Source organism: Scyliorhinus canicula, chromosome 13 (genome assembly GCF_902713615.1).
Source record: "Scyliorhinus canicula chromosome 13, sScyCan1.1, whole genome shotgun sequence".
Classification (NCBI taxonomy): Eukaryota; Metazoa; Chordata; class Chondrichthyes; order Carcharhiniformes; family Scyliorhinidae; genus Scyliorhinus; species Scyliorhinus canicula.
The window spans coordinates 150783274-150927452 of NC_052158.1; the positions used below are offsets into that span (position 1 = coordinate 150783274).

The 144179-nt window shown below is 47.4% G+C and overlaps 1 protein-coding gene across 1 annotated transcript; it reads right to left on the reverse strand.

Annotated features, from left to right (window-relative positions):
• Nucleotides 1-34408: 34408 nt before the first annotated feature.
• Nucleotides 34409-95282, reverse strand: LOC119976756 (probable G-protein coupled receptor 149). Its single transcript, XM_038817495.1, has 4 exons — nucleotides 93943-95282; nucleotides 90457-90649; nucleotides 55329-55762; nucleotides 34409-35939 (listed from the first exon to the last, which is right to left on the reverse strand). Exons 1-4 carry the CDS (start codon nucleotides 94849-94851, stop codon nucleotides 35367-35369), a joined length of 2109 nt encoding a protein of 702 aa, XP_038673423.1. The 5' UTR covers nucleotides 94852-95282; the 3' UTR covers nucleotides 34409-35366.
• Nucleotides 95283-144179: the final 48897 nt, after the last annotated feature.

Here is a 144179-nt window from a genome sequence, read left to right on the forward strand (position 1 = left end):
CCTCGAGAAACATTCTGCAGCCATTCCTGCCAGTGATGAACTATACACTCTCAGCCATCTTCTGGGTCTGTGTCCACTTATGACATTTTTTTAGTCCAATTTTTCAGTGTATAATTCCAGGGTTTTCTCCATCATCATAACAGTTTAAAGACATATTTCTGGAGTAGAAAGATATCAAGTCCTGCAAGGATACCTATATTAAGGGCAGAACTATCATTATTACATGACAGGAGCTACCTTTTCCTTGAGAGACGTTGGGATGAATCCAACAAATCTAAAAATCCTACTGTGTGGTTCTGAAAGGAAAGTAATCACAGTCCCAGAGGAGCATAGGCTTCTCTTCACGTCGAAAGAGAGAGCTGACTGGTGGTGATGCAACCTGAGAGTCACAAAACCTCAGGAGAGGAGCAGGGTTGAGAAGGCGGGGTCTTCATGGATAACCTCAGCCGGTACGGGAATTGACCCCGGTTGTTGGCATTGCTCCACATCACAAATCAATCATTCAGCCAACTGAGCTAATGGAGTCCTTCCCCCCCCCCCACCCCCCCCCCCCCCCCCCCCCCCCCCCCCCGTAGTTCCAATATTTATACCCTGAAAGACCTAAACCAACTGGAAGCATGTTGAGCACTCATGCTGGACAAAATCCTTTGTTTTTAGTCAACATCCTTCATTTTTAATCAACAGCCTTGAATCAAACAAGGTACCAAGAGGTGCAGATGTCCTTGCAACATCCAGTTTTTGGGATTCAATTGACAAAAATACTTAGCATCAACCTTAAAGTTATCCATTGTTAGGTTGAAGTATCTTCCAATGTATCAGTGCCTTGCTGGGATGAGGTATTTGTTTTATTCAAGACTGTCTTATGTCAGAGGATGCACTTCATTCTATGCTGCAGAATGTTGTTGGCCTTGAGCACGCAATTATGCAAAGGCATGTTTATAAACTTTTAATCCTTTTCCTTTGATTCTTGACAGGTAAGTCAAGAATCATAGTGCAAGTGGGGTGAAGAAGGTGGGAGGCTCGGATTCAAGAGGAGGGTTAAATGGGGGAGGGTTTGACCTGGGTGGGGGTGGGGCGGGGACAGGTGATTCCTATGGGTCCAGGAGACCTGAAAATCACGTGCCTCCCAAGCGCTTGCCTGACAGCAGCCCATGCACCGAAGGCTGCTGGACTTTCCACTTGAAATGGTCCCGCCTCACCACAGGCAAAATAGTGAAGGGGAAGGATGATGCTCTTAAAGGTCCATTAATTGGTCACTTAGGGGCCTCAATAAGGTCAAGGACAGACAGGCTACCTGACACCTCCTCTGCCACCTGTAAAATTTTAGACACATCAGGATCGTGCAAGTTGGATGGCCACCTTCTGGATTTTACGTGTCCCCCTCCACGCCTTCAAACATACAGGTGGAGATGCATAAAATCCAGCCTGATGTAAAGATCCCAGACCAGACCCCAACATTTGTCAGGACACTGGACAAGAACTCCAAAGATTTTCTTTACATTTTTCAAACTGTGAGAAAAGGATTTTGCACTCCTAGAGTGATTCCACTGACCAATAGGCATTGTTTATATTTTTTAAAAATGTATTCTTAACACAGGATTAAACAAATTAACATCACAGAAAATAGCGTTTTAATTCACAGTGAAGCAGTTCTTAAAATAAAACAAACCCTTTTTACTACAAACCTATACCATCGGCAATTAAGCAAAGCCCATCACAAAAAACACTTATAAATAAAGTTAGCAAACACAGAGTTACTTGCTGTACATTTGTATAGAGATTTCTTGAAAGGACTGCTTGAAGAGACAGAGAGTCCCTTTAAGGAAATAGCTGCAGAAACTTCTGTCTTTCTCAGACTACTGCTCAACCTGACAACATTCGCAAACACTACTATTCAGCTCAAAACCCCTAGCAGACTTCAAAACCTATATCATGCTGCAAAATACAGACAGACCGGGCTCCTCCCATTCATTACATCATCGAATCATAGAAACATAGAATTAACAGTGCAGAAAGAGGCCCGTCAAGTCATCACCGGTCCTTGGAAAGAGCACCCTATTTAAGCCTACACCTCCACCCTATTGCCGTAACCCAGTAACCCCACTTAACCTTTTGGACAATAAGGACAATTTAGCATGAACAATCTACCTAACCTGCACTTCTTTGGACGGTGGGAGGAAAACGGAGCACCCGGAGGAAACCCCCGCAGACACGGGGAGAAAGTGCAAACTCCACAAGGCCGGAATTGAACCTAGGACCCTGGAGCTGTGAGACAGCGCTGCTATCCACTGAGCTACTGTGCTGCCCATCTTTATCCTACTGAGATCCTAAACACGTAAATCTAAACACAATGTCTGCAGGGATCTCCAACAATCTTAATAAAATTCCATTCGGGCTCTCTTTACAAACAAATACCTGGATGGAATGAATGATGAGCGCTCTTTTACAACATCCTAATTGCAAGTTTTGCAGACACACCACCTGCCTGTAGGTTAAACCAGGATTTAAAAAAAAAATTACTGCAACAGATATATTTACCTTAACCCAGGCTTTTAATAACATAACTGTAACCGATATATATATAATTCAATATATATAAAAGATTCCAACATTTTTCACACTTCTGATTCTATTGGTCACTGAGATTCATTGTAGCTGCTTTCACTGTTGCCCTGAACAAGGTAAACTAACACATTGCAAGCTGGGCAAAAAAGCTAAAAACTCTCAATCTCAGTTGCACACTTTCTGAGACATCAATCAACTTCTTAACCACTCTAAAAAAAGTGGTTAAGAAAACTATTAGAAAGAAAGTCATGCTTACACAGTAGAACAGGGTAGTATTTCAGTGGAATGAATTTAACACTTGGAAGGTCCCATGGGAGCAATTAAATAGGTACGCTATGAAATGCACTAAAAACATTTGGTTTGTCAGAAATGATAGTGTATTCAGTAATAAACACTTTAAATTTAATTTCCCCTGCTCAGTCCATCCTTCACACAGTGCCATAACATTAACATTCATCACGTGTACCATTGAAATTGGAGAGTGAAAGCAGACAGCCAAAGAGAGCTTGAAGAGGAGGGAGTTCAGGGCTAAAATATTCCTGCACCACATTCGAGAAGATTGATCACTCAATTTTCTTTCCTACGTGCAATGCATTTTTTGTCAGTTTTGTTCGGTCCTGGACCATTCCCAAATCTGCAAAAAATTAGCTTCAGCGAGCTGTCATTCCTTTCACTTGTGAATTTGTTGCTTATGCAAATTATGGCAATTAAAGCGTTCCAAATTGGTTTTAAATACTCAAATGACAAGCCGTTTTGTGTGCTGATATGTTACGGCCAACCTGCAACTTCACAAACTGTGCAAAGATCTAGTTTCACGTACTGGAAGTTTCATTAATTTTTAATATATCTTGGTAAGGCACAAATAGTACAGATTTTTGATCCCAAATTTCCTTGTAATTTCAATATAAAAATGACAACTTTAGTGCAAGTGGGATTGGATTCACTCATTCCAAGTTTCAGTCATGTTTTTCTGTCTGTCAGAATTTCCAACCCAGTGAGAGCCACATAATACCCTTGCCCACAATGGATGGGCGGAAGTGGAGGTTGATGTGTTAGGCAGGTTGATTCAATGTTGACTGCAACTGGATCCAGGGAGGCTAGAAACAAACATCCAACACCGGAGATGATCCAACCCAGTTTTATTTAAACTATGAACGGCTGTACATGTTCAGCTGTGGGTTGACACTCTACTAATCCTACTGACCACCTCTTACTGGCTCAACCAGACCTACTAGCTACCACATGGCAATAATGTCCACTGACTTGTGCACTCTGACTGTCTCAGTGTCTGGGTCCCGAAAAGAGCGTGAGTCTTAATGCCCCGTGAGCTTTGTAGCGGTGGTGTCATGTCTGGTGATTGGTTGTTCTGTGTTGTGTGTTCATTGGTCATTCTATGTGTCAATCACTGCCTGTCTGCATCTCATTATATACATGAGTGGATATTATGACAGAGATTATGAATAAATTGTTGATTATGGAGATAATATAAATGGTCCGTCACTTCCTCAGAGTGGCAATCTCTGTCGGATTGCCACTGTCGACAGACATAACTGAGATTCCAAAGCCCTTGTCTCACCCAACATTCCTCACTCAGGCTGGGTGAGGCAGGAGCAATGATGCGCCCCCGGCAGCGTCGTGTAGAGTAACTGGGGCGCAAAGAGGTAAATCATTCCCCATTTTTACAGCAGCAGCTGCCATAATGGGGAGGTTTAAAGTGACAGTTTACATGGAGCAGGTTAGTATTTAGGCAATTCGGGGAAGACCAGAAGTTGATGGGGGGTGGAAGACTGGAAAGAGTGGGGAAGACCTGGGGGCGAACTTGTAGAGGGGGGGGGGGAGGGAGACCGGGGGGAATGCAGCAGTTGGAAGTGGGGGGGGACCTTGAAGGTAGGGGTTGAAGAAGACCCGGAGAGGAGTGAGTGCAGGATGGATGGGAAGGGCCAAGACAGAGGGGAGGGATCAAATTGTGGAGGTGCAGTCTGGGAGCGGGGAGTGGGGTGGTGGGTGGGGGGGGGGGGGGTTGGTTGAGATGGGAGTCATGTTCGGTCATAAAGGATTGGGTCAGGTTGGGAGGGGGGCGGGTTGCGGCTGGGTTTCAGGTCAGGTTGGGTTGGGGGTATGGTCAGGGAGCGGGGGAGATGTGGTGTGGTGGGTCCCCTGGTGGGGGGGGGGATCGTGTATGTGGGGGGGGGGGGGTATATGGTACGAGGCTGGGTCTTGGGTTTTTAAAATAATTACTCTGAAGTTGGAAGCGATTTTTTCCCCCCTCTAATTCTCTCAGAGTAACTATCAGGCTAAAATTGAAGTTAGCAACTTAACTCGCTTCTGTCGGATAGTTCCCAGCCCAGCGCAATTGTTTAGAGGAAGTTAGCGCTTCTGGGCAATTGCTGGGTAAACCCTTCTGTGGGACCTTCAACATCGTACCCCTAAAAAAAAAAAAATAAATCTTAAGTAATGACCAATGCTTGGATAACAAATCATTTTCTCAGTGATAGACGGTTATTTGAATAAATCAGGAAGCTTCAGCTGAGAATCAGAAACCAGTGAGAGTAAATGAGGGATTAGACCATTGATAAGAATTTCTTTAAGACTAAGGCTTCATAATTAATGTTTTGTTCTGATCTTATTCTTAAGACCCGAACCCTAACCAGGAAGTTATGGGCAAATAACCTTATGGGAACAATTCTAAAGGGGAATGCAGGAGCAGAGGGTACTGGGTTGATATGTGCATAAATCATTGAAGGTGGCAGGACAGGTTGAGAGAGCAGTGAATAAAGCATACAATATCTTAGACTTCATTGATAGGGGCACAAAATATAAGAGCAAGGAAGTTATATTGAATTTGCATATGACATTAGTTCAGCTGCAGAGAGAGTAAAAGTAAAGTCACCGTAGTCACAGATGACCACAGGCTGCTTTCCCAATTGAGGGGGGAGAGCTGACTGCTGGTGATTTAACCTGAGGATCACCATACCTCAGGCAAGGAGAAAGGTTGAGAAGGAGAAGATCGATTCATGAATAACCTCAGCCGGGTACGGGAATGCAGAGCAAGGGCAACAGCATGGGTTCAATCCCCTCAGCTTGTGTTCTGGGTAGTGTATTTTAGGAAAAATGTGAAGGCAGTGGAGACGATAGAAAAATGATTTGTGAGAATAGTTCAAGGGAAGAGGAACTCAGTTATTGAGATAGATTGGAGAGGTTGGGTAAAGTCCTTGGAAAAGAAAAGGCCGAGAGGAGATTTGATCAAAACCATGAAGACCGAGCAGATGGGGAGAGACTGTTCCCGCTGATGTCGTGATTGTGAATGAGAGGATATAGATTTAAAGTAATTGGCAAAATAAGCAAAGGCAACATGAAGAAAGGATTTTCACGTAGTAGGTGTTTAAGGTCAAACACTGCCTGAGAGTGCACTGGAAGCAGGTTCAATCGAGGCATTCAAGGAAGATTATCTGAAAAGGAAGAATGTGCAGGATTAAGGGGAGAAGGCGAGGGAATGAAACCAAGTTTTATTTGGAGAGACAGTGCATGCCCAATGCGCCGAATAGCCTCCCTCTGTGCTATAACAGTTTTGTAATTCTGTGATTCCGTGAGAGGGAAGATGGACAGGTATTTTAACATTTGCATGAGGAACATAAGCCGAGGGATCTTTCCTCCCCCACCTGAAAAGTCAGATAGGGCCTCAGTTCAACATCCCAACCTTGTTTTCAAATCTATCTATGGTTTGCTTCAGACGATCTCTCTGACCTCTACTGGCTCAGCGATCGCGCGACCTCCAATAACTGCAATTGTCCATCATTGCTTCAACATTGGCATCTGTGCCTTCAGCTACCTTGACCCTAAGCTCTAGAATTCCCTCCTCAGTCTTCTCTATTTCGCTACCTCGGACTCCTCCTTTGGGAAGTTTCTTGAAATATACCTTTTTACTCGGCTTTTGGTCACTTGCCCCAGCATCATCTAAAATGGCTCAATGCCAGATTGTGTCAGATAATGCTACTGTGGAGGTCCTTGGGACGGTTACAGTAAAGGTGCTGTCTAAGTGGTTGAACAGCATCTCTGACAATGCGACACGCCTCCATTACTGCACTAATTCACCATGCTAGATTATATATCCTGAAGTGAGAGAGAATCCTACAATCTCCTGATCCATGCAAGGGTGCTATCAACTGAGCAGTTGAGGAGCTCAGAGAATGAGAGGAAATTTTTATGGCAACTTTCATGCCCTCAGATTTTTCATGTGTTAAATACCCAATTAATTACTCTGGAAGTATGTTGGACTTTATTTTTAATAATACGTTAAAAAAACGAATAAATATAATATGCCTGGTAATTAACCGCTATCTATTATTGTTGACAGCATTCTTGACGTACCTACACAACATGGACTGCACGGATTCAAAGAGGTAGCTCACCACCACCTTCTCAAGGACAATTGGGGATGGGTAATAAATACTGGCCTTACCAGCAACGCCTACATCTCATGAATGAATGAACACAAAATGTACAAAAGTCACCTGAAGGCTACACACCGTGCAGGACACATAGGCCTCCTCTCTATGTAAAAAAGCTTTTGGGAATCATCAATGCTGTTTATTCGGGCAGCACGGTGATGCAGTGGTTAGCATTGATGTCGCAGGGCGCCGAGGTCCCAGGTTCGATCCCGGCTCTAGGGTCACTGTCTGTGTGGAGTTTGCGCATTCCCCCCCGTGTTTGCGTGGGTTTTGCCCCGACAACCCAAAGATATGCAGGGTAGGTGGATTGGCATCACTAAATTGCCCCTTAATTGGAAAAAATGAATTGGGTACTCTAAATTTAAAACAAAAAAAATCGATACTGTTCATTGACAACCATAAACGGCAACTCTTCTTGAAGCTAGCTTAAAGTTCTCACTGACCTTCAGTGAGCTAAATTCTTATACTGCATTCTGGGAATGTGGGTATCATATGTCCTGTGACAACATTCAGTTACCTCCTGTTGTGTACATCCCTGCTTTATTGCAAAGGAAATGCTTCCTCTTGTCTACACTGTAATCAAAGTTTCTTTTTAAAGGTACCGCATGCTGTGATTAAAACGTCTGTCTCTTCCAATTGTGTGGTGTCTTTTCTCTCAAGAAAGGTTGACCCTATTTCAATGGAGTTCCGTGAAATGCCAATTAGCTTATTCCATTTAATTATCTGTATGTGCCTATCCTTACACAGTATCATCTCTTCAGCCTTAAAATTCATCCTTCTCCAATGTTATCAGTTTCATTGAGATTAAAGGTTATGATTTGCAAGCGCACAGTTTAAACCAATGTTGAGTTGCTCATGCAGTTTAACCATAGTAATATTCCATTATAAACATATCTATATTCTAACAATGTGTTGTTTCAACTGTATAAGTTAGCTGTGACTCAATGGTTAGCATTCTTGCTTTTGTGTTAGAAGGTTATGGGTTCTAAGCCTCAGAGCCTTGAGTCCAAAATCTAGGTTAAGATTTCCAGTTCTGTACTGAGAGATGCCGAACTCTGAAACAGGCAGTCTTTCAGATCAAATAAATCAAGGCCTAGTCTGCCTTCAGCTCATGTAAGAAAAAACATTTCATTACTTCAAAGAAGAGTAGGGGTGTTCTCTTTATAGGTGGAAACTGGCTGATGTCTCTCTGACATTATGGGGGTGATTCTCTAATATTGGGACCAAGAGTTTGCGCCGTTGTGAACGCCGTCGCGTTTCATGACGGCGCGAACCGGGCCCGGTTACGTACGATTCTGGCCCGCACAGGGGGCCAGCACGGTGCTGGAGCGGTTCACGCCACTCCAGCCTGCTCTCGCGGCACCTAATGGGCTATCCTGCGCATGCGTGGGGGATTTCTTTAGCGCGCCGGCCCCGACTCAAGATTGAGTTGGTGTTCAGGGGCCGGCTCTGGGGTGGGAGGGGGGGGGGGGGGGGGGGAGAGGCCAGCCTGCTGATCGGTGGACTCCGATCGCGGGCCAGACCCCATTGGAGGCCCCCTACCGACCCACAGGCCACCCCCCAACCTTTCCCGCAGAGTTCCCGCCGGCAGCGACCAGGGGTGAACGGCGCCGGTGGGACTCTGTCATATCAGAGCGGCCGCTCGGTCCGTCCGGGCTGGAGAGTCGGCGCTCCGCTGATTCCAGTGGCCCATGGCCGGTGCCGCGCCAAACGCGCCGGTGCAAATGGCGCCGATTCTCCGCACCTCGGAGAATCGCCCGCCGGCGTCGGGGCGTCGTGGCGCGGTTGCTGCGATTCTCTGGCCCAGCGCTTGGCTCGGAGAATCGCCCCCTATAATGGTAATTATGTTTCAGTAAAGTGCTCTGGGGCCATCTGAAATAATGAAAGATGTTATAGAAATGGAAGTCTTTCTTTCATGTCAGCCAATTTTATACAGCAAGGTACCATAAACAGCAATAAGATGATAGGATTCCCGCAAAATGTGCAATCTTTTTCTGTATAGGTCACCACAATGATAGGTTTATCAATTCAGGCAACTAGGAACAGGCAATAGTGTAGCCTTACCAGCGTCATCTACATTCCAACAACAAATCAAATGTAAGAAATGACCTGGATCTTTCCCTTGTTTAAGCACCATCGCCCACCAGCACGCCACTGCAGTGTGTTATGGGCTGGTTGCCAAATGTTTCTCATGCTTCATTCGCCATTCCCTTATTCAGATGCGTGTCGGTGATTTCCAGATATCCTTGAGCTCGCACACAGGGCGGGGTTCTCTCTTCCGCTGCACCCGTTTTTTGGTGCGGCACACCCCCTCCAGCAGCTGGATTATCCGTCTCGGCAGCCAGTCAATGGGATTTCCCACTGTGGGCGTCCACAGGCTATCGGGGAATCTACTGTTGGCGAAGCGGAGGATCCCGCTGACGGACAATCCAGCCCTCAATGAGTGGGCAAAGGATGGATTTCAACAAGCAATTCGGAAACTGGTCACTTTGTAAGAGGAAGCAAGGGATCAACTGAAAAGTTTGAATCATTAAGTATAAACCACCCTTCAACCAGGGGCTGGTTTAGCTCACCAGGCTAAATCGCTGGCTTACCAAGCAGGCCAACAGCACGGTTCAATTCCCATACCAGCCTCCCCAGACAGGCGCCGAAATGTGCGACTAGGGGCTTTTCACAGTAACTTAATTGAAGCCTACTCGTGACAATAAGCGATTTTCCTCAGGGGCTGTTTAGCACACTGGGCTAAATCGCTGGCTTTGAAAGCAGACCAAGCAGGCCAGCAGCATGGTTCAATTCCCCAAACAGGCACCGGAATGTGGCGACTAGGGGCTTTTCACAGTAACTTCATTGAAGTCTACTTGTGACAATAAGCGATTTTCATTTCATTTCATTTCATTTTCATCTCATTTCATTTCCATAACTGAAGTATTTATAAAGGGAAAGTTAATTGTCTGGAAATTGGAAGATCAACTACAGATAGCTATGTTGGGGTCTTATTTTTAGCTGAAATTACTGCCAAGTCCTGTATTAGTCATCAGAATAAATGATTCTGATATAAAATGATACACAATTTGTGAGTCATCTTGTGATGCCCAATTAGGCCAACAGCAGGCTGCAGGGAATGGTTCATCTGGCACACAGTAGCACAGTGGTTAGCACTGCTCCCTCACAGAGTCAGGGACCTGGGTTCAATTCCGGCCTTGGCTGACTGTCTGTGTGGAATTTGAACGTTCTCCCCATGTCTGTGTGGCTTTCATCCGGGTGCTCCGGTTTCCTCCCACAATCCAAGGATATGCAGGTTAGGTGGATTGGCCATGCTGAATTGACCCTTAGTGTCCAAAACTGTGCAGGTTACAAAGAACAAAGAAAATTACAGCACAGGAACAGGCCCTTCGGCCCTCCCATCCTGCGCCGATCCAGATCCTTTATCTAAACCTGTCTCCTATTTTCCAAGGTCTACTTCCCTCTGTTCCCGCCCATTCATATACCTGTCTAGATGCTTCTTAAATGATGCTATCGTGCCCGCCTCTACCACCTCCGCTGGTAAAGCGTTCCAGGCACCCACCACCCTCTGCGTAAAAAACTTTCCACGCACATCTCCCTTAAACTTTCCCCCTCTCACCTTGAAATCGTGACCCCTTGTAACTGACTGGTGGGGTTACGAGGAGAGGGCAGGTTGGGGCCTATGTAGGGTGCTCTTTCAGAGGGTCAGTGCAGATGGGCTGAATTGCTTCCTTCTGCACTTTAGAAATTCTATGATTCTATGACTATCTATCCAAATCTTAATATTGTTTTTTTAATTCATTTATGAGGTGCGGTCATAACTAACTGGGCCTGCATTTGTTGCCTACCCATAATTACTCTTGAACTGAATGGTTTGCTAGGCCATTTAAGAGGGCATTTCTGAGTCAACCACATTGCTGTGGGTCTGGAGTCACATGTAGGCCATACTGGGTAAGGCGGGCAGATTTTCTTCCCTGAAGGACATCAGTGAACTAGACAGGTTTTTGACGACAATCGATAATGGTTTCCTGTCACCATTAGACTTCTAATATTTATTGAATTCAAATTTCACCGTCTGCTGCAGTGGGATTCGGATGCGGGTCCCCAGGGCATCACCCTGCCCCTCTGGGTGACTAGTCCAGTGACAATGCCACCACGCCCTTCTTTCATAAAATGTTAAGAGTTGCCTCAAGAATTGGACGTGGTTTTTCAGACCTGCCAGCAGCGGGCATCATGTAGGTGGAATCAAATTCACTTTGCTTAATCTGCCATTCTGTTCTTGCAACCTGGAGATTAACTTTATTCCAGCTGTGTTATCTTTCATGAATAATAGGGCAACACAAGATATACAATGTACTACATAAGCATTGGCATCGGATGAAGCATACAGGGTGTAGTGTTAATGAGGTCAGTCAATAAGAGGGTCATTTAGGAGTCTGGTGACAGTGGGGAAGAAGCTATTTTTGAGCCTGTTGTGCGTGTTCTCAGACATCTATATCTCCTGCCCGATGGAAGAAGTTGGAAAAGTGAGTAAGCCGGGTGGGAGGGATCCTTGATTATGCTGCCCACTTTCCCCAGGCAGCGGGAGGTGTAGATGGTATCAATGGATGGGAGGCAGGTTTGTTTGATGGACTGGGCGGTATTCACGACTCTCTGAAGTTCCTTGCGGTCCTGGGCCGAGCAGTTGCCATACCAGGCTGTGATGCAGCCTGATCGGATGCTTTTTATGGTGCATCTGTAAAAGTTGGTAAGGGTTAATGTGGACATGCCGAATTTCCTTAGTTTCCTGAGGAAGTATAACCGCTGTTGTGCTTTCTATGTGATAGCGTCGACGTGAGTGGACCACGACAGATTTTTGGTGATGTGCACCCCTAGGAATTTGAAACTGCTAACCATCTCCACCTCGGCCCCGTTGATGCTGACAGGAGTGTTAACAGTACTTTGCTTCCTGAAGTCAATGACTAGCTCTTTAGTTTTGCTGGCATTGAGGAGAGATTGTTGTCGTTACACCACTCCACCAGGTTCTCTATCTCCCTTCTGTATGAGGGATTGTCAAATCAGAGGAGGGTTTCAGAACATAGGGAGAAGAGGGTCCAGCTGTCTGAGGTAAACAATAGGATCGGGGGGGGGGGGGGGTGGAGCTCCAATTATCGGGGGGCGGGGGGGGGGGGGAGTAGAGGGTCCAACCACTGTGGGTAAGGGAGGGAAATGATGATCGTATTCACTTCTCTTCAAATGCAAGATTTCCTGAGGTTTGGGAAGCCTAGTCAGGGTCGTTAAATTTAACACTGGCACAGTGGTTAGCACTGTTGCTTCATAGCTCCAGGGTCCCAGGTTCTATTCCTGGCTTGGGTTGCTGTCTGTGCGGAGCCTGAACGTTCTCCCTGTGTCTGTGTGGGTTTAGGATCATTAAATTTAACACTGTAGCACGGTGGTTGGCACTGTTGTTTCATAGCTCCTGGGTCCCAGGTTCGATTCCTGGCTTGGGTCGCTGTCAGTGCGGAGTCTGAACGTTCTCCCTGTGTCTGTGTGGGTTTCCTCCGGGTGCTCCGGTTTCCTCCCATAAGTCCCGAAAGACATGCTGTTGGATGAATTGGACATTCTGAATTCTCCCTCCGTGCCCCCGAACAGAAGCCGGAATGTGGCGACTAGGGGCTTTTCACAGTAACTTCATTGCAGTGTTAACGTAAGCTTCCTGTGACAATAAAACGATTATTATAAAAAGCCAGTAAATTCATGAATACCTTCTAAGGACATTGATTTCTCTGTTGTGTTCCCACCCGCCAGCAGTAAGTAACATTAACTGCAGCGAGTAGGTTTAACTTTCAACCACATCCCTCATCCCTCCCAACAACACAACCATTCCTGGGATTTAAAATTCCCTCCCCTCTCCATAAATCTGACAGCTGAGAATGAGGCCATTTGGCCGGTTGTGCAGGTACATGGGCGGGATTCTCTCAGCCCGGGGCCGGAGAATTCCCGCGACCAGCGCGAATCGCGCCATGCCACCCCGACGCCGGCATGCGATTCACCGCAGAGCGGAGAATCGGCGCCATTAGCGTGGTGATGTTGGCACGCCGCCGATCGGGGGGGCCGCTCTACGCGGCCGGCCCGCTGATTCTCAGCCGGAGATGGGCCGAGCGGCCGTCTTAAAAAAGCTGAGTCCTGCCGGCGCCGTCCATACCTGCTCTCAGCCAGCAGGAGCTCAGCGTGGAAGGATCGGGGGTGGCCTGGGGAGGGGGGGGGGGGGGGGGGGGGTCCAACACTGGGGTGGGGGGGGGCCTTCAATGTGGCCTGGCCCACGATCGGGACCCACTGATCGGCGGGCCGGCCTCTCTGGCTGGCGGCCTCCTTTCCTTCGCGCCGGGCCCTGCAGTCCTGCGTCATGTTGCATCGGGGCCGCGTGTTGAAGGATGCCACTGCGCATGCGCGGATCCCGCGGCGCCCATTTGACGCGGGATCAACAGCTGGAGCAGCGTGAACCGCTCCAGTGACGTGCTGGCCCCCTGTAGGGGGCAGAATTGCTGATCCTGAGGCCGTGTTGACGCCGTCAAGAAACGCGACGGCGTTTCCGACGGCGTCAATACTTAGCCTCAGGATCACAGAATCCTGCCCCACATTCCAGATCACAAAAACTCTGCATAAGAAATTTTCTCCTCATCTCCCCCCCACCCCACCCCTGGTTCTTTTGCCAACTCTCTTAAATCTGGTTCACAACCCTCCGTCAATGGAAACACTTTCACCCTATGTTATCTGTAAAAATCCCTCATAATTTTAAACACCCCTATTAAATCTCTCCAGAACCTTCTTTGGTCTAAGGAGCCAAATGACAGCTTCTCGAAATCTTCCACACCACTGAAGTTCTACATCCCTGGTGACCTTCTAGTAGATCTTCTTTAAGCCCTCTCCACAACACGCCCCCCCCCCCCCCCTGCCAAATGTGGGAGTTCCAGCTGAGGCCTAACCCATAGAGTGCCCAATTCTTTTTTCCAATTGAGGAGCAATTTAGTGTGGCCAATCCACCTACCCTGCACATCTTTTTGGGTTTTGGGGGTGAGACCCACACAGACAGGGGAAGAATGTGCAAACTCCGCAGGAACAGTGACCCGGGGCCCGGATCGAACGAGGGTCCTCGGTGCTGTGAGGCAGCAGTGCTAACCACTGTGCCACCGTGCCGCCCCCAACCCATGAATTATGAAGGTACAAATGACTTGTTTGCTTTGATGCTTCACGTTTCTATTTATAAACCATCAACGTGACCCGTAACCATACTGCTGGCTCCCTTTAAATAGTGCCACAGAACTTTCAATGTCCACCTCAGCAGACGGACAGCTCCCGCAACCAAATGGTGGCTCCTCTCTCACTGCAGCCTTCCATAATGCAAAATATTCTATTATTACCAGTAATGAGCGATCATTGACAAAAGATTTCTCCCTCATAAATGGAAAGTTGCATTGGAAGGCCAAAATATTCGCTCAGGTTCATTGTTCAAGTTCATCTCACAATCATTCAATTTCACAGGTAGAGGTATGGACAGCAGCTAAGCTGATGTTTCCGGATGAAAATCCCGACCCTAATTCAGGAAAAGCACCAATTAAGGTGATTCAGTGCCGGTGGTGAAGGCTTTGGCTTCTCGCTCCATTTCGGCGGGATACAGCTCCTAAAAGATGTCCGCCTTGACAACAGGGGGGAAATCACGTACCACATCCTGGAATCGGCGTTGATCCATCAAAACATTCAGCATTGCCAGTTGGAGGTAAAAATCCAGTCACAGGAGAGAGGACATCTGAATATTCTGTTCTTTTGAATACATTTAATTGGTAAAAGCAGCAGAAGGACAAACTGTGCTTGCAGCTGTACCACATGAGGTTTTGAATACAGACCGACACAAAATCGAAAAGTAAAAATCATGCAGAAACCATGAATCAACAGAGGGCTTGATCGCAGGTGATCATTCAGGCAGATTCACTGAAATGGGTCAGATTTAACTGGCAGAGCAGTTAAAAAGAAAATAGCACAGGTTAAGGAAAGGAGGCGCTGTTTTTCAATTTACAGTGAATGGGGCCTTAATGGCATAATTACTGATTGTTATCAAAATTTGAGGTTGCTTGTCAATGATCAGACCAGTCACAAGTGCTGCTCCACATCTATATATAGTGCTGAAAAATAGTCAATTCCTATGCAACTTTCCATTTATGAGGAAGAAATCTTTTGTCAATGATCGCTCATTGCTGCTAATAATGGAATCGTCTCTTCCAGTTATCGGCATCAGTTTCCTGCTTGTGCGCTGAACTGCCCTTCAAGTTCATTTGGACAAAGAAAAAGACTTTCCCTCCTCTTCGGCCTCTTGCTCTCATTGGGGTAGCACCTTTCACAATCTCAGGACACCCCAGTCCTACGCTCACTGCTTTAACACAGAGGGAAATGCAGCCACCAGTTTCTACCCAACCACAAACGCAAATGTGATAATGACCTGAAAATGGGCTGAATTCTCCGCCTCCCGATGCCAGCAGCTAGAATTGTGATCGGGCGGAGAATAGCGGGTAATGCAAAAACTGCGATTTGTACCCAGCGCCGATTCCGAAACCACGCTCTGGTTCCTCCGCTGGCGGCATTAGTGACGTTTGCACCGCGCTCCGGTGGACCCATGCAAAACTACCATTTGCATGGGTTCAAATCGCATTAGTGGGTTGTACACAGGTATTCTCCCCCCCCCCCCCCCCTCCTTAATGCTCCACCCCTCTCAGGTGGAAGTCACATGGGCGGGTATTGGTGCAAGTACCTACAAGCAGGGCCTGGGCGCCATGGCTATTGAGGGGGAGTGAGAGATAAAGAAACTCTCCAAACATGCTGGGGGGTTACTGCCTGGACCGGGAGAAACAGCAGGGAATGACTTAGTGCCAAATCCACGTACTCGGGGTGTCCCCCTCAGGATCGGGTCGGCCTGGCTCAGACCACCATTACTGCAGTCTGTCATTTAAATGCACCCCTCTGGTGCTACTTACAGGCTCCTGGCTTCTCACATTGCTGACTGCTCACTGTGACCTGTCAATGTTCAGAGACACTCTGGCCATGTGGGAAACCACCCAGGCCTCCCCCTAGGAAACCCTCATACCCCAGCAGTATTATCAAGGGGATGGGCGTGGTCATGGTCAGTTGCTGCCCCCCTCAGTGCACTCATCAGAAGCGCAGCCCCACTCTGCAGAGGTAGCAGGGGGTCAGCAGAGCTCACCCCAACCAGAGGTCATCTGCACCTTGGCCTTTGGAGTCTCCCCAGCACACTGCCCCTCTCGGGGCCAGAGGCCTCACCAGTGACACCCACCCCTCAGGATCTCGAGCTCCTGGTGAAGCTGGCAGCACTGGCTGCTTCTGCCACTTCCTCCCTGGCACTGTTCAAGAGGTTGGGCTTGGGTCTGCGGCCCACACTGGGGAAGATGGTGTCCCTCCTCTCCTCAATGGCATCAAGCAGTGGGTCCACTTCAAACTCCCGAAATCAGGGACAGGTCTTCTCTGAGCTACCTTCGTGGCTGGTATCATGATATGCACTCATGCACATAATGAGATACAGACAGGCAGTGACAGACACCCAGTACAGCCAATCAACACAAAGGACAAAACACAACCAATCACCAGGCAGAACACTAGAGGGTGGATTCCCACTATAAAACACACGAGACATCAACATTCTGCCTCTTTCCACTGGTGACAACTGTAGTGACAGTCAGGGTGTATATATCAGTCAGCACCTTCTACACGTGGCTCAGAGCTAGTCTGGTCCAGTTAGTTACAGTGAGCAAGCTTACATTAGTAGATTGTCAAACCCACAGCGAACTGTGTGCAATGCTTAACAAGTTCAATAAAGCGTATTGAACTAACGTCACAGTTTGGAGTCTACTTTCAAGTACAACTGCATCCAGTTGCAGTCCGTGTTGCACCAGGGTGAATAACATGACAGCTGGAATGAGAGTGGTGAGTGCAGCGTTTACAAGCAGCTCCAGCTTGTCAGACTCTTCAACACGAATTTCAGTCCTGGTGATAACACCGCCCGCTGGGCTGGGAACTGCCTCCAATTCACGTCAGCAGAGTTCTGGTCCATTTGCATGATCTGATTCTGGGAACAAACAGCGTCTCCATTGAGAACTTGAATTGCTCGAGATTGATTTCCGGCAGCAGCACTTAAGGAGGTATGCTCTGTTGCCCGATACCAAAATTGTATTCGGCGATCAGGCGGAGAATCCCCATTTGTGACCGAATCCATGCCGGCGCAGTTTTTCAGTTGCAACCCCCCCCCCCTTCCAATTCGGATTCATCTAGGAGTGCGCTGTACGTCATTGCGATGGTGTCAGTGCGTCGCTTTGAGGCTCTCCCCCAATGTTCCGCCTCTGATGGGCCAAGTTCACGACCGCGCGGGTCGCGTGTGGTCTAAGTATTCATAAACCGGCGTGGCGGCTGCGGACTTTGCCCCACAGTCGGGGGGGGGGGTAGGGAGGGCGAGGGAGTAGCAATGCTGCTGCAGGGGGGGGCTTCAGCGAGGGCTGGGGAGACTGGTAGGGGGGTACCAGGGGGTGGTGAGGGGGTGTCCAGGGGTACACTATTTGGTCTGCCGGGTCCGTGCTGGGCCGGTGCCATGTTGTACGGCGCGACTGCTGCTGGTTGCTGCCGTGCTCATGCGCGGCCATGGACCCGGCAATTCTACGGCCGTTTATGTCCGGAACGCCAGGAGCTTTACGTGGCACAGCTGCTAGCCCACCCACCGGGCAGAGCATCCCTGAAAATCAGGGAGTTCAGATCCGAGTCTCCCAAACACAGAACTCAGCTCACTCTGGTTTTCCTGGGGGTGTTGGTTGAGGCACCAGGGAGAAATATTGCCATGGGGTCTTAAACATCCAACCAAAATTATGACAATAATTTCAGCTTTTCACAGTAACGTCATTGCAATGTAAGCCTACTTGTGACAATATTATTGTTTAAAATGGTAGATGGAACCTCAGTTTAATGTCTTATCTGAATGATGGAGATACAGGCAGTGCAGAACTGCCTCAGTACTTGCACTCAAATATCAACTTCATTTATGAGCTCAAATCTTGGAGTGAGGCTTGAACTCACAATCTTCTGACCCAGAGGCGAAAGTGTTACCAACAGAGCTACAGTTAGTACTAATCATCGGCTGTGGGGCGTTGATATGGAATCTGCAACCAATCATGCAAAGGCAAAAAGGTACCAGCTTGCGATTCCTCGGCAAATAAATGTTAAGAGATTAATTTGAATGCATTTCATGCAACCAAATTGCACTTAGTTCTGGGAAAGGAAAAGTACCAAGTGGTATAGCGGTTTCAAAAGTATCTCTGTCAAGGCGGCCTGATGTCACAACCGGTTAACCTACTGCCGAGGCTGGAACTTAACCATGCCCCCCTAGAAAGAACCAAGGGCGCGATTCTCCGCTCCCCATGCCGGGTGGGAGAATCGCGGGAGGGCCGGGCGAATCACGGCACGCCGCCCTGGCATCCTCCACAATTCTCCCACCCCTCCCCCCCCCCCCCAAATGGCATGTCGTGGAAATGCCGCTCGCCGTTTTTCACGGCGACCGCCGATTCTCCGGCCCGGATGGGCCGAGCGGCCTGACGTTCCCGACCTGTTCACGCCGGCGGCAACCACACCTGGTCACTGCCGGCGTGAACATAGCGCGAAAGGTAAGTTTGGGGTCTGTGGGGGGGGGGGGGCGGAGAGGGGATCGAGCACCGTGGCCATGCTGGGGAGGGGACTGGTCAGCGATCGTCAGGCCGGCGTCTCCAAGAGACGCACTCTTTCCCCTCCGCCGCCCCGCAAGATCAAGCCGCCACGTCTTGCGGGGCAGCGGAGGGGAAGACGGCAACCGCGCATGTGCGGGTTGGAACCGGCCAACCTGCGCATGTGCGGCTGACGTCACTTAGGCGCCGCCGTCGCGTCATTCTCGGCGCACGGCTTTGACGCAAGCGTCAAGGCCCGGCGGCCGAGTTTCTCGAAACGCCGCTCCTAGCCCCCCCGGGGGGGGGGGGGGGGGGAGAGAATAGGGGGCGAGGAGCGGCCTCCGACGCTGTCGTGAAACTCGGCCGAGTTCATGACGGCTTTCCCGATGCTGCGCGCTATCGGAGAATCGCGCCCCAAGTATTTGCAGAGTGATCTCTTGGCTGCGATGGTGACGTTAGTGCTTCAACTGGTCTCCGTGTCCATGGGCCAAGAAGCACAATGACCTCTGCTGGGAAAGTTTGCCCGTGGAGTGGAGAATTGCTGGTCAGCTGATGAAAACCAGGCCATGCAGGGCCGTAATCTACAACCTGAGCACGTTTGCTCAACCAGCACCCCAGCTGCCTGCCTCCATCCTCCATTCCCCACACCAACCCCACTTTGAAAAATCTTACTGTCCTGGTTCGTGGTACATGGATCAATAACCACTGGTGCGAACTAGCGAAAAGTGGCTCTGTTTTCCCCCCAATATCAGGAGACGGAAAGGAGGCCACTAAATGGGAAAGTTACATCAATATAATTGCTTTCTGTCACATGAAGGATAAAATTCTGGTCTGAAGCAATCTGGCAGATTGATGCTAGTTTCAGTGCTTGCGTCCCGACCATCAGTTATTCTGAAAGGCAGCATGAGGAGCACATACATCAAAATATCCGTGATATAAACGAAAATAAGTGATGGAGTCCCCATCACAAAGGCAAGTCATCAATTGTTGCCAGATTAGCTTGGCAGCAACTCAAGCCATTTCCACTAATCAAACTTTGTTAACCTGTTGAAATATAAAATGGAGTGTGAGCTAAATAAATATTCACCACTATTAACAGTTAAATTTAAAAAAAGAGGAACGATTCTCTCAATTATTTTGGATGCAAAAGTTTTCCCAGGATCTGAGTGACATTGATAAGCTGTTTCAAAAGTTGTCTTTCCGCTGTCCCTTGAAAAAGTAATCAGAAGAGATCTTCCAGCTACGCTTGGGTGGAGCATACTCGAACGCAGAGTTGGATTTTACGTGGCGCTATTAGGTGCGTTTCCGGTGGGGGAGGGGGTTTGGAAGGAGCACATAAAATAGGGGAGATGGTAACCCACCACCTTCCTGTCCACCCTGGGTTGTCCCCCATAACATGGTAGGTGGTCGGCACCCCACCCACAATATTTAAATAATCAAGGATCAATTGAGTTTGTTAAGAAGCCAATTGGCCCCAATAACACACTACTTATACTATAAGATGGCTGATGGGCTTTAGAGGGGTTTCACAGGTCGGCGCAACATCGAGGGCCGAAGGGCCTGTACTGCACTGTAAAGTTCTATGTTCTATGTTCTATATATTTGGGAAAACAGGCAGAAGTGGAAAGGCCATTTTCCTTAAAAACATTGTTAAAAGACATAAAGGAAGGGGTGTAATATCTTGGGCATTGTGTCTTTGCATGTCAGAGGGAAGCCCTCAAAGATACAATCCTCTCATTTTTCTTACCCATCTGTTTGCCCCTCCCTAAACTGGCTAAACCCCCCCCCCCCCACTCAATATCCCAGACTTGCCTTGCTCCAGAATCCATTGGGCTTGCTTCTTTTTAAAAAATATATATTTTATTGAAGCATTTGTAACTTTCACAATTTATCATATTGACAGTTCTAAAACAACAGCGCGGGTCGATGCACAAAATGCCCCCTAAAATAACACACTATAAACCACGTACCCCACTTCTCCCGCCCTATCCCCAATTACCCGTATACTAAATTCCCTGTCCTTATTTAACATTACCATGCCTCCTATTTTCCTCCCCCCCCCCTTTTTCCCTTTCCCTCTTACTGCTGACGTTCAGTTTTTGTTAAAGAAATCGATGAACGGCTGCCAACTCCGGGCGAATCCTGAATTGATCATCTTAAAGCAAATTTGATTTTCTCCAGACTGAGAAACTCTACCATATTGCTGACCCACACTCCTGATTTCGGGGGCTCCGCGTCCCTCCATCTCAGCAAGATCCGTCTCCGGGCCACCAGGGAGGAGAAGGCCAGAATATCAGCCTCCCTCCCCCACTTTGCCCCCGGATCTTCCGACACCCCAAATATTGCTAATTCTGGACTCGGAGTTACCCCACCTTCCAGGACCTCTGACATAACACCTGCAAATCCCTGCCAGAATTCCCTCAGTTTTGGACATGCCCAAACCATGTGAGCATGGTTGGCCGGGCTACCCCCACACCGCCCGCAGCTGTCCTCCACCTCCTCGAAGAACCTACTCATCCGTGCTACCGTTTTGTGGGCCCTGTGGACTATCTTGAACTGAATCAAGCTGAGCTGAGCACAGGACGAGGATGAATTTACCCTGTTCAAGGCTTCTTCCCACAGTTCAGTTTCCAGCTCCCCTCCCAACTCCTCTTCCCACTTCCTCTTCACCTCTCTGATAGGGGCCCCTTCCAACTCTAACAATTCCCTGTATATATCTCCAAAACCTACCCACCTCCAACCCCTGTTTTTGACAGCACTTTATCCTGTAGTCCCTCAGGGGGAGGCGAGGGAAGCTTGGAACCTGTCTCCGTATAAAATCCCGCAGTTGAAGATACCGAAATCTGTTCCCTCCCGGCAAGTCAAACTCCTCCTCTAATGACTCCAAGGTCAGGAAGCCTTCCTGGATGAATAGATCCCCAAACCTCTCAATCCCTGCCCGCTGCCATACCTTGAAGCCCCCATCAAGCCCTCCGGGACAAACCTGTGATTGTCACAGATCAGTGACCACACTGATGCTCCCTCCAGTCTCATATGCTGCCTCCATTGCTCCCACACCCTCAGGGCTGCCACCACCACAGGACTTGTGTAGTACCGAGCCAGCGAGAATGGCAGGGGCGCCGTCAGTAAAGCCTCCAGACTCGTACCTTTGCAGGATGCTGCCTCCATCCGCTCCCAGACCGACACCTCCCCCACTACCCACTTCCTGACCATCGATATGTTGGCAGCCCAGTAATAGTTAATAATGCTCGGGAGAGCCAATCCTCCTCATTGGGCTTGCTTCTCGATGCTGGTTGCACTCCCGGCTGTGGCCACTAATGTACACTCGGCACTGCTGGGACTGGGCTTGGCTGGCAGATCCCAAGGGTGGGACTTCTCCCCAGTGAGGGGCGGAAGTGCCACTGATAGGTAATTTAGCCCATCCGTAGTACAGAAATTCTTTATTTCCCTTCTCTTTTTTAATAAATTGAGTGCACCCAATTAATTTTTTTCCAATTAAGGGGCAATTTAGCGTGGCCAATCCACCTACACTGCACATCTTTGGGTTGTGGGGGTGAAATCCACGCAAACACGGGGAGAATGTGCAAACTCCACACGGACAGTGACCCAGAGCCGGGATCGAACCTGGGACCTCGGCGCCGTGAGGCGGCAGTGCTAACCAGTGCACCACGGCGCTGCCCGTATAGCACAGAAATTCAGCTCCTCGCTGACTTTACTTCCTGGGGGTGGTGGTGGTGGTAGGGGGGGGGGGGGGATAGTGCAAGCTATCTGCCCATCATCCCCATCACCACCAACCCCTTCCCGTGGCCCCACTCCATCTCCGTAACATGCTGCAGGGAATGTCTTGTACTTTTCTTTAGTATTAGAAAGTGCTTGACCTAAATTAACCAAGATGTGGAGATGCCGGCGTTGGACTGGGGTGAGCACAGTAAGAAGTCTTACAGCACCAGGTTAAAGTCCAACAGGTTTATTTGGAACCACGAGCTTTCGGAGCGTAGCCCCCTCATCAGGTGAGTGAAGTGGTAGGTTACACAAACACAGCATATATAGACAAAGTCAATGATGCAAGATGATATTTTGAATGTGAGTCCTTGCAGGCAGTTAAGTCTTTACAGGTCCAGACGGTGCGACTGGAGAGAGGGATAATCACAGGTTAAGAAGGTATGACTTGTCTCAAGCCAGGGCAGTTGGTAGGATATTGCAAGCCCAGGCCAGATGGTGGGAGGTTAAATGTAGTGAGACTTGAAACCAAGATCCCGGGTAAGTTAACCAACTAACAGTAACAGGAAATGATTACCTTCCCTGTTCAACTGCACTGTGGATGTACCTCCACCACATGGACTGCAGCGGTTCAATAAGGGAGCTCACCGCCACCTTCTCAAGGGCAATTAGGGACGGGCAATAAATTTTGGCCATGTTAGTGGTGTCCACCTCCAGTGAAAAGAATACATTTTTGAAAGTTTGAAAAGTGTTTTATGCAAACTGTCAGGAAGGCTAAGGGTAAGGAAGCTTTGTGAAATGCAAATCATCGTAAACATCAGGTGCTGTTTCTGTAGTGTCAATCTATGTAATCGCGATGAACACCACATAGAATTCTAATGGATTATTAACCTTGCCAGCTCCTGACGCAGGGGAACCGGCCATTCTGAGTTTCAAGTTGTAAATTCTAATTAAAATTGTGTGAAGCTCCGTCTGCAGAATTTCTCCTTATGTGTTGAAGAAACTGAATGTGAGACTAGTGTGAGACATGAATCTGCGTTAATCATGTGCAGATGAAAATACGACAGAATGTTTATTGATCTTGAATACTGCAGCATTTTCAAAACAATGAAACATTATTCAGGACTCTGCCACCATATACAACTGCATCTTACTGAATTCTTGGCCCGCAGTTTGAATACTAACTTGCTAAATGTGAACTGAATTTAGAGTAAAATGACCAACTTGTTGTTGCAAATCCATCTGCACAAATTATGATTGCACGACAGCCCCTCCCCCACAGATAGAACAAAGAACATACAGTGCAGAAGGAGGCCATTCGGCCCATCGAGTCTGCACCGACCCACTTAAGCCCTCACTTCCACCCTATCCCCGTAACTCAATAACCCCATCTAACATTTTTTGGTCGCTAAGGGCAATTTATTGTGGCCAATCCACCTAACCTGCACGTCTTTGGACTGTGGGAGCAAACCGGAGCACCCGGAGGAATCCCACACAGACACAGGGAGAACGTGCAGACTCCGCACAGACAGTGACCCAGCGGGGAATTGAACCTGGGGCCCTGGCACTGTGAAGTCACTTGTGCTACCGTGCCGCCCTATATGCCCTACCCAACTCCAGTCCAGGCCATCATATAGAATATCTGGTGGAGGCACAGCATAATTTATCACAAAATATTCACAAATATCTACGTTGACTTCACCCAAATACAACAGCAAACAATCAAACTACACTACCCCTCAGACATTGCCGCTTATCAACTCCCCCAGACATCCCGATAGCCACTCGGCCTTTAACGCCTAGGAATATTATCACTATTTGCTTTGTGACTGACCTTCTCTTTTCTTGTACCCTCTTTATCCTTGATGGCGCCTTGCATTGATGTCTGGCTTTGCAGCGACAGTTTTAAAATAAAAAACGGAAAGGTAACACCAAAAACATTACTGATCTTCTACGCTGTTCCTCGTTAACACAATCGCGAGAGCAGCCATGATTGGTGATATTACATTTTTTTCATTATTCATCACTAATTTTTGCAGCCATTTTCCAGCTGTTTCCTCAGCTCACCCAACTGGAGGTGATGCTTCAGCTCAAACGCAATCCTCAATAAGTAGGTAATTAGTTTATAAAGGAGCATTGGCACCTCCCTCCATTGGAGATCGACAATTGGTTATAATAGATTGAGGGGCACCACTCCACACCAAGCCTTGGGGGGAGTTGGGGGGGGAGGGCGGAGGGAAGGAGGCAGACCTCCACGGACTACCACAGCAATTACGGGGATTGATCTCACAATGATTAAGTGTCAATAATGGACTTGCTACATTTTGGCTACAAAAGATGGTCAAGATCTGAAAGTCAATTCTGGTGCTTCAAGCTAGTAAGTCATCTAAGAACAGGGCTGTCTCTAAACACTTGTACACTTGTGAAGCAGAGATGTCAACATAGGGAGGATTGGACACGAATATCTCTCACTGGATTAGCAGCTGTCTAACAGCACAAAGTAACATTGACTGATTCACCTGACTGGACAAGTACGGACTGGCTATCATAAGACCATGATGTTAAGGTGGAAGTATGGAAGATTAATGATTGATCTAATTAATGTGTTTAAGATGATTGAAGGATTTAATAGGACTGGTAGAGAAAATCATTTTTGTCTGATGAGTCGAGTCCAGAATAAGGGATAAAACCTTAATAATAACAATCTTTATTTGTGTCGCAAGTAGACTTACATTAACACTGCAATGACGTTACTTTGAAAATTCCCCAGTCGCTACACTGAGGTACAGTGTTTAGGTACACTGAGGGAGAATTCAGGATGTCCAACTCACCTACAAGCACATCTTGCGGGACTTGTGGGAGGAAACCGGAGTATCTGGAGGAAACCCACGCAGACATGGGGAGAACGTGCAGACTTCACACAGACAGTGGCCCAGCTCGGAATTGAACCCGGGTCCTTGGTGCTGTGAATCAAAAGTGCTAACCACTGTGCTACCGTGCCGTCCTAAATTAGAGCCAAGGTTTTCAAGGATACTGCCAGGAAGCATTTACTCACTGTGTGGGGTTTAGAAACCTGAAACTCCATCAGGAAGTTATGAAGCTATGTCAATTGTAAATTTCAAAGCTCAGATTGATAGATTTTTGTTAAGCAAGGGTATTGAGGGACGTGAATCCAATACAGATGGATGGAGTTAATATGCAGGTCAACCATGATCCAACTGCGGGGCAGAACAAACTCAAAGGGCAGAATAGCAGCCTGCTGTTCCAGTGTTGCTATATTCCTCAGTCTCTACGCCATACATGATGCTTGGCAGAGATAGATGGCACCACAAGGAATTCAAACAAAAGTCGAAAGGACTGGTTCCTGAGGTTCCACCTACCAACAGAAATTGTTTACCCATCACTGACAGTCTGGCAGAAGACAAGTGGCGAAAAATAAAGGCTTGGAGTATCTTCCATGGATGCAACCCAGACAATTGGCCCGGAAATGAATGAAACGTTTCCCCAATTTTTCCTATGTCAAGGATGGGCAACCTCCAATTCTCCATTCCTTAACTAGCCATGAACCATGAGGGGTGCAGTAGGCTTCTCTCTGTTCACTGTAATTCTGCACGTCACTGTCATTCCTCCGTCGGTCCAGTTTCTGATGTGATCCACTCATCCGGTCTTTCTGCAAACTGGCTTGTCCTATCCTGATGATTCACCTTTAATTATTGCTAATGCTAGACTCTTATCCCGTGCCTTTCCTGGTGCGCACACTTTCTCAATTTCCACTTCTTCATTTCTGCTAAGATGTTGGCACTCCAACCCCCCTGCAGACAAACTTATTGGTTCTTCACTGAGAAGCACCCTTTGTCAAAGTCCTTGATTTGGCGAGCATCACTGAGGGTCCACCTCTCGCACCCATACAGTGCAATGCTCCATACTGGGGGTTTTGCAAGTTGCTTTTTAAAGTGCAGGCTGATATTAGATGTCCTCCAGTCTTCAGCGGATGACTTGCAATGTGGGCAATTGCTTGTCTTGATTTTGGTACTGCTACCCCCATTTGTGGTCACTTCTGATCCCCAAAATCAAAACTGATTGACGTTTGCGTTTGGTGTTGTTATGGGCCACGGTTTAGAGAACCCTAAAGTGTAACATGGAGTTCATCTCACCCACAACCTTTAGTAGATTGTAGTATGGGGAGCACACGGCCCACTCTACAGGTGTGGTACAGCAGAAATGGAAAAGTATTTTTTAAAGCAAAACAATGTTTATTCTATGAACTCAAGTTAACCTTTTAAAACATACAGTGAACATCTTAGCAATCATTGATTCAAATACAACCCCCAAAGAATACAACACTAAGTAATCCTTAATAACTTCCCAAACAACATCCAGAAGACAAAAGAAACACCTTTTAACAGAAGCACATTAGGTTTACATTCACTACTGAGAACATTTATAATTCTGAATTCACCAAATCATCAAGAGATAGTCTTTTCATGGCAGAGAGATCAACAGTACACCTGCTCTGTCTGGCTTCAGCTCCAACATTGAAAATTAAACTAAAACACAACCTGCAGCAAACAGCCTAAAACAAAAGTAAAAAGCTGATAGACAGCCCAGCTCCAACCACACTCTGACATCACTGATAAACACCCATTTCTTAAAGGTACATTTCTTAAACACCCATTTCTGAAAGGTACTCTCACATGATAGTGTGGACAAATCGTCACACTGTTCTCACTGTGAATTTAATGTCCTATTGTTGATGCTCAACCCAAACTCCAGACTTGACCTTCTCAGCTCTTCAGCCATAATGGATAATTGTTGCTGGTCTTCGCCATTAAGGTAATGTCATCAACAAATTTCTTGTTTGATAAGGGGATCCAGGGTTATGGCAGGAGAATGGGGATGAGGAACATGTCAGCCATGATCGAATGGCGGAGCAGACTCGCTGGGCCAAATTGGCCTAATTCTGCTCATGCTGTGACCACCAAGGCTGACCCCAAGATGTTCTGAGAGTGAAAGCAGACATCTTTGCCTGAAGTGAACACAACTGTCTTCCCTCCAATTAAACGTATCACATAATTTCCCTCTTTAGAAGGTCTCAAAGTGAACCAGAATAAGCGATTCAGGATTTTCCATGGCTGTGCATGGTGGGCCGAGCCAACGACCTTTTTTGTAACCTGCAAAGAGTATCCGCAATTCCTCGTCATTGTCCATTTGGGCAGACTTCTCATTTACGTCGCGCAGCACTAGAATGGCATCTGATGTACCTTTGCCTGTGATGAAACTGAACTCGCCTATTTAGGGTGTGGTGACTCTCTCCTGGACTCAAAAGCTGTGTAAATTGGGAAATAATCAGTGCAAAGATTCATAGCCCAATGAAATGCCAAACCTCTTTGTTGAATCTTGGAATTTAAGGTTTCTGCTCTTGCCGGCATCATCCATGCACATCAAATCCGTTGGGAGTGAAATTGGATACGGGTGGTAGTGGGTAAGCAGAGTCTTGAATCTTGCACCTTTCATCAGCACATTTGATATTCCAGTTGATTACAGTCAATGGAACTGAGGATGCTGAGGAATGGATAAAAAGAGACCAGATTCGGCTTCCGGCGGGGTAAGGGAGCGGTCGCGGGTGGAGGAGCTCCTGGAGGGGTACAAAGTTGCGTCCCGCTCCTCGCCGAGAACTTGCAGCAAGCGTGCAAATTCACCCGTTTGGCACCCCACCCCCCTCGCAACAAGAGGGTGGGGACGAAGAAAAACCCGGACTCCAAAACTCATTAGAGCGGGAGAACTTGGTGCTCGGGAGTGGAGCAGTCCGGTGGCAGCCCACCACCCCCCCCCCCCCCCCCACTCCCCCCCCCCCTTCCCCACGCGCGGCAGGAGAACGGAGGGTAAGACGAGCGATGGCCCAGACCAAGGTAGGGACCAAAGCAGGGACCGAGCCAGCAGCAGGGACCGACCCACCTCCCCCCCCCCCCCGCGCCCGAAGCCCAAGGCAGGGGACCACCCGAGAGCAGTTATAGCTAAACTGCATCGGTACCAAGACAAGGAAACAATCCTGCGCTGGGCCAGGAAAAACAGAACCTGCAAATGGGAAGGACACTTCGTTAGAATTTACGACGACATTGGGGCAGACCTAACCAGGAGATGGGCCGAATTCAATAGAGCGAAAGCAGCTCGCCACAAGAACGAAATGCGTTTTGGTATGCTGTACCCAGCGAAACGCTGGGTCACATACCAAGAAAGAGAATGCTTCTTCACAGCCCCCGATGAAGCAAACAAGTTTGTCGAGGAACACGGGCTGGAAAACCAGCAGCTAGGGTAGAAATAACACCCTGGCAAGGGGTGTTTCACCAGGTAAGTATAGTTAATCCCACAGGAGCAAGGGCACAGAAGCCCCCCACCAGGATAGTTACCTGGAACGTAAGGGACTTAACGGCCCAGTGAAAAGATCCAGAGTCCTCACCCACCTAAGAAATATGAGGGCCGACATAGTCTTCCTCCAAGAGACACAACTGAGAGAGCAGGACCGACTGTGGGTAAGAAAGGGCTGGGTGGGGCAGACCTACCATTCCTGCTATGGGGGTGGCAATACTGATCAGCAAGAGAACGATCTTTAAGGCGATGAAGACGGTTACGGACCAGGTGGACATGCGTCATGGTCTGCGGGGCCCTGGATGGGGCATCAGTAGTACTAGTTAACGTGTACGCACCCAACTGGGACGACACGAGCTTCATCAAAAAGGCCATGGCAGAAATCCCTGACATAGCGACGCACCGACTAATCATGCAGGGGAACTTCAACTGTGTACTGGACCCAACGACAGACAGATCAAGCGCCAAAACGGGGAAAACCTCAAGCATGGCAAGGGAACTCAGTCACTTTATGGAACCGATGGGAGTAGTGGACTCCTGGAGGTTCGCCCACCCAGGGGAGAAGGAGTTCTCCTTTCTCTCCCCAGTTCACAACGTATACACCTGAATTGACTTCTTTGTGGTGGGGAACACAGTGCTTTCGGGGATGGACAAAGTGGACTACTCTGCAATTGTTATATCAGACCACGCTCCACATTACATGGACGTGAGGCTGGAGACGGGCAGGACCCAACGCCCCACATGGAGGTTAGACATTGCCCTACTAGCTGACAAGGCCTTCAACAAAAAGATATCGCGGGCCATTGCAGAGTACACGGAGAACAATCAGAATGGTGAGGTCTCACCCTCTACGTTCTGGGAAGCGCTAAAGTCCATACTAAGAGGTGAAATCATCGCATTCAAAGCGCAAAGAGATAGGGAGGACAGGGCGGCTAGGCAGCAGCTGGTCGACTCCATACTGGAGGTAGATCGTAAATACTCCGACCGTAGATCTCTTCATAGAATTCATAGAATTTACAGTGCAGAAGGAGGCCATTCGGCCCATCGAGTCTGCGCCGGCTCTTGGAAAGAGCACCCAACCCAACCGCACACCTCCACCCTATCCCCACAACCCAGTAAGCCCACCCAACACAAAGGGAAATTGTGGACACTAAGGGCAATTTAGCATGGTCAATCCACCTAACTTGCGCATCTTTGCACTGTGGGAGGAAACCGGAGCACCCGGAGGAAACACACGCACACACGGGGAGAACATGAAAACTCCATGTGGCCCAAGCTGGGAATTGAACCTGGGACCCTGGAGCTGTGAAGCAATTGTGCTAACCACTAGGCTATCGTGCTGCCCTTGGCGGAGAGGAAAGAGCTACAAAGGAACTTTAATCTGCTCTCCACCAGGAAAGCAGTGCACCAACTCCGCCAGGCATGTGGGACCCTGTACGAACACGGAGACAAAGCCAGCCGCCTGTTGGCATACCAGCTGAGAAAGCAGGCAGCCAGCAGAGAAATTGCACAAATCAGGGATCCCAGAGGCACATTAGAAACAAAACCAGAAAAGATCAACAAAACCTTCAAGACCTTCTACCAAGGGCTGTACACCTCAGAGGCCCAATGGGGGAGTCCGGAATGAAATGGTTCCTTGATGGACTGGACATTCCAGTCGTGGGGGAGGGCAGAAAACAGAGGCTGGAAGCACCACTAGCACTGGGAGAGATCATGGACAGCATTAGCTCCATGAAGGCGGGGAAGGCGCCGGGACCGGACGGATTCCCGGCGGACTTCTACAAAATATTTGCGACAGCACTGGCCCCGCACCTGCGGGAGATGTTCACAGACTCGCTAGCTAGGGGCACACTGCCACCCACGCTAGCACAGGCCTCAATCTCGCTGATACATAAGAAAGACAAAGACCCAACGGAATGTGTGTCATACAGACCCATCTCACTGCTGAACGTAGATGCCAAAATATTGGCCAAAATCCTAGCCAATAGGCTGGAAGACTGTGTACCTGAGGTGGTCACAGAGGACCAGACGGGCTTTGTCAAAGGTAGATAGCTTACCTCGAACATCAAGCGCCTGCTGAACGTGATAATGACCCCCTCCGGGGAGAGAAAACCAGAGGCAATCATCTCCCTAGACGCAGAAAAGGCCTTCGACAGAGTCGAATGGAAATACCTCATAGAGGTACTGGAGCGGTTCGGGCTTGGAACAGGGTTCACCTCCTGGGAAAAACTCCCATTAAACGCCCCCATGGCGAGTGTACGGACCAACAACACCAACTCTCGATACTTCCAGCTGCACAGGGGCACCAGACAAGGATGCCCACTGTCCCCGCTGTTTTTCGCTCTAGTGATCGAGCCTCTAGCAATGGCGCTCAGAGCAGTAAAAAGCTGGAGGGGGATCCGAAGGGGCGGCAGAGGACACAGAGTCTCATTCTATGCAGATGACCTGCTCCTCTGCATTTCGGACCTACAAAGCAGCATGGACGGAATCATCGCACTCCTGAAAGAGTATGGCGCCTACTCAGGTGACAAACTCAACATGAGCAAAAGTGAGATCTTCCAGGTACACCCATAAGGAGAGGGGGCAGCACTAATGGAACAGTTTAAACAAGTCCGACACAAATTCCGCTACCTGGGGATCCAAATAGCCCATGACTGGAAAGGGATCCACAAATGGAACCTCACCAGTCTGACAGAGGAAGTAAAAAGGACCTGCAAAGATGGAACACACTCCCACTCTCCCTCGCGGTGAGAGTCCAGACGATCAAAATGAACGTACTGCCCAGGTTCCTCTTCCTGTTTAGATCCATTCCGATCTACATCCCCAAGGCCTTTTTCAAAGCACTGGACAAACTAATCATGACGTTCGTATGGGGGGGGGGGGGGGGGGGGGGGTGGATGAATGCTAGGATGCCAAAGAAGATCCTACAAAAAAAAAATCCAGGGGGGGCTTGCCCTCCCAAACCTACAACTCTACCACTGGGCGGCGATGGCCGAGCGAATAAGAGGATGGATTAAGGAGCCAGAAGCCGAGTGGGTGCGCGCGGAAGAGGCCTCCTGCATGGGGACCTCCCTCCGGGCCCTCGCCACGGCAGCGCTCCCATCCCCACCCAAAAAAAACTCCAGCAGCCCAGTGGTGACAGCCACCCTCCAATCCTGGAACCAACTGCGGCAGCAATTTGGCCTGACCAAAATGTCGGACAAGGCTCCCATCTGCAACAACCATAGGTTCACACCAGCACTTACTGACGCCACCTTCAAAAGGTGGGGGCAGGACGGAGGGACACTGACAGTCAGGGACCTATACACGGACGGCAGGATGGCAACACTGGACGAATCAGGGGAAAGTAGCCAAAGCATGAGAGGGAGAGATGGACCGGGGGGGGGGGGACAGGGAACAAGAGAGGAGAACCAGGGAGGTGGGGGGAGGCAGGGAAATGACAGCCGGAAGGAGGGCATGGGATACGATGACAAACTTGGCATCTCCAGGAACAGAGAACAAGGAGAATACAGGCGAAAGATGGGACGAACGGCTGAAGCGGAGGTGAGCGCGAGATGACAACGGTAGCGAGATCTGTCTGGGAGAAGCGAGTGACAACCCCAACACCAAACCCATTTGAGTATTGCCCACTGTAATTGTTTCTCCGGCACCCAAATGTATATTTACCTCCCCAATCTCCACCCCCCTCCCCTCCCCCACAAACTGTTGCCTACTTATGTGTTGCAAATAATTTTGTCAGTTGTCCAGAGTTGCTGCTGTTGAGCTGGTGCACAATACCCTACCAGTTATTCTATTTTATTTTTTTGTTCTTACTTTTTTTTTGGTATGTTTGGGTGTGCCCTTCTCTTCTATATATATATATATTTCTTATTCTGTGTACATAACGTTAAATATACTTTGTTCAAAAACCCAATAAAAACATTTATAATAAAAGAGACCACTGTCATGTTGGCTGGAGACTCTGCTTCAGTAATACAGGGCATTGCTGAGACCACATTGGGTCTATGGTGCTGGTCTCCTTAATTAAGGAAAGATGTCAATGCATTAGGAGCGGTTCAAAGAAGGTTCAGGAAAGGTTGGAGCTTGTATCCGCTAGAGTTTAGAAACGTAGGAGGCAACTTGATCGAAATTGTTAAGATCTTGAGAGGCCTTGACAGGGTGGATGTGGAAAGGATGTTTCCCCTTGTCGGAAAATCTAGAACCAGAGGCCACTGTTTAAAAATAAGGGGCCATTCATTTAGGACAGAGATGAATCGCTGGAACTCTCTTCCTTCAAGGGCAGTGGAAGCAGAACAGTTTTAAGGCTACGCTGGATAGATTCTTCATTAACAAGGGTTGGGGGGAATGGTGATCGGGGAAAGACAGGAACATGGCATTGAGGTTACCATCAGATCAGCCATGATCTTATTAAATGGCCAAATAGGCTTGAGGGGCCAAATGGCCGACGCCTGTTCCTAATTCATATCTACTTGTGTATATCAGTCCATATACAAAAGGGATGGGCCTCCAATTCATTGCAAAGGATGGTTGCTGTGTACCATCATGCAGCAGTCACAGGACAGTAACAAACTTTGCTGAACATCTAAGGGCGCGATTCTCCGCTCCCAGGCCGGGTGGGAGAATCGCGGGAGGGCCGCTCCGGCACCCCCTGCGATTCTCCCACCCACCCCCAAAATGGCATGTCGCGTTTTGCGACAAGCCGCTCGGAGAATCGCGGGCCGCCCTTTTTCACGGCAGCCCGCGATTCTCCGACCCGGATGGGCCGAGCGGCCTGCCGTTCCCGGCCGGTTCACGCCAGCGGCAACCAGACCTGGTCGCTGCCGGCGTGAACATGGCGCCGACAGCTGTTTTTTGGCTTGTGGGGGGCGGAGAGGGGAATGAGCACCACGACCGTGCTCGGGAGGGGACTGGCCCGCGATTGGTGCCCATCGATCGTCCGGCCAGCGTCTCAAAGGGACGCACTCTTTCCCCTCCGCCGCCCCGCAAGATCAAGCCGCCATGTCTTGCGGGGTAGCAGAGCGGAAGACGGCAACAGCACATGCGCGGGTTTGAGCCGTCATCCGTCGTGACGTCAGCCGTGCATGCGCAGGTTGGAGCCGGCCAACCCGCGCATGCGCGGCTGACGTCATTAGGCGCGTTGGCCGCGTCATTCTCGGTGAGCCGGGCCTTGACGCCAGCGACAAGGCCCGGCGGCCGAGATTCACGGCACGGCCCTCCTAGCCCCCCGGCGGGGGGGAGAATAGGGGGCCAGGAGCGGCCTCCGACGCCGTCGTGAACCTCTCCGGGTTTCACGACGGCGTCGGGCCTGGCGGAGAATTCCGCCCTAAGTCTCTGGAGGGCTTTGAGGTTGATGGAATTAGAGGCCTCTAACAGATGTAAAGGACCATGTAGAACCCATTGCATTGTTCCAAACACATTTGTTGGATTTGTTGAACAGTGAAGAAGATGGGTGTGTTTTTCTGGCTCTTTCTGGCAGTATGATCTTCAGGTCCATGGAAGCTGACCGCCCTCCCCCCCCCCCCCCCCCCCCCCCCACCACCACCCTCCCCCCCTGCCCCCACCCATCCCCCCACGTAGGGTGCCCCGGTGGCAGGACAGGTGAACGACACAAAATGCCTTAGACATCGGCAGGACCAGGATAACCCGCCAGAAGTCAATGGCGAGCTACCTCTGATGCCGGGATGCGGAGGAATTCACGCTCCATGACTATGCCCCTCCCCCCACCTCTCCCGGATGGATTACGACCACATTGGGTTTCTGGAAGCATATTTTCACTTATTAGTGGGAGATAATTCTGTAGGATTCATGTGGGAATCTCCCCCACTGTGGACAGAAGGGATCTGCCTCCATAGTTACCACAAATTGAGATATCACCATTCTTGAAAAGTGAAACAATGACGGCAAGTCGGGAGGTAAAATCTCTTCTTCCCACAACTTCACAAATGGTCGTGAATGTTTGAGCAAGAGTTCATGGCCACCAGGTTTCTGGATCTCTGCAGGAATATTGTCCAACTTTTGCATGTTCCTATTCTGCATCTGTTGGATCGCCTTTTGCAGGGGCCGTTGATTAAAAATAAGGGGTCGCTCATTTAAGACAGGGATGAAGAGAATGTTTTTCTCTCAGGGAGTTGGGGAACCCTCTTCCTGGACAGTAGAAGCAGAGGCTTTGAATATTTGTAAGGCAGAGCTGGATAGATTTGTGATTAACAAAGAGGTGAAAGGTTATCGGGGGTTGGCAAAAATGTGGAGTTCAAGTTACAATCAGATCAGCAATGAACTTATTGAATGGCGGAGCAGGCTCGAGGAGCCGAGTGGCATAGTTCAACTTCTAACTCGTGTGGATTTTTGACCCTCACTGTGTTCAGTTTTATGCTGAAAATGTTTAAGAAGTTTTTCAAATGTTGAATGTGGCTGTAAAAATGCATTAAATGAAACAGATAATACAGAACATACACACATACTCAAGCACACTTGCATACATACACACATTTGCAAACACACACTTGCACACACACTCGCACACAGGCTCCCTCAGCAATCAGCAGTTGTTAGATATTTCCTCTTGTCTCCTGTAGGCTTCATTCAGGAGTTGTATCTCTTCCTGATAACCAGACCTGTCACGGTGCTGCCTGTGGCTGTTTTGTCTGTGCGCCTCCACTGTGTCTGGGATCGATATGTTGATGTCACTGCCAGAGTGGCCGGTGGGAATGAGCAGCGAGTAGGAGGCCGACTCAGTCAGGTCCACTGAGACGAAACGGTTCTCACAGCGCGAGTAGCGCAGGGAGGGCGAGCGGGCCTGCGTTGAGGACTGGCTGATATTACTGATGATGGACACCGTGTCCAGCGCCTCCTCGTTCTCGCAGATCTCCAGCACTTCCAAGTGGATTTTGACACTGGTGTCGGCCAGCTTACCCGGTGTGTCCTCGGCGCTGGGCTCATGACCCACGCTCTTGGAGCGATACACCTCGACCTTCTTGGCCACCGGAGTTATCTTTCGCCCCTCTCCGCTGATTTCATACGTGGATAAGGAGAGGGTTTTGCCAGTGGTTGGGGCGTGCAGCGAGACCATTCCCTGAAAGGCGCACAGCGGGATAGACAATCCACCCGGTCTCTGGAGGAAGGAAGAAAAGAAAATCGTCATTCGCACTCGAAGTTCCCGGACAGCAGAATAAGATGCATTCATCACTACAAATCCACCAGTCGCAAAACTGTCGCTAGAATTACATTGAGTTTTACAGCAGAGATTGAAGAACACCACAAATCATTCAGCCACTTAGGGAGATTCACAACTCACTGGTTAACTCTTCCTCGAGATAAACTGCTGCCCTACTGCTGCGGCTCCACCTAGGCCAGTGCTATAAAATTCGACACATTCATCATGAAAGGTTATCATAGAATGGCTCAAGCGTAGATTGCATGCCTGCCAGAAGGCCCTATTCACCTCGTGCCATTCCACATCTCCCCCTCCTCCCCCCCCCCCCCCCCCCTCCCCCATCCCCCCTTGCTGCCCTGCACATTATACCTTTACAGATAATAATTCAATTGCCTCCTGAATAAGGGCACCGTGGTAGCACAGTGGCTTCACGGCTCCAGGGTCCCAGGTTTGATTCCCGGCTGGGTCATGTCATAATATCCACTCATGTATATAATGAGATGCAGACAGGCAGTGATCGACACATAGGATGACCAATGAACACACAACACAGAACAACCAATCACCAGACAAGACTCCACCACTATAAAGCCCACAGGGCATTAAGACTCCCACTCTTTTCGGGACCCAGACACTGAGACAGTCAGAGTGCACAAGTCAGTGGACATTATTGCCATGTGGTAGCTAGTAAGTCTGGTCGAACCAGTAAGAGGTGGTCAGTAGGATTAGTAGAGTGTCAACCCACAGCTGAACATGTACAGCCGTTCATAGTTTAAATAAAACCGTGTTGGATCATCTCCGGTGTTAGACGTTTGTTTCTAGCTTCCCTGCATCCAGTTGCAGTCAGCGTCAAACCAACCCGCCTAACACATCAGGTCACTGACTCCAGATTCTAACCACTTGCTGCATAAGTCGTTTCTTTTCCTTGTGTCGCCGGTGCTTCATTTGCCATTTGCCTTAAACCTGTGCCCCCGGGTCCCGAACCTTTCACCAGTTGGCCCAGTTTCTCCCCAGTCCAGAATGCTTTTGAACACCTCCTTTATACCTGCCCTACAAGAAGTATTTCCCCATTCGCTCCACGGAACCAAAGTTCCTCATCTCTCGAGCCAGTCTCCTGAATCTTGTCGGCAAACTCTCTAATTTCTTCACATCCTTCCCAGGGTGTTGTGCCCAGAACTGATGCAGTTCTTCAGTTGAGGCTGAACCAGTGTTTTATTTCGGTTCAACATAACTTTCTTGTTTTTGGGTTCTTTGCCCTATTAACAAAGCCTAGGATACTGTACGCTTTATTAAACTCTCAATCTGTGCTGCCAGCTTTGATGATTTATTTACACATACACCCAGGTCCATAGAATCCCTCCAGAGCAGAAGAAGGCCATTCAGCCCATTGGATCTGTGCTGACCCTCTGAAAGAACATCCTACCTAGGCCCAGATCCCCACCCTATCCCTGTAACCCCAGCTAACTCTGCACATCTTTGGCACTGAGGGGCAATTTCACGTGGCCAGTCCACCCTCAGCTCCTGCACCCCCTTTAGATTTGCACCCTTTACTTTATAAATTTTCTCCACATTCTTCCCATCAAAATAAACTGCTTCACACTTCCCTGCATTAAATTCCTCTGCCACGTGTCCACCAATTCCACCAACCTGTCCATGCCACTCTGAAGTTATATACTATCCTCCTTGCATTCACACTGGTTCCAGATGTGTCTGCAGTGATCTCTGTGTATGTTAATACATGATTAGCTAAGGTGCAACCAGTACAGTCAGATGATCACTAGATGGCAGCACTAACAGGAACTATATAAGGGGCAGGAATCTCCGACCCCCCCCCCCCCCCCCCCCCCCCCCCCCACGCCGAGTCAGAGAATCCCGGGTGACGGTGTTAATCCCGACCCGCCACTCCGACAACGGCTGCCGTATTCTCCGGCGCCGGTTTTCGGGCAGGAGCAAGGTTTATGCCACGTCGGTCGGTAGCCGTTGGCCATTGTGAAGAAATTGTTAAGCAAAGCACAAGATTCGCAATCGGATGTTTACTTGGCTTTACTATCATACAGATAGTCTCCGTTAAATTCAGGTTTATCTCCAGCTCAAATAGGAATAGAATAGGAATAGATCATACAGTGCAGAAGGCCATTCGGCTCATCGAGTCCCCACCGACCCACTTAAGCCCTCACGTCCACCCTATCCCCGTAACCCAATAACCCCTCCTCACCTTTTTGGTCACTAAGGGCAATTTAGCATGGCCAATCGACCTAACCGGCACGTCTTTAGACTGTGGGAGGAAACCGAAGCATCCGGAGGAAACCCACGCAGAAACGGGGAGAACGTGCAGATTCTGCACAGACAGTGCCCCAGTGGGGAATCGAACCTGGGACCCTGGCGCTGTAAAGCCACAGTGCTATCCACTTGTGCTGCCGTGCTGCCTTGTTGTACAATCGTGAAATAAGAATAACTCTACCGAAAATTCATGTTGGTGATCCAGATCAATTGGGTGTGCTGGAAAGAATTCGACACCAATGTGAAAAACAACAAAGTTATTATGACATGCACACAACACCACCGAAACCTCTAACAGCAGATGACATTGTTAGAATCAGACAACCTGATGGAGGATGGTCTGATACTGCTATGGGTATTAGGCAAATATCACCACGCTCTTACATAATCAAAACTGCAGAAGGTGGATTGATTAGAAGGAATAGGCATGACCTTTTGACAGTGCACATTCGTCAACCTGTCTTTCCACCTTTGAACTTAAATCAATCTTTAAGTCAACATGTGAATATCAAACAACCTGTTTAAAGTGAAAAGAGAACATTAAAGTGTCGACTTCTTCAAACAAATTAAGACGATCGACTCAATGAAGAAGAAAACTTATGAACATTTGACTGATTGATTCATAACTGATGTGCACGTAACAGAATACGTCATTTCTTATGTACTTTGTACGATATTCTTTATCGTGTATATAGAAAAATGTAACACAAAAAAAGGGGATGTACTGATCTCTGTTTATGTTAATACATGATTAGTTAATGTGCAGTCAGTACAGTCAGATGATCATAGGTGGCAACATTAACAGAAACTAGAGATGGGGCGGAATTCTCCGACCCCCCCCGCTTGGTCGGAGAATCGGCACAGTGCGATTGGGGCCGTAATTCTCCGCAATGCAGAAAATCGGCGGCATCAGCGCCAGCGTGGTCGACGCGGTTGGGGTATGCGCTGACTCTCTGGCACGGGCCGGAGTGCCAATTCTCTGGGCCGGATGGGCCGAGCCACCGTCAACAAAAAGCCGAGTCCCGCCGGCGCCGTTCTAACATCCTCTAAGCCGGAAGGACCTCGGCGTGGAAGGGTCCAAGGGTGGCCTGTGTGGGGGGGGTGTCCAACCTGGGGGGGGGGCGCCCTCCGTAGTGGCTTGGACCGCGATCGGGGCCCACCGATCGTCAGGCCGGCCCCTCTGCCCCGGCCTACTTTCCTCCATGCTGGCTCCTGTAGCCCTGCACCATTTGGTGTCGGGGCCGCCGCAGGGAAGGAGGCCACTACGCATGCACTAGTTGGCACCGGCTCAACTGTGCATGCACGGATCCCCCGGCGCCAGGTTCAGGCCGGGGATCGGCAGCTGGAGCGGCACAGGCCGCTCCAGCGCTGTCCTAGCTCCTGTGGGCTGCAGAATGGGGTCCCAGAATGGGCCAGACGCCGGCGTCGGCACCTAGCCGCCCGTTGGGGGAATCTCGCCCAAGGTGTTTCCCGATTTTTCTTAGTGTTAGTGTGTGGTGGTATGATTTGATGGCTCATCATAGTGTGCATGTATTGCAGCGAGAGGATAGACATGACCAGCTCAGAGTGTAGTATATTATATTAGTTGTTAATTTAATCTAATCTGAGTTTATTCTATTACTAGTCAAAGTATTAAATATTAAAGTAAAAGAACTCACAAGTATATTATTTTGTTATTCAATAAACAATTTGTCATCAACTGGAAGACTTTGACAGCTTATCGTCAAGTTAAGTACAACTTGGCAAGACAAATGAGTAATATATACAAGTGGCATCCTCAAATGTTGAAATTGTGCCTCTATTTATAAAACGGCTGTTAATTGAACACTTTTTCACTTGTAAAATGTTAATTAAAGTTTTTTTAAAAGATGAAACAAGGCATTCAATCACCATCAAAATGGGTTGGATCGATCAAGGTCGGGAGATGCACATGAAGTCGTAATTAGCTGCACACAGCTCTGGTGTTGGTGGGTGCAGACTCCTGGCCTATCTCAAAGCCCGGGTTTCTACCAACCAAACGAAACTGGCATTGAGCATCACAGTTCACTCCGTTGTCCAACTTGCTTTTTTTTTTGTTGTCAATCGGGTCCTTGTGATTCTTTTCCTAAGTTTCGATTTCTTCCCCGATGTTAAATATTTCAGCAGTAGCATCCAACAGTGGAATCTCTGCAGAGTGGAGACAATTAGTCTCCCGCCTTGACTTAACACGCTGACAGCTCTCATTCATGCTGTAACAAATTATTTAGAAGGGCAATGATGAAACGTGCCCCACCGAGGGGGAGTGATGGTTCGATTTCTGTGGCGGAGCGACTGGCAGCTGCTCCATGTCCTAAATGCCAAGGTGAAGCCCTGACAAAGAGTTTCTGGAGATAAATGGCTATTGCAGCTAGAATAGCTCACTGACTGCGCGTCCCCAGGGAGAGATGCTGTCAATATTGCATGACGACCAGTGGAGGAGCCTGACTGACGTCTCTGTCTCACTGAGATAGCTGAAGCCGGTTAGGACGGTTCACTGCTCCATGGAGCTGTGCATCTTGCATTCATTTATCTCCCTTCGTTTCACAAACCTCACCAGAATGGAAGAAATGCTCGGGGCAAGGCTACGGAAAAAAAACCGATTAGCTTTAGCATTGATGTCCTTTCTGAATCATGCCTTGATTCCGCCTGCGAAAATCAGCACCAGCAACCCCCCCCCCCCCCACCCCCCCCCCCCCCCCCCCCCCCCCCCCCCCCCCACCCTGAGGCATTATGTGCGACTTGGCAACACAATCGGGGCATTTGCTCTGATCGATGCTGATTATAAGATCAGGCGTAAATCTGAGGTCCCATTTGCAAGCTCAGATGGATGAAAGATGTGGTGATATGCATCACTGTAAATACACAAGGGGTTAATGCAAATACAACACAACTAAGTAAACACCAGAGAGAGCATCAGAGACGTCATGACATGCAGACATACAGCTAATGAACACATACAATATGACATGACCAATGGGCAGTCAAGACACCCAGAGGTGACACTACCACAAGGGGGCAATACACAACCCATATATAAGGACGGGGCACACATGCTCTGTCTCTTTCCACAGGCGACACTTAGAGAGTAGGACAGGGGCAGATCAGAAGCATCACACCCATCACGTGGCTTAGAGCAGACTGGTTAGTTAAGACTGAGTTACTACAGCAAGATTGGCAGGCGATTGGAACTCATAGAGAACTGTGCTTATGGTTCAATAAATCACACTGAACTTACTTCAACGTCTGGAGTATCATTTGGTCAAAGCTGCATCGAGTTGCAGCCTGTGTTATCCCAGAGTACATAACACAACAAAACATACGCACGGCACAATTCAAAGACAGCAAGGGAGATCTCCTCGCACCCCTCAAAGGAGGCAGATTATCCGGCATTTATTTCATGGCTGTTTGTTGGATCTTGCTGTGCAGAAATTGGCTTCTGCGTATCTTGATATACCAACAATGATGCCACTTCAATAATAGTTCTTCTTTGGTTGTGAAGCAGTCCCGGCATGTCCTGAGGTCATAAAATTCAAAAAAAGCAGAAAATGCTAGAAATACTCAGCAACTCTGGCAGAGAGAAACAGAGTTTAACGGAATGTGGCGACAAGGGGCTTTTCACAGTAACTTCATTGCAGTGTTAATGTAAGCCTACTTATGACAATAATAAAGATTATTATTAATGATCTGGAATGCATTGCCTCTGTGGGTGCCTCTGTGGGTGCTCGAAGCAGATTCAATGGTAACTTCCCGAGCATTGGATATAAATTTGAAGAAGAGAAAATTTACAGGGCTATGGGGAAAAGGGCAGGGACTTGCAACAAATGGGATAGTTTTCTGAAGCAGTGTGATGGGCTGAATGGACTGCATTATTCCATGGCTTTACGCAGCCGCACAGAGTTCGAAAGGATGCTCAATTCAGTCCAGCTGGGCCGGTTGATTTATTGCAGGCTTTCGCGCTCAACTGAATGAATAGATTTGCAAACCATTGATGAATGTTCCTTCATCCCAATCCAGCAGTACGACCTTGAACAAGGAAGCCAAGCAAGAAAAGCTCCAGCTACTTTTTCTAAAACCACGGTAGCATGGTGGTTAGCTTAAATGCTTCACAGCTCCAGGGTCCCAGGTTCGATTCCCGGCTGGGTCACTGTCTGTGTGGAGTCTGCACGTCCTCCCCGTGTCTGCATGGGTTTCCTCCGGGTGCTCCGGTTTCCTCCCACAGTCCAAAGATGTGCGGGTTAGGTGGATTGGCCATGCTAAATTGCCGGTAGTGTCCTAAAAAAGTAAGGTTAAGGGGTGGGGGGTTGTTGGGTTACGGGTATAGGGTGGATACGTGGGTTTGAGTAGGGTGATCAGGGCTCGGCACAACATCGAGGGCCGAAGGGCCTGTACTGTTCTATGTTCTAAAATAAGAACATAAGAACTAGGAGCAGGAGTAGGCCATCTGGCCCCTCGAGCCTGCTCCGCCATTCAATTAGATCATGGCTGATCTTTTGTGGACTCAGCTCCACTTTCCGGCCCGAACACCATAACCCTTAATCCCTTTATTCTTCAAAAAACTATCTATCTTTACCTTAAAAACATGTAATGAAGGAGCCTCAACTGCTTCACTGGGCAAGGAATTCCATAGATTCACAACCCTTTGGGTGAAGAAGTTCCTCCTAAACTCAGTCCTAAATCTCAGTCAGAAAATGTAGCAGGGTTGGTCGTGGCTCCATTATTTGATTGTGATCTTTGCCCAGGTTGATCATCAGCTGGTATGAATAGGGTTTCTCCAGACTGGGTTAGCTCGCGCTTTACGGAAAATAGAATCCTTGGAGGCACTGCACGGAAACTGCAAGATTTGACCTGATACTTTCAGTGCCTTTGTAAGTTTTAATTCAAAATATTGCTCAGCAGCCATCACCCGTGCACGTTGATAAGCACTGAGGTCTTCCTTCAGCCACGAACAATGTGGCAATGATGTACTCTTATTCTTGTTCTACTGCTGCAGGGCTTTTGACAAATACCTTTTCAACGTATCACTTTTGACAGCAGTACTCGCATTCAGGTGATTAGATACAAAAATGCAAGTGCCACGTTGGCAGGTCTTTTTTTAGACTTGTCTCCTTTCTATGCAAGTCGCACCGCCAGGAATGAGAAACTATATTGTTACAGTGGGAGCTGTGAGACATTGGAACTATTCCCACTTGAGCAAAGGGGATTGAGTGGGGGTTGAATCAAGATCGAAAAAAGGCTTTTGTTGGAGCGATTAGGGAAAAACCTTCCCTCTGACTGAGAATTTGCTAACAAGACGGCCATCAATTGAAAGTTGTCGGTGGTTAGGATAATTGTTTTTAAGTAGTTGTTATAGCAGGAAATGTTTGAGGCAGTGATGATGTTAAGGGTAAACTGGATCAACAGTAACAACGCCAACATGGATTTTGTATTGTGCCATTAAAATAGTAACATTCCTAAGGCTACGTGGGAATATTATCGGGCAATATTTGAAACTGGAGGATGGATTTTATGGCCCTCTGCTGTGGGTGTATCGACAGGGGGCACATGTACAAGACGAGAGGGGGATAGCCACCCACCTGAAAGCTGTGTATGAAAATACAGGGGGTGGGCCAAGGCTACACTGGCATCATGCCCATCTTATTTAAAAAATAATTAAGGAGCTCCTGTACAATCCCAATATTTCACTGCAAATGCCATAGCATGGTTAGTTCTTTCAAAAAGGGCTGGCAAGAAAAGGACTACTATCTTTGGTGGGGGGCGGGGTGGGGGGGGGGGGAGAGATGGATTGCATATTGGGGGCATTTCCCCTTCATTCCATCCCAACTGCACTGCAAAATTCACTTCCTCATCCCTCTCAATCCCTCTCCCCAAGGTGCCCCAGATCCCTCCCCGCCCAATACCTCAGACTTGCCTTTGAGATCCATTGGGGCCTTCAACCTAGGCCTGCCTGCGGTCCCGGCAGTGCCCACTAGTGTGCCCCGGCGCTGCCGGGACTGCAAGAGCTGCAGGACGATTAGACTGTCCGGCAGTACCCCAGAGAGTGGCGGAAATCCCACATCTTCCTTGCCATTGCTGACCGCAGCTTGTTATCGCTGTGGGGTGAACTATTCTTCATCAGTCAGCTTCTAGCAAATCACAAAGGTGCAGGTGAGAACCTTGCCCCCCATCGCCCCCCACCCCGTCCCACCTCACTTTGTAAATTCCAGCGCTGAGTCACTGTGGTAGTATGACTAGAGGTACTACGGTACCTGGGAGTGTGAGCTGCTATTGGTGGAGAAGGTTCGCTGCCCATTGGCCCAAGTGTTGATTTCCCATTGGTCGAGATGAAGGTAGCTCCGCCCACGCAGCGGAGTATAAGAACCCATGTTTCCCAGCAGCCATCGTTCTTTCTGTACTCAAGCTGCTGGGCACACTTCTTGTAGATTAAAGCCTTCAATTCGGACTACTCCTTCGTTTCTGCGCTTATTGATCACGCATCAGTCACTTAATGAAAAAGGGGTATATTTTAAGGAGCATCTTAGAAAAGGCCAATTGTATGGAACTTTGTGAGACCACACCTGGAACACTGTGCTTGCTATTTAAGGAAGCATATTGTTGCATTGGAGACAGTACGACGAAGGTTCACTCTGTTGGTTCCTGGGAAGAAAGATTATCTCGGGCTTCCTCCCATCCAAAATTGTGCACGTTAACTGGATTGCCCATGCTAAACTGCCCCTTAGTGTCCAAAGATGTGCAGGTTAGGTGGGGTTATGGCGACAGGGTGGAGGAGTGGACCGAGGCAGGGTGCAGACTCGATGGGCCAAATGGATGCAAGGATTCTATGAGTAAGCACCGGGTGATTGAGACTTGGGTGTGAGCTAAGGTACAAGTAGGAGAGTTTTGAATGTCAGAGGGCAAAATAGGGATGCAAGGACAAAGCAATGGAATTTGCTTTGAATTGTTCTTGCAAAAAAGCCAGCACATACCTGATAGACTGAATGGCTTTTTCTCTGATGGTAATGCCTAATTTTAAAACTTTCCCTTCGAAAGGTCTGGCCCTTATTGGGCTACATTTCCACTGGTCCAAGGAGCTATTCTTCATGAGCCCAGGATATGACCGTTATGAAGCTATTCTCGCTGGGATTACTTTCAGAGCCAAGTATTTGCTGGATAGACTCTTGCAGGACGAGTTGTTGGATGAGGAATAGCGAAAGAACTCTTGCCGATCTCCCCTTCTCTCGGCCTTTTTCCTCGGATGCTGATGGCTTGCACGAGGGGACACAGCTTTAAATTGAGGGGAGATAGATATAAGACAGATGTGAGAGGTAGGTTCTTTACTCAGGGAGTAGTAAGGGCGTGGAATGCCCTGCCTGCTACAGTAGTGGACTCGCCAACATTAAGGGCATTTAAATGGTCATTGGATAAGCATATGGATGATAATGGATTGGCTTCACAGATTGGTTTCACAGGTCGGCGCAACATCGAGGGCCGAAGGGCCTGTACTGCGCTGTAATGTTCTATGTTCTAAGGTCACTCAGGCCGATTACTGCTCGCTCACTGCTGCTCCAGTTGAGATCCGCCACCTCTCCACTCAGAGATTGAATCTGGGATCCTCCTGTGCCTGTATATCTCAGTTTCAAAAACCAAACCACTTATTTCCGAACTCGAAATGTCGACAAATGTGAAGAAAGGTGTATCCAGGAATAATAACACCAGCGACTTACTGTGTTAATGTCTTCAAACATCCTGTGGTGCTCGACAGAAACCTAAATCAGACTAAATTGGACATTGAGACGCATATTGGGACAAGTGGCGAAAAGCTTAATTGGAGGCAGATTGTAAACAGTGTCTTAAAAGAAGAGAGAGAGAGGCAAGATTGCAGACAGAGGCAATTCCAGTGCTTATAATAGGGACAGCTAAATGCATGACAATCGACAGAGCTGCAAAGGAAATTGCAGCTACACAAGAGGCCCGAGCTTTGCAGAGTTCTTAGAAGGTTGAGGGGCTGGAAGAAGCCACAGAATTAGCGACCGGGGGAACTGTGGAGGGTTTGGAATACAAGGCTGAGAATTATAAAAAGCACAAAACGTAAGGAAGGCAATGAAGAGAATGCAAACCTTTTCTCCCTCTTTCCAGTTCTGAGCATGTTATCTTTTTAAATCCAGTTTAATGCAGTTTCCTGCAAAGAGCTAATAAACTCCACACTTGCCAGAAGAGGTTGCCAACTCGTGAGACGCATAAAAATGTCTCGTTTAATATCAGATGCAGGAGAGAAATCGCAATAAAGCAACATATCTCTTAATTCCCAACAGATAGGTCCCCAAGGGTGCACTGAAATATCCAACCAATAAAACGTTTCCTTTTCAGCTTTACCGGGTGTGTTAGGGGAGTTAATAAATGCAGGTCATGATTGGGTCTTCATGACTGAAGTACAGCTATAATGAAAAGAAGAAGTGTGATTTAAATAGTGCCTCAGGGCATCCCGAAGCTCTTTGCAACCAATGAGATACTGTTGAAATGTAATCGCTGTCCTAATGTAGGAACAGTGGCAGGTATTGTTTGCACAACAAGCTCCCCAAAAGCAGCAATGTGATAATATCCAGATAATCTGTTTGAAATTGTGCCAAAGGTTATTTTGTGTCCATCCGAGGGGGCTGCCGGGCTTTGACTGAACAACTCATCTGAAAGATGGTCTGCGGGATTCTCCGTCAGCTGGATCCGCCAGGCCACTGGCAGCGGGAATAGTGAACCCCGCTGCCGGCGGAAACGCGGCGGAAAACGGGGCTGGTGGGACAGAGTCCCGCCTGATACCTCTGACAATGCAGTACTCCTCCAGCACTGTTCTCGTGACACCCTTGGAATGACAAATGTCCGGTATGCCAGGGAACACGCCACTGCATTTATTCATGGCGACTTATCTGCGTCCTCCTCCTAATCAGTATTCAATCGCTCCTGGTGGAAAGAATGTGCATGTGTGTAATCTTGCATTTCTATGTATGTATGCAAGTGCCTTCATGTGAGTGGGTATGCACCTGACATCATTGCTGCATGGGGGAGATAGTGCCATAGTGGTAAGATCACTGGACCAGTAATCCAAAGACCCTGTCTAATGCTCTGGAGATGACGTGTTCAAATCCTACCATGGCAGCTCGTGCAATTTGAAATCAGCTAATAAATCTGGAATTGAAAGCTCGTCTCAGTAATGATGGCCCATGAAGCTATTATCAATTGTTGTAGAAACCCATCTGGTCCACTAATGTCCTTTAGGGAAGGAAATCTGCCGTCCTTACCTGGTCTGGCCAAGAAATGTGGTTGACTCTGAAATGTCAGTTCACGAGGAATTAGGGATGGGCAACATTTTAAATCTGATCCCATAAAAGAATATAGAAAGACAAGGCACTGAAAAAAATTGCTGAATAATTCAGCAACACTCACTGCCTGGTACCCACATCAACAATTAGGTTACCCATGTGAGGGCTGCCAATCCCTGTGAAACCGGTATCCTTCAGAGAAGGAAACAAAATTGAGGATTGGGAGTGGGGTTGATAAAATGGATGCATAACCAGAAAAACAAAGGGGGGCTGGATTCTCCGATTTCTAAGCTCTGTCAGGAGGATGTGTCAAGTTCTGAAAGAATCGTCAAGGCCCCCAGCACCGATGCATTGACCGGTGAGAGGCGAGCAGCCGCGCCACGTAAAACACACGGCCTTCACAAAATAAACGTCGGAGAACTGCCGGGTCCGTGGCCGTACAATATGTCGTTAGCCACGCGAGGACACAACCTGCCAGAGAGTGCCCCCCCGAACACCCCCTCGCCACCCCCCACCAGCCCAGCCCTCTCTGAAGCCCCGCGGCCAGCGGCACGACTCCCCCCCCCCCCCCCCCCCCGAAGACTGTGGCAGCGATGGACACAGTCCGCAGCAGCCACGCTGGGTCCCAAAAAACTGAGAGCACACGTGCCCCGTGTCGTCGGAAACACGGCCCATCGGGGACGGAGCATTGGGGGAGGGCCTTCTGGTAACGTCCTGAGGCCGTCCCAATGGCGTGCGCCGCACTCCCCGGTGACGCCTTTTTGGAGGGTGCGGAGCATCCGAAAACAGGCTCCGCCCCGATTCGGTCGTAAAAAGGGGATTCTCCGCCTAATTGCCGATGACGAAAACGGCATCGGCAAGTGGAGAATCCGCCCAGGGTGTTCCAGCTGGTATTTCCAAGATTAACAAATACACCTACTGTATCTCTTGGATGTAAGGGGTTAATATCTTTATTATAGTGCTAGACAACCACTAGATGGCAGCACCAGATCCATGTATATAAACTGCACTCAGAAGAGATTCCCGCCTCTTCGTGTCAGAAGTGACTAGTGAGCAGAGTGTTAGAGATATAGCTTAGTTGGCACGTGTAGTTAAACATTATTTACACTTCTTCTTATTTACTTAATCATCAGTTATAGTTGTAGAAGAATGAGCAAACTCATAGATATTTATATTCGTTACTCAACAAATGCTATTTGCTTAATTTGAAGACTGATAGTTTTACTGAATACAACCATCAGACCATTCTGGAAGTAAGCAAAAGAGTAACAACGTGTTACAGTCACATAATATAATACCTACAATGGCTATAAACATTCCCAATAATGTTGTGATTGGATTGTGTTGTGTATTATTAAAATTAATAACATTGCAATTGCTCAGAGCAATTCCTTTTGGTTGTGTTAGTGACCATATTAACATATTAAATAAATAGAATCTACCATCTCTGCTTGATTTGTGATATTACTAACAAGTTCCGACATTATAAAATCAAGGTTTGCCGAAATGATTCCTCTTGGACTATATGCAATATAACAGTTTAGGTCCCCATTATCTGGGGAAAGATGTACTGACAGTAGGGACATCCAGAGGAAGTTCACTCTGCAGATCCTGGCTGTGGAGAGATTTTCTTATGAGGAGAGGTTGAGTAGATTGGGTCTGTACTCATTAGAGGTGAGATATATAGGACTAAACTCTCCGTTTGGGAGACCATGGCGGGATTCTCCATTCCCCGGCGCTGATTTCGAAATCGTCGATCAGGCGGACAATCCCGGGGGGGGGGGGGGGGGGGATCCACGAGGGCTGGGTTGACTGGTGGGGGATGGCCAGGAGATGGCCAGGGGGGGGTACTATCTGACAGGTCAGGTTTGCGCACAGCATGACATTGCAGGTCGTCGCCGTGCTCATGCGCGGCCATGGACCCGGCCATTCTCCGGCCGTTTATTTCGTGGAGGCCGGGGGGCTTTATGCGTCGCGGCTGCTAGATGCAAACTGGTCGCAGGATCGGTGAGGGGGCGCCACCAATTTTTTCCAGATAAAACACCACAGATCCTCCACACGTAGCCTCAGAAATGGAGGATATGGCCCTATGATCTCCCACCGGAGATGAATTGGCTCTGATTTGCACTTGCGCTAGGAGTGAAAATCCAGAGGTGATTCACTATCCCTTGCCATGCAATGTTATACATGGCGGAAGTCGCAAGGGGTTCCCTCGTGAATTCTGCTGACGGACCATCATTTTGGGCGAGTGGTCCAATAGCAGGATCCGAAGGCTGGCTCTCTTCCCCACAACGGAATTCCATCCACCACGACAGGATTTGCTGGGTCACCCCTCCCATAATACGATGGTGACCTCCTATCACCGTCCCTCCAGAGACACCCATTATGGACACCCCACAAGTGAACCCCCCACCATATACCCCCCCATAAGAGAGACCCCTACCAGAAACCCCCACCATAAGAGAGACCCCCCACCAGAGAGCCCCCCATGAAAGACCCCACCAGAATCCCCCAATTCAGAGAGCCTGCCTGGAAGCTAGCGAGCAGTCAGAGACGGTGAAAAAACTGCTGCTCTAAAATGAAAAATGAAATGAAATGAAAGTCGCTTATTGTCACAAGTAGGCTTCAATGAAGTCACTGTGAAAAGCCCCTAGTCGCCACATTCCGGCGCCTGTTCAGGGAGACAGGTACGGGAATTGAACCGTTCTGCTGGCCTGCCTTGGTTTGCTTTAAAAGCCAGCGATTTAGCCCAATGTGCTAAACCAGTTCCTCACCTGTGCAATACATCTGATTGCTCTGGCAGAGAAATCCGTAACTGTAAATTCCTAGAAAGCGAAAATCACATCTCTCGGGTTGAAAGCCCCTCAGATCTTTGATCGGCAAGACTTTCATTAACATCAATGGGAATTGGTTTTACCAGGCTGTGATTAACAGCTTTCACACAGCCAGCTGTTGATGGTTTAATTTAATTTCCCTACATGCTTGAATGAATCTCAGGTACCCAGCTGTGAAAACTAACCACAATGTTTACAAACGCCTAACTATGACTGACACCTCTTGAATCACATCGAAGACAGTCAAGTCATTTTTGCAAAGAAAAAGAGGATGTAATCCTTTACTGTGGTCCAAGAGCTGTCAATCATAGCTAGACTTCCTTAAAGCGTTACCTCATCGACCCACCGCGATGTGCACTGCACCAGGGCCACACTAGAAAATACCTGCACCAATTTCTGCCCATGTGAATCCTTGACCAGAGGACCACAGAATCACGCGGGCTTGGAGAATCTGGTATCCAGCCCATTAATAGGGAGCAAGTGGGTCAAATTGACCTATTTAAGGGCAGCACGGTGGCGCAGCGGTAGCACTGTAGTCTCATGGCGCCGAGGTCCCATGTTCGATCCCGGCTCTGGGTTACTGTCCGTGTGGAGTTTGCACATTCTCCACGTGTTTGCGTGAGTTTCACCCACACAACCCAAAGATGTGCAGGGCAGGTGGATTGGTCACGCTAAATTGACCCTTAATTGGAAAAAATGAATTGGGTACTCTCAATTTAGAACATAGAACATACAGCACAGAACAGGCCCTTCGGCCCTCGATGTTGTGCCGAGCAATGATCACCCTACTCAAACCCACATATCCACCCTATGTGGATAACCCAACAACCCCCCCTTAACCTTACTTTTTTTTTAGGACACTACGGGCAATTTAGCATGGCCAATCCACCTAACCCACCGTAACCCAACAACCTCCCCCTTAACCTTGCTTTTTTTTTAGGACACTACGGGCAATTTAGCATGGCCAATCCACCTAACCCGCACATCTTTGGACTGTGGGAGGAAACCGGAGCACCCGGAGGAAACCCACGCACATACGGGGAGGACGTGCAGACTCCGCACAGACAGTGACCCAGCCAGGAATCGAACCTGGGACCCTGGAGCTGTGAAGCATTTATGCTAACCACCATGCTACCGTGCTGCCCCTAAAAATAAATTGACCTATTTCCATCCTCCCACTGGCATGGGGTGTGAACCTTGATACCACTGCCAGCTGGGGGCTGGAGCTTGGAAACTGAATCGGCGCCCTGTTTTTTTTTGATGATGCTGGGTTCTGTGCCGCATCGGCATCTCCGCTACTGGCGGCGGGCGATGGAGAACATGGCCCACGGGGCTCTCAGGGAGCCTCACAGGGTGACTGTTGAGAGGATATTACATCTTGTGGGAGAGTCGAGGACCAGAGGGCATAATTTCAGAGTAAGGGGTTGTCCATTTAAGACAGAGGTGAGCAGGAATTTCTTCCCTCAGAGGGTAGTGAATCTGTGGAATTCTTTACCGCAGCGGGCTGTAGATGCTGGGTCATTAAGTATGTTCAAGCTGTACACCTCAGAGCCCCCAACGGGGAAGGCTGGGATGAACCGGTTCCTTGATGGACTGGACATACCAGTCATGGGAGAGGGCAGGAAACGGGACCTGGAAGCACCACTAGCACTGGGAGAGATCATGGACAGTATCAGCTCCATGCAGACGGGGAAGGCGCCGGGACCATACGGATTCCCGGCGGACTTCTACAAAAAATTTGCGACAGCGCTGGCCCCGCACCTGCGGGAGATGTTCACAGACTCGCTAGCTAGGGGCACACTGCCACCCACGTTAGCACAGGCCTCAATCTCGCTGATACCTAAGAAAGACAAAGACCCAACGGAATGTGGGTCATACAGACCCATATCTCTGCTGAACGCAGACGCCAAAATACTGGCCAAAATCCTAGCCAAAAGGCTAGAAGACTGTGTACCTGAGGTGGTCACAGAGGACCAGACGGGCTTCGTCAAAGGTAGACAGCTCACCTCGAACATCAGGCGCCTGCTGAACGTGATAATGACCCCCTCCGGGGAGAGAACACAAGAGGTGATCGTCTCCCTGGACGCAGAAAAGGCCTTCGACAGAGTCTAATGGAAATACCTCATAGAGGTACTGGAGCGGTTCGGGCTTGGAACAGTGTTCACCGCTTGGGTAAAGGTCCTATACAACGCCCCCATGGCGAGTGTACGGACCAACAATACCAACTCCCAATACTTCCAGCTGCACAGGGGCACCAGACAAGGATGCCCACTGTCCCCGCTGCTGTTCGCACTAGCAATCGAACCGTCAGCAATCGCGCTCAGGGCAGCAAAAAATTGGAGGGGGATCCGAAGGGGAGGCAGAGAGCACAGAGTCTCACTCTATGCAGATGATCTGCTCCTCTACATCTCGGACACACAAAGCAGCATGGACGGAATCATCGCGCTCCTGAAAGAGTTTGGAGCCTTCTCGGGCTACAAACTTAACATGAGCAAAAGCGAGATCTTCCCAGTACACCAGCAGGGGGGGGCAGCACTAAAGGGGCTGCCGTTCAAACAAGCCCGACATAAATTCCGCTACCTGGGGATCCAAATAGCCCATGACTGGAAAGGGATCCACAAATGGAACCTCACCAGCCTGGCGGAGGAAGTAAAAAAGGACCTGCAAAGATGGAACACACTCCCACTCTCCCTCACGGGGAGAGTCCAGACGATCAAAATGAACGTATTGCCCAGGTTCCTCTTCCTGTTTAGATCCATTCCGATCTACATCCCCAAGGCCTTCTTCAAAGCGCTGGACAAACTTATCATGGCGTTCGTATGGGGGGTAAAAATGCTAGGATCCCAAAGAAGGTCCTACAAAAAACAAAATCCAGGGGGGGGCTAGCCCTCCCGAATCTACAATTCTACCACTGGGCGGCAACAGCCGAGCGAGTAAGGGGATTGATCCAGGAGCCAGAACCCGAGTGGGTGCGTGCGGAGGAGGCCTCCTGCATGGGAACCTCCCTCCGGGCCCTCGCCACGGCAGCACTCCCATCCCCTCCCAAAAAACACTCCAGCAGCCCAGTGGTGACAGCCACCCTCCAATCCTGGAACCAACTGCGGCAGCAATTTGGCCTGAACAAAATGTCGGACAAGGCTCCCATCTGCATCAACCATAGGTTCAAACCAGCACTGACTGACGCCACCTTCAAAAGGTGGAGGCAGGACGGGGGGACACTGACAGTCAGGGACCTATACACGGACGACAGGATCGCAACACTGGACGAACTGACAGAGAAATTTCGGCTAGCTGGGGGGAACGAGCTACGGTACCTGCAGCTCAAAAACTTCCTACGAAAGGAGACAAGGACGTACCCACAACCGCCACGACAGACACTACTGGAAGACCTACTGGACGCAAGTATCCTAGAGAAAGGGAACTGTAGCGACATGTATGACCGACTGGTAGAAAGGGACGACACCGTACTAGACGCAACAAGAAGGAAATGGGAGGACGACCTGGGGATGGAGATAGGGTGGGGACTCTGGAGCGAAGCACTGCATAGGGTCAACTCCACCTCCACGTGCGCAAGGCTCAGCCTGACGCAACTAAAAGTGGTACATAGAGCCCACTTAACAAGAAACCGTATGAGTAGGTTCTTCCCGGAGGTGGAGGACAGGTGTGAACGGTGCCAAAGAGGCCCGGCCAACCACGCCCACATGTTCTGGTCTTGCCCCAGACTTGTAGAGTACTGGACAGCCTTCTTCGAGGCTATGTCCAAAGTGGTGGGGGTGAGGGTGGAGCCATGCCCGATAGTGGCGGTCTTCGGGGTTTCAGACCAGCCAGATCTATTCCTGGGGAGGAGGGCGGACGCCCTTGCCTTTGCCTCCCTGATCGCCCGCCGTAGAATCCTGTTTGGCTGGCGGTCAGCAGCACCGCCCAGAGCTGCAGACTGGCTGTCCGACCTCTCGGAATCTCTCCAAATGGAGAAAATCAAATTCGCCATCCGAGGGTCAGACGACTGCTTCCACAGAACGTGGGAGCCATTCATGCAACTGTTCTGGGACCTGTTTGTGGCCAATGTACAAGAGGAAGAATAGTCGGGTGGCCAAGAATCAGGGGAAAATGGACGGGAATCGGGGGACGGGAATCGGGGGGGGGGGGGGGGGGGGGGGGGGGGGGGGGCTACGGGTTCGTTATGGGGGTTTGATGGCTAGCTGAGGCCCAAAACCAAACTGTAAATAATTGCCTATAAACATGTGCCTCGGCCATATTGGGGAATGTAAAATATGTATGCTGGCTAAAGGGGGGAGGCCACAGTTATTATACGAAGATGCTTACCTGTAAATATATATGTTAATTTTTGCGTGTTCTTTTTTTTTTCTCTCTCTCTAACAATTTGTAATTTGTTCAATATAAAACATGAAAAACTGAATAAAAAACATTTATAAAAAAATTAAGTATGTTCAGGTCTGGGGCAGCACGGCCGTGCAGTAGTTAACACTGCTGCCTCACAGTGCCGAGGTCCCAGGTTTGTTCCCGGCTCTGGGTCACTGTCCGTGTGCAGTTTCCACATTCTTCCCGTGTTTGCGTGGGTTTCACCCCCACAACCCAAAGATGTGCAGGGTAGGTGGGATGGCCACGCTAAATTGCCCCTTAATTGGTAAAAATGAATTGGGTGCTCTAAATTTATTTAAAAATAAGTATGATCAAGGCTTTAATCAGCAAGGGACTCAAAGGTTATGGGGATAAGGCACAAAAGTGGGTTTCGAATTATCAGATCAGTCATGATCTCACTGAATGGTGGAGCAGGATAGGCTGAATGGTCTACTCCTGTTCTGATGCATTATGGACTAACCATTACCTTGGGTTTTGTTAGCACACAGGGGTATGCTTTGGGTGTTCCATTGACAATGCAGCCCCAACATTCCAGTGAATGCGCTCACCTGTCGTGGAGTCCTTTCAGATTTGCTCCGACACCACTCCCAGTCAACCAGCTCCAACTTGCGCCCTTCGTCTTGGGCCAGTTTGTGCTCTGAGGCCTCCGGAGAACTGGCAGAGTCAATGACCGATCTTCCAGGGTCGTTGCTGATCTCGTTGTCCTGACATGTGCTCACTTTGCACGGTTCTGTGCGCTGCTCTGTTGGTACCTGTGGGGAGCTGTCCCGCAAAGCGGCGGTGCTGATTTCTATTCTCGTGTCGCTCGGAGTTTCCTTGAGTTGGACAGGGGCAGATTTGTTGTACTCAGATTCGTAGGCAGTAAGGTTTTGGTACGACAGAGACTTGCTTTCTTCAGCAGTACAGCTGTTTGCTTGGGATATTTTATACACGCCACATCCTTGCTGGAATGACAGGTTGAACTCGAAGCCCCTTCGTTTCGCTAGAAAAGAAGAGAATTATTTATCAAGGAGCAAACTTTGCCATAGGAACATAATGACTTGGCTAATGGCATTGAAAGTCATGTTGATGACATAACATTTGGTGGCATTGTAGACAGTGTAGATAACAGCATAACATTACAAAGGGATAGAGATAGACTGGGCGAATGGGCGAAACTTGTGGCAGATGTTAATGAAAACAAGTGTGAGGTTATCTATTTTGGACCAAAACAGGATAGACAAGGATACTTTCTAGATGGTTTGAAGTTAAATTCTGTGGATTTCCAAAGAGACCTGGGAGTTCCGGTGCATAGATCTTTAAAATACCACGAACAAATGCAGAAAGTAATCAAGAAGGCCAATCATTTCATTCATTTCGTAATGCTGGCCTTTATATTTCGAGGACCTGATGTAAGGACACAGAAGTTATGCTGGGCAGCACGGCGGCGCAGTGGCTAGCATTGCTGCCTCACGGTGCCGATCCGGCTCTGGGTCACTGTCCGTGTTGAGTTTGCACATTCTCCCTGTGTTTGCGTAGGTTTCACCCCCACAACCCAAAGATGTGCAGGGTAGGTGGATTGGCCACCCTAAATTGCCCCTTAATTGGAGAAAATTGGGTACTCTAAATTTATATTAAATAAAAGAAGTTATGCTGCAGCTTTATACAGCCCTGGTTAGACCCCAGCTGGATGTACTGTGGGAATATCTGGGCACCATACCTTAGGAAGGATATTTTGTCCTTTTGAGAGAATGTAACTCAGGTTTACAAGAATAATACCTTCACTTCAGGGGTTAAGTTCCGAGGAGAGATTATATAAATTTGGCATGTTCTCTCTAGAATTTAGATGGTTTGGGGGAGATCTGATCAAAGTCTTCAAGATATTAACAGGAAAGACAGGGTAGGTAAGATAAAATATTTCCACTGGTTGGAGGTTCTTGAACTAGGGGGGGCATAGTCGAAAAATTAGGGCCAGGACCATCAGGAGAGATGTTTGGAAGAACGTCTACACACAAGTGATGGTAGAGGTTTGGAACTCTCTCCCATCATCGTCAATTAATGCTCGATCAGTTGTTAATTTTAAACCTGAGATAGATTAATTTCCGTTAAGCAAAGGCATCAAGAGATATGGGTCAAAAGCAGGTGTATGGAGTTAGGCCACTGAACAACCATGATCCCATTGAATGGCAAAGTAGGTTTGAGGGGCTGAATGGCCTACTCTTGTACCTATGTTCCTATAACATAATGCCATAATGTCAGTGAAGCAGTAGTGAAACATATATTGACCAATTATTTGCACATTTGCCTTTGCAATAACCATTTGGTTTCCATAGGAACTTCAACAGTTCCAAATACAGGTGTGAGTGCAACACATTTAGCACAATAGCCAAACCAGAATGAAGAGTTTTGGGAACTGGAAGGGTCGGGGACCGCTTGACTACGAGGTCTGTTTTTGACTAAGATAGTGAGGAAATATTTATTTTGAAGCAATGAGGAATGGTGTCAGCCATGGCTCAGTCAGTCCTGCTCTTGTCTCTGCATTAGAAGGTTCTAACCCACTGCCAGCGGTTTAAATGCAGAATTCTGAGCCCTTCTAGTGCAGTCCCGAGGGAGCACTGCGCTGTCAGAGGTGACGTCCTTCAGATGACATGTTTAACCAAGCCTTATCTACTCCCTTTTTCATACTGATCATCACGGGTTACGTATAGAACTAATATTTGGAGGCAATCTTACTGCGTACAAATAGGCAATTGCATTAACTACATACTCCGGATATATGAACATATGAAATAGGAGCAGTGATAGTCCATTCGGCCCCTCGAGCCTGCTCTACCATTCAATAAGATCATTGTTAATCTGTTTGTGTTTCTAAGTCTACACTCCCATTACCCCTCTGATTCTCTTGCCAAATAAGAATCTATCAAACATCTTCCTTAAAAACTTCAAGGGACCCTGCCTCCACCACTGTAAATTCTCAGGCAAGCGGACCACACGGAAGCGCTGACTGTAGAAAGTTAGAGTTATTTTCCTTATATATTTACACCTCCTACTCCCCCGAAGGGTCTCCCAAACCCGACCTCACACTTGGGCCGGGATATTTATGTCCCAGCAGTCCCTGGCTTAAGGGTAGTGCTCCATTCCCCTCATCTGGGTAGATCGTACTCAGGTGAGGCCACGGGGCCACAGGTTGCGGATCCCTGGGCCTCTTGTAGGGTTTATAACCCCTTCCCCCCCCACCCCCCTCCACCCCCCCACCCCCCCCACCCCCCCCCCAAGTCCCATACCTCCTCCATTTTGACAGAAGGAGGCGGAAAATCTTGTTGCTCTTTTTGCCAGGGACTGTCTATCTGTCGTCCACTGGTTCCGGGTCCGGAGGGATATAACGGACCAGGGAGCACCATTTTCAGGCCTAACACCTGGTTGTTCTGCTGTGCGTTGCCCGACGGTCACCACCCGAACCTATTTCAACGTCTATGGTAAATCTCCATGTCTGCACCCTGGTTGCACGACTCGACCTCCTGCACCACTGATCCAGCGGCTCAGCCGCCTCGCTGGGTATCACCAGCGTTTTTTCGGAGGAAGGGCCATTACTGGCTTTGGGGGTCTAGTCCGGTCCTCGGGTACCTGTACAGCCCGCTTCGGAGAGGTAATCCACGTGTCGGTTCGAGTCTTTCCCTGGACCTGTACAGAATACGAGAATGGACTGGACCATTTGTTACCATGCCCGGGGTCCACAAAAAACCTCTGTCTGCAAAATTCGGAGTAAATGGCGCCGCCCACTAAAAATTCCTATTGGGACTGGCTTGTTCGTTACGATTTGTTTCTGTTTGTCGTGGAATCCTTTCTCCAGTGAAACGAGGTTCACCCGCTGCGCAGCCGACAGTCCCCATCACACATGAATGCGGGACCATGGTTGGCTTGGCCATTCCTATTGGTGAAGTGGAGCTGCTTGGAGTGGGGAGTGGGGGGGGGGGAGTGCTTTTGGAGTTCCTGGCACTGTGTACACTGTTTCACTAACTTCTCGGTATCTGAGTCTATCCAGGGCCACCGCACATAGCTTTGGGCCACGTGTTCATTTTAGAGACGCCCGGGTGTGCGCTGTGGAGGTAGAACAAAGACCAAATAACAATACAGCACAGGAGCAGGCCCTTCGGCCCTCCAAGCCTGTACCAGTCGTGATAATAATAATAATCGTCTTGCTGGTGATGCCGTTTTTGCCAGGCACGGAGAGATTTCCTCTGCTTGTTGAGGAGGTCTTTGGATGATGCGGTCATTCTCGTCGAAGCAGTCTTGATGTTTCCTGATCTTCACAGCAGGAGGTGATGCTGTCTTCAGCTGTTTTCCAGTTTTCCTCCACTCCATTAGACTAGGCACTTTGGAGATTTTGGTGAAAAAGAAATTTGGAGGGCAAAGAGGGGGCCACAAAATATCATTGGCAGATAGGATTAAGGAAACTACCGCAGAACTTTATAAGTATATTAAGAGCAAGAGGTTTGACCAGGGAAAGAGGGGGCCCATTCGGGACCAAAGAAGTAATCTGTGCAAGGAGCCAGAGGAAGGGGCCGAGGTCTGAAATTAATATTTTACATCTGTATTCAGTAAGGAGAAAGGCATGGCAGCTGGAGATTTCAGTTGGGAAGGTGAGGTTCTAGAGCACGTTAAGATTAATAAGGATGAGGTATTAGATATTTTAGTGGACATAAAGGTTCATTATGCCCAGAGCCTGATGAGATGTATCCCAGCCTGCTATGGGAGGAGATTTCTGGGCCCTGCCGGAGATAATTAAATCTTCGCTTGCCTCCGGTGAAGTATCAGGGGACTGGAGGAAAGCTAACATGGTACCTTCATTCAGGAAGGGCAGCAGAGATAAGCCAAGTACTTACAGGCCAATTAGGTCTAACATCAGTGGTCGGGACATGATGGGGGGAAAATTCCCAGGGACAGGATTAATCAACATTTGGAAAGGCAGGGATTGATCAGGGATAATCACGGATTTGTTGGTGGGAGATTCTATCTAACTTAATTTAATTGAGTATTTTGAGAAGGTAACTAAATATATTGATGAAGGTAGCACAGTTGATGGACTTCAGTAAGGCCTTTGACAAGGTTCCACATGGAAGTCTGGTCGAAAACATGAGAGCCCATAGAATCCAAGGCAAATTGGTAAATTGGATCCAAAATGGTTTGTTAGTAGGAGGCAAAGGGTGATGGTGGAGGATTGGCTTTTGTGATTAGAAGCCTGTGGCCAGTGGTGTGCCACAGGATCCGTTCCGGGACCCTTGCTGCTTGATATAAACATTAATTACTTGGATGTAGACGGTATAATTAGTAAGTTTGCAGATGACATGAAAACTGTTGATAGTACAAAGAACAAAGAAAAGTACAGCACAGGAACAGGACCTCGGCCCTCCAAGCCTGCGCCGACTAGGCTGCCTGTCTAAAATAAAATCTTCTACACTTCCGGGTCCGTATCCCTCTATTCCTATCCTATTCAGCTGGTTTTAGCTCACTGGGCTAAATCGCTGGCTTTTAAAGCCGACCAAGCAGGCCAAGCAGCACGGTTCGATTCCCGTAACAGCCTCCCGGACAGGCGCCGGAATGTGGCGACTAGGGGCTTTTCACAGTAACTTCATTGAAGCCTACTCGTGACAATAAGCATTTTCCATTTTCTCATTTAATTCATATATTTGTTCAAGATGCCCCTGAAACGTCACTATCGTCCCTGCTTCTACCACTCCTCCGGCCAGCGAGTTCCAGGCACACTCTGTGTAAAAAAGCTTGCCTCGTACGTCACTTCTAAACCTTGCCCCTCACACCTTAAACCTATGCCCCCTAGTAATTGACCCCTCTACCTGGAAAAAGTCTCTGACTATCCAAAATAGTGAAGAGGATAGTCTTAGGTTACAGACTGATATGATCAGCTGGTAACTTGCGCAGAGCAATGGCAGATGGGAATTTAAACCTGATACGGTTATGCATTTTGAAGGCCTAATAAGAGTAGGTTGTACATAAATGGACCCTTAGGGAGTACTGAGGAGCAAAGGGCCTTAGTGTCAAGACAACGGATCCCTAAAGATGGCAGCACAGTTAGATAGGGCTGGAGAAGAAGGCATACCGAATTCTTACCTTCATTAGCCGGGGCATAGAATATAAGAGCAGGGAAGTCTTGGTACAATTTAATAAAACATTGGTAAGGACGCAGGTGGACAATTGTGTACAGTTCTGGGCACCACACCATTGGAAAGGCTTGATTGCTCCGGAGGGGGTACAGAGGGAGATTGACCTGGATGTTGCTTGGGATGGAATGTTTCAGCTATGAGGAGAGTCTGCATAGGCTGGGTTTTGTTTCCCCTTGGAGCAGCGGAGGATGAGGGGAGATATGATAGAGGTATAACACATGATACCAAAATGGGGAGCATGGCAGCACAGTGGTTAGCACTGTTGCTTCACAGCAGCAGGGATTCCAGGTTCGATTCCCAGCTTTACTCACTGCCTGTGCGGAGTCTGCCCTGTGTCCTGCGTGGGTTTACTCCGGGCGCTCCGGTTTCCTCCCGTAAGTCCCGAAAGACCTGCTGTTACGACGTGCAATTTGGACATTCTGAATTCTCCCTCTGTGTACCCGAATAGGCACCGGAATGTGGCGACTAGGGGCTTTTCACAGTAACTTCATTGCAGTGTTAATGTAACCCTAATTGTGACAATAAAGACTATTAATTATGAGAGGCTTAGATAGGGTGGATCATGAGAATCTTTTTCCCAATGGCAGAGATGTTTAAGACCAGAGGGCATAGGTAGAGGTATAGACTGATATTTGATAGTCAGCATAGGCATGGTAAGCCAAAGGGCCTGTTTCTGTGCTGTATGGCTATATGGCTATTATATCTCACTAACCATATTTCTGTCTATTCATTAAAGCTGTCAATTCCCTTTCTCACAACATACATTCCCACCTAGCTTTGTGTCATCTGTGAAATTAAAAATATTGCATCCAAAGCATTGAGCTATATTGTGAACAGCTGGGACCCAAGTATTGATCCTCCTGGTGCACCCCTTGTCACAGCCTGCCAATGTGTGAATGGCCTGTTTATCCCTACTCTCTCTTTTCTGCCTCTTAACCATTCCTTACTTTCTTTCCCATGTACTTTACTTGTGCTAACCCAGCTCCTGTGGGGGACTTTATAGAAAGTCCTCTGAAAATCCAAATGCACTGTGTCCACCAACTCCCCTTTATCAATTCTATTGGCAACATCTTCAAAAAACAGGTTTGTCAAACATGGGCCGGGATTCTCCCCTACCCGGTGGAGCGGGGGGGCCCGGCGGGACGGAGTGGCTGAACCACTCCGGCGTCGGGCCTCCCCAACATTGCGGAATTCTCCGCACCTTAGGGGCCAAGCCCTCACATTGAGGGGTGAGGCCCACGCCGGAGTGCTCCCGCTCTGCCCGGCCAGACGCAAACGCCTTGCCGCCCCGCCAGCCGGGCCGAAAGGCCTTCACCGGCCGACAGAAGTCCGCGCACAGCGCCGGTGCATCAGCGGCTGCTGACGTTATACTGGTGCAATAGCCAGGGGGAGGGGTCTCTCCGCCCCCGCCATGGTGGAGGCCATGGCAGGGCGTGAAGTAAAAAGAATGCCCCCACGGCACAAGGCCCGCCCGCCGATCGGTGGGGCCCCGAGTGCGGCCATGCCACCGTGGGGCACCCCCGGTGGTCAGATCGCCCCGGGGGTCAGAGAATTCCGTCCATGATTTTACATTCACGAATCCATGTTGACTATGCCCATCAGATCATTATATCTCAGTGTCCTTTATCACATCCTTATATCAGAGTCAAGAACTTTCCCTACTACTGATGTAAGGCTAACAGATATGTCGTTCCTCGTTTTCCCTCTCTCTCTTTCTTAAATAATGGGGTGACACTTGCTGCCTTCCGATGTACAGGAACTATTCCAGATTGTATCGAATTTTGGACGATGATCATAATGCATCCATTATCTCCATAGCTATCTCGTCCAACGCTCTGTGATATCGAATTTAATGTCCCCACAGAATTATCAAGCTTCAGCCGCATTAATTTCTCCAACACAACATTCATATTGATTTTAATTTCCTTCATTCCTCAGTCTTCAGAATCCCCTGTGATCTCTAATTCCGGGCAGTTATCTTGTATCTTCCTCAATGAAGACAGATACAAAGTAATCATTTAGCTTCTCTGCTGATTCTCTGTTCCCCATTGTAAATTCTACTTTGAATAAATTCTAATTCTTTGAGCGAACATTTTGAATTTATCGTTTATAATTACCGGCTCCTGGGCACTTTTCCCTGATTTACATTATCAAAGGCTCTCACAAATAAAACATCTTAACTACAGCGATTGTAGATATGTAGATTGTAGATATCATATTCCTGAGGTTTCTCAAAGTGCTTATAATAATAATCCTTATTGTCACAAGCAGGCTTACATTAACACTGCAATGAAGTTACTGTGAAAAGCCCCGAGTCACCACATTCCGGCACCAGTTCGGGTACACAGAGGGAGAATCCAGAATGTCCAATTCATCTACATCACGTCTTTCAGGACTTGTGGGAGGAAACCGGAGCACCCGGAGGAAACCCACGCACACAGGGGAGAATGTGCAGACTCCGCACAGACAGTGACCCAAGCCGGGAATCGAACCTGGGACCCTGGAGCTGTGAAGTTACTGATGAGCCATCAATTGCACGAGAGACGAGTTGCTTTACAAAAGTTAGGCTTTAATAAGCTAGAACTTAGCCCTGCGGTTGTCTACAATAAAATGGACGACCGCAGAGCGTTTCGACTATTTATACCTCGGCAAGGAGGCGTGGTTAACTCAGCCTCTCGACCAATCAGAGAGCTGTCACATGACTGGTCTCAACCAACTGGTCGAGAGGCACATGACAGACCAGGGCCAATGGTAAGCCGGTGTTCTGCCCCAATGGCAGACAGCTATGCAAATCATATCACCACAGTTACCCACTGTGCTGCTGTGCCGCCCAATGTTAAGCGTTGGTTTAACAGCCAATGAGGTACGTTTTGAAGTGCAGCCACTGTCATAATATAGAACCGCTTCCACACAAGCTTTCGACAACCAGCAATGTGATAATGACCGGATAGTCTTTTGTTTTGTGTCATTGGCTGAGGGATAAATATTGGTCAGGGCACCAATCGGCCATGAATAATTGTAAGGGAGGATAAGGCGATATTGTTCTAAATTTAGCTCTACTTTCTCAACTTATGATACAATTGAAATCCCTTTTAGGAGATTAGTACTTCGGCAATGCCGACTGGTTTTTGATAAAATGGAAAATGCTGGAGCATAGCACCTAAACATTCGGTAGCAGAAAGTGGCATTAATATTGGCTGTAGCGCTTCATAAAAATTGCTCTTAATATTTTTTTTCCCCTTTTAAATGCTGTTGTATCGCTTGCATTGTTCTGTTTCAGCTCAAATTTCCTAAGTTCACATCTTTCTTAATTTTAAAATGAGTAATGTCTCATGTAAATTAAATAGAGATTGCGAATATATTTCCCGTCCTTTGTGCAAACCGAGGAAATAAAGACGAAGCATGAAATTATTGTATCTTTCAGCACATCCCAAGGAGCTGCACAACCACTTTTGAAGCCTATATAGGCAGCACAGTAGCACAGTGGTTAGCACTGTTGCTTCACCACTCCAGGGTCCCAGGTTTGATTCCCGGCTTGGGTCACTGTCTGTGCTGAGTCTGCACGTTCTCCCCGTGTCTGCGTGGGTTTCCTCCGTGTGCTCCGGTTTCCTCCCACAAGTCCCGAAAGACGTGCTGATAGGTCAGTTGGACATACTGAATTCTCCTTCTGTGTACCTGAACAGGCGCCGGAATGTGGCGACTAGGGGATTTTCACAGTAACTTCATTGAAGTGTAAGCCTATTTGTGACACTAATAAAGATTATTATTATTAATCGCTATTGCTTTGATGGATTAATGATCAATTATGCTTATTGAGTCAGAGCTAATAGATAATTGCTGGGAAACAATACAAAGTCGATACATGCTGCATCAAACAACACATGGGTTGCAGTGTGTTACATGACGGTTACAAATTGAGGGACTGTGATGACGAAATGATCCATGGGAGAATGTAACTGGTGCAATATTTCCCCTCCCAACCTCTCTGCCACGTTTCTACCTTTTTCTTCCCTGTTGAAATCTGGGAGTATTTAAAATATAGATGAAAAGATTTTAGTGTTCAGAAATAAATTTTAGAATGGCATTTTGAGCTTTTTTTTACAGTTCAGTGGATGAATGCATGCACCGAGTGATGAACCGAATGTGAATTTATGAAGCAAATAGGTTGTGTTGAAAAGTCTGAGCAGCATAGCGGAATTATGATGGCACTGAATTTGAATTTCTGAAACTAATAGGCAGTATTAGGGGTTGGTTTAGCACAGGGCTAAATCGCTGGCTTTGAAAGCAGACTAAGGCAGTCCAGCAGCACGGTTCAATTCCCATACCAGCCTCCCTGAACAGGCGCCGGAATGTGGCGACTCGGGGCTTTTCACAGTAACTTCGTTTGAAGCCTACTTGTGACAATAAGCCATTTTCCATTCATTTCATTTCAGAAGGATGTTGGCACGGTTAATGTCTTTATGATGGCTTTAACCTATGCAGCTAAAAACTGATAATGAAATGATTGCGTTGCACAAGAGAAAATCAGTGTTGTAAATTGTTTAATGTTGCATAAATGTGGGAACGTAAAGAAGCAAAATGGTTTATTTTATTGGACTGGTAAGGCAGGCATCAGCACAAATAAGCTGGCAATGATTCCCGCCGAAATAACTGGGGAATTTAAAATCAGTTAATTAAATTAAGTGGGAGATAAAAGTTGGTATCAGAAATAATGACCATGAAACTACTAGATTGTTGTAAATACCTGTCAGATTTACTCATGTCCTTGAGGGAAGGAATTCTCCCATTCTCCCCGTCTGGCCAACATGTGACACCAGACCCACTGCAATGTGGCTGACCCTTAACTGCCCTCTAAATGGTCCATTAAGCTATTCAGTTGTAATCAAGAAGGCAGCTCACCAGCACTCACTCAAGAGCAAATAGGGGTGGGTGATAAGTAATGGCCTTGCCAGTGACCTCCACAGACTGTGAGTCAACTAAATAGAAAAACAACTAAATCACAAGTTATTGATTCCTTGCTAGGTATATCGATTCCAGGGGCCGGATTCTCCGGTTTTCAGGCTATGTCCGGAGGATTTTTACTTGGGGAAAGTTGCCGCCGACCCAGCACCGATCCTCTGACCGGTGAGGAGCGAGCAGCCGCACCACGTAAAACGCCCAGCCTCCATGACATAAACGGCCGGAGAATTGTGTGCGACGACCAGCAGCGGTCTTGCTGTCTGATGGCCGTGCGTGGACCCGACCTGATAGATAGTGCCTCCCTGGACACCCCCTCGCGGCCCCCTGGCCAGCCCCCACCAGTCCCCCCAGCCCTCACCGAAGCCCCCCGGCCAGCAGCATGGCTCCCGCCCGACTGTGGCAGTGCTGGACAAAGTCCGCAGACGCCACGCCAGGTTCCCCACCGCTCAGACCACACATCAACCGCGCGATGGGGAACTTGACCCATCAGGGGGTGGAGCATCGGAGAAGGGCCTTCAGGTGATATCCTGAGGCCATCCCAATGGCATGCGGCGCGATGACGCCGTTTTGGAGGGGGCGGAGCATGCGCAACCTACCTAAAACAGGCACCGCCCCCGATTCAGTCATAAAAATAGATTCTCCGCCCGATCACCGATTATGAAATCGGCGTTGGAAAACGGAGAATCCGGCTCCTTCCCATACATGCTCATTTATTCATGTACATACCTCAACAGTGTGTCCTCATAGAAAGTTTAACATTCAGATATTTTGAAATATATCCTGACCAATGATATTTCTCCCCCCAGATGTGCTGCCCTTCATTTCTGGTCAGACATTCAATGGCTGACAACAGCTGTTATAAGGGGGCTGACAGACGGTGATCTCCCATTGGGGATTTGCATCATTTGGAGTAAAGTGTAATTGTACCATGTGATAGAAACTGCTGATGAGAAGTGGCTTTATTTCATTGCACATCGCATGGGGTGCAACTATTTCACATTTCTGAATATGGATTTCATACTTCGTGAGGAATCCCTTAACAAAACAACACAGATGCCACGTCCATCTGCCCAGCTTCTGAAAGCACGTTAAGTGCTGGGGCAGCACGGTAGCATTGTGGATAGCACAATCGCTTCACAGCTCCAGGGTCCCAGATTCGATTCCGGCTTGGGTCACTGTCTGTGCGGAGTCTGCACATCCTCCCCGTGTGTGCGTGGGTTTCCTCCAGGTGCTCCGGTTTCCTCCCACAGTCCAAAGATGTGCAGGTTAGGTGGATTGGCCATGATAAATTGCCCTTAGTGTCCAAAATTGCCCTTAGTGTTGGGTGGGGTTACTGGGTTATGGGGATAGGGTGGAGGTGTTGACCTTGGGTAGGATGCTCTTTGAAGAGCCGGTGCAGACTCGATGGGCCGAATGGCCTCCTTCTGCACTGTAAATTCTATGTCTATGTAAATTCTATGTCTATAACAAGGGCTCAGTATGTTCCAGAGTGTATCTATCCTTCTATTCCTTTCTTCCTCGTCTACTTAACCAGCTTCCCTTTAAATGTGCATCTGCTATTCATTTTGAGTGCTCCCATGGTAGCCAGGTTCACATTTGTAAAGAAGTTGGAAGAACACTTTTCGGGTGGGAACAGGGAGAAAAGCACATGAAAAAATGATCCGAGTGAGTGCCAGCTTAGTCTGCCAACACATCATTGCATTGAAATGCACTCCAGCCCGCAAGTTGACATTTCCTGTTTCATGTTGGCAGGGGGTTGAGGCATTATCACAGATAATGATGGAAAGCAGGGTCCACACAGTTGAATCATTTTGCTTCTTTTTACCAGTGAAAGAAAAATATTTCCTCATTATAAAGCACCACATTCGAAAAAATACCCTGAGGATCATTTCCCAAGGTGATTTGTTCAACTTTCTGCTCTTTAATCTCAGTGGTTTGATATGTGCTGATGGAACTAAAGTCTTTCATCATCAGCACATACCCAGGCCTCTCTTTGCACAATAGCAATTTGCATTTGTTTGCCACATTTAACATAAAAATATGCCCCAAGGTGTTCCACAGGAGACATTATTAATCTGACATTGAAGGACAGAAGGACACTTTAGGAGAGATCGTCAAAAGTTTGATCAAGGGGTAAAGGGTAAAGAATAAAGGGATTAAGGGTTATGGTGTTCAGGCCGGAAAGTGGAGCTGAGTCCACAAAGATCAGCCATGATCTCATTGAATGGCGGAGCAGGCTCGAGGGGCCAGATGGCCTACTCCTGCTCCTAGTTCTTATGTTCTTATGTAGCTCTGTGGGTAGCACTAGGACTGCGGCGCTGAGGACCCGGGTCCTGGCCCTGGGTCACTGTCCGTGTGGAGTTTTGCACATTCTCCCCATGTCTGTGTGGGTTTCACTGTGCAGGTTAGGTGGATTGGTCACGCTAAATTGCCCCTTAATTGGAAAAAAAAAATAATTGGTCCTCTAAATTTCTAAAAAACAAAAAAAGTTTGATCAAAAAGGTCAAGCTGCATCGAGAGTTTTAAAACAGGTAAGAGTGAGAGGTGGAGAGGCAGGGAGGCTTTGGAAGATAACTGTACAGTAATGGGCCTAGGCAGCTGTCTGCCAATGGCTGAAAATTGGGATGTGGAGCAGGTCGGATCTCAGAGTGGGTGACAGAGGGGGTTATGATGAGCAAAGCCAACGGAGGGATTTGAAAACAAGGATGAGAATTTAAAAATGGTGGCATTTCCAGACAGGGGACGAATGCAGATGGGTGAGTGTGCACAGACGGGTGATGGGGAAATGGGACTTGAAGCCCTTTCGTGATAATGTGACGGCACCCCAAGTAATGCAACTTTACACATAATGTTTCAAAACCTGGCTCAAGGGATTGGGTTTTCCCAGCCCTGTGGAAGCAGGGTTGGAGGCAAGGAGACCAGAAGAATATGGCAGAGGGGCGTTGGGATGGCTCCTCGATGCATTCTTACTGCTGGACAAGTTTGCCAGAGATGGTTAGGGAACCAAATCGGTTACTCGCTCCATGGGCTGGGCAGCCAACTAAGCTGCACAATGCCTCAACTAAGGGCATATTGTATCCTCACTGTGCTTTTCCACGGGTGGAATGGACCCCCCTGCCCAGCCACCCCATCTGATATTGAGGAGTTGCCCTTCCTGCCATGAAATCCAATAGATTTGCCCTCTTGATGATTGAATTGATTCCCTGTGTTTGAGAGTGCCTCCATATTCAGTTGCTCTCACAGTTCCGATCTACCTCAGCAGCAGTTGCTCTCCATTTGCTGAGGCTCCACAGCTGTGGGCCTTCTAATCAGATCAACAACATCAAGCCCATTTCCTGTCCTTTAATAGGGCAGTGAATGCGGGATGGCCAATTAGGAGGCTGTCTTTGGGAATATTGCACCATCAGACATTTGCCGATGATGCCTGAATTCCATGTGAACATCAAGCCCAAATATACCTGCAGGTATCGATGCGTCGCCTGACCTTTCCGAATGAACATCCAGGATGGCTGTTTTCATTCTTTTATGTGATGCTTCTCTGCATTGGGCTAGACAGCTGGTAATGCAGAACAAGGCCAGCAGCGTGGGTTCAATTCCCATACCAGCTGAGAATTCTGAATTCCCCCTCTGTGTCCCACCGAACAGGTGCTGGAAGGTGGCGACCAGGGGCTTTTCACAGTAACTTCATTGCAGTGATATGTTATGGGAGCGGCGTTTTCAGAACCCCAAATGTATCATGGAGTTCAACCAACCCCCCCCCCCCCCTTTAATGTATTGCTGCTTTTGAAGCACACGGCTTGTTCTCCAAGGTGTGGTATTATAATTATGGACACGTGGGTTTTTAAACACAAAACAATGTTTAGTCCATGAATTCAACTTAACCTTTTAAATAAACATTGGATCACTCAACACCCCTTACTTCAAAGATAACCCCGAAAATAATACAACACTAAATAATCCTTCAGTTGTTCCTTTAAACATCCACGAGACTTAACACCTTTAAACTTTGGGGCCTCACGGTAGCATGGTGGTTAGCATCAATGCTTCACAGCTCCAGGGTCCCAGGTTCGATTCCCGGCTGGGTCACTGTCTGTGTGGAGTCTGCACCTCCTCCCCGTGTGTGCGTGGGTTTCCTCCGGGTGCTCCGGTTTCCTCCCACAGTCCAAAGATGTGCTGGTTAGGTGGATTGGCCATGCTAAATTGCCCGTAGTGTAAGGTTAATGGGGGGATTGTTGGGTTACGGGTATACGGGTTACGTGGGTTTAAGTAGGGTGATCATTGCTTGGCACAACATCGAGGACCGAAGGGCCTGTTCTGTGCTGTACTGTTCTTCTTCTAAACACATCAGGTTAAAGACATCAGGTATTATGAGTTTAAATCACCCAAATTATTCAGAGATAGTCTTTCATTTTTTTTTTTAAATTTAGATTATCCAATTACTTTTTCCAATTAATGGGCAATTTAGTGTGGCCAATCCACCTACTCTGCACATCTTTGGGTTGTGGGGGTGAAACCCACGCAGACACAAGGAGAATGTGCAAACTCCACACGGACAGTGACCCAGAGCCGGGATCGAACCTGGGACCTCAGCGCCGTGAGGCGGCTGTGCTAACCACTAGGCCACCGTGCTGCCCTGAGATGGTCTTTCATGACAGAGATCACAGCAGATCCAGCTCACTGCAAACGCAGACACACCCAAGCTCTTTTTCTTCATGCAGCTCTCAGCAAAGCAGCCAGGCACCTTTTAGCTGCTCTCTCTCAAACTGAAACTAAAAGCAGAAGTGAGCTCAGCTCCCCCACCCTCTGACATCACTTTAGTAATATGAGTTGCTCCATTTCTTAAAGATACATTGCTTAAACATCCATTTCTTAAAGGTACTCTCACATGACAGATAATGTAAGCCTACTTGTGACAATAAAAATATTATTATTAATGCTCCATACCAATCTCACTGAGCAAGATTTCAGTTCTGTGTCGCCCACCGTGCAGGTTATTGGCTTACAAGCCACACGTCAACTTTTATAGAATTTACAGAGCAGAAGGAGGCCATTTGGCCCACCGAGTCTGCCCCGGCTCTTGGAAAGAGCACCCTACCGAAGGTCAACACCTCCACCCTGTCCCCATAACCCCATAACCCCACCCAACACTAAGGGCAATTCAAGTCAGGTTTTCACCCCTTAACTTGCTCTGACACAGCTCAACATGTTGATGCCTTCCTTCCCACTAGGTTCCAAGCTCTTCTCCGAGGATTCCTGCTCTAGCTGCACATATCCTATTGCTATCTCACTTCTCTGCTATTAGAACCCTCAAATAACATTTTATATACATTGTACATTCTGCCACTGGTTGTACTCCTTGTCCTATAATTATGGGATGTTCCATGCTCTCATCTCCCAAACTTTGCTGATCTGTGAGTATGCCGCACCACGTAACCATGAGGCTCCCCCCCCCCCCCCCCCCCCCGGATGCTCCGCCCCTGACCGGCCGAGTTCCCAACGGCGTGGGTCACGTGTGGTCTTACCCATCGGGAACTCGGTGTGGCGGCTGCAAACTCAGTCCAGCACCTCCACAGTTGGGAAGGGCCGATCCGTAGGTGGGGGGGGGGGACATTATACGGGGCTGGGGGCACTGTGATGGGGTGGTCTGAGGTGCGCGAGCCGGCCGAAGGGAGGGGGCTATTTTGCGGGCTGGGTCCGCGAGCGGCATCCGCCATGAAGCACGGCGCGGCCGCTGCAGTCAACGCCTTGCAGATGTACGGCCACGGACCTGCCAATTCTCCAGGCCATATAGGCAGCTAGAGCTGGCTCTACGCTGCCTTCCTGCTCGCATCCAGCAAAACAGGGAATCGGTGGCCGTTTTGAGCCGGTTTCCCTGGCCGTTGCCACGCTGGCGTGGGGACATAGTCTCCAAATCAGTGAATGCAGCCCAAGATCTTTTGAATAGTATAAATGGTTAAATTATTTGTCTGATGTTTATGGACTAGCTGGGAATGAGAAGTTGCAGAAATCCTTCCAAAAATAAATTTGTGATGTTGCTCAAATGAAGCTAGTAGATTTCTACCTTGACCCCAATATCGTTCCTCAGAAGTTATGCACCTTATTCCGAGTACAGTAAGAAGTCTTACAACACTAGGTTAAAGTCCAACACCCGATGAAGTGATTCCACATAAACCTGTTGGACTTTAACCTGGTGTTGTAAGACTACTTACTGTGCCCGCCCCAGTCCAGCGCCGACATCTCCACATCATGGTTATTCAAAGTAATAATTTTCTATCAGGTTCCCTGTTAGTATTTGGCAGCTGTCGAAACATTTCCATAATCGCTGCAACCCCACATCTTTGCTGTCATACGTTGATGGCTTGCGATGACCCCACCGCCTTTTGGCAAAAAAAACACGAGGTTTGAAGGTAATTATTTTTAATTTGCAACAATTTACAAGAGTAGTAAATGGAATGGAAGCTTTCTCCTCATGATATGCAACTTTTACTCCCTAATGCTGACTTTCATGTCGGCTGGTTGTCCCAGATTGTTGCAAATGAAATATCTCTTGTGGAAGCAATTCTCTTTTGATAATGTGCCACTTCAAAGCAAATTAGAAAAAACTGCATACAGTTGTTAGAAAAATGCATTTTTAGGGAATGGCCTTTACACATTGAGTGGTAACATTACTAAACTGTATAATCTAACCGGGGACTAAACTATTTGTAGGCCTCTGACTATTTAACGTCTAAGGATGGACCCACCAGCTCATTTCTACCCCAGGTCTCATCTGGAAGCCTGATTAAAAACTATTACTCAGGAAGACCCGATTTCCTTTCTAATGTGGCCTTGCAATGGAGTGAAGTTTTGATTACGCTGTTCCATCTGGCTTTGGATTAGTTGCAAATTGTGATAAGTCTGCATTCATAGCCACACTCCACGGGGTAGCTCTACTGAATAATGACGATGATCTTTGGACTTCAGGAAAGAGGTGTAAAGTCCATTCAGATGTGATATTCTATAAGAGCTGAATTCAGTCCAGGAATGATGTAGAAGTGCAATTCATTGGCTAAAATAATGGTGAGATGAATGGCACGCGCTGTTATTTAACTGTAAAGGCCACAGCAAATTCAGGCAAGGATGGTTGCTCGTTCGAATGGGAAAATCGAGGAGTTCCCGACAGAGGTGCATTACTCTGTCATTAGCTTCACAAAAAGGGAATTTCACTGTTCGGCTTCCTATTTAAATCCTGCACGTGCGCAATACATAGGAAGTGAACTCACCCTGGAAGGTTAAGTCATTTTGGCTCCTTGTGGCTATTTGTGGCAGAAATATGTGGATGGGCAGATCGCAATCTCACATTTTGTATCTCGCACCTCTTGTTAATACCTACTCGTAAACATACGAGACACATTGCCTCCCTTTTCTCTGCTACTATGCTATTTAAAGTCATCAACACAGCAGAAGTGCTTCTTTCGCACCAGCAGAGTATGTGGAAGTACTGTTTCCAATGGCAATGCAGGAGTTCGGGAAAATGTTGGACTCAGAGGGAGTGACTGCTGGACTTTAACAAGGAGGTCAGAGGAGTTCTCAATAAAAAGGCTGCTTTCAGTAAAGGGAGCTTTGTTACATTCCTTCTTGGTCGCAACATGACAGGGAGATGGGCGAGGGCAGCAGAGAGGGAAACATGTGTTCAGAAGAGAGGAGGAAGCCCCTCAATGGAAGGCCATAGCCACCTACAATCTTCAAAGAGAACTTCACAGAATCACAGAATGGTTACGGTGCAGAAGGAGGCCATTCAGCCTGTCAAGTCTGTGCCAGCTCTCCGCATGACCCAGTCACCTAATGCCAACCCTCACCTTCTCTCTGTAAGCCTGCACATTCTTCCTTTTCAGGTAACAATCTAATTTCATTTTGAATGCCACGATGCAACCTACCTCCACCACACTTCTGGGTGCTGCTTTCCAGACCTTAAGCGCTCGTTGCTTGAAAATGTTCTTCCTCATAGCACTTTGCTTCATTTGCCAATTACTGACATTTAAATCTGCGCCTCCTCGTTCTAGATCCTTTCACGAGTGGGAAGATTGTCCCTATCTACTCGGCCCAAACCTCGCATGATTTTGAACACCTCTATCAAATCTCCTCAGCTGTGGATCCTGGGGATACACCTAGTCCTAGCGGAATGGTACGAAAGAGTAAGAAAGTGCCGGCACCAAGTGGGTTGGGTGCACCTAGGCACTAGTTGAGATAGGTCACCACGGCAATACAGCACTTGTAAATAAACTTTGATCACCAGCATATCCTCCACCCTGTCATTTCATGGCGCCATTCTCCGCAAACCCCCGTGTACACTTGGTGCTTCACCCCTGTGGAGTGTGAGAATGGCGGGGCAATATCTCTTCCACCTCCCACACTGAGAACTCAGTAAAGACGTACTGCTGCTGGCACAGGCCAAACTCCACCACCCCCTGCCTACTTCAGAGGGAGGGGTGGCAGCAGGTGAGAGGTCATCCAGCATCTCTGAACCCCATGATAAGACCATTAATTGGCAGGGCGCGTTCAGTTCTCTGTCAGGCAGGAGTCAGACACATGGCTGAGGATGAGACGAGCATGGCTCAGTCCTCAATGCAAATCGTCATCGTTCTCCCGCAGAGTCCGGCCAATGGCTTTGACACGCTGGCCATGAATTTGGGCATCATCGTGAGAAACTACCGCTGCCACCAGAGTACTGATGAGATGTCATGTGGGCCCTGGCCATGCCCACAGGTCCTTCGGCCCCCTCCTCCTCTGCGGTTTCCCCTGGCTGTCCTTCTTGACTTCCTCCCCCATCTCCTCCGGGTGCAGCCAGTCTCCCCTCTGCAGCGCCAGGTTGTGGGGTGTTCACCACACCACAATAACGTGACACAACCTCTGGGGGCTGTATTGCAGGACACCCCCCCTCCCCGACTGGTCCATGCACTGGAACCGCATCTTCAGCAGCCCAATCACCTCCTCGACCAGCACGTCCATTGATGCATGAGCCTCATTGTAGCAAGCCTCCACAGGTGATTGTGGCCTTCAAACTGGGGTGATCAGCCACCTCCTGAGTGGATACCCCCTGTCCCCGAGAAGCAATCCCTCCAGATGTGACTCTCTCTCCAAAACATCTGGAATCTGCGCGTGCCCCAACATGTGACTGTCATGGACGTTCTCCAGGAAATGGCGCACACCTGCATTATGCATATCGTGTGGTCACAAATGAGTTGAACATTGAAGGAGTGGAATGCCTTGCAGTTCATGAAAGGCACCGCTTGGGGCCATGGAGGCCTCTCGGCCACATGGGTGCGGTCGATCACACCCTGCACCTGGGAAATGCCGGCTGAGCAGGCAAAGTCGATTACCCTGGCATCCCGGGTCGCTTGGTCCCGGAACAGCCACGGGCCCAGCATCCCCCATTCTCTGAACGCGCTTTGGCACGTCGATATCTCTGCTTCTGCTCAATTGTCATGATTAGAATAACCAACTCGACTGGCTCCGTGATTCTCCAGAATCATGCGCCGAAAGGAAGAGATCGCCAAAGTGAGCGTTGAGGGTTCCTGACAGAGCCCGCATCGTCAGTGCTCCAAGCCTCTGGGACATCCACCTGCACTTCCCTCTGACTGAGTGCCTCTCCTCTAAGCCTCACACCCTCCCCTCTCGCCCTCTAGCAACTTCCCCACAGTTGTCCCTCTCAACTCCACCTGAATGAGGCACTTGGACCCTCGAGATTCTCAGTGGCACCTTATCCCTGCTCATTCTCCCACCCTCCCCACAGCCCCGATGTTAGGGGATAGGGCAATTGTGCGGATGTATGGGACCGGCACCTGTGTCCGCATGGAAAAATTCAAAGCCCCCCCCCCCATCATGACCTTGAACAGGGTGAGTGATGGACATCACATTCGTGCCTCCTGTGTAATGTTAATGCTTATATGATCATTGGAGCTCAAAGGAGTTCAATGCTTCCAATGGGTTAAGAACTTGCCACTAATCCATGGCACTGATGTTAGCTCTGCACAATTGGCACAATTGACTCGTCAAGGAAGGCTGAGGCAGCAATTCAGGCAATTGACTGAGGTGCAGCTGATTGGAGTCAAGTCTGTAATTAGTAGCTAGCACATCCCTCAGGGTACCCTTATTCTTCCTGCTCACAGGGACTGCAGAGCTGGCATGCCTTCCTCAGCCACAGTCATCCACCCTTACACTAATTTCTGACAAGAGCATTTGAACTACCAAGCAACTTTTCCCCATTGTCCTCACACTGCTGCCTCAGTGTGGGTTTCTAATCAGACTGCGGTCATCTCCTCCCCCCCCCCCCCCCCCCCCCCCCCCAGTGAGAGGGTCTCTAGCCCATGAGGCAGGAATGCAACCCATTCCTCAATCCCCTGCTCTGCCCTTGCAGCCTGGTGCTCATGGAAGTACAGGCAGGTACCTCACTGTCACCCCCTAGTGTTGATCCTCTGTATTCACCTCCTCCCACCCACTTTCCAGCTCCCACTACAAAAGGGCACTCCCTCAGTGACGACTTGGACGCAGGCTCAGCAAGGAGTACACGGGAAACCATGCCTGCATGCCAGCCTTTACGCCCCTTCAAAGCAAGGGGTATCATGACACAAAGGGAAAATAAGGTTTGTGAGCAAACCCTCCCCCATAGGATTGCACGATTAAACCCATCCCTGACCCCCAAATTGAACTTATCCCCCGCATTATCTCCAGGACACCCTGAGTATCTAACACCTTAAAGTGTGATGCCCAGATCTGGCCGCAATATTGCAGCTAATGTCTTATAATGGTCAACGTGGCCTTGCTCTTGTACCGATGCCCCTATTAATACAGCCTCGGATACTGCAGTCTTTCCTAACTTCTCTCTCGACCTGTCCTGTCACTTTACTGACTTATTCACATTGTAATAACCCTAAGGGGTGGAAATGATTATCTTCCCCATGGTTCTTGTGGCGTATGAACTCCTCCGCTAGGGACAGGGGATCTTTATCAACCTTTGTATAAAAGTTCGGTCAATCAGGCACTGACCAGAACAGGAACCCGGTCGAGATCTACCAGGCAGTATTTATATCGAGTTGTAAATAAAACATTGTTCCTTTGTTTTATTCGGTGTGGACTCCCCTTGTCCTTATGAACACATATGTACTGAGTTTTCAGCAGGGGCTGTGCGCTGGAAGGGTGGTATTTCCCTCATACTATCCTCCAGTTTCGGAACAGAGTTTCCCTACCAAGTTGACCACAGGAAGTCACATGACAGACTGATGAGGAAGCAGTGCAACAAGGAGCAGCTGTGTAACTTGATCAGACTCATACTCTGTTTGAGCAGAGTACTGAATCTTGCTGGAGCAGCAGCCCACTGGGTGAATGATATTATGATCTCAGACCAAACCCCCAACAGTGGCTCAGATACTTTCTGAAACCCTAATATTTTAGTTTATTTTAAGGCTGTGCGGAAAGAATGATCTGCTCTAGGAGAGATTGCATTAAAAAATAGGGCTTTGGTGTTTCTAAAACAAAAATGTATTGTAAATACAATATTAAACATTTTAAATTTGCACCCAAAAAGAACAACTTACAATTACCCCTTAACACTATTACATAGTTTCCCAATAAATAGCAAGAAAAGAAACATACCATTCTCAATCTATTTTAAAATTAGCAGGGCATAGAATAATACTTGTGGTACAGAACAGCTTCTGGCTCTGGTTAGAACCACTTCAGACTCTGGCTGAATATCTTCAAATAGTTGCTTCCATTGGGTTGTTTCAGCCTCTTCCTTGTTTTCAAACAGGACTGCTCTGCTTTTAAAATATTATTGCTCTTGTTTCTAAACTGTCCTACTTGGAAAGAAATATGCACTCAGAGTCAGGCAGATCAGAACACAACTCCTTTCTCTCTCAAAGCTTCTCTAAACTCACTGCCTCTCTAATTTTCTGAGCTCCAGCTATAAATGAGCACATCTCCTCAAGCTGAAAACACGGGTTGGGTTCTCCGGTCGCCGATATCAATGAAATCGGGAGCGGCGCCCTTTCACGATGCTTTGTCCACTCCAGAGTGGCATATGATGCCGTATGATGGCCTCAGGATGTTGCTTGAGGTGCACCCCCCTAATTCTCCGCCCCCGATCGGCCGAGTTGCCAATGGTATGGGTCTCTCATGGTCTTACCTGTTGGAAACTTGGCGTGGTAGCCGCAGACTCAGTCCAGCACTGCCGCAGCCGGGGGGAGGGCCTACTCGCGAGCAGGGGGACTTTGTCAGGAGTTGGGGACACTGTTGGGGGATGGTCCGAGGCTCACGAGCTGGCCAAAGGGGCGGCACTATTTTGCAGGACGGTCCGCGCGCGGCCGCTGCAGGCCGCCGCCGTGCGCATGCACGGCCATGGACCCGGAAAGGCCACCGTTCCTACACCAGCATGAGGACATAGTCTGAAAATCGGAGAATCCAGCCCCACATCTCTGCAGGCTGCAACAGCACATTAAGTCCCCAGGGACTTCCCCAGGAAAACTACTGGGTATTACCCAGACTGATAAACATATTCCTTGTCAATTTAAGATGCTGTTTCCTAGAAGCAAAACAAAATGCTTTTTGAACAAACACCTTCTAACCCTAAATTTCTCACCACAATTATAATCCAACTTTCCAAACATCTTTCAATCGTCACATCTCTGTCCAGAAAACAAAGAACCAGCGATGTAAACAGATGGCTTCATCTATCTAAAATCCTTTTAACATTAAATATTTCTTAATATTGTATACAACTTATACTCTATATGGTATATAATTTTACATTTTTCAACTGACAAACATCCACATGAATATAGTCCATTTTTGTCTTCCCACATATCACAGTCGTGATAATAAATTTATCCACTCGCGAGACCAAGAGAGATTTCCAAAGATCCGAATGGCCTCCAAGATTGCATCCATATTGTTACACAACAAAAGCTTTATCAGTTGTATGTAGTTGCCTGGTTGTGCCAGAATAATTCCTCATTGACAGAAAGACAGGGTGTTAATCAATGCTGCAGCATTCATCATCAGTTCTTCACACTTATCAACTGTTTTGTATTCTGCTTCCTTTGGTGTCTGTTGAGGATAGCCAAAAATAATTGGTAATAGCTCGTGCATTCGGACAGTGCAAGACAACAGTCATTGTGTGCTGGAAGATCGCTGAATATTCTGGCTACGTTTGTACCAGATCTTCAGCATCAGGATTCAGTATTCCACCACTGAAGATGCTCTCTCTGAATCAACTCCAGCCCCTTATCTTTAAGACCATAAGACATAGGAGCAGAATTAGGCCACTCAGCCCATCGAGTCTAGTCCGCCATTCAACAATGGCTGATATTTTTCTCATCCCCATTTTCCTGCCTTCTCCCATAACCCTTGATCCCCTTATTAATCAAGAACCTATCTATCTCTGTCTTAAAGACACTCAGTGATTTGGCCTCCACAGCCTTCTGTGGCATGGAGTTCCACAGATTCACCACCCTCTGGCTGAAGAAATTCCTCCTCAGCTCTGTTTTAAAGGATTGTCCCTTCAGTCTGAAATTATGTCCTCTGCTTCTATTCTTTCCTAATAGTGGAAACATCCTCTTCACGTCCACTTTATCCAGGCCTTGCAGTATCCTGTAAGTTTCAATAATATCCCCCCTCATCCTTCTAAACTCCGAGTACAGACCCAGAGTCCTCAACCGTTCCTCATACGACAAGCTCTTCATTCTTGTGAACCTCCTCTGGATCCTTTCCAAGGCCAGCACATCATTCCTTAGATACGGGGTCCAGAAATGCTCACAATACTCCAAGTGGGGTCTGACCAAAGCCTTGTACAGCTTCAGAAGTACATCCCTGGTCTTATATTCTAGCCCTCTCGACATGAATGCTAACATTGCATTTACCTTCCTAACCGCTGACTGAACCTGCACGTTAACCTTGAGGGAACCTTGAACAAGGACTCCCAAGTCCCTTTGTACTTCTGATTTCCTCAGCGTTTCCCTATTTAGAAAATAGTCTTTGCCTCGATTCCTTCTTCCAATGTGAATAACCTCACACTTTTTCACATTGTATTCTATCTGCCACTTCTTTGCCCACTCTCCTAGCCTGCCCAAGCCCTTCTGCAGCCCTTTGCTTCCTCAATACTATATGTCCATATCTTTGTATAATCTGAAAACTTAGCAAAAGTGCCTTCAGTTCCTTCTTCCAGATTGTTAATGTATATTGTGAAATATTATGGTCCCAGAAACAATCCCTGAGGCACATCTCTAGTCACCGGCCGCCATCTTGAAAAAGACCACTTTGCCCCCACTCTCTGCCTTCTGCCAGTCAGTCAATCCTCTATCCATGCCAGGATCTTACCCTTAACACCATGGGCTCTTACCTTATTTAACAGACTCCTATGCGGCACCTTGTCAAAGGCCTTCTGGAAATCTAAATAAATCACGTCCACTGGTTCTCCTTTGTCTTAACTTCCTTGTTACCTCCTCAAAGAACCCTAACAGATTTTTCAGACGTGACCTCCCCTTGACGAAGCGATGCTGACTCAGTCCTCTGTTACCATGCACTTCCAATTACTCCGTGATCTCATCTTTAATAATGGACTCTAAAAACCTCCTGACCAAATCCTAGTATCGTCACCTCTTGTGTCACTACCATGATAGGAATTTGACTTCTCTTGTATGTCCGCAGATCCTGCATTTTCTTTCATTGCAACCTGTTGTCTTGTGATTAGTTCCCTCTCTTGTTGAAGTTGTTGTCGCTCCTCTTCTAGCTCATGCAGATGACTGCTGGTCTGCTGGAGTTCCTGTGCAATTTGATGCTGGATCACGTTTGGTTCCAGAATCTGCCTTTTCAAGCTAGCTTTCTCTTCTGTGTAACCATCATTAATAATCACTGCTTGAAGAGACTCCAATCCAGGTGCTCCCTGGCCTTCAGCTCTTCAGTAATGCTGTCCTGGAGTTCTGTTTGGCATTTACGGATATCAGCCATCGCTGTTTGTACCTGTGTTAATTTTAGTGGATTTATGGATATTGTTTAATGGGAATAACATTTCCTATAGCTACATCATTTCCTATATCTACTTTTCAGTTTATTCCCACATGCATGCTCTATGTGACTGCAATAACTCTTTCAGGTCATTTTGATTTTCCACTGGAAGGCAACTGAATAATTTATCCCAATTTCTTTAGTATTTCCTCATTATTCAACTTAATTTAAGGAACGTCAAATTCAGAATCATCTGGATTTATCTCTTCTCCCTGAGCTACAACATAGAAACATAGAAAATAAGAGCAGGAGGAGGCCAACCAACCCTCTGAACCTGCTCTGCCATTCATTATGATCATGACTGAGCATTCAACTCAATAGCCTAATCCTGCTTTCCCCCATCACCTTTGATGCCCTTAGTACGTAGAACATAGAACATACAGTGCAGAAGGAGGCCATTCGGCCCATCGAGTCTGCACCTACCCACTTAAGCCCTCACTTCCTGCCTAACCCAATAATCCCTCCTAAACTGTTTTGGGCACTAAGGGCAATTTAGCATGGCCAGTCCACCTAACCTGCCCGTCTTTGGACTGTGGGAGGAAACCGGAGCACCCGGAGGAAACCCACGCAAACATGGGGAGAACGTGCAGACTCCACACAGACAGTGACCCAGCGGGGAATCGAACCTGGGACCCTGGCGCTGTGAAGCCACAGTGCTATCCACTTGTGCTACCGTGCTGCCCTAAGTACTATATTTAACGGCTTCTTGAAAACAACTACATAAATGACAAACGCTTCCTCCTTCTTCCCTTCTCTATCCAAATATCTTTTTAGCATATTAACATAACACACTCTGTGAGTTTTCCTTCTGGCTGGCGTACTTATCAAATAATTCACCTCACTCAATTTCCTTTCAATTTGATAAGGCCCACTAAATCTTGCTTTTATTGGTCCACATTCCATTGGCAACAACACCAGTACTTTCTCCCCACTAACAAAACTATGAATTTTTGATTTCTCATCCGCCTCTTTTTTCATCCTCTGTTGTGCCAATTTTAGATGTTCCCTAGCCAACTGACCAGTGCTAGTTAATCTCTCGCTAAAGTTTGACACATAGTCCAACAACGTAGTCTCTGAACATTCACTCACTAATTTCTCTTTGATCAGTTTGAGTGGTCCTATCACCTCATGCCCGAAACTCAATTCGAATGGACTGAATTTAGTTGATTCATTAAATGCCTCTCAAATTGCAAATAGTACAAATGGAATTCCTTTATCCCAATCCTCTGGATAATCCTGACTATAGACTCTCAACATGGTCTTTAGAGTTTGATGCCATCTTTCTAATACCCCTTGCGATTTCAGATCATAAGTCGTTGAGTTATATTGCTTTATTTCTAAATTATCCATTGCTTTCTTGAATAACTTCAACATAAAACCAGATCCCAGATCTGATTGAATTTCTTTTGGTCGTCCATAGCAAATAAAACATTTGTTTAACTCCTCTACAACCCTCTTAGATGTAATGTTTCTTCATGGAACTGCCTCTGGAAGTCCAGTAGAAACATCCATTCTGGTCACTGTCTATGGTCATTATGATTCCCATTTTTAGTTTTAGGCAGGGGTTCCACGTAATCAATTAGGAACCTAGTAAAAGGTTCCTCAAATGCTGGAATTGGTGTCAAAGGTGATGGTTTGATTACTGCCTGAAGTTCCCCTATTACCTTACATGTGTGAGATGTACGGAAAAATTCAACTACATCCTTATTGCAGTCCAGGTCAATAAAAATATTTTTGTAGTTTTGCTTGCGTTTTCCTCCCTCTAATTTTCCTAACATCTTCAAATCATCACAATGGGACGAGGCTGACTTAAAGTTTGAAGAATTCGCTGTTTGCAAAATGATGTGTGAAGCTCGGCTCAATGAAGAGCTAGATGTTTGGGGCCTCACGGTAGCATGGTGGTTAGCATCAATGCTTCACAGCGCCAGGGTCCCAGGTTCGATTCCCGGCTGGGTCACTGTCTGTGTGGAGTCTGCACGTCCTCCCTGTGTGTGCGTGGGTTTCCTCCGGGTGCTCCGGTTTCCTCCCACAGTCCAAAGATGTGCGGGTTAGGTGGATTGGCCATGCTAAATTGCCCGTAGTGTAAGGTTAATGGGGGGATTGTTGGGTTACGGGTATACAGGTTACGTGGGTTTAAGTAGGGTGATCATTGCTCGGCACAACATCGAGGGCCGAAGGGCCTGTTCTGTGCTGTACTGTTCTATGTTCTATGTTCATTTCCTTTTTCTGTTTTGGTGGGTGTCTGAAATCCCATAACTAAACCATCACCTTCATACCGGATCTGATCAACTGTGGGTTACTGAGAGGGAAAACCACTCTACTTATTGTAATCCACAATCCCTGCTGACATCACAACACCCAGGTCCCTCTGCTCTAGCAGCCCCTTCAGAATTGCAACTTATGTTTTGTACTGTCCTCCCAAATATTGTTCTTCGTACCAAATTGAATCACATCGCATTTCTCTATTTGAACCGTGAATTTATCCAACCTCCACCTCAGTCAGGAGCAGTGCCAGCAGTAGTGGCATTTCGCCAGGGAGCTGGTCTTTGGACATGTCACTTTCTATAACCAGGCTCAAAGCCACACAGCAGCGTGAGGACTGTGCTGTCAGTGACTGTGAAGATCATTTTTGTTCTTAATTCCCACACCAGCGGCTCCAACTGAGCAGGAGAAAATAACATTGCTCACATATCATGTTTGCAAAGTATTGATGCTTTAAGGAAGTGACCGAGGCCCTGTATATCAGAACAGTGAATTTCAGAGCCTTGCTTCTTGCCAGAGGCATAAAGTGGGCATATGGATTTGATGGAGCAAAGCTTTGCAGTTCTGATTTAAAATTGCAAAGTTTGGGAGGAGTCTCCAGAAATGGAACCATGGAACCAGAGAATCCCGACTGTGCAGAAGGAGGCCATTTGGCCCATCACGTCTGCACCGACCCTCTGTAAGAGCAGCCCACCCAGGTTCACTCCCCCATAGCTTCACCTAATCCGCCCATCTTTAGACATTAAGTGGCAACGGAAGCATGGCCAATCCACTTGACTTGCGCATCTTTGGACTGCGGGTGGAAACCGGAACACCTGGAGGAAAGCCACACAGACACAGGGACAACGTGCAAACTCTACACAGTCACCCAAGGCCGGAATCGAGCCCGGGTCCCTGCCGCTGGAAGGCAGCAGTGCTAACCACTGTGTCACCTTGCCACCCAAATGGCCAGTGTGTGGCTCCTATTTATTGTGGCTTGTGGGCATTGTCCACGTGCTCAGAATGCAGCTCTTGCCATGAGACATTCAAGGTTGCCTAATGAGGAGGAAGTAGGTGAGGAAACAAATGAGGGAGAGGAGGAGGAGGGAGGGAGGAGGCATCAAGAAACCCCTTCACAGTGGATGGGCTGGCCAAGATGGACTACTCTAACTCCATTCCCCATCCTCACATCAGCGCTGTTCCACAATTTCCCACCTTTCCATACCTCTGCTGTGTAGCATCACAACATACTCTTGACCAATATCCTGTCATAAAAAGCATCACAAAAAAATTCCATAAAAGCACTTTCAGTATTACATACAAAATGGAATTATTCATCTCTCTGCATTCACGAGCATCTGTTTTGCAACTCCAGCAGCTGCTGCAGCATGGTATGCCTCCCTTTTAATAGGGGGCAGACTGCCTTTAAGAAGTGTAGGCTGTAAGACCATAAGACACAGGAGCAGAATTAGGCCATTTGGCCCATCGGGTCTGCCCCACCATTCAATCCTGGCTGATACGTTTCTCATCCCCATTCTCCTGCCTTCTCCCCATATCCCTGATCCCCTTATTAATCAAGAACCTGTCTATCTCTGTCTTAAAGACACTCAGTGTTCAGCCTCCATAGCCTCCTGCGGCAAAGAGTTCCACAGATTCACCACATCTCAGTTTTAAAGGATCGCCCTGCAGTCTGAGGCTGTGGCCTCTGGTTCCAGGTTGCTAGCTATGCATTGTGTTTGTAAGCCATCTGTCGCAAATCCACCAGACTTTGGGCGATATTGTATTGTGATGCCTGTGCTCACTAATGAGCCTGGTCAATTTTGATTCCTTCCACTCTTGGTCTCCTCTTAGCAATATGGTAAGTTAACTCCTGCCAGCCAACCTCTTTTAGACTGAACAACTGATACAAACCTTATTTTGTCTTGTTCTAATTATTATTGGAGATATGAAAAAACAAGTTTATATATTTAAAACTTTTCTGTGTGTTTTTCTCCCGCTCCTAATGCAATCTCTTTTGTCTTCTTTTGAGTTCCTTTTCAGTATCTGAGCTACCATTGAATTTACCCAGTCTGACACTTCCTTCTCAGATTTTGCGCCGTTAATTTCACAACTGTCAATCCATTTGGTAATGGGGATGCACAATTGCTGACCTTGTTTTTGACAAACCATAGAAATCACAGGGCAAGTATTTGCTGAAAAAATAATGATTTCTGAATGATATACACTGTTAACAATGTAAATCGTCCAGCAACTTGTGGCATGGAAGGGATAGCAATGAATTGTGGATCCCTGCAAGTTTATCATTGTTTATGAACTACTCCACCATCAGCCTCGCCAAAATGGCAGCCCGTCTGCAACCTCGCCATGAGTTTGATCAAGTTGGCCACACTTGTCACCAGTAAATCTCACCACAAAAATTCATGTCTGGTGATTAACTTTTTTTTAAATTAAAAAAAATTTTTTTTTTAATTTATATTTTTTAGAGTAGCCAATTATTTTTTCCAATTAAGGGGCAATTTAGCATGGCCAATCCACCTAACCTGCACATCTTTGGGTTGTGGGGGTGAAACCCACGCAGACACGGGGAGAACGTGCAAACTCCAGACGGACAGTGACCTAGGGCTGGGATTCGAACCCGGGTCCTCAGCGCCGTATGCAGCAATGCTAACCACTGTGCCACCGTGCTGCCCGCCTGGTGATTAACTTCATAATTACTCTGTTAGAAACATTATAATTAATAATGACTGTTAATTGATATCTCTGGTCGAGAAAGTGAACTGTAAAAGTGTAGGCACTCAGTCCTTCAGATAGTGAATTGCTGCTGGAGATTTTAAAAATGTTACATTTATTTTTGAATTTGTTTATTTTTCCTTCCCGTCTTCTTTTTCTCTCTGTCCAGTCTTTCATTTTGATCTTTATTCTTCTTTCTACATCTGCTTGATATTGAAATCATTCACACAGTTGTAAAGTGGGTAGCACTGTTGCTTCACAGTCCCAGCGACCCGGCTTGGCTCACTGTGCAAAGTCTGCACGTTCTCCCCGTGCCTGCGTGGGTTTCCTCCGGGTGCTCCGGTTTCCTCCCACAAGTCCCGAGAGACGTGCTTGCTAGGTGAATTGGACATTCTGAATTCTCCCTTAGTGTACCCGAACAGGTGCCGTAGCTTGGTGACAAGGGGATTTTCGCAGTAACTATATTGCAGCGTTAATGCAAGCCTACTTGTGACACTAATAAAGATTATTATTATTAATTTATAGTTCCTTCTTGGTCTTTGACCTTTTTATTTAGAAATCCCCGAAGCTCATTATTTAAGAAGACAGCTGATCACTCACTTCAGTCCCAGATGTTCCATTGTCCTTGCCATACTTTTATCAACTCACAATTAAATGCCCTTTCCAGGGCAAAATTGTTTTGAGCAAGAACAGACTAAGCTAACTGACCATGCTGCACTCCAGCGAATTCTGGTCCATTTAACTTCATGTTTGTTTATAAATCTCTCCCTGCACTCACTCCTCCCCACCTCCTTAACATATGGCATCCACTGAGCCACAGACTTGACTCTGCTGACTGAGGTCTTCTTTGAATAGCCCATTGGTGTCACCTTGTGTAATCGCACAATTGTACTCTGGAATTCCATTCCTTAACCCCTTTCAAGTTTTTTTTTCAAAGTCTTCCTGCTATAATCACTGTACACACACGACTGCGTGGCAAAATTTGGTTCCAACTCCATCTACGTTTGCTGACGATTCAACCACTCGAATAACGACGAGTCAGAATACAGGAGGGAGATTGAGAACCTAGTGGAGTGGTGCAGCGACAACAATCTATCTCTCAATGACAGCAAAATTAAAGAGCTGGTCATTGATTTCAGGAAGCAAAGTACTGTACACACCACTGTCAGCATCAACGGGGCCAAGTTGGAGAAGGATAGCAGCTTCAAACTGTTAGGGGTGCGCATCACCAAAAATCTTTCCTGGTCCATGCACATCGACGTTACCACCAAGTAAGTACAACAACGCCTATCCTTCCTCAGGAAACTAAGGAAATTCGGAATGTTCACATTAACTCTTACCAACCTTTACAGATGCACCATAGAAAGCATCCTGTCGTGCTGCATCATAGCCTGGTGCTCGGCCCAAGACCGTAAGAAACTTCAGACAGTCGTGAACACAGCCCAGTCCATCACACAAACCTGCCTCCCATCCATTGACTCCATCTACACCTCCTGCTGCCTGGGGAAAGCGGGCTTCATAATCAAGGGCCCCTCCCACCCGGCTTACTCACTCTTCCAACTTCTTCCTTCGGGCAGGACGTACAAAAGTCTGCGAACACGCACGAACAGACTCAAAAACAACTTCTACCCTGCTGTTACCAGACTCCTGAACTCATTAACACGATGCCGGTGTTGTGTAGTTACATTTTGTACCTTGTGTTGCCCTCTTATGGATTTTCTTTTCTTTTCATGTACTTAATCATCTGTTGAGCTGCTCGCAGAAAAATACTTTTCACTGTACCTCGGTACACGTGGCAATAAATAAAAATCCAATCCAATCCAATCCAATCCATGGGATAGGGGTATCACTGGCAAGGCCAGCAATCCCCAATTGCCCAAGAATTGAATAGCTTGCTGAGCCATTTCAAAGAGCCTTTAAGAGTCAACCGCATTGCTGTGGGCATTGAATTATATGTAGGTCAGACTGAGTAAGGATGGCAGATTTCCTTCCCCCAAGGAATGTGAGACTAGATGGGCTTTTAGAACAATCGGTGATAGTTTCATGATCTCTATTACTGATCAGAGACTAGCTTTCAATTTTGTGTTTTTTTTAAACTTCACAGCTGCTCTGAGGGGAACCCATGTCCCCAAAGCATTAACCTGGGTTCGCCCAGCAACATTATTACTATGTATGCCCCATCTTCGCAGCATATCTCACCGCACCTCTCCCCACTTTAAAAGAAGAAACCTCTCAAAACTAACTATTGGATGACACATCAGTAGGTGGTAGTGGTTATAAATTTATCAGGCTCAAACTCAGCCTGAAACACAGAAGGGGTAGGTGTGAACATACTGTGAGTAGAAAGGCTGGGAATGGAAAGTAAAGGGGAAAGTTGCCAACATGCTTACAAAATGTGATAACAGGGATGAGAAAATGTTTGCGTGTGGGAAATAGCGTCAGAGATAATGACGTGCTGCCCTGATGCCACCTCACAGAGTGTAAGGATCGAGCATGAAAGATCAAGCGCATGGTGTGTTTGGAAAACACCAAACAGACTGAGCCAGTATGCGCATGTGTGAGAAGAAGGAACTGATCTACCTGGCTGCTGACATGCTTCCATATGAATCGTACATATGGTAAGCAGGTTTACATATTAACCTTTACATTATGGCTGTGCTTATGTAACTAATTCTACAAAAGGCAAATACCACCCTACTTTATCTCACCCTATCAGCATGACTGTATTCTTTTCTCCATTGTGTGTTTAATTGACTTCCTTTAGATGCACTGATGCAATTCACTTCAGCTACTGCTTCTGAAAAACAGAAAGCCTTGCATTCAGGTAGCATTTTTCAGAACCATCAGCTATCTCAAAGCGCTTTCAGCAAATGAATTTTGTTCTCAAGTGTATTCACTGTTGTAATATAGGAAACACGGCAGTCAAGTTCCGCAAACAGCAATGTGGTAATGACCACAGTCCAAAGATGTGCAGGTTAGGTGGATTGGCCATGATAAATTGCCCTTAGTATCCAAAAATTGCCCTTAGTGTTGGGTGGGGTTACTGGGTTATGGGGATAAGGTGGAGGTGTTGACCTTGGGTAGGGTGCTCTTTCCAAGAGCTGGTGCAGACTCGATGGGCCGAATGGCCTCCTTCTGCACTGTAAATTCTATGACCAGATTTTCAGCTCAGTTGGCTACACAGCTGGTTCGTGATGCAGAGCGCGACCAGCAGCGTTGGTTCGATTCCTGCACCGGCTGAGGTTATTCACAACCTTGCCCCTTCAAAACCTTGCACTTGCCTCAGGTTAAATCATCACCAGTCAGCTCTCCCCCTCAAAGGGGAAAAGCAGCCTGCGGTCATCTGGGACTATGGCGACGTAACATTTTTACAATGGCCAGATAATGTTTTATTGCAGAGTGATAAGCAGTTGCCAGATCATTAGTGACCCCCCCCCCCGTCCTTCTTCAAAGTAGTGTCATGGGGCAGATACATCCACACAAGCAGGCAGTTGCGGCCTCATTTTAACATCCCATCTGACAGTTTGCACCTCCAACAATGCAAATCTCCTTCAGTACCGCACTTGATTGTTTTGCTCGAGTTCTGTAGTGGGACTTGAACCCAGAACCCTCTCTGGGGATAGGTATTCAATTCAGCCATGGCTGTGGTACTGCGCTCAACATCCTGACCATTCTCTGGGTAAAGAAGTTTCTGCTGAATTCCCTGTTTGATTTATTTGTCTTGATTTGATTAGTCAAAGGGCTTAGGTCACAAACCCGTCCTGATTTTATTACATTGGAATGTCAAGGGAACAATCTCTTAAGTGCTGCATTTGCTGGGTTTGTACTGACGTGATAAATAAGGAGAATTGATCAGTTGAATCTCTGAATCTTGTGTCTACAAGTTTAATTGAATTTGAGATCTATGACTGACTTCTTCAACTGTGGATTAAGTCAGCCCTTCAACCTCTCCCAAACTCTTAACAGATGTTACAGCCACCTCTATAAAAATGTCCTGGGACGTTTAACTATGTTAAAAACACCTGGTAAATGTGAGTTGCACGTGTAGTTATCAATGGTACAAGGATGTTGTCACACTAACAATGAACTGCATTAACCTTAATAAGAGGTTTTAATTTCAAAGATAACATGTGCATAGAACATATAGTGCAGAAGGAAGCCATTCGGCCCATCGAGTCTGCACCGACCTACTCTCACTTCTACCCTATCCTCATAACATAATAACCCCTCCTTACCTTTTGGACTCTAAGGGCAATTTAGCATGGCCAATACACGTACCCTGCACATCTTTGGACTGTAGGAGGAAACCGGAGCACCCGGAGAAAACCCGCGCAGACACGGGGAGAACGTGCAGACTTCCATGCAGACAGTGACCCAGCGGGGAATCGAACCTGGGATCCTGGCGCTGTGAAGCCACAATGCTAGTCACTTGTGCTACCATGCTGCCCCCCACGTAGGAGGTGGACATTTTAAAAATGATCCCTAACAAAACATGCATTGGCCCCCTGGCATTTGTATGCAATCAGAGGTACTAAAGAATGTTTCTTACCCCTGGCTGGCTCCGAGGCGACTGTGTACACACTCTTTCTGCAGTTGATGATGCAGCCACATGGCAGGTGAATCCATCGCTCAGACAGGACAAACACTGGTGTAATGGCAGCTGCCAGCAAGGTCAGGACAAAACCCAAGGTCTCGAAGGACACATTCTCAAGTTTGGTAACATGATGGATGAGCAGTTGGATCTATGAAACACAGGGAACAGTCAAGTGGTCATCCACCCACACAACATGACAATGAAGCCACAAATCTCTGAAGCAAAAATAAACAAATCACAGCAATGGAAGGGGGAATCTTTGTTCACTTTTATATAAAATGGTGACAAATTTGAGTTTCAAAAAAATGCAACAGAAATACTGTGTGTTGGCAGAGAAATGAGATGCAATATAAACTAATTAAACTAATGGGGATGCAGAAGCAGAGAAACTCAGCACTGTACGTGCAGAAATCTGGGATGTTGGCAGGACAAGTTGATAAGCCTGTTAAGAAAACATATGGGATCCTTGACATTTTAACCAGAGGCATAGAGTAGAAAAATAGAGAAGTTATCTGCAACCTTTACAAATCACTAGTTAGACTTCAGCTGGAGTACTGGGTGTAATTCTGAGCATCATAGTTTAGGAAAGGCATCAACGCATTGCGAGGATGCAGAGCCAATTTGCTGGATTGGTACCCGGGTCAGTGAATTCCTGTTATGAAGAGAGACTGGAGATGTTGACAGTCGGTAAAGAGAGCAGAGATTTAATTGACAGAACTATTGGAGGAATGAGGACATTTATTACTCCAGACAGTTGTGACTACCTGGAATGTAATGCCTGAATGGGCATTGAAAGCAGATTCAATAACAACTTTTCAAAAGACAATGGGGCTCATACTTGAAAAGGAACTGATTGCAGAGCTATGATAGATAGAGAAAGACAGCACAGAACAGGCCCTTCGGCCCATGATGTTGTGCCGAACTTTTGTCCTAGGTTAATCATAGAATTTTGGATACTAAGGGCAATTTTTCATGGCCAATCCACCCAACCTGCACATCTTTGGACTGTGGGAGGAAACCGGAGTACCCGGAGGAAACCCACGCACACACAGGGAGGATGTGCAGACTCCACCCAGACAGTGACCCAAGTCAAAATTGAACTTGGGAGCCTGGAGCTGTGAAGCAATTGTGCTATCCACAATGCTACCGTGCTGCCCTTAAGAAGAAGTTAATCTACACTCCATTAATCTACCCTAATCCATGTACCTATCCAATAGCCGCTTGAAGGTCCCTAACATTTCCGACTCAACTATTTCCACAGGCAGTGCATTCCATGCCCCCACTACTCTCTGGGTAAAGAACCTACCTCTGAAAGAACAGAGGGATGGAATTCCACGAGAACCATGGAATCCCCCACAATCCATAGAATCCCTACAATGGAGATGGAAGTTATTCAGCCCATTGAGTCTTCACTGACCCTCTGAAAGGGTGTTGTACCTAAGCCCACTCCCCCGCCCTATCCCCATAACCCCACCTAACCTGCACATCTTTGAACTGTGGGAGGAAATCGGAGTACCTGGAGGAAACCTAATCAGATACAGGGAGAATGTGCAAACTCCACACAGCCATTCACCCATGGCCAGAATTGAACCTGGGTCGCTGGCTCTGTGAGGCAGCAGTGCTCGCCACTCTATCAAAGAGCCTGTGCAAACAGGCTACTAATGCTATATTATTCTACGAATCTGTTTTGCAAACTTAAAATCAAATCAGGTAGCATTGTGGATAGCACAATTGCTTCACAGCACCAGGGTGTCAGATTCGATTCCGGCTTGGGTCACTGTCTGTGCGGAGTCTGCACATCCTCCCCATGATGCGTGGGTTTCCTCCGGGTGCTCCGGTTTCCTCCCACAGTCCAAAGATGTGCAGGTTAGGTGGATTGGCCGTGATCGATTGCCCTTAGTGTCCAAAATTGCCCTTAGTGTTGGGTGGGGTTACTGGGTTATGGGGATAGGGTGGAGGTGTTGACCTTGGGTAGGGTGCTCTTTCCAAGAGCCGGTGCAGACTCGATGGGCCGAATGGCCTCCTTCTGCACTGTAAATTCTATGGTAAAGTTCATTTATCTTAAAGTATCAGGTAGATCATTTTCCTATACATTGTAGGAACAAAAATTGGGTATCCGTTGTAATACAGCAAAGTTTTGTTTGAACATTGGACTGGAAACAATCTGTGACTTGCTTTGCCCAGCAGCCAAGGTATCCGAGTTCACAGTTCTCACCCACTCAAGCTTTCAGTTGAAACTTGGTGTCACTGCACAGTCTGAGGAATAAATGAATAGTGGTATTGAAGTGACCATTGGGGGATGTATTGGATTTGTGTTAGGTACCAGATTGCCACCCAAGCTTTACGATAAGTTACACATAAGCCCCATTGCCTCGTGTAAGCAATAGTTCCCAATTTAGATTATTGTGTAATCTCTTTCTGGTGTTAACCAGGTGACAAGGCATGTTCCGAGTGCAGTTAATAACACATGTACAATCTTAGATTTTATTAATAGTGTTTTGAGTATAAGAGCAAATTACTGTGGATGCTGGAATCTGAAACCAAAGAGAAAATGCTGGAAAATCTCAACAGGTCTGGCAGCATCTGTAGGGAGAGAAAAGAGCTCATGTTTCGAGTCCAGATCACCCTTTAACAAGGGTCATCTGGACTCGAAACATTAGCCCTTTTCTCTCCCTACAGATCCCTCCAGACCTGCTGAGATTTTCCAGCATTTTCTCTTTGGTATTGAGTATAAGAATTAGGAGATCATGTTGAACTTGTATAAGACACTAGTTAGGTTCATCTGGAGACTGCGTCCGGTTCTGGGCACCATTCTTGAGGAAGGATGTGAAGGCATTGGAGAGAGCACAGGGAAGATTCACAAAAAAGATTCCAGGGATAAGAAACAGTAGCTACGAGGATAGAGTGGAGAGGTTCGGACTGTTTTCTTTGGAGCTGTTTCCTTTGGAGAAAAGAAGGCTGAGAGGAGACTTGTTCATGGTATTCAATATCCGGAGAGCTATGGACAGGGTCAATAGTGATAAAATGTCCCCACTCAAGAGAGCGTCAAGAACTAAAGGGCACAGATTCAAAATAATTGGGAGAAGAAGTAAAATTAATTAGATCCTGAGCTGGTGGTGGAGATAGATTCCATTGTGGTATTCAAAAAGGAATTGGATTGGAAAGAAAGAATGCATAAGGTTACAGGGATAAGGCAGGAGAGCGGGACTAGGTAAAATGCTCATTTAGGAAGCCAGTGTAGACTCGATGGGCCGAATGGCCTCCTTCAGCACTGTAAAGATTCTGAGATTGTGATTCTGTACACGTGTTGGGTTCAATGGTTTGGGACCCCCCCCCCCCCCCCCCCCCCCCACACACACACACTTAGAAATAACAGTCTGAGGCAAAAGATTACTTTATGTTTTAGGGTTAAACAGGAAAATTTATATCATTTTCACTCACCATCAGTGGTAGCCACAAGACGGCCTTTGTCATAGCTAAAATCAAGGAGAAGCGCTTTTGGGCGAGTTCGATTGTTGGGTTCTTGAGTTTGGAGCCCCCGCTTTGGCTATGAGGGGAATTAATCTTAGTGACATCGGAGCTCCAGTTCATGTCGGTCTGTAAACACCTTAAAGTTCTGTCCACGGGGTTGTCCAAAGTGGGGAGGTTACTCGCCGTGTCCATACCGTCAGTGACTTGGCGATAACTGGGATAGAGCTGGGTCTGTTGCTGCCGCTCGGAGCAAAGCAGTTTGTAAGTGAGGGGGACAGAGAAGACGATGAGGACCACGAGGCACAGGGCGTATAAACCAACGAGGAGTGTCACGTAAGAGCTTCTGTGGTCGACAAAGCAGCCCCAGGGTGTTGCGGTGAAAGTGCCCCACCCAAAGGCAGGGAGGACGCTCATTGACAGACCAAAGACCCAAAGAATGGCCAGGAGCCAGGTCAGGGGGACAGGGCGCTGGCTGCCTTTGTGGAGCCTGGTCCGCCTGGTTGTGTAGTAGTTGTAGGAGACGATGAGCGAGGACTTGAGAGCGCTGGAGACCCCCTGGAGCAAATAGAGGGCGGCCGACACGGTGCACACCCAGTTGGGTAACGTGCCCCCGGCCCACTGCATGGCCACGAACATGGACAAAGCCAGCGCGCAGAGGAGGTCGTCCACAGAGAGCGAAGCCACGGTGAGCACCAGGAAATTCTTGTCCCTCGCCCTCAGCAGGCAAAGTAGCGAGTAAGCGCTGCCCAGGAAGATGAGGAGTGTGCAGCTGAGGGTCAGACTAAACAGGAACACATTTCCCGGTCCGCCTGCCACTGGAGTGTCCATGGTGGGACCCGTCACTCCGGGATGGCCACTGGCTGAGTAGAGTCTGTCCATGGGCTCAGAGGGCGGGGATTATCAGACATGGTGCTTCATGGCAGAGGGGGGCATGTCTATTCTTGCTTCAATAAAATCAGCTCCAGACACTTGCCCATCCATTAACTTGTGTGCACCATTGATTTCTCCCAGCGCTCTGCCCAAGTCGCTGTCCTTTCCCGGGTGGTGCTGAACCGCTGATCGCTTGACTCTCGCTTTGGTTTTGGAGTTTAGTTCCCACTTTAATTCATTGCTCCTACTCCGTCCCCCTCTCTCTCTGACCAGTTTCCTCCACACAGCTGGGATGGACCCCTTACTGCTGAGTTTCCACCAACCTGGTGCTTTTCTTCTAGTTTTAAAAGGGAGAGAGAAGCGTTAACGATAGTCGACAGGGATAGAGCAGCTTGCCCAGTTCAGTAGGATTTCATTGGCAAGCAAACATTTACATTGGCGGAGCAGAGGGGCTGGCGGCCAGCTTTGCGTCATCGCCCAATCTACATACAATCCCAACCCAGGAAATTAGAATTCTCCCCTCCCTCTTCGCTGGCTACTTACTATTGACAGAGTTTGTGCTCGTCTCCGTCTGCATCTTAAGGGGGAGCTCACTTGCTTTGTGAGCAAGCAGCTGTTGGTTACTCGCTTTCAAAGAGCGATGCCGATCAAAGGCAAACACAGATGCAGATTGGCCATTTATATGTGCAATGTGAATTACTTTTTTAAACAACATTGAGGGTGTCGCTCGCTTGGCGCGGATGCAGTAAAATGCAAAAAAGTGTTTGGACAGTCGCAATCCTCACTGACAAAAATAGAGAAGGGAATAAGTGCTTGCATTTTTGTAGCACCTTTCCCCGTCTTCGGACGATCCAAAGCACTTTATGGCCACTGAGGTGTTTTTTTTCCGAATTAGATCAGCCTTTGTCTACTACAATGGCAGAGCAAGCTCCAAGGGCAGAATTATTGTTTCAATGTCCCTATGGATTACCGTCACAATGGCGCAAGCATTTTGGCTAATTTGTGCATAAAGTTCCCACAAACTGCAATACCCAGATAATCTGTTTTTGTGCTGTCTGTTAAAGGATACATTTCCCCAGGACTACATGGGGGGAGAGGGGGGGGGGGGGGGGGGGGGACGATGGGCCGAAGGGTCTTTTCCTGTGCTGTAAAACGGCAAGACTCTGAATCTAACTCCCCTGCCCTTTGAAACAGTGCCATGGGATTTAAATATACACATATATTTTGGATGTCAGAAAGATCTGTTTCGGAGAAAATAATTGCAGGTAGGTTTTCTTGGCTTTCTGTGGTTATACTAGTTTATGTCCCTTTGTTTTGCTCGCTGCTCTTTCACCATCGCTGTAGCACTAGGATATGTAAGTAGGAGCACACTATAGGAGCACATAGGAGTACATTATACAGCCCCTTGAGTCTCCTCCATTCTTCAGGCCAGAATTCAACCTCAAGGTGTGCTCCGCACTACTTTCCTGCCCTATCCCTATATTCTTTAATTCTTCAATAGGCGGCACGGTGGCACAGTGGTTAGCACCACTGCCTCATAGCTCCAGGATCCCGGGTTCAATTCCGGCCTTGGGTGACTGTCGGTTTGGAGTTTGCACTTTCTCCCTGTGGGTTTCCTCCGGGTGCTCTGATTTCCTCACACAGTCCAAACATGTGCCGATTAGGTGGACTGGCCATGCTGAACTGCCCCTTAGTGTCCAAAATGTTAAGTGGGGTTACTGGGTTACAGGGATAGGGTGGAGGCGTTGGGTGCTCTTTCCAAGGTCGGTGCAGACTTGATAGGCTGAATGGCCTCCTTCTGCACTGCAGATTATTTGATTCTGTGATTGAAGAATTGAAAGATCTGTTGGTCTTATACTTCCATTTATTCAATGTGTAATGACCCCCCCCCCCCCCCCCCCCCCCCCGCCGTTAGAGGTAGAGAATTCCAAAGAAATCATAACTATCTTGAGGGAATAAATTCCTCCTTATCTCAGTTCTAACTGGCTGACTCTCTATTCTGAAACCAGGCTGGAATTTTTTTGCTATCAGTGGGAGGGACAGGGTGTGGGATGGGTGGGTGGATTTTGGGAGACAAAGAAAGACACTGGCCAGGATTCTCCGATCCCACGGCCAAGTTCTGATGCCGGTGTCAAAAGTGGCGCAAGCGACTCCGGCATCAACGGGCTTCCAGGCCCAGGCATTCACCCCTTCCTAGGGGGCGTGTACGGTACCGGAGTGGTATCCACTGCTCCGGCACTCGAAAGCTGGTGTGCCATGGCTGGTGCGGGTTCGCGCATTCCTGTCATGGCCACCACGGGTCTGCATATGTGAGTGGGTTGCCGTCTCCGCGCCGGCAATATGGCGGAGCCCTACAGGAGCCCAGCGCAGTGGAACATAGGCCCCCTACAGAATTAGCCCACCCGCCCGTGAAGGCCCCCCCCGGAGTCAGTTCCCCCCTGGCCCCCACCAGGACGGCCCCCGCAGCCAGAATTCCGAGGTCCCGCCGGGTGAGACCATACGTAACCCATGCTGGCGGGATTCGGCCAATCAGAAGTCCAGAAGCTCAACAGCCTCATCAGCATCCCCACTGGCGTAGCCACTGCTGGGACTGCACCTGGAAGAAGAGGGTACATTGATGGACATGTGCTCTCAAAGAAACGTGAGTGGGGTCTGGAGATGCTGAGGTCAGTAAGGTAGTTTGCAGTGAGGGATGGGTGATGGTGGCTGAGGGCAGGCTTTGCTATTTCTGCCTTGCCACTAGGTGGCCCCTCCACTTAAGGGTGTCAGTAAAAGGAGCTCCCGCCATCCCAGAACCTATTGGGATATGACATTCCAGCAAAGGCGGGAAGAGGACCTGAACTGGTGAATTAAATGATTGAATTGGGCTGAATGGGCTGGTCATGTGCCATTGTTCCTGCTGCTGACTAAATGCCATGGAGTCATGAAGGCATTGGGCACCTCACTCAAGGCCTTGCCCAGCTACTTTCAGGCATTCCTCCCAGCAAATCCCCAAAGGCCTCATACAACTCTAGCCCCTTGTTTCCTTTAGCATTTAACAGGCTAGCAATTATTTGTTGCGCTTTTATTTTGAGGCAATTAACAAAACATAGGGGAACAAGCAGGGCTGATAAAGAGTGCAAAAGAATATTGCAGAGCATAAATATTACATTGACTGCAAATTTTAATCAAAACATTTAATACTTTGTAGATTATCACAATATCGATAGTTATATGTTAGAACGATGATTGTTATTTTTAATGTACGGTAATATGGTTCGTGACTCTGATGGGTAATATACTCAGGGACTGGTTTAGCTGAATTGGCTAGACATAATGCACAGACAGACCAATAGTATATGTTCAATTCCCCGACTGTAGAGGTACTCATGAAGGATCCGTCTTGTCAACCTTGCCCCCTACCTGAGGGGTGGTGATCCTCCGGCTAAGTCATGACCAGTCAGCACTCCTCCCTCAAAGGGCGTCACCTGGGACTATGGAGACTTTACATTTACTTTATACTCAGCCACAGAGTAGGTGGAAAACAGATGAGGAAGTGTGAGGAAGAAAGAATTGGAAAACAGGAGATACATGGGCAGGCCGTTACAAAAAGAGGGAGGCAATATTATATATTTGCTCAGAATTTGTTTATCTCTCAGAGGATTGTGTGACTTCAGAACTCTGCCTCAGAAGGCGATGGAAGGGGAGGTCACCAAATATATTTAAGGCGGAGGTGGGTAGATTCTTGTTTGGCAAGGGAATCAAAGGTTATCAGCGATAGATGGGGAATATGGAACTCAAGGCAAACACATCAGCTGTGATCTTATTGAATGGCAGTCCAGGCTCAAGGGGCTGAATGACCTACTTCTGCTCCTGTTTTGTACGCTCGTATATTATCTGATGTGCAGCATGAATATAAATAGTGCAGTCAAATAAAAGGAATTCAGAAACATTAAGTAAGCATGATGTAAGAGGTGTGCATTTTCAGCTGTTGTTCAGATCTTCCTCTCTTTCCTTACCTGCACCAGGGAAAAGAGAACAAAATCTAAGCTGACACTTTGGGCTGGATTTTACACTGGTCTGCTGGTGGGTTTGAAAGTGTGGAGGGGGGGGGGGCTTTCTTCTCCCCTACCCCATTCTTCCCCCCCCCCCCAACCTTTCATATACTTGCATGGGGGTCTATTGAGGCCCATTCATGGCCAGTTAATGGTCACTTATGGGCCTCTTCCTCCTCCACCACCAGCATTTTACCCATGGCATTGCAGCAGACTTAACTGGGTGGGTTGGTATCAAAGGTTATCAGGGCATGGGCGAGAGGCGACACCTCCTGTCTGGGTTCCCTAGTGCCATTGGTTGCACTATCCCCCAACCCCCCAAGGTCGTACCCCTCCCTTTTAATACCCCTCTGCTCTTTTGAACATGTCACTCGCCATCCCCTGCACCCCCGGTGAGATCCCCAATGCCAGACTTAACTATGCTCCTCGACATGGTGGGACTGCCTGTGGACCCACCAGTGGCCACTAATCCCAGGTGGCATTGTTGGGACTACAGAGCTGTTGGCTATCCAATTGGCTGGCAGTTCTCTAACGTTCAACTTCCTTCCGAGATAGAGGAGTTAATCTTACTTTAAGACAATTCATGTTTCTTCCAGCATCAAACTGCTGGAGGGAAGCTGTCATGATCGTGGGTGGGCTTGTCTTAGCCTTTTTACTAGAGGGACAGGGACCACAGTAAAATCCAGTCTTTTGGTACTAAAAAACTGCTGACCTGTCTTTTGGATGATACATTAAACCAAGGCTCAGTCTACCAGGGGCAGCACGGTAGCATGGTGGTTAGCATAAATGCTTCACAGCTCCAGGGTCCCAGGTTCGGTTCCCGGCTGGGTCACTGTCTGTGCGGAGTCTGCACGTCCTCCCCGTGTGTGCGTGGGTTTCCTCCGGGTGCTCCGGTTTCCTCCCACAGTCCAAAGATGTGCGGGTTAGGTGGATTGGCCATGCTAAATTGCCCGTAGTGTCCTAAAAAGTAAGGTTAAGGGGGGGGGGGTTGTTGGGTTACGGGTATAGGGTGGATACGTGGGTTTGAGTAGGGTGATCATGGCTCGGCACAACATCGAGGGCCGAAGGGCCTGTTCTGTGCTGTACTGTTCTATGTACTGTTCTATGTTCTATGTTCTACCCTCTCCGGTGAATGTATAATATCCCATGGCAATATTTCAAAGTGGAATAGAAGACCTTTGCCCAGTGTCTGCCTCAGTATTTATCAACCAATGCACGAAAACAGATTATTTGGTCGTTATCACATTGCTCCTTGTGGGAGCTTGCTGTGCCCAAATTATCTGCTACATTTCCTCCATTGCAACAGTAACTTCAAAAATGCTTTATTGGCTGTAAAATGCCATCCATGGAAGATGCAGGTCATTATCTCTTGAAGAAGAACAGCAACTTAGTCTGTTAAAGGTGCTTTACCTTTAATAACAATGGGCGGGATTCTCCAGCTGCTTTCGCCCGGTGATCGGAGAATCCCGCTCGAGGTCAATGGATTTTTGGATGAAATAAAGAGACACGCAACCCAAATTATGCCCAACAAATAGCACATGACATGGCATCACACCAACGCAACTGGAGCAGTGTACAAGAACAGACGAGGGAAGAAGGCATGCTAGACGGCTGGGGTGGGGAGGGTGAGCAGGAAGAAAAGAGGGAGGGGGAATAGGGGACCCAGCCAGAGTCAAAAGCCGACTGAATAATGAAAAACAGGAATCCGTAATCACCATTGCAAATAATGTAAGACGATTGATGTAAATAATAGAAACAGTCCAATGTGTAAATTTTCTCTTAATCCTTTTTTTCCCCATTTGTCTTCAAATGTATGCCTGCATTTATCCTTGTTCTGTATACTACAAAAACCTCAAAAAAATAAGTGTGGAGGATACCGGTCAACACATAATACAGAGTTGTTAGTCGTTTTAAAATTTCCACATTTCATTCTGAACCATCTCACTTTAAGACGGGCACAATTGGGGTTGCCCAAACGCTGGTGGTAACAGGCTCAGTAACCTCTCGAGTTCTTCTTACACTTTAGGTCGAATAGCCTAGGACACGGTACGTGCTTTTCAAACACTTAGGCACACTTTCACAAAACGATGTTGAATCTGCCTGATTACCTTGCGCGGTTGAGAATTGTACCGTTTCATCGCCACCAGTTGTGAAGCGTGGGATGAAGTCAGTGACAAGGGAATAGAGTTTGAATTCAGACTGAAAACAATAACTTCAGTCCTCACAAGATAAAAAAAATAGAAAAGCGAAAGTTCACATACATTTATGTGTGAAATGAAAGTATAGGGCATAGAGACTGATAAATCTTACACAAAATTAATGATAGTAACTTTTGTATACCCACCGCACCCCCTGGTAGACAGAGGTCCCCAAGGCACTACGCCACAGGAAATAGAAGTGTTTAAGAGCAAACTGGACTGGTCCTTGTCTGGGACAGAGATTGCATCATAAATACAGTAAGTGTCTTTTATTGTGAACTCCTGGATTAGTTTCAGTCGAGGGTGGTGTCAGGGAAGACATTTCTTTTGCCCTCATTGATCCCGATTTTATTTTCTCTGGTTTCTTGTGCCTCTGAGGAGAGTGTATGACTGCATTGAAGGTCGTAGATGGGGAATGAGCAGCCTTTAGCCATGATGCTCCAACCACCCTTGATGTCGGCAGGCTGGATGCACATTTCATGCTTGTCAATTTTATATGTTTATATGACAGAGTTGGGGCCTCACGGTAGCATGGTGGTTAGCATCAATGCTTCACAGCTCCAGGGTCCCAGGTTCGATTCCCGGCTGGGTCACTGTCTGTGTGGAGTCTGCACATCCTCCCCGTGTGTGCGTGGGTTTCCTCCGGGTGCTCCGGTTTCCTCCCACAGTCCAAAGATGTGCGGGTTAGGTGGATTGGCCATGCTAAATTGCCCGTAGTGTAAGGTTAATGGGGGGATTGTTGGGTTATGGGTATACTGGTTACGTGGGTTTAAGTAGGGTGATCATTGCTCGGCACAACATCGAGGGCCGAAGGGCCTGTTCTGTGCTGTACTGTTCTATGTTCTATGTTCTATGTTCTAACTCCCTCCCTCCAAATGTTGAGCCCTGCCACAAGGATATACACTGATTTGTCATTGAGACAAAGGCACAAAATGTTGCTCACAGCACTCAATGAAAGGGGGTATCTCTGAAGAAATTGATTTCAGAAATTGATTTTCTATTAACTGAATAATAGTTGTTCCTGCCATTATTTACCTTCTAATTTTTATTTTACTTCTCTGCCTACATGTGGATGGATAAATGGTGATGTGAGTTTTTATGGGAGACAGGTCACAATCTGAGAGAGACAAACAACAACTCTAACATGGTTCCCTTTTCGCTGTATTGTTCATGGCAACAGTCATAATCTAACAATGTCTTCATGTTGAGAGTGACCTTGGTGTCGCAGAAGTGTGGAACGAATGCGTCAATAAAAGAGATCCTTTTTCAAAAGCTGCTTGGCAAATCCAGATTCAGAGGTGCACTCACTGAAAGTTGCCAGATCATTCTGACTTTGTGTGTCATTGTCAAACGAATGATAATAAACTGACATCCCGTTTTACAAATTGCCCAATTTTGATTTCCATTGACAGCCTTAGGGAGCAAACTCAATAATAACTTTATAATCAGTAACCTACTTTTGTAACTTCTTATATTTATTTTGTCGATTTAACCTATCTTATTAAAACATATAATTCGCTGCCACAAGTTTAAGTGAATAGCGTAGACACATTTCAGAGCCTGCTGGATATAAATGTTGGGGGGGAGGGGTTGGGGAGGGAGTGGAGGAATGTGATGATAAGGAGAGATGAAAAAAGGTGTGAGGGAACTCACCATGAAAAAATGAAATGAAATGAAAATCGCTTATTGTCACAAGTAGGCTTCAAATGAAGTTACTGTGAAAAGCCCCTAGTCGCCACATTCCACCACCTGTTCGGGGAGGCTGGTAGTGGAATTGAACTGTGCTGCTGGCCTGCCTTGGTCTGCTTTCAAAGCCAGCAATTTAGCCCTGTGCTAAACCAGCCCCTAAAGGTTTAAGTGGAAGTTTTGTTAATTTTGATTCTAAAGTCAATGAACAATGATTAGTTCAAGACTGAGCTGTCTGATTTCTTTGATAATTGGCAAGAATGGGTATATTTATTTACTCTGGATAAAAGCAAATTACTGCGGATGCTGGAACCTTTGACAAAGGGTCATCTGGACTCGAAACGTTAGCTCTTTTCTCTCCTCACAGATGCTGCCAGGCCTGCTGAGATTTTCAAGCATTTTCTCTTTTGATCATTTATTTACTCATTAGCTTGCGTAGAACATAATACAGCTCGTTGAATTAGGAAAAGAAGTAGGTCAGCCAGCATCTCGAGCCTAGTCCAATAGTCAATCACCTCAACTTCACTTTCCTAGCAATTCCCAATTGCCTAATAACCTTTAACCCCCTTGCTTATCGATAATCTATCTACTTCAGCCTTAAAGATATTGAAAGGAGCATTGGTAGAGTAAACATTAAAGTAATTTGCTGATGTAAATCCAGATGTTGCTACCTTCTAGGCATAAACTGGGTAAGAAACCCCAAACGCTTCTGTTACAACCTGCCTGCTTACCACTGGCTGGGGACTAATGGCAATCCCACAATCCTTTGGGAGTATGAGCTTCCCCAATGAAGTGGGGGGGGGGGCGGAGAAATCATCAGCAGATTCCCTGCATAAATAGAGCTGGCCAGTTTGGAACCGGCTGGAGGAGAGTGAGCAGCAAGGGAGTTGCGGCTGCTGCGGCGGCGGCAGCTGCGACTGCTTATATATGTTATCGTAAATAAAGGTTATTTCTTTCTATCCTTCAACTCGTGCTGGATTCTTCGTGGCCCTCAAAAAACTGGCGACGAGGGTTAAAGTGAATAGCTGCTGACACTGCTGAAGCCACCTCCCTGGATTTTTGTTGGATACAGGTTGGAAGTTGTCTTCTATTACACCATGCCTCTGTATGGACGTTTGGATGTATTTGATGCAGCACTGGAAAGCTGGAACCAGTACACACAACGGATGCGTTACTATTGCCGGGCAAACAACATCACCGAAAACAAGCGCCAGGTGGTCACATTGCTCACTGTCTGCGCCCCGCATACGTTTGGGGTGATTAGGAGCCTTACGTACCCAGCTGTACCGGACACCAAAACGTTTGATGAACTTGTGAACTTAGTGGGGCAACATATTAACCCAACCCCGTCCACGATAGTCCAACATTACCTTTAATACCACTGAGAGGACCCCAGGAGAATCCCTTGCCGACTTTCTATCCAGGCTACGCAGGATTGCGGAATACTGTGACTATGGTGAGACCTTGTCAGAAATGTTACGCGACCGTTTGGTTTGCGGTATTAACAATGCAGCCACCAAGAGAAAGTTGTTAGCCGAGCCAACATTGACTTTTCAACAGGCCATCCAAATAGTATTGTCCCGAGAGAGCGCAGAATGAGGACTGCGGGAGCTACAGGGGATGGAGGTGCATGCCCTGGGGTGCAACCCCTTCCATCCGAAAGCGTCCCCCTGCACCCCTGCGGTACCTTGGACGAGGCAACGTCCGGATTGACGCCAGTGGATGTTGGACATTCCTCCCTAAAGGAAGCCTTCTCCAGAACCAATGGATGAGGAGCCATGTCTGTGTCAGACTTGTGGTCACCGACCCCGTCGCGGAAGCCGGTCCCGGGGGTACCAGAGGCGCCGTCGATCCGACAGAAACTGGGGCCAGCCCAGGGGCCGTACCTTCCATTTGGATGAACCTGTGGCGACTGCTCCCGAGGACATGGAGGATGACTGCCTGCAGCTGCATTGTGTGGCAGCTCCCCGTGTGGCCCCTATTAAAGTGACAGTACGGGTCAATGGTCACCCGCTTGAGATGGAGATGGACACTGGCGCAGCGGTCTCCGTGATCGCCCAGAGGATATTCGGCCGCATCAAGCAGGGTATACAGACCCTTACATTAACTGATACACAGGCCAGGTTGGCCAGCTACATGGGGGAACCATTGAACATTGCAGGAACTACGATGACCCCTGTTGTTTATGGATGCCAGGAGGGGCGTTTCTCACTTATCGTGGTGCGCGGCCACGGGCCCAGCCTGTTGGGTCGGGACTGGTTGCACCATTTGCAGTGGCAGCAAATCCTCCAAACAGTTTCTGGGGGGGTTGACTGAGGTGCTAGGATGATACCCAGATGTATTCCAGCCCGGTTTGGGGAAACTAAAAAGGGCTATACCCGTATCCAAGTTGAACCAGGAGTCACGCCGCACTATTTCTGGGTGCGCTTGGTGCCTTACACCTTGATCGAGAAGGTAGAAGCGGAGCTCACTCATTTGGAGACTTTGGTTATTATCAGGCCCATCGATTTTGCTGACAGGGCAGCACCTATTGTACCTGTAATGAAGTCAGATGGCACAGTTCGCTTATGCTGCGACAACTTACAGTGAATATGGCTTCCTGACTCAACCGATATTCAATGCCTCACATAGAGGATCTCTACGTTCACAAAATTAGAGTCACGCCTATCTACAGTTGGAGCTGGACCCTGCCTCCCGGCCATATGTAACGGTTAATACACACCGGGGCCTATATGAATATACATGGTTGCCCTTTGGAGTATCCTGTGCCTGTGCTTTTTTTCAACGTGTCATGGAGGGCATTTTGAGAGGTTTACCGCGTGTCGCTGTCTACTTAGATGACGTTTTGATTACAGGGAAGCTGGAGCAAGAACATTTAGAAAATTTGGAGGCTGTCCTTAGACGCTTTTCGGAGGCTGGAGTCGGTTTACGTCGCACAAAGTGCGTCTTTCAGGCGAAGGAAGTAGTCTACCTGGGTTATCGGGTGGACCGCGAAGGTTTGCACCCCGTCGCAGAGAAGGTGCGCGCAATTCAACAGGCCCCCGCCCCGACTGACACTTCGCATTTTTGTTTGTTTCTCGGCCTCGTAAACTATTACGGAAAGTTCCGCCCCAATCTGGCAACTATGCTGGCCCCGTTGCACCTTCTGCTAAAGAAGAATTACACCTGGGTTTGGGGTCAGCTGCAAGAAACCGCTTTCCGGTCGGTAAAACAACAATTGTCGTTGTCTGGGTTACTAATCCACTATGATCCTGGAAAGACTTTGATCATCACATGTGATGCATCACCGTTTGGTATTGGGGCCGTCCTGTCCCACAAGATGGAGAACGGGGCTGAGCAGCCGATAGCTGCAGCAGAAGAAAAGTATGCGCAGATCGAGAAGGAGGGCCTGGCGGTGGTCTTTGCAGTGAAACGCTTTCACCAGTACATGTATGGCCGCAACCTCATTATCGTGACTGATCATAAGCATCTGCTGGGACTTTTCCGAGAGGATAAGCCAATACCGCCCATTGCTTCCGCACAGATCCAGCGCTGGGCTTTGTTGCTTGCTGCATACGAGTATTCTCTGGAGCACAAACCAGGAACCCAGATAGCGAATGCCGATGCACTGAGCCGATTTCCTTTATCGACCAGTCCCATGGCGACCCCCACGACAGGTGAGAAGGTTGCAGTCCTAAATTTTATGGACACATTGCTTGTCACGGCATCACAGATGCGTGAGTGGACCCAAACGGAGCCAGTCCTGTCAAAGGTTCGACACATAGTCCTGTATGGTGGGCAGCACAGACAGCTCCCAGGCGAGTTGCGGGCATTTTCCTCCAAGCTGTCAGAATTTAGCATGGAAGACGGCGTCCTTTTGTGGGGGACGCGTGTGATTGTCCCGGAAAAAAAGGACAGGAGCTGATACTGAGAGACTTGCACAATGGGCATCCAGGTGTGACCAAAATGAAAATGTTAGCCCGGAGTTATGTCTGGTGGCCAGGCCTCGACACCGACATTGAGAAGGTGGCCCAAAACTGCTCCATCTGCCAGGAACATCAGAAGCTTCCGCTGGCCGTGCCCCTACATCACTGGGAATGGCCAGGGCGGCCTTGGGCGCGCTTGCATGTTGATTTCGCCGGCCCTTTTCAAGGATCCATGTTTCTGCTATTAATCGACGCCCAGTCTAAATGGCTAGAGGTGCATAAGATGGGAGGCACAACGTCCTGCGAAACAATCGAGAAGATGCGTTTGTCTTTCAGTATGCATGGCCTCCCCGAGGTGCTAGTCACGCACAACGGCACTCCGTTCACAAGTGAGGAGTTTGCGAGGTTCATGAAGGTGAACGGCATACGCCACATCCGCACTGCCCCTTACCACCCGGCTTCAAATGGGTTGGCGGAACGCGCAGTGCAGACATTCAAACGAGGCCTAAAGAAGCAGTCTTCCGGGTCGATGGACATGAGACTGGCTCGATTTTTGTTTTCATATAGGACCAACCCACATGCGGTGACTGGGGTCGCTCCTGCAGAACTCCTAGTGGGCCAGAGACTTTGCACCCGCCTTAGCATGGTTTTCCCGGACATTGGGCAAAAGTACGCCGCACACAAGAACGGCAGGGACATGGTTTCGGCATCGGCCGATTCGGCAGTTTGCGCCCGGTGACCCAGTGTCAGTTTGGAATTTTGCTGGTGGTGCCCAATGGGTCCTTGGCGTAATGTTTCGTCAAACGGGCCCTATCTCTTACCAGGTGCAAGCCCAGAGTCATCTCCAGCGCAAGCATGTAGAACATGTTCGTTCTAGTAGACCAGCCCCTTCAAATATTCCCCACCCCCGGTGCTCATTTCTGCAGCCACAGAGACCAGACACAATGGAAAGTATTCCTCACAATCTTCCTCTGGTGCCTTACAAAAGCCTGCGCAGGTCGTTGCAGAATCACGTGGAGATAGGGATGCCCAGATGATGGAGGCAGTGGACTCCGACTCTGAGATGGAGACACAGGACGCCTCAGAGGGGGAATCCTCGGGCCCACAGGCCGCGGATGTACAACTGTTCCGCCGTTCATCATGGAAGCGCCGTTCTCCCTCTCGTTACACGCCGCCCGATCCAGCGTCTCGTGCAAATGGTGTCTGGCCTGCGGCAAAGCGAGTCCAACAGAGAAATCATTAGCAGATTCCCTGCAGAAATAAAGCTGGCCAGTTTTGAACCAGCTGGAGGAGAGTGAGCAGCCAGGGAAGTTGCTGCTGCTGCTGCGTCGGCGGCTGCTGTTGTATATATATGTAATTGTAAATAAATGTTATTTCTTTCTATCCTTCGACTCGTGCTGGATTCTTTGTGGCCTTCACAAAAGCTTCCTTGCTAAGGAACGCTGATGGCTGAAGGATTTTTAAGATGTCCCCCTATAAGTTTCTTGTTTCAGGTTGCTAATCTCTTTGTTCTTACGATGTCGCAATGCGTTTGCCCTGTCTGTACAACGTCCGCTGACATTGCATCCTTTGGCTTGTTTTGATAGTAGTTCAAGATTTAAGCAGCAAGAACCAAAAAGGCCTGGTGGCCGAGGATTCTTTTACACTCCCTTCTGGCTTTAAGGCCAATCTTGGTGTATTGACCGAGAGAGAGAGAGAGAGCGAGAGAGAGAGTACAGACATTGTACTGGTGGAGGAAAGTGGGTTGAGGCCCCACGTTGGGAATTTACCTGACATCCACCTGCTCCGCCAGGGCATGGTAAATAACAGCCCGGGGCACAGAACCTTCACCCCTTTTCCCTTTTCTTGCCGAGGGCTGATAGAGCACATAATGAGTTCCCTATCACCATTAAAGTTGAGATTAACCAACTCAGTGCCAACCAGCCACTGAAATTGGGATCTTTCTTTCATATAAGGCCATCATGTAGCTTGGATTGAAGAACTCTTCGGAGCCTACCAAGTGAACTATTTGGCCACTGGTTCAAGCCCAATGGGTAATTTGACATTTTACTCTGTTTTTGCTTCGCTTCCCACACCTCGTGGTCACAAGGCAGGTATTCATCTGTGTTAAGTAATGGGTTAAGAGACATTGCAATTAGTTGGCTCATTTAGGTTAAGAGTTCAATGATTGTCTCATTTATGTTAAGTGTTCAATGATTGACACTGATATTTAAAGGGACTCCAGGTGGCCTCTGGATCCTGTGATCTGTAGAGTTCTCTGCAGAGTGAGTTTGAACCATTAAAGGTGTGTTGGTGAAAAAGGAGCTGAACTCTTGCCTCTTCATACCGCAGCATCTAATACATCTAACCGTGCCATCTAACCGGGCAGCACGGTAGCATTGTGGATAGCACAATGGCTTCACAGCTCCAGGGTCCCAGGTTCGATTCTGGCTTGGGTCACTGTCTGTGCGGAGTCTGCACATCCTCCCCGTGTGTGCGTGGGTTTCCTCCGGGTGCTCCGGTTTCCTCCAGTCCAAAGATGTGCAAGTTAGGTGGATTGGACATGATAAATTGCCCTTAGTGTCCAAAATTGCCCTTAGTGTTGGGTGGGGTTACTGGGTTATTGGGATAGGGTGCTCTTTCCAGGAGCTGGTGCAGACTCGATGGGCTGAATGGCCTCCTTCTGCACTGTAAATTCTATAATCTAACAATCTGCTTCCTTAGTGAGCTTTTCTAGGAACTGGTCGCTAGCCTGGAACTTGCTGGGTGCCACTCCACACCAAGCATGGCTAACCAGGAGTCTCTCTGGCGCTTACCGCCTGCCATTGGCATGTTTTGGAAGGATTTTGCAGGTTGACACTCAGCCTTTGTTGACTGTGTTATGAACGCTCCTTCGTTGGCCATTAAACCTGGGCTTCAAAAAAAGCTCCTGGAACCTGGAGCTTCCAGCTCAAGAGGTAGCGATGCTGCCCATTGCACCCCAGACCTCCTACCTGCCATGCTGTAGATCTTATGATTCCATCTTGTGTTTTTTTTTTGCAGAATGCAACCCCAGTGAAACACTTTACATTCACACCAAACTCTGTGGCCTGTATAACCTTAAAATTAATGTCTTTCAAACTTCTCTGCGTGACGTTCCTCCTGCAACTTCAGACAGAATCCCAACAGACCCGACAAACCGCATTCCTGACAACTTTACATTAACACTCCAAGTGACTCCATGTAAACGAAGGCACACATCCCAGGACTCTGCCAAACACCAACAACATTCATCTCGAGCTCTGACAAAGAGTCATCCAGACTCGACAGATTCGCTCCCTTCTCTCTCCTCAGGTGCGGTCAAGCCTGCTGAGATTGTCCAGTTTTTAAAATTTCCGATTCCAGCATCCGCAGTGATTTACTTTTATATTAATTTGAATCGCATCTTGAACATAAGAAAAAGTTCCAGAGCACTTCACAAAGGAATAAGCCGCATCCACAGAGACCACATGAAATTATAGGAAAGACAGCAGCGAATGTGTGCCCAGCATTCTCATATAAACAGTAATGTGATCACGAGCAGATAATCTTTTCTACAGGCATGTGAGGTGTATCCATCTGGCATTAGACGCTCCCTGGGATCAGAGAGCTGCATTTGTAAATTGTAACGTGTTTCATTCCATGAATGTACAACTGGTGTGTGACCACAACATAAAAGAATAACACAGGTCACAGTTCCCAGGCACCTGTCACAATGAATACATTGAAGCCCCAGCTTCATATTGATGGATGGATTCTTGGCGACAAGGCCTATTGGCTACGTACATGTCTTATGATACAAGTGAGGTTTCAAACTCATGCAACCACCAGAGCCATCATAGAGCACACCTCTGGGTTTTTAAAAATGCACTTCTGCTGACTTTATTAGTGTGAAGAGGCTGTGCAGTATTCATCTCAGGGTGATGAATAATAATGGTCTGCTGTGCACTGCGGAACCTGGCGCTGTCATGTCGATGTATATTACAAGGGGAAGAACACGAGGAACATCAGCCTTAGAAGATGAGAATGTGTTGGGGCTTGAGAAGGAGACCATAAATTCAAATGGAGAGACTTAGAAATTATGTCAGGGACAACCTGGTCTACACAAGGTTCACACAACAGTGATGCATCTACCTGACCATTGCTCCATCACCAGACCTCCATCACCTCACTGGGGTATCGACCTAGCTGATCACACATTCACTCTTCTGACCACTCGCATGTATACAATATTGATGACCACATGAGAGAATCCTGTTGACGTTGTAATGTTGGCACACTCTGCATTGATCGGAGCAGGTCCTCAACCCATTTGCTGTACTGTTCCGCGCATGGCCTTATGATTTCTCACCTGCTCCGCCACCTCCGTCCAGGGTGCGTTGATCTAGCAGGAGGACCTTGTCATGACATTCTCAGCAAAGAGCACCTCCCACCTTGCCGTGGTGACCTGGAGGAGAGTGTGAAGGGGAGGCATCACTGAACTTTATGGCCGGGCACTCATTTCTTCAAATATTGAATCAACGGAGCACCTTGGGAGTGATGCATTGCTTCTCTGTTTGAACTGGAGCCTCTTTACTAGGCCGCACTTTGATGCAGCATTGTCAGCTGCTGGCCAGTTTCGCCAATGAATGATTTCCCCTGAAGCTAAATGGCACGGGTCTTCCATGTACACTGCTGGCTCTCTCAAATTTCATTCTAATTGCTTGGGAAAGAAAGTGGAAGTGGTGCACACGTTCGGTTATGACATCGGGAATAACAGGCTGTGAACAAAATCCTGTATGTTTCAGTTTCAAACCTGGTAGTAGGTTAATGAATAAATTATAAACAAAGTGAGTGAAAAAAGAATTTACAGAAAAATAAATTTCTGATTGGATGTCAAGCTTTTAGTCATCAGAAGTTTCAGTGAGTTCTGTGGTCTCCTGTTGATTTATATCAAATCTGTGAGTGGAATCTCTGGGCATCAATTTGATTGAAGCATACTACAGAAAATATGGTCACACTTGCATAACTAATTAAATACGGAAAGGAAGATAATTTGCCGAAGATAGTTACCTATTAGTCTCCTGCCAAAAGTAGATTGCGGTTTACCACCATCTTCTGAAGGGTGATTAGGGATGAACAATAAATGCTGGTGATTTGCTGTAAGAAGAGTGTTTGGCTGAAAGAAATAATGGACGAGCTATTGATTTCTCATTTATGGGACTGATAGATGCCTACATTGCATTCAGGTCATGAATATGGAGATGAACATTCTTTTGATGTCAGTCACTGTGCTTCTCTGTTGTTGCAAATTGGTCTCAAAAGACTGTTCCTAACCTTACCCAGGGCTTTGGGAGATTGGATGTGATCCAGGTCTTGAATGCGCACAACAGACACAGGCGCACAGGGCAGATGATACATTATGACTCAGTTCTACTCAGACACCAGCCTCCTGACTCCCTCTGGGAACGATTTAGTGGGAATGGCCCGTTTCCAGATCGTAAGTGTTACGTGCTGGTGCATTGCAATGATTGAGTTAGTGCACCAAAGAAAGTTTAGTTCTTGACTAGTTAAGATCTTTTAACTTACAATAATGTGGGTAGTAATATTACTCACGCACTGTAAACTGTTAACAACTGGAATACGAGAGCTAATACTAAACACGACTATCCACGACGACTCCTCACTCAGGCGCCCCAAGTTTGCAGTGTCATGTGGTGTAGTTCTACTGCCACCTGCTGGCTGGAGGTCTAACATGTTAACATACAGAATTGGGGATCTTTAGGCAGTGGCAGCCTTTCCTGGACTTCCTGGCAGAACGGTAGGAAAATAGGCCGGCAGCAGCAGCAACCCGGGGGGCGGGGGGGGGGGGGGTTGGTTTTGGGGGTTATTGTGTCTTTCTTTTTGTTGTTGTTAATACTGTTTTCTTGTTGTTATTTTCTGTTTTTGATATTTTTTGAAAGTCTCAATAAAAATTATTTAAAAAAAAAACATACAGAATTGCTTCTGCATATCATTACAATAAGCTCACAGGAAGACAGCAGGCCTGCTGTGGAATGTTGCACCTCTCGCTGGCCCCAGAGACAGTGAGGAAGGATCCAGGGCGTGTGGCAGACTGTGAACAGAAAACTAGATATTAAATGAACAATTTCCAAGCGAGAGAGCGAGATCAAGAAGTATTGTTCTTCCATGGAATGGTTAATGCATGGAAACGACGCTCAACTAAAGTCAACTCAATTGAGTGGATTAACATCTTTCCAGAGACTAATTTGCATTTATGGAGTGCCTATAACTTGGTAAAACATCCCAAGTCACTTCACAGGGACGGTATCAAACAGAATTTGAAGACAAAGGATCCACCAAGACAGTGGTTCATACAAGAACAATTTCTCATGGAAAGAATGAAAGATCAGGGTAGAATTTTAAAGTCCTCCACTGGTGGGCTTTCATGTGAGGGGGGGGGGGGGGGGGAGGAGGCATTTAAAACTACCTAGATGACCTTCCCACTGCCATACTGCACACCCCCAACCTGCTCGCAATTTTACCTTGGGTCACACCTACCACCTGAAAAGGTTGCCCAAGATCCCTTAAGCGGTCTGCCCCCCCTCCCTCCCTGCCATGTGTACACCCTCCTCTATGGCTTCTCTATAAAGACCTCTAACCAGTCCCCTACCACTGCTCCCCCACCCCCACCATGACCCTTGATCTCACCCTTCCCCCTCTCTGCCATCCCTGATTTGCCTGGTATTGGACTTTGGCGACTTTGAATCTGGGAAGTATTATAGCTCCAGTCCAGGCCACTGCTCCTGCACGCCCTGCTGGGACTACAGAGACACTTCCCCATCTGACTAGCTGGTTTCTCTCTGGGGCAAGTCCTCCTCCTGAGGGATGGAAATCCTGTCTCCAGTGCATTGATGTTCCTCAGAGATGTTTCCCCCACTGGCTCTTTGGGCGGAAAATTCCATCAAAAAAATCCTGCCATTGCATTTATATAGTGCCTTTCCTGACCCTAGGACATCCAAACTTGCTTTACAGCCTGTTGTAAAGATCTAGTTCATACTTTGTATGTTTTAGAACATAACTCCTAGTTTTAAAGATTGAGGATTTAACGATAGAACATAGAGGCAACTGATTGAGATACTGATAGGCAACTCTGATGTAACTGCAACTCAAACAAGCTTGGATTTATTACACTGAATAGGTAACGGGTGGGATTCACTGGTCTCATCCATGGCGGGACCGATGCGAGTCAGAATGGAAAACTCCATTACCTTTCAACAACACCGGAAAATCCCAGCCATGGATGAAGATGGCAGGTCTCGGCCAACGTGTTGATTTCTAAGGTCAGGGAGAGATGGTGGGAGGTGTTTGCTGGCCTTTCTCGCTGGTGGGATGTTCCTGGCCCGCCAAAGGCAAATCACCGCCATGTCTTTCCTGGCGGTGGGAGATGCATCGAACGGGAAACCCCATTGACTGTGACGGGATCTGAAGATCCTGCCATCGGCCAATTGTGGGCTGCCTCTCCTGCCGTGAGACAGGCTGCAGCGGGGAGGGAGGGGGGTGGGGGCAGGTTGGGGAGAGGTGGATAATCCCGCCCGATGTAAAGTTAAACAATGAATGACCCATCTCTGGGATGGTACGGGAGTCACAAGGTCGACGTACTTAAATGAAATGTTTTAATGATGTCCATCGTTCCCAGTTCAAACGAAAGTAAAACTGAGTTGAAAAGAAGAGACAAAAGCAAAATCATGCTGAGGCTGGAAATCTGAAATAAAAACAGACAATTTTGGAAAAACTCAGCAGGTCTAGCAGTATCTGTAGGATTAACATTTGCAGTCTGTGTGACTGTAGAAGGGCCGTACAGACTCGAAACGTTCAATCTGTTTCACTCTCCACACATACAGCCAGATCTGCGGAGCTTTTTCCAGCATTTCTGTTTTTATTTCATATGATAAACAAAAGAGTTCCTTAGCAGAACCAGCTGGAAAGAAAGCAAATTACATCCATTAACAATGTAAATTGTACATATGGGTTACATAATCAAAGGGTTGTGTTGAAGGTAAACACATTCATTTACTTTTATGCTTGAGCCCCTCCCAAAGAATGACAGTCGCATACAGACAGTATGTTGGGACCGAGTTTCTTTGTTTAATTTATCTGTGTGTGTTTCCTGAAAGAAGTTGGCAGTTCAGTTTGGGTTTTAGTAAGGGAAAGGCAACTGGAAGATTTGTTCTAACTTGCAGCTGGTGAAATTGATTGATTGATATTTATTGTCACATGTACTGAAGTACAGTGAAAAGTATTTTTCTGTGGCCAAGGTATGTACATAGTAGACAAAAGAATAATCAACACAATACATTGACAAATGGTACATCAACAAATAGTGATTGGTTACAGTGTGAAAATAGGGGCCAAACAAAGCAAATACATGAGCAAGAGCAGCATAGGGCGCTGTGAATAGTGTTCTTACAGGGAACAGATCAGTCCAAGGGGGAGTCGTTGAGGAGTCTAGTAACTGTGGGGAAGAAGCAGTTCTTATGTCTGGATGGTTTAGGGGTTGGTTTAGCACACTGGGCTAAATCGTTGGCTTTTAAAGCAGACCAAGGCAGGCCAGCAGCACGGTTCAATTCCCGTACCAGCCTCCCCGAACAGGTGCCGGAATTTGGCGACTAGGGGCTTTTCACAGTAACTTCATTGAAGCCTACTTGTGACAATAAGCGATTTTCATTTCATTTTTCATGCGCAGGTCTTCAGACTTCTGTAATCTTCTGTCTGATGGAAGGGTCTGGAAGAAGGCAAAACCTGGGTGTGAGGGGTCTCTGATAATGCTGTCTGCCTTCTTGAGGCAGCAGGAGGTGTAGACAGAATCAATGGGAGGGTGGCAAGCTTGTGTGATGCGTTGGGCTGAGTTCACCACAAACTGTAAATAAATCTACAGTTATGCTTGCAGATCCTTGTGGCAGAAAGATTGGTGCATCTAAAATTCATGAGATCAGCGAAGGAACAGGTGGAGGACTCTGTAGTCAAATGCAAATGGAAGGACACCCATATAATCTGATCTTGGGTGAATCTGTAACAGTCAGGTGAATTCAAGAAGATTTAGGAGGCTGCGGCATACCTTTTGGATTGGTTTATAGGTCTATGTAAGCTATTATTACAGGCCAGGGTTCAAGGAACCCCAAAGTATATCATGGAGTTCACCTGACCCACAACTTTGAATAGATTTTGGTTATGGGGAGCACAAGGGACCACTGTCCAGGTGTAATGCAACAGAGAGCTAAAGAATTTTTTAAACAAACAATATTTACTCTATGAATCCAGTTAACATTTTATAACCCCACAGTATACATCTTACCAACTACCAACACTGATAACCCCCAAAAAGATACAGTACTCTATAGGTAACTCTTAGTAACTTTCCTAACAACATCCATCAGCCAAAATACTTTTTAACAAATATAGTAGGTTTGAATTCTCCACAGAGAACAGATATCACTTTTAAATTATCAAGTGATCTAAACACCTTGTTTACCATACAGAGAGATCGACCAATATACATCGGCTTGGTTTGAATGCAGCTCTCCAACTGAAAGTGAAACTAAAACACAGAGCCAAAAAGAGCTTCCAGCGCAAAGCGAAAGTAAAACGCAGAATCACATTCCAGCTCCACCCACGCAATGACATCACTGCAGCCATTTGATAAAACACACTTTTTTTAAAGGGACTCTCACATGACACTATAGTGTTAAGTTACTAGTGCTTACTTTGCTGAATACTTTTTGATATGCGATAAAGTTTATTTTTGTTTAAAAACATGAAATTGTGCGACGGAGTACTGTTGGTTAATTTTTGGGTGTTTGGATTTATTCTTTAGTGCCGAACAAGGATCGTAACAAGCCAATGAAGTAATTATTTGAAGTGTAGCTACTTTTCCAATACAGCAAACACAGCAGCCAATGTGTTTGTCAAGCACACAAGACAGCAGCGAGATATATCACCAGATAATCTGTATTCATGAGGTTGTTTGAGAGATAAACATTAGCCAACATGCAAAGGAGAGCTCCTTTTACCCTCTTTAATAGGATGTATTGTATTCACCTGTTCAACTTAACATTTGATCTGAACGATGGCACATTCAACTCCTTGGATTACACCTTCCCAACCCACAGTCCATCTCAAAGGACAAGGGCAACAATTACATGGGGACCCCACCAGAAACAAGTTCCCCTCCACCCACTCACCATCACGACTTGGAAAGTTATCACTGTTCCACGGTCTAAATCCTGGAACCCGTTTCCCAACGGTACTGTGGATGTACCTTCGCCACATGGACTGCAGTGGTTAAGGAAAGCAGCTCACTGCCACCTTCTGAAGCGCAATTAGGGAAGGGCAGTAAATGCTGGCCGAGATAGCAAATGATTTCAAATAAAAGTTCTAGACTGAACACTTCATGCAGAGGTTTTCCTGGTTTTGCAGCTGGGTTTATGAGGTTCCAGTGAATCCAGCAAAATCAGATGGTGAGAGAAGAAAGAATTTACGCACGTAAAGTGTCTTTTGCAAACTGAAAATGTCCTAAATTATCTTTCAGCCAACGTGACAGCCATGAAGTCTGTTTAGGGACCGTTTAGCACAGGGCTAAATCGCTGGATTTGAAAGCAGACCAAGGCAGGCCAGCAGCACGGTTCGATTCCCGTAACAGCCTCCCCGAACAGGCGCCGGAATGTGGTGACTAGGGGCTTTTCACAGTAACTTCATTTAAGCCTACTTGTGACAAGTGATTTTCATTTCATTTCAACTGCAATCGCTGTTCTAATGCAGCAGGCAATTTACACAGTACACGGTCCCACAAACAGCAACGAGATAAATGCTTCAGTTGTGATGGTTGAGGGATAACCATTGGTCAGGACACCAGGGAGAACTCTGCTGCTCCTCGTCTAATGGTGCCGTGGGATCTTCGATGTCCACCTGAAATGGCAGATGAGACCTCCGTTTAATGCCTCGCCCCAAAAACACACCAGCTCCGACAGTGCAGCACTCCCTCAGTCCCATACTCAAGTGCTCAGGCATTGGGAGTGCAATTTAGGCGCCAACCTCCTGGCGCAGGGGCAAGAGGTCAGCAAGTCAGCAAGGCCGCAAAGTGCTTTTCCAATCGCTTCATTTTAACGCCCGCAAAATGGAGGCGTGCCTTCCTCCGTGGCTGATTTTCCTGCCTTTGCATACTTTGCAAGAGCTGCAGAACTGAACCAGGCGGACACAGGAAAATGAATGAGGCCCATAATGGGACTTTAATGGAACTCTAATTATCATGTAAATCACGCTGCATTATCAATGGATCTGTAAGCCTGTCATACATTTAAAGGCACAAAAACAAATCAATCACAGGGTGGCTGATGACAATGGGAGCACCGGTTAATATATTTTTTGTGTATAACTGTGTGCATATGTGTCACCCCCTTTACAGATAATAATACCATTAATAGAATTAGATCTCCTGCATTGAAGTCAATTTTAAAGAAATACATATATGTTAAACTATTAACGAACTGATCATCGTGGAGGGATTTTTATCACCATTCAATAACTATAACATAATAATCTAATTTCTAGCAATGCAGTTCATTATAGAGTAGAATTTACAGTGCAGAAGGAAGCCATTTGGCCCATCAAGCCCTTGGAAAGAGCACCCTACTTAAGCCCACACCTCCACCCTTTCCCCATAACCCATAACATCACCTGACTTTTTTGGACACTAAGGGCAAATTAGCATGGCCAATCCACCTAACCTGCACATCTTTGGACTGTGGGAGGAAACCGGAGCACCCGGAGGAAACCCAGGCAGACACAGGGGGAACGTGCAGACCCCTCACAGACAGTGACGCAAGCCAGGAATCGAACCTTGGACCCTGGAGCTGTGAAGCAACAGCGCTAACCACTGTGCTACCGTGCCGACCTATGTGGTTAACGATTTGAGCTTTCTGCATTGTTTAGTGTTGGCTGATTAATTCAGCGTTGTTATTTGTAAATGACAACCAACAAACTAACGACAGAGTCTAGTGGAAATCTTCAACCTTCTCCTGCAAAAGGCTGCAGATTGCCGGGGCAATTTGAGTTTCCAAACTGTGGCCAGCAACTCTCTGTGAGGTGAAGATGTTGAGGAAAGTATATGTGGTTGAGATGCAAGCCAGCCATGATCTCAGTGAGGGGCCCAGCAGGCTCGAGGGGCTGAATGGTCTCCTTCTGTTCCTAATGCTCCTAAATATTGGAAAAGAAGCTCCAGCTCACTTTCATGAGGCCTGCTTATATACAATCCGCACATCTGGCCAGCAAAGCATACAAAGAGGGATTGGTCAGATGCAAGATATTTCAGTTAGACCTATCAATGGGTGGTTAACAGCATTTCGACTGGCACCTTTCAGAGGTACAACCTGCTCTCCTCTCCCTGCATCTCTTAATGCTTATTGTTTGGGATTGGTGCTTTGCTGTCAATTAATCCTCACGCTTAAATTCACCCTTAACTGACACTCAAACACCACCTACCATCAGCCCTTAGCTCCGCCACTTTCACTGCTGATCCCTGATCAACTCCACAGTGCATGCAACATATAATTATTAAAGTAGAAAGTGATGGGGCGAATGGGTAATGATGTTGGTTAGCGCTGTGATGGCTTCTTTCTATTTTTATCCATGATGTGGAGATGCCGGCGTTGGACTGGGGTGAGGACAGTAAGAAGTTTTACAATACCAGGTTAAAGTCCAACAGGTTTGTTTTGAATCACTAGCTTTCGGAGCACTGATTCACCTGAGGAATGAGCAGTGCTCCGAAAGACAGGGATTCGAAACAAACCTGTTGGACATTAACCTGGTGTTGTAAGACTTCTTACTATTTTTATCCAGTCAGAGGCAGTTAGGAGCAACACACTGTATAGAACATCGTGACAAGCATTTCCAATGCGAGCACAGCTATGTAGGGCAGAATTCTCCCATTTTCAGGCTACCGGCCGTCCCAGTATCACCTATCCCATGCCAGATTCAGCACTTGGGCCCTCATTAGTTATGCAAAGAAGCGCAGCAAAGTCAACTCTCCAGCCAGGGAGGCCATTATCCGTGAGGTCAGCACAGCTGTCACCCACCCACGAAGCGCCAATCAGCACAGGAAACTGCTGAATAATCTGATCCACTCTGCCAGGAGACATCCTCTCTCATTTCCCTCCACTATCAAACTCTGATGTGGAGATGCTGATGTTGGGCTGGGGTGAGCACAGTAAGAAGCCTAACAACACCAGGTTAAAGTCCAACAGGTTTGTTTCAAACTCTAGCTTTCGGAGCAAGTGCTCCTTCCTCAGGTGAATGAGGAAGGAGCTAAGGAAGTAGCAGTGCTCCGAAAGCTAGTGTTTGAAACAAACCTGTTAGACTTTAACCAGGTGTTGTCAGACTTCTTACTGTATCAAACTCTCAGCAAGGCATCATGTATTCAAATGGCTACTCTCTCCACGGGTCTCAAACATCCATCAGCGGGAGCACATGTATCAACGCTCACTCTCTCAACAAGACTTTCTCAACATCACCATATTGCTTGAACTCCAACTCTTTCATTGCTGGGGAGAGCACACCACACACAGGGGACATGCATTTCACCAACCTCTGCTCCATCCCCTCAGATCATATCTCTTTCTTTGTCCACAGACAGGCCAACCTGTTCAGAATAAATGAGAGCAAGCCCAGTCTAGGGGAGGGACGGCAGAGATCTTTGGCCTCACTGAGATTGAGGAGGCTGCAGCAGAGCTCACCGCAAGGACCCGGATTGTTCCTGTCGTGATTGGAACAGCTTGTCATGATGGGAGTTCTATACAATGTGTTGCAGACCCTGGCTTCCCAACAATAACCCAGTCCGCATCTCAGCTCCGTCACGTCACCCAATCCTGCAATTCGTACTGAGCACTGTGAACTCTGAATTAGCTTCAGCGCATCCGCTGCAGGTTGCCGTTTGCAGGTACAAGTGTCATGCGAGAGTACCTTTAAGAAACGGGTGTTTGTCAAATAGCTGAGGTGATGTCAGAGAGTGGGTGGAGCTGGGCTGTCTGCTTTTACTTTCGCTTTGAACAAAAGCTGGTGTGTGTCTGTGAGTTTTAGTTTTGTTTTCAAAGCTGGATAGCTGCAGGCAAAGCAAGCAGCTGTATAAGAATCTCTGCAATCTAAAGACTGTCTCCAGATCATTTGAGGATTTCAAAGTGATAACTGCTCTCAGTAGAGAATTAAAATTTGATCTCTGTGTTAAAGAGGGTATTTGTCTTATGGATGTTGCAAGGGGATTATTGGTGTTGATAGTTGTTAAGATGTTTACTGTGGGTTTTATAAAGTGTTAACTGGATTTCATAGAATAAACATTGTTTTTTTGTTTAAAAATACTTTTAGCTCTGTTGCACCACACCTGTAAAGCAAGCCCTTTCAGCCTGTGAGGGATAGAAACTGGGGCAATGCGAAATACTCAAGTGGTAAAGGTAAAGGTGATCTGACGGGAGATAATAAGGCGAGTGTACCTCAGATTAATAAAGACATCCAGGAGGTTGGAAGAGTCATGAAAAGTTGTGAATGTTTTCACTGTAATAAACTAGGCCATGTAAAGTCACAGTGTTAGTGGTGGAAGAAAAGCACTGGGAAGGCTGATGTTGTAAAACAGGATAAGACAGTGGGGTTTGCTAAAGTGGTAAAGGGAAGCCCAAGTGAAGCGAAGGAGGTGCAAAAGATTGTACAGCCTGATAAAGAGGTGATTGATAAGAAGGTGCCAGATCTCTTTAAAGAATTCACTTGTGTGGGTAAAGATTATTCATGTGTATCAGAAGGAGCAGGTAAAGAAGTCACAATTTTAAGAGATATGAGAGCTGGTCAATCTTTAATGGTAAGAGATGAGGAGTTATGAGACTTGGTTGAGGGAAGGGCAAGACTGGCAACTAAATATCCAAGGTATAGATGCTTCAGAAGGGATCGAGAGGGAGGTAAAAGGGGTGGAGGAGTTGCATTACTGGTCAGAGATGATATCACAGCTATGATTAAGGTGGACATAATGGAGGGTTCGAGCACTGAGGCAATATGGGTAGAGCTAAGAAATAGGAAGGGTGCAGTAACATTGTTGGGACTTTACTACAGGCCTCCCAAAAGCGAGCGTGAAGTAGAGGTACAAATATGGAGACAGATTATAGAAAAATGTAGGAGCAATAGGGTGGTTGTGACGGGAGATTTTAACTTCTTGGACCTGGTATTGGGGAATGATCCCGGCCAGGTGGTTGAAGTTTCAGTCGGTGATTACTTTGGGAATAGCGATCACAATTCCATAAGTTTTAGAATACTCATGGACAAAGACGAGAGTGGTCCTGAAGGAAGAGTGCTAAATTGGGGAAAGGCCAAGTATAACAAAATTCGGCAGGAGCTAGGGAATGTGGATTGGGAGCAGTTGTTTAAGGGTAAATCTACATTTGAAATGTGGGAGTCTTTTAAGGAAAGGTTGATTAGAGTGCAGGACAGACTGTCCCTGTGAAAATGAGGGATAGAAATGGCAAGATTAGGGAACCATGGATGATGGGTGGAATTGTGAGACTAGCTAAGATGAAAAAGGAAACATATATAAGATCGAGGCGACTTAAAACTGATGAAGCTTTGGAGGAATATCGGGAAAATAGGACAAATCTCAAACGCGCAATAAAGAGGGCTATAAGGGGTCATGAAATATCTTTGGCTAACAGGGTTAAGGAAAATCCCAAAGCCTTTTATTCATATATAAGGAGCAAGAGGGTAACTAGAGAAAGGATTGGCCCACTCAAAGACAAAAGTGGGAATTTATGCGTGGAGTCAGAGGAAATGGGTGAGATTCTTAATGAGTACTTTGCATCAGTATTCACCAAGGAGAGGGACATGACGGATGTTGAGGCTAGGGATGGATGTTTAAATACTCTAGGTCAAGTCAGCATAAGGAAGGGGGAAGTTTTGGGTATTCTAAAAGGCATTAAGGTGGACAAGTCCCGAGTGCCGGATGGGATCGATCCCAGGTTACTGAGGGAAGCGAGGGACGAAATAGCTGGGGCCTTAACAGATATCTTTGCAGCATCCTTGAGCACGGGTGAGGGCCCGGAGGACTGGAGAATTGCTAATGTTGTCCCTTTGTTTAAGAAGGGTAGCAGGGATAATCCAGGGAATTAAAGACCTGTGAGCATAATGTCAGTGATAGTCAAAACTGTTGGAGAAGATACTGAGGGATAGGATCTATTCACATTTGGAAGAAAATAGACTTATCAGTGATAGGCAGCATGGTTTTGTGCAGGGAAGGTCATGTCTTACAAACCTAATAGAATTCTTTGAGGAAGTGACAAAGTTAATTGATGAGGAAAGGGCTGTAGATGTCATATACATGGACTTCAGTAAGGCGTTTGATAAAGTTTCCCATGGCAGGTTGGTGGAAAAGGGTTCAGTGTGTACTAGCTAGATGGATAAAGAACTGGCTGGGCAACAGGAGACAGAGAGTAGTGATGGAAGGGAGTGTCTCAAAATGGAGGAAGGTGACTAGTTGTGTTCCACAGGGATCCATGCTCGGACCACTGTTGTTTGTGATATACATAAATGATCTGGACGAAGGTATAGGTGGTCTGATTAGCAAGTTTGCAGATGATACTAAGATTGGTGGAGTTGCAGATAGCAAGGAAGACTGTCAGAGAATACAGCAAAATATAGATAGATTGGAGAGTTGGGCAGAGAAATGGCAGATGGAGTTCAACCCAGGCAAATGCGAGGTGATGCATTTTGGAAAATCTAATTCAAGAGCGAACTATATGGTCAATGGAAGAGTCCTGGGGAAAATTGATGTACAGAGAGATCTAGGATTTCAGGTCCATTGTACCCTGAACGTGGCAATGCAGGTTGATAGAGTGGTCAAGAAGGCATACAGCATGCTTGCCTTCATCGGACGAGGTATTGAGTACAAAAGTCGGCAGGTCATGTTACAGTTGTATAGGACTTTGGTTAGACCACATTTGGAATACTGCGTGCAGTTCTGGTCGCCACATTACCAGGAGGATGTGGATGCTTTAGAGAGGATGCAGAGGAGGTACACCAGGATGTTGCCTGGTATGGAGGGTGCTAGCTATGAAGAAAGGTTGTGTAGATTAGGATTGTTTTCGTTGGAAAGACGGAGGTTGATGGGGGACCTGATTGAGGTCTACAAAATTATGAGAGGTATGGACAGGGTGCATAGCAACAAGCTTTTTCCAAGAGTGGGGGTGTCAATTATAAAGGATCATGATTTCAAGGAGAGAGGGGGAAAGTTTAAGGGAGATGTGCGTGGAAAGTTTTTTACGCAGAGGGTGGTGGGTGCCTGGAATGCTTTGCCAGCGGAGGTGGTAGAGGCGGACACGATAGCATCATTTAAGATGCATCTGGACAGATATATGAACGGGCGGGGAACAGAGGGAAGTAGATCCTTGGGAAATAGGCAACAGGTTTAGATAAAGGATCTGGATCGGGGCAGGCTGGGAGGGCCGGAGGGCCTGTTCCTGTGCTGTAATTTTTATTTGTATTCATTTGTTCTTTGTAATTTGGGAAGAATATTGCCAGAAAAGATGGTAATATGTGGAATTCAGGGTGAGAAGAGTAATGTTCCATTATATAAGGCATGTATGTCAAACTCAAGGCCCGCGGGCCAAATCCGGCCCGCGGTGGAATTATCTTTGGCCCGCGAGATAACATCTAATTACTTTTTTTTTTTAAATTTAGATTAGCCAATTATTTTTTCCAATTAAGGGGCAATTTAGCGTGGCCAATCCACCTACTCTGCACATTTTTGGGTTGTGGGGGCGAAACCCACGCAGACACGGGGAGAACGTGCAAACTCCACACGGACAGTGACCCAGAGCCGGGATCGAACCTGGGACCTCAGCGCCGTGAGGCGGTTGTGCTAACCACTAGGTCACCGTGCTGCCCTAATAATATCTAATTACAATTAAAGCTGGCCCCAGCAATTGAAGCGCCTATGGCGTATGATATGGCTGATGCCGAGTTTATTCAGGTATAGTGTGAATCACAAAGTGTTGGCCTGTGGAAAAATGTTTTCATTAGAAATTACTCTGGAAAAGCTCCAGATAAAGCAATAAGAAATAAATGCAACTAATTTTTTTATTTATTTAATATTTAATGTTGTTTTTATAGGCAATAACCTAAGCTTTATTAGTTCCAGGTTCAATAAGTTCATTTCAATAAGTTTTGCAAAAAAACATTGAACCAGTCCGGCCCTCGACTTGTCCCGATTTTTAAATTTTGGCCCACGGTGTATTTGAGTTTGACACCCCTGATATAAGGTAAGCAAAGCAAACAGCTGTATAAGGATCTCTCTCTGAAATCTAAAGACTGTCTCCAGATCATTTGAGGATTTCAAAGTGATAACTGCTCTCAGTAGAGAATTCAAATCTGATCTATGTGTTGAAAGGGTATTTGTCTTATGGATGTTGCAAGGAAAGATTAAAGGTTACTTATAGAATATGGTATCTGTGGGGATTATTGGTGTTGATAGTTGTTAAGATGTTTACTGTGGGTTTATAAAGTGTTAACTGGATTTCATAGAATAAACATTGTTTTTTTGTTTAAAAATACTTTTAGCTCTCTTGCACCACACCTGTAAAGTGGGTTCTTGTGCTCCCCATAACTACAATCTATTCAAAGCTATGGGTCAGATGAACTCTATGATACACTTTGGGGTTCTCTAAACTCTGGCCCGTAAAACAAGCAGACCACAAACAGCTGGCAATCCCCGCGGCTCTTCAAGTCCCCAAAGCACATCTGAGGATGAGGGGGTTCAGGAAGAACCACCGCAGAGCTCTCCCGCACCCTCCAACAGTGCAGAGACACACACACACACACACATTGATGGGGTGTAGTTCAAGGTTAGACTCGGGGACACATTCTGGAGAACACCTCACAGAGACATCCTTGCATCAGTCAGAGCGAGGGACAACAAATATCTCTGGCACCCGGAGGGCTGCTGGAGAGCAGTCACCTTCTCAGTCCCAGTCAGATGTTGAGCATCTGCAATTGGCTGGAATCTCACTGGTGGAGATGCAATGGCAGGCAGCGGAATATCGGGCAGAACCTTGATGGTGTCATGAGAATGTCACTTTAAGAAATTGTAGGCTGCTAAAGTTACTGCAGTGATGTCAGACTGTGGGTGGAGCTGAGCTCTAGCTCTGCTTTTTAGTTTCACTTTGAGAAAAGATTGGGTGTGTCTGTGTCTTTTTTTGGTTTTGTTTCAGTGTTGGAGCTGCAGTCAGCCACAGAAGGTGTAATGTTGTTCTCTCTGCCATGTAAAGACTATCTCTTGATCATTTGGTGAATTCAGAGTTATAACTGTTCTCAGTAGTGAATTTAAACCTGATGTGCTTCTGTTAGGGGTAGGGGTGGGAGAGAGAGAGAGGGAGATTGTGGGGACAGACAGAGAGAGACAGAGAGAGGGAGTCCCGTCTGTCCTCTGGCTGAGAGCAGGGCTTTGGTGAGTATATTGCAATCTGCCTAAACCCAGGAATATTGCCTGGAAATAAGCAGGAATTTGGATTAATTCTGCCTCCCCACCCCCTGGGCCTCTTTCTCCTCCCTCCCCCTTTCTCCTCCCCCCCCCCTTTCTCCCCTCTCTCTCTCACATTCTCTTCATCCTGCCCTTTGTTCCAGAGCTATGTGATCCCCCTGGGCACTGGCACAGATTTACAGTGCGGTTTAGGTTCTGTGTTTACCCCAGGTGTGGGGGCGGGGAAAAGAGGGAGGATTTGGCATTCCTCAGGGGCACTGCATTGAACCACCCCCCCACTCCCCTCCCCTACCCCCTCCTCCCCTACCCCCTACCCCCCTCCAACGCCGGGCGGCGTTGATGATGTCGCCCGACGTCAACCGACGCGCCACTTCCGCAGCGGGTGAAACTGACGTATACAGCGTCACTCCGCTGCTGGCCCTTTCGGGACGGGAGATTTAGGGCTTATAAGCAGGCCCCGATGCCGGAGTCACCAGCGCCGTTTTTGCCCGCCGGTCAAGGGCGTCACGATGGACTTCGGTGAATTTCGCCCAAGATGACCAAAAATTAGTTCAAAGGTCTAAAATTGGTTGACTCATTAGGTGCATCCCTGATTGCAAACAGTATGAATGCAATTCCTTTTTCCCAATCCTCTGGAAAATCGTGACAATAAGCCCTCAACATTGTCTTTAATGTCTGATGCCTCCCTTCTAACACCCCTTGTGATTCTGGATGGTACGCAGTTGATTTTAATTGTTTTACTCCTCAGCTATCCATAACTTCTTTGAATAACGTTGAGGTAAAATTTGATCCTTGATCCAATTGTATTTCTGTGAGTACTTCTGTGGTATCTAGTAAAGAAGTTAAGTAACTCCTCCACAATCTTTTTAGCTGTAATATTATGTAATGGAATAGCCTCTGGAAACCTAGTAGACACATCCATTATAGTCAAAAGATATTGATACCCACTTTTCATTTTAGGAAGCGGTCCTATGCAATCAATTAAGACTCTTGTAAAAGCTTCCTCAAATGCTGGAATGGGTATTAAGGTCGCTGGTTTTATCAGTGCTTGAGGTTTCCCTATCACTTGACATGTTTGACATGATCAACAAAATTTAACTACATCTGTATGTAGTCCAGACCAATAAAAATGTTTTTGGATGTTAGCTTGAGTTTTCCTTACTCCCAAATGACCTCCCACTGGTACCTCATGTGCTACTGGCAACACCCCCTTTCTATAACCTACCGGCAATACTACTTGATGAACTTCTGACCACTTTTCATCCTCCTGCATATGTAAAGGTCTCCATTTTCTCATCAAGACATCACTTTTACGGTAATAATACTGGTATACACTCAGATTCCTCTTCCATATATGCTTTCTGATACACCCGTTTTATTGCTACATCTTTCTGCTGTAACTCCAACAATTTTCCTGAACTAAAAATATCCACCTCATCCTCCACCTGTTCTTGTTCTTTTTCAACCGTCTGATCAAAAATCGTTTCTGATAATTGCCTTCAACTTCACCTTCACTCTTTGATTTCTCCTCTTGTCTTAACATGCAACTTTGCAACCTTGTTACTACACAATCCAGAGAAATCCCAGTATATTTGTCCTTCAACACTTCAGTTGTCTGATTTTCCACTGGCTTATCAACCACAGTAGGCAACACACCCACCTGCGATCCAGCTATATCATTACCCAAGATAAACTGTATTCCTGGACATGATAGTTTCTCAATTACTCCTATGACCACTTCACCACTCTTCACTGGACTTTCCAATCTTACCTTATGTAATGGAACACTACTCCTCTCACGCTGAATTCCACATATTACCACCTTTTCTGGCAATATCTTCCTAAACTACATAACTCCTAATCTCTTACCATTAAATATTGACTCGCTCCCGTATCTATTAAAGTTGTGACTTCTTTACCTGCTCCTCCTGATACACATGAGTAAACTTTACCCATACAAGTAAATTCTTTAAAGAGATCTGGCACCTTCTTATCAATCACCTCTTGATCAGGCTGTACAATCTTTTGCACCTTCTTTGCTTCACTTGGGCTTTCCTTTCCCACTTTAACAAACACCACTGTCTTATCCTGTTTTACCACATCAGCCTTCCCAGTGCTTTTCTTCAACCACCAACACTGTGACTTTACATGGCCTAGTTTATTACAGTGAAAACATTTGAAACTTTTAATTTTTTTTCCACCCTGCTGGATTTATTTTTTTATCTGAGGTTCACTCTCCTTATTATCTCCCATCAGATCACCTTTACCTTTTCCACTTGAGTATTTCTCATGTCCCCAGTTTCCATACCTCACAGGCTGAAGCAGATGTCGTAAACCAAGCTTTGATTTATGAACTAATTCATAAACATCTGCCATTTCTGCTGCTGATCTCGCAGTTTTAACCCTCTACTCTTCCACATGAATTCTCACTACACCAGGAATTGAATTTTTAAACTCCTCCAAAAGTATAATTTCTCTGAGAGCTTCATATGTTTGGTCTATTTTCAAAGCCCTTAACACCCTCCAAAATTACTTTGTTTGAGCCTTTTAAACTCCATATATGTTTGACCGAATTATTTCCTTAAATTTCTAAACATTTGTCTGTCGGCTTCAGGCGCGAGTTCATATGCACCTAAGCTGGATTTTTTTCATCTCCTCATATGTCCCAGATACCTCTTAAATGAAATGAAAAAGTGTTCTACCTCCTTCTCATCAAAACTTGGCAATGCTTGGACATAATTAAATAGATCCCCATGAAGCCTTCGACTATGACGCTCATTTCCACTATCCTCAAACTGTACATTTCCCTTTGTGCCTACTAATTTTAACTGACTGTCATGTTTCATGGCCATTTTCCGAAGTTCAGACTCTCTCTCTTTATCTTTTTTGCGGACCTGTACCTCCCTTTCTCTTTCTTTTTCCTCTCTCTCTCTTTCCCTTTCCTCTCTATATCTTTCGTATTCAAGCTGCTTTAATTCTTTCTCATGTTCCATTTGTTTATTTTGTAACGGAATTTTTGCCACTTCCAATGAGTCAAACTGTATCTCAGGCAATTTCAAATGCTTAACCACCGTCATAATTACCTCATCTTTTCGCATTTTGTCAGATAATGTTAACTGCAATGTTTTTGCCAAATCTAACAGTCTGCTTTTAGTCTCTGTCCGTGAGGTACTGCGTGTGACCGCCTCCACCCCAAAAAACTTCAGGGCCTCTGAAAGAGCCATTGTCCACAACACACTCCCTACGTAAACTAAAATACCACACCTGAAAAGCAACCACAATATACTCACCCCTCACTGTCTTTAAGTTCACTAAGCAATCCAATAAATAGACTTTTATTCCCCTTGAGCCCCCAATTTGTTATGAGCCAGGGTTTAGAGAACCCCAAAGTGTATCATGGAGTTCACCTGACCCACAACTTTTACTAGATTGTGGTATGGGAAGCTCACGGCCCACTCTGCAGGTGTGCTACAAAATGGAAATGGAAAAGTATTTTTTTAAAGCAAAACAAAGTTTATTCTATGAACTCAAGTTAACCTATTTAAAACATACAGTAAACATCTTAGCAACCATTAATTCAAATACAACCCCCAAAGAATACAACACTAAGTACTCCTTTAAGCTTTCCTTTTAACATCCATAAGACGTAAAAAATGAAAGTTTTAACAGAAGCACCTCAGGTTTAACTTCACGACTGAGAACAGTTACCAAGTTGAAATCAGCAAATGGACATTCATAAGCTTGCAGAGATTCACACAAATCCTGCTGTGATTGCAGATTCTCCAAAACTAAAATGAAACCAAACCCACCCTGCAGCAAAAAGCCTAAAGTGAAAGTAAAAAGCTGACAGACAGCCCAGCTCCACCCACTCTCTGACATCACTGCAATAGTAAACACCCATTTCTTAAAGGTACTCTCACTACAGATATTTATATACACACCCATTTATAAACACTCATTTCTTAAAGGTACTCTCACTACAGATATTTATATACACACACCCATTCATAAACACCCATTTCTTAAAGGTACTCTCACATGACAATTGTTTCCTGCACTCTTGGGAACCCAAAGTTTGCTGTGAAGCCTGTGAATCTCTGAGCCTGATTATCCTTGCCCACAGCGATGATACACGGGTCCCTGGAAAGACCCAGAGGCAAAGAAATTGAGTGCTCCCTGCACCTTAAGAGGCACTCACAGGAGGAATGCTTCAAATCCATCTGACATCAGGTCTTCTTGGAGCATGAAATGAAAATCACTTATTGTCACAAGTGGGCTTCAAATGAAGTTACTGTGAAAAGCCCCGAGTGACATGGATCAGGGGTGCGATTCTCCATTCGCTGATGATGATTTCGTAATCGGCGATCAGGCTGAGAATCCCTTTTTACGACCGCATCGGGGACGACCCCTGTTTTCAGATGTTCCGCCCCCTCCAAACGGCGTCATCGTGGAGTATGGCGTATGCTGTTGGGACGGCCTCAGGACGTTACCTGAAGACAATCCCCCGATGCTGCACTCCCGATGGGCAGAGTTCCCGACCGCGCAGGACACGTGCTCCCAGTTTTCGGGAATGCGGCGGGGAGTGACGTTACGCTGGCCGGAGGGGCTTCGGCGAGGGCTGGAGGGACTGGTGGGGGTTGGTCCGGCGATGGGGAGGGGTTGTCCAGGGGGGCAGTATCTGGCAGGTCGGTCTGCTCAGCCAGCGCCATGTTTTGTGGCGCAACCGCTACAGGTCATCACTGCGCGCATGCGCGGCCACGGACCCGCCAATTCTCCAGTTGTTTATTTCGTGAAGGCCGTGCATTCTACATCTAGCTCCCTCTAGTGGTTGGACATAACATTTATCCTTACAGTTCATTACATTTCTAACTATGTCACAAGGGTAACTACGTCCCGACTGTATACCAGCTGGGTCTGTCCTGCCGGTGAGACGGGACATACCCAGGAATGGTAATAGTGGTGTCTGGGACATTGTCTGTGAGGTATGATTTTATGGGTGTGACTATGTCAGGCTGTTGCTTGACTAGTCTGTGAGACAGCTCTCCCAACTTTGGCACAAGCCCCCAGACGTTAGTATGGAGGACATTGCAGGGTCGGCAGGGCTGGGTTTGCCGTTGTCGTTTCCAGTTCGATGCCGGGTGTTCAGTACAGTTTCATTCCTTTTTTGTGTTTTCGTAGCAGTTGAATAGAACTGAGTGGCTTGCTGGGCCATTTCTGGGCACGTAAGAGTCAATCAAATTGCTGTGGGTCTGGAGTCACATTTCGGCCACACCAAGTAAGTACGGCAGATGGGGCTTTACAACAATCGACATTGGGTTTAAAATCCACCACCTACCGTTGTGGGTTTTGAACCCGGGTCCCCGGGTCTCTGGATTATTAGTCCAGCGACAATACAACTACGTCACTGCCTTACACAGTTACACAGAATCATGGAGTCATAGAATCTCGACAGTGCAGAAGGAGACCATTTGGCCCATCGGGTCTTCACCGACCCTTGGAAAGATTACCCTACCTAGGCCCATGCCCTGAACCAACCCCCGTAACCCAGTAACCCCACTAAGGGACAATTTGACATGGCCAATCCACCGAGCCTGCTCATCTTTGGACTATGGGAGGAAACGGGAGCACCCGGAGGAAACCCACGCAGACACGGGGCGAAAGTACAAACTCCACACAGACAGTCACCCAAGGCCGGATTTGAACCCGGGTCCCTGGAGCTGTGAGGCAGCAGTGCTAACCACTGTGCCACCCAGAGCGTGATTAGAATATGAAACAACTACCACATGCACATTGAGGCAAATAGAATATATTTAAAGAGAAGTTTGATTAACACATAAGGGAGAAGGGGCTAGAGGTATGAGCTGATGGGTTATATAAAGGAGGGTTGTTGGAGGCCGGCGTGGAGCATCAATGCCAGCATTGAACTGATAGACTGAACGGGGCCCATTCCTATGCCATATATTGGATGTGGTTCTGCTGAATTATCTGGCACGGAGCAGGCATTTGATGAAATGATGATGCAACATGTCATGTGTTTGTTGACTGTTAAGGGACTAGAAATTCTGTTGACCTTCAGCGGTCGCAGCCATGGAAACAAGAACATCCATTCCTCAACACATCCCACGACATCATGCGCAAACCCTCATGTCGCTCTGTATAGTATTTCCCCACAAGCAAGTTCCTACAATTTACCGCCGAATGATGAAGATGTGGATTTACTGCGAGTCCCATAGCAAGCATTAAAACACTGAGTCCTACAGACCCACGTTACTTGAGCTGGCTTCAAGGATTCATGTTCAAAACCATACAAAAACGTATTAACATTTTTCACATTTATACAACAACATGTTAGATGCACTTATTACTTTGTGTTTGTCTGGAGTGAGGGAGCGGGAGACACCAGGGCCAGGATTCTCCCCTACCCGGCGGGGCGGGGGGGTCCCAGCGTGTTGGAGTGGCGTGAACCACTCCGGCGTCGGGCCGCCCCAAAGGTGTGGAAGTCTCCGCACCTTTATGGGCCAAGCCCTCACATTGAGGGGCTAGGCCCGCGCCGGAGTGGCTCCCGCTCCGCCAGCTGGCGTGAACGGCCTTTGGCGCCACGCCAGCCGGGGCCGAAAGGACTTCGTCGGCCAGCGTAAGTCCGCGCATGCGCCGGAGCGGACGTCATCCCGGCGCATGCGCAGGGGAGAGGGTCACTTCCGCCTCCGCCATGGTGAAGACCATGGCGAAGGCGGAAGAAAAAGAGTGCCCCCACGGCACAGGCCCGCCCGCCGATCGGTGGGCCGTGATCGCGGGCCATGCCACCGTGGGGGGCACCCCCCGGGGTCAGATCGCCCTATTCCCCCCCCCCCCAGGACCCCGGCACCAGCCCGCGGCGCCAATCCCGCCGGTCAGGTAGGTGTTTTGATTCCCGCCGGCGGGTGAGGCTTGACAGCGGCGAGACTTCGGCCCATCGCGGGCCGGAGAATCACCGCGGGGGGCCCGCCGACCGGCGCGATTCCCGCCCCCGCCGAATCTCTGGTGGCGGAGAACTCGGGACCCGGCGGGGGCATGGAGAATCCCTCTCCAGGTGCTTAAATTTCTCCCTTTAATTCGTATTTTTCTTCATTCCTGATTATTTCTGGTTCGCCCTTTCCCTCACTTTTTCCTCCATCCTTAGGCACTGAGGTTTTATTTTAAAAGTAGGAACAATTTATTTAAGAGGAAAAGCGTTTCATAAGCAGTGACTAACCGGAGCATTCTCCCCTATTGGAAATGCAGATTTTGTCACAATGAATAAAGGGACGGAAATAGTTCATTATAAAAGAGCAACATTTTTTAATGCCTTCCATAAAAGAATTTAGCATCTTTGCAACCAATGATGCACTTTTGAAGCGTTGCAATTTGGGAATCGCAGCTGTAAATTTGTACGCAGCAAGATGCCACAAACAGCAGCAGCAAGATAAACGATCAAACAATCTGGCCTGAATTCTCTGGTTATTGTGATTCAGTTTCCCCACATCCCCACCTGAGGGTCTCCCGGCAGCATGGCGTGGTTTCAATGGGAAATCCCATTAACAAACGGTGGAAAGATAGACTCTCGGTGTCAGCGTAAAGGCGCGCTGCCGAGGAACACGTGGAACCAGAGAATCCCGCCATCTGTCTTTCAGCTATTTGTTGATGGATGGCTATTAGAACATAGAACATAGAACAGTACAGCACAGAACAGGCCCTTCGGCCCTCGATGTCGTGCCGAGCAATGATCAACCTACTCAAACCCACGTATCCACCCTATACCCATAACCCAACAACCCTCCCCCCTTAACATTACTTTTAAGGACACTACGGGCAATTTATCATGGCCAATCCACCTAACCCGCACATCTTTGGACTGTGGGAGGAAACCGGAGCACCCGGAGGAAACCCACGCACACACGGGGAGGACGTGCAGACTCCGCACAGTGACCCAGCCGGGAACCGAACCTGGGACCCTGGAGCTGTGAAGCATTTATGCTAACCACCATGCTACCGTGCTGCCCCATTAGCTAGGACGACAAAGTGAACCCCCCCTCTATCCTATTGTAAGTAGCGGTATGGAAGTTTTCGCTTGAATTGGAGAGCAGGCAGAGTCTCAGCTTAATGTTGCAGCCAAAAGACAGCACCTCTAACAATGCTGCACTCCCTCGGTACTTACTTAAGTCGCTGGAATGAGGATCCAATCTAAGGGAGACATAAGTACGAAGACCACCAGCTAGGCAGCAACTGTACGAATGGGAAAGAATGAATGGGAAAAATGAAAAGTCTTTAACTCTGAAAAGGTCCAACTCTTCACTGTCTGAGTTTTCTCATCTGGATGGTGACGATGCTTATCTTCATCAGAGCAAGTCTGCTTTAGAATCCAGTTTCCAGGTTAAAATTGGATCCTACTTTTGCAATAATCCCATAATATCTACTTTCTAAACTGTGGCTTTTAACTGCTACAAATAATGGTTTTAGAGAAAGTCAAGTCCAGCATGTTAAACCTCCTTGTGATAATAAGCGATTTTCATTTCTGTGCTGGTTCAGCACAGTGGGCTGAACTGCTGGCTTTTAATTCAGGATGTGGAGATGCTGGCGTTGGACTGGGGTGAGCACAGTAAGCAGTCTTACAACACCAGGTTAAAGTCCAACATGTTTGTTTCAAACACTAGCTTTCGGAGCACAGCTCCTTCCTCAGGTAATTCAGAACCAGGCCAGCAGCACGGGTTCAATTCCCGTACCGGCCTCCCCGAACAGGTGCTGGAATGTGGCGACTAGGGGCTTTTCACAGTAACTTCATTGAAGCCTACTTGTGACAATAAGTGATTATACAGGGGCTGGTTTAGCACAGGGCTAAAGAGCTGACTTTTAAAGCAGACCAAAACAGGCCAGCAGCACGGTTCAATTCCCGTACTAGCCTCCCCGAACAGGTGCTGGAATGTGGAGACTAGGGGCTTTTCACGGTAACTATTTGAAGCCTACCTGTGATAGTAAGCGATTTTCATTTAATTTCATAATGAGAAAATTGAACGAAAGTGAACATTAATAAGGAGGATGGAAAGGAGGTGCAGAAGGAATGAATAAACACAAGAGAAATTCTTTTTTCTTTTTATTGGCACCTCGGAACAGGAGAGGGAAATTAATCTCCTTGTGTTTATTTCTCTATTCAGTGGATCATAGCTGATCTATAACGTAATGCCATATACTCACTTTGATTCCATATCCCATAATACCCTCGTCGAACAAAAAACAATGTTTCAGCTGCTTAATTTTATACCTTAATATTTATTTCTCCGGAATAAAATTGCTCCTGACATTTGAGTACGTTTATTATTTGACTGTTTTTATTAAAGCAGCAAATAAAACCAGACCATCGGGAGGAGACAGGTTCTCACCAGCAGTCCAACCGTTAAACTACAAACTGATCCTGACATGTTCAGGACAGTTTCATGGACGTGCAAACACTTTGGTGCACATCCTTGGACTAGGGGTGGAATGAAGCACTTATCCTTCAACTCGTTCATTCGCACATCCAGCATGATTTATGCAGCCATTTGTCAGAGCACGAGCTTGGAGAAAGCCTGGTGAGGTTGTCATTTATCAAGTCATTCAATGAAGAGGGGGTTTTAACTCCCTCAGCGCTGTCCAGTATCATGTTTATCATGAAAATATCACAGTCATGAAGCCAAATGGTGTTCCTGTGACATCAACAAGAGAAATAACTTGCATATTGTTACAACCTGGCTGGGGACAATTGGTTACCCCATTTTACTTGGGGAATAGGAGCTCCCCCACTGAGAGGGGGGTGGAGCAACCATTCGCCGTGCAGCAGTATCAATAGAGATGGCCAGAGAGTACTGGCTAGCTAGGGAACCAGGAGGGAACGACTGGCCTTGTACATATTCTTGTAAATGAAGTTATTTTCTGTTTGACTCTACAAACTTGTGCTGGAGTCTTTGTGGCCCTCACGGAACATATGTACAGTCCCTTGAACATGGTAATACATCACAAGCTCTGTCCGCAAACATGACCCAAACCTGCTGGTCGCTTGCCATTTCAACTCAGAATTTTGCCCACCACATGCCCACAAGTCTGTCCTTGGCCTGCTGCAAAGCTCAAGTGAAGCTAAACGCAAACTGGGACGAATTAGGCAGGTTACAACCTTTCTCACTCAACATTAAGTTCAACAACTTCAGATGGTGAACTTTGCCCTCCACTGGAGTCCCCCTTGTTGTTTTTTGGTTCCTTGGCTTGCCCCAAAATAACCCCACCTCTCCCCCACATGGCCACTGTCCCTTATTTTTCCGTTTTGCATCCAGTGAGCTCTGTTCTCCGAATAACACATTCTGCTATCTTTCCTTTATGTCACTATTAGTGATTCTTCACCATTAACACCCCGTTTGTCTTATGTCCATGACATCTTTGTCAATCTCTCCTTAGCTCTGACCTACCCCTGACTTTCCATTCTGCCCCCCCCCCCTCTTCAAGTACCTCATTCATCACATTTTTATCCCTGTTCAGTTCTGCAGAGGGATCATGCAGACTCGAAACGTTAACTGTTTCTCTCCCCACAGATGCTGCAAGACCTGCTTAATTTATCCAGCATTTTCTGCTTTTATTATCACAGGAGTGTTATCCGACACATTGTGACACCAGGTCACATGGTGAGATACCAGGACAGTCAGCAAAGTTTTATCAAAGAGGTAGGTTTCAGAGAGGGTCTTCAGGGAGGATAAAGAGTGGAAGAAGTGGAAAGGTTCAGAGAGAGAATTCCAGAGCTTAGGGCAGAGGTGGGTAAAGGTGAGCTGAAGGAAACCGAGGATGCACAAGGGGCCAGAATTGGAGGACGCCAGGATTTCAGCGGATTCTAGGACTGGAGACGATTGCAGAGATGGAAGAGGCAAGGCCATGGAGCAATAGAATTCTACAGCTCAGAAATAGACCATTTTGTCCATCCAGCCTCCACTGTATTCTCTGTGCGCTGTTCAGTCTAATGCTCACTTGGTCTTCCAGGAAAGGGAGTGCTGGAAATTTAAAACAAAAAAGGTTGCTGCCAAATGGTTTTAGATAAAGGGTGATAATCCCACTTTCTTCAGGTCTGCCAGGGCTGTGAATCTGAAAAGTTGCGAAAAATGAGCAAGATACCTTTGGACAGGTTGCCTGCCAAGTCTCTGCAATTCATATTTGGTCAATATATTGATTTGCGTTAATCTGCAAATGTTAATGCTTACTTGACCCAGGGTCACATTAGGATCAGAAATTGTATGAAAAGGAGATATCTGGCAAACACTTTCAAGGAGTTTCGTTTTCAAGGAGGCCACGCAAACAAAGCCTTACAATTCAGACAAATATTTCAATACAACACATATTTTGGAAGCAGATTGACATCTTTAGCTTGTTAATTAGTAAATAAAGACAGGTTTATCAGTATTTTTGGTGGTGTTTGGTGGTCCATACAATGTGAGAACTCCCTGTCCCATTTAAATAGTACAATGAGATGCTTACCAATCACTTAAGATAAAGAAAAGCGTTTATAGGAGCTCAGCTTCATGTCTCTTCCGAAGTCTGGCGCTTCTGACAATTATATTCTCACTCCATAACAAATTGTCAATCCAGATCTGTGCTCAAATCTTTAGAGTGCTGTTTGCTTTTACTGAATTCATTCTTGGAATGTGGGCTTTGCTGACATTGCCAGCTGTAATGATCCCTCCGCCAGGCCCACCGGGAAAGCCACAGGGAGCCCTTCAGGCCTTGTGGAATACGAGCTTCCCTGGTAGTGGGCGGAGGCACAGCCAGCCAGTAAGATTGAGGCTGAAAGTCAGCCCCAGCAGGGACCAGCAAGTTGGTTGTCCCAACAGGGACTGTGAGTATAGATATTGCCGTGGGCAGACTTTATGTAACTTAAATAAGTATTTTATTATCCTTACTGTTGGCTTCCTGGTCATTAAACTGGCGATGAGGTCGTGCAGTAGCATGTGGAACTAGGTTTTAAAAATGCGGCTTTTCGGGAAACTGGAGGCCTTCGACATAGGCCTGGAAGATTGGGCCCAATATGCGGACTGGATGAGGTACTTTTTCCAAGCCAATGGAATTTTGGGAGAAGACTGACAAAAGGTAATCTACCTGACAGCTTATGGGGCCGAGGGTATAGGACTTACATGCAAAACTGACTGGAGGGTTCTCTTTTACAAAACTCGACATGAGTTCCACCCAAGGAAGGCAACATGATGCAGCTAAACTGCATCACGACCCCAAAGGTGGCGCCGATTCGGGTCACACTGCAGGTGAAATGACAACCCATGGATGCAAGAGCCGCCGTCTCCATCATTGATTAGCATACCTTCCACCGACTCCGCACAGGAACCTTGTCACTAACCCTGCATGTCACCAAGTCCGGATTGGCAACTTACAGGGGTGAACCACTGAGCATCGAAGGGACCACCGTGACCCACAGACAGCAAACTGTCAGGCTGCCTTTGGTCCTTTACAAAACTCAGCATGAGCCACGCGTATCTGTCGTTGGAACTAGACTCCATATCTCGAAAGTATGAGACAATAAGCATCCACAGGGGACTATTCGAGTACACTCGCCTCCCATCCGGGTCTCTTCAGCTCCTGCGATATTTAAAGGGTGATCAAAGGCATACTTCATGGACTACCCAAGATAGTGGTGTATTTGGATGACGTGCTCATTACAGGGACCACCGATAAGGAGCATATGGAAAACCTCCAAGGGTCTGGCCAGACGGGAGGTCCAGACATTTAAGAGAGGCATGCAGATGCAGACCGCAGGACACACAACTGGCAAGATTCCTTTGTAACTATAGGACCATGTCGCATGTCACAACAGGAGTGGCTCCAACGGAGCTGCTGATGTGCTGGCACCTCAGAACCTGATTACGCCTGTCAAGCTGGGCAAGGAAGTAGAGCTGCAGCAGGACTCACAGTGAAGGTATCATGAACACAGGGTGGAATTTATACCCGTAATTTCAGAGATGGTGCACTCTGGCTCCCTGGGGTCATAGTGGAGAGCATAGTGGAGAGAACAGGGCCCATAACAGGGCAGCAGGGTAGCATGGTGGTTAGCATAAATGCTTCACAGCTCCAGGGTCCCAGGTTCGATTCCCGGCTTGGGTCACTGTCTGTGTGGAGTCTGCACGTCCTCCCCCTGTGTGCGTGGGTTTCCTCCGGGTGCTCCGGTTTCCTCCCACAGTCCAAAGATGTGCGGGTTAGGTGGATTGGCCATGCTAAATTGCCCGTAGTGTCCTAATAAAAGTAAGGTTAAGGGGGGGGTTGTTGGGTTACGGGTATAGGGTGGATACGTGGGTTTGAGTAGGGTGATCAAGGCTCGGCACAACATTGAGGGCCGAAGGGCCTGTTCTGTGCTGTACTGTTCTATGTTCTATAACAGGGATAAGGCCCAAGAGAAGACCCTGCGTAAACATGTGGACCATCTAAAGAAGCGAGAGCCCGCACTAGAGAATGCCCAACCAGGGATGTTGATACCCCCACCGAACCAGCAACCACTCCCTTGCCAGGTTCTGCATCCAACCCTGGCTCAATGCCTGGACCATCAGGACTGAGACAACTCTGGCACAGAAATGGACACCGAGATGTCCACACAGATGGACAATGTCATGTCCAGGGCTGAAATCCCGGCAATAACCCTCTGGAGATTGTCTGGAAAAAGGTGGTCCATCAACTGTTACATGCCACCCGACCCAGCCCCACCACGGGCAGAATCACAACGATGTGCGAAGTGGAGCAGAAGGCCTCCTCAGGTGGTTGCAGAGGAGGAACATTCAGAATTGCGGGTGGGGGGTGGGAATGTTGTAGTAACCGCCATGAGGCCCAGGGGAAAACCCTGCGATCTTCCCCCAGGGCTCGTGAAATACGAACTTCCCCAGGAGTGGGTGGAGGACGCCCACACAGCTGGGGCTCATGAGATTGAGCATAAAACAGGCCCACTACTTGGCCTAGCATGCTGGTTGTTCCAAAGGGGGCTGTGAGGTGGAAATAATTACTGCAGTGGGTTGACTTAATGTTCCCAAAAATAAATTCTTTGTTATTCCTACTGCTGTCTTCCTGGCCATTAAACCAGTATTTATTGATCTTTAGAAGGTAAGAGAATCATAGGGTTGGATTCTCTGATTGTTGACGTTGAAAATGCGTTCGGCGATTGGGCGGAGAATCTGTTGTTACGCCAAAATCGGGTGCGACGCTGTTTTCCATACCCGCAAAAAATGGCATAATCCCTGAGTACGGTCGCGTGTACTCACAGTTTTCGGGGACCACGCTTGGCGGCTGTGGACTGTGTCCACTTGCTGGAGGGGGGGGGCTCCGGCAGGGGCTGGGAGGGACTGATGGGGGGTGGCCCGGGTGTGGTGAGGAGGATTACAGGGGGGCACTATCTGGCAGGCTAAGTCCACACGCATCCAGCACCATGTTGAACGGCGTGGCAGCCGCAGGTCGCTGCTGTCCGCATGCGCGGCCGCGGTCCCCACAATTCTCCATCCGTACCTGCAGGTGAAGCCAGGGGCTTTACCTGGCCCAACTGCTAGCCACCCACTGGGCAAAGCATCGGTTGGGGGGCGCCGCCGACTTTTTGGTCGTAACACTAGACACATGCTCCGGACATGGTCTCAAAATCGGAGGATCCAGCCCTTAGAGTTTTTACAACACAGAAAGAGGCCCTTTGGCCCATCGTGTCCGTTCCTGCCACCAAGCATCTATTTACCCTCACCCAATCTTCCAGCACTTGGCACAAAGCCTTGTATGTTATGAGCCTGTAGTCCACTGAACTGATACAATTCATGTGGTGACTTCAAGGATTTTCACCCAGTGACAATGCAGGAATTGCGCTACTTTTCCATGTCGGAATGTTGTGTGATATAGTGGTGACCTTATCCTTCTAAAGGGTGGAATTCCTGGTTTTGCGAGTAGCCTTGTTGAGTTGCTGCAGTGCATCCTGTAGATGGGTACACACTGTGGCTACGGTGCGCCAGTGGTGGAGGTTGTTGAATGCTTAATGTGAGGACGTGAGTATCCTCTCCCAGGCCAGTATCCCCAGTATCGAGGCACTGGTCACACTCGATTAGTTGTGATCGACGGGCCACATTGCCCGCATGTCCAACACAAAACTCCCAAAATAAATGTTCTACTCCGAACTCCGCAATGGCAAACGATCACTAGGAGGGCAGGGGAAACGTTACAAGGACACTCTGAAATCCTCCCTAAATAAAAGAAACATCCACATCGACACGTGGGAATCGCTTGCCTTCGAACGCACAAACTGGAGAAGAAGCAACCACGAATGTGCCAATCACCTGGAGCTTCACAGGGTGGAGCATGCAGAGGCTAAGCATAAACAGTGGATAGAGAGCATAGAATCCAGAGCGGCCCACCCACCCACCGCATCAAGCACCACCCGCTAAACCCGAGGCAGAGTCTGCGGTTCCAGGATCGGACTATTCAGCCACTACAGACCCCACCTCCCCGCATTGTAAGGAAATCATCCTTGACCCTGAGGGACTGCCCAAACAGAAGAAGAAGAATGTGTTAGATGGGCTGCTAATGAAGCAGACTGCTTTGTCCTGGACAGCGATGAGCTTCTTGCGTGTTAATGCAGCCACATCCACCCAGGCGCCTTCTGACTTGCACCTTGCTGATGGAGGACAGGCTTTGGAAAACCAAAAGTGTGAGTAACTCTCCGCAGATTTCCCCGCCTGTGACCTGCTCTGAAAGCCATTGGATTTATGTGGCTTGTCCCCTGAGAAGGAACAAGTGCCACATCCCCAAAGGAGGGAGAATATCTTTACCAGAATAGATCGCCAATTGGTGGCGTCATGTGAGACTGAGTTGGTAAAATTTTGTAAGACAATGCCATATTTTAGTGACAGAAATGCCTTCAGGACCTGCAGGGAGGATTTTGATTTTATTACTAGCTGAATGCTTTACATGTTGTGATTTTCCTTGAGTATTTTAGCCCTGGGAACAATTAAATCTTGACTGGGAGGCAGCTGAACAAAAATAACAGACAAAGGAAATGATACAAACACATTAATCGTTTGTGTGTTCCTTTCACCAACAGTAACTCCCCGGCGAATGTTTGTGTTCAATATTAAAGAGCATTAAAAGGCAAGTTGTTATTTACACATTGCGCAATGTCTTATCACATCATCAAAATGTCCCCAAGTGTTTCGTGCAATTAATTATTTTTCTGACATGCAGTAACTGTTGCTATGTGGAGAAGATGATTGCAGGGTCTATTATTCACCAGGATCACTGCGAGGAAACAAATCACAGGCAGGGCCATCATCGCAACATTTCAAATCATGCATTTCCTGCGATTACAGAAAAACACTTAATGGGGATAATTTTAATGTAACTCACTGCGCAAGAATCCCGTGGGAGCATTTGGAATGCCGGAGTTACACTTCACCCAACATTGTTCTCCACTGGCTGCAGTGGAGATCAGGTGGGGTATTTGATCATCGGTGCATTAATTACCATCAGTTTTCTAATAGGTGAGTTAGGTTAACATTGGCCTCAAGTTGCTGTCTTCTTACGAAAGAGCCATGGAAACTGTGAATACAATAGTTCAATGGATGCTTAAAAATATATATCACTGTGTCACACCACCTTCATATTTGTGCATGCTGTCACCACTTTGGAAATAGTGCGTGAGCTGTTTCGGTTAAATTTCCGGTTACTATGGCAGTGCCCTCTTTGTTACATGATGTTTATTGTACGACGCAATTAGCACTTAGCTCACTGGCCAGCAAGTATAGCTTTTCAATAGTGATTTCCATATTGTATTGTTGTTGCCTGAAATATACTGTAGCAGTGTGCAAGCTGCGAAGGGAGGTGAATCGATGGGAACCATTTTCAACTGGACCAGTGCTTTGTTTTACCGAGTGACTTCTTGGCAGGGATTGCTCTGCGCTACCGAGGCCGAGGGAGTGCTGCACTGTCGGAGGTGCTGCCTCTCCTTCGAGGCATCAAACCGAAGACCCGTCTGCCTTCTTAGGCGGAAGCAAGAAGACTCTCCCGCCGCTATTCTGACGGTCTCTCCCCTGGTGAGTTCTGACCAATATTTACACCTCCAGCTACGTCGCTAATATATTTGATGATCATTTCGTGGCACCTTGCCGTGCTCAAATTGGCTGGCGCTTTTCTTACACTCCAACAGTGGCAAAACATTAGAAAGGCACTTTACTGGCTGTGAAGGGGCTGAGGTCATGAGGCTATCGCCCTCCACCTCCTGCAAACGACCCAACTATTTGGGCCTTTTGCAGCCAAATGTTAATAATTCCTCAGGGTAAATAGGGCAAGAGGAAGTGATGTACACTTGGATCATCACATTGCAGCTTAGGACATCTGGACATCTGGCCTCAGAGGGGGTGGGGGGGGGGGGGGGGGGTAGTGGAGAGAGCCAGAGAGAGAGACGCACAGATTGTCGGACACAAGAAAAGACGCCCCACTTTGCCCCTCCTGCTGTCTTTGTTGAGAACTGGGTCTAATTTGTTGGGAAATGTCTTTCTTCAATCCCTCATCAAAGTTGGATTAGCTGATCTCATCTGAGGTAGGGGCAAGGGGTGTTACAACTGATTTTAGGATTCCCTGAAGAAGAGTGGTGGAAAGTTCAGTCAGGGGCTTTTCTATTGATTACTATAATAATATAATCTTTATTAGTGTCACAAGTAGGCTTACATTAACACTGTAATGAAGTTACTGTGGGGGGGGGGCGACATTGTTGCACAGTGGTTAGCACTGCTGCCTACGACGCTGAGGACCCGGGTTCAATCCCAGTCCTGGGTCACAGTCCGTGTAGAGTTTGCACATTCTCCCCATGTCTGCGTGGGTTTCACCCCTACACCCCAAAAATGTGCAAGGTAGGTGGATTGGCCACGGTAAATTGCCCATTAATTGGAAACAAATAATTGGGTACTCTAAGATTTAAAAAAACTGAAGTTACTGTGAAAGT

Bases quoted from the DNA above. Each gene is read 5' to 3' on its own strand.
- LOC119976756 (XM_038817495.1), bottom strand. From the start codon at position 94,851: ATGGACAGACTCTACTCAGCCAGTGGCCATCCCGGAGTGACGGGTCCC. The intron at 90,650-93,942 runs GTGAGTGAAAAT...TGTGTTTCATAG, and splicing joins TCTTGTGGCTACCACTGATG to ATCCAACTGCTCATCCATCA. The intron at 55,763-90,456 runs GTAAGAAACATT...CTTCTTTTCTAG, and splicing joins CGCCTCGGAGCCAGCCAGGG to CGAAACGAAGGGGCTTCGAG.